The sequence below is a fragment of the Dermacentor andersoni genome, chromosome 2 (assembly GCF_023375885.2).
Source record: "Dermacentor andersoni chromosome 2, qqDerAnde1_hic_scaffold, whole genome shotgun sequence".
NCBI lineage: Eukaryota > Metazoa > Arthropoda > Arachnida > Ixodida > Ixodidae > Dermacentor > Dermacentor andersoni.
In genome coordinates this window covers 48,592,887-48,710,921 of record NC_092815.1, presented here as the reverse complement: position 1 = coordinate 48,710,921, position 118,035 = coordinate 48,592,887, and the positions used below count along the sequence as shown (strand labels likewise).

Below are 118,035 nucleotides of genomic sequence, written 5' to 3'. Positions count from 1 at the left end.
CTTGACACTCCGAAATGGATAACTCTGCCTCTTCGGCACAGGTGAGGCATAAACGTTTATCAAAAAAGCGGTTTTTCTCCTTATCTTGCAGTGCGGCGACGGCTAAAACGCGACGTAATTTGAGCTGCATTGTTTTGTTTTCAAATGTATCGATATGTTGCAACAACATGAATCCGAGAACAACGATGTGCGAGAAATTCATAGCCCAAATAAACTATTTTCTTGATCGAACTGTCTAATTATTAAAAGTTAAATTTGCAATATCGTTATTACTATAGGTAAATTAAAATTGAACTGAAAAACGGAAGACAAGCTTGCCGCTGGTGTTAACCAAGCCGACGACATCTGCACGCGCGTTCAATGCTCCAACAATTGAGCTACAGCGACAGCTGTCCCTTCATCCACGTTCTTGTGCTCATATGCACATGTTTGCGATACCATACCTGAAAGCCTTAGCCAGCGCCGCTCGCGATCATTGCGGCGAATGTAGAACACCCGTCAAACCGCAGAATTCACGTAGCGCTCTATCTCAGAAGCCCGACTACTTGGCAGTGAACTCTCTCATTTTGCCACAAGACATTATCACTGCCAGATTCGAGGTATTCGCTGTGCCACAGGCGAGAAGAATAAGAACTGGGGGATTCGGCTTTACAGCAAAGTTGTTAGGGGAAGTCCGCAATGTTTTCGAGCGGCTACTGTGTGGCCGGTATCAAACGTCTTATCGGGTAACAGCCATATGGAACCAACAGACAAGCGGGACTACACGCTCCATGAACGCGCCATTCCCGTGTTAATTCAATATGCTTAAACATGTTCGCGGGCATTTTAAAGGACGAACCTGAAATATGCTTTGCTGCTAAAACCGAGAAGAGCGCGTTAAACATGTCATACGAGATTTGTGGATCAAGTGTTATTCTTTGCTGGTGTCGTTATCTAGAAACATCAAAAAGCCAGGCGGTTAGGAGACTCGACTGTGGGACGAAATTATTCATGCGGCGATAGCTTTCCTTGCTTCGTAGCTAAAATGTTGAAAGCCCTGTGCGTCCTTCATTGCAGTGTACTAGTTCACCGCCATCTTGAGATCACTACTCCAATGACTCGCCCTGGTCGCCGGTGCAGATGAAACTTAGGAGCACGCGAGGGGCGGCGGCTCGAAGTCTACGACACGTGTATTATTGACCAATATTCGCAGCTTTCTTTCAAAAAGAGACGCCTTGTGTGCCCTAATTAGTGACACCGAAGCCGACATTATCGTGTTGAGCGAAACTTGGCCATCACACAGAGTAACAATTAGCGATTAACAATTATTCCAATGTAGCAAAAGCGCCAATGTCTATCGTCGCGACCTTGTTGATAGAGTAGGTGATGGTGTGTTGGCAGCTATAAATAAAAACTCTCAATTTTTTATTGGGATCATTAACTCCAGTCTAGAAGTTGCCTGCTGCTGCCTAATGGCTAGCTTTACAAAAATAACTATAGGCGTATGTGATCGCCCCCCCCCCCCTCCCCCAATAGCAAATGCGACTTCTAAGTTAAAATGTATGACTGTTTAACCGAAATTTCATATCGCTTTCCTTGTACACCAATATTCGTCCTTGGTGACTTCAACCTTCCAACTGTCCAATGGGCGCACTTATCCGTTTCTTATTATCCTACTTCAGCCGAGGCTAACAGTTTTCTTGACGTCTGCTCTGAGTTCAGTTTCACCCACTTAGTCGATCATCCCACAAGAACCCCACCTACCACGTGTTCTTTACTGGGCCTAACTTTATCAACACATGCTGATATGGCATCGCCAACAACTTACCAGTCTGGCCTAAGCAACCATGACGTTCTGCTACTTGAATTTTTTAACGTGTCTACGAAATTTAAACGGCACGTCGTATATGTCAGAGACTACGATAGAGGCCATTGTGACGCTATCAGTGATGAGCTATCATACCTTCTGGGCAGTCTGCTTGAAACAAACTCTCAGCTAACAGCTAACGAAATGTGGGCTTCATACGAACTTACATTCCAGAATTAAGTGGAAAGGCATACCACGCTTAGAACCATTCATTAGTCCTCAAACGCTCCCTGATGTGACAAATATTTGGAGTGCCTTTCTAATCAGAAATGCAGGCTTTTGTCGCTCAGCTAAAAAAAATGCGCTAAATACTGAAATATGAATGACATTTGCGTCCGCGGCAAAGGAGTCTGCCTGTGCTATACAAGCGACTAAATTTACTTTTCACAACTCAACCCTGCCTGCTTTACTAAAAGCTAGCCCTAAGTGCTTCTGGAGCGTGCTAAAGAGCGACATTGAGATGACTTTGACTCTAGTTAAAACATCAGGTGAGCTAGTCGCCGATCCCTTATGCGCCACTGTGCTCAACCACACGCTCAGTCTTTCTATACACACTGCAAGACACACATTCTGCAATGTTAGGTTTCGAGACTATCCTTCCTTTCTAACAGCACCCTTTCGTCGATGGACTCCGTTACACATGACCCAACTAGAATTTTAAAAAAATTGGTCTCAAAAGTTCTTCGTCCTGTGGTGTTGATGGTGTAACCTCAGCATTTCTCAAAAATACCATTGCATATAGCTTAACTATACTCTATCGCAGTTTTGCAAAATTTCTTAATAACGATTTATTATCTGGTGAATAAAGGGCGGATAAAGTGGTCCCGTTTTATAAACCCATTGATTCACATAATCAATCAAATTACAGACCCATCTTCCATATGTCGGTACCCTGCAAAATATTCGAGCATGTCATCTTCACTCATCTTGCCTAGTTTCTAGAATCTAAGCATTTCTTCCATTCCTCCCAACACGACTTTCAGAAATACTTCTGCGAAATCCAATTACTTGTTCTTACCAATGAATTGCATAGGTTCCTGGAGGCCGGCTGTGTGACAAATTCTGTATTTATAGGCTATGCCAAAGAATTTGATGAAGGTAATCACGAAAAATTCTTGCTAAAACTCAGTTGCCTGAACATTCGCACTTTATTCTTCAATGGGATGAGCGAATTTATCTCAAATTGCCCCCAACACCTGACTGCCAACGAATTTGATACACTCGATGACTTCAGGTGCACTTCAAGGATTTGTTTTAACTTCTGCACTATTCTTTATTTGCAATATTGATTTGGCTCATCGTCTTACCAGTTCAGTTTGTCTATTTGTTGACGACGGCGCTGTTTCTAGGAACCTAACTAATGCTGCTGACATTACAGCTCTTCAAAGTGATCTCGATTGCATAATCGCCTGGGTTTCTGAACGGCACACGTATTCTAACACATCCAAATGCAAATTCATAAAAATATCTCGCTCTCAATCAACTAGTCACAACTATGAGGTCTGAAGCAACTACTTAGATCATGCACACAGCCATAAATACTTAGGCATAGACATTACTCACAATTTTTGTTAGCAGCAGCATACAGACAGCCAAAATTGAAAGCAAACCGCATGCTCGGATTAATAAAACGGAACTTTTCTCTCGCTACTCCATTCCTTACGAAGTAGCTGTACACGACCTAAGGCCGGCCTAAATCAGAATACGCTTCATCAATACGGGACCCTGGTTTAGTAACTCTAACCAATGCTTTAGACAGCGTCGAAAAAAAGTCAGTTCGTTTTTAATGCTCGGCAGTTATCACCCCATTGAAAGCATCGATGCCATGAAAGCTAGCCTTGGCATTGCTCTTCTCGTCCACGGCATAAACATGCTTACTACGCCTGTTCCATAAAGTGCCCTTCAGAAAGGGTGCTATGTTCGAGCTGGATAACCATGGCGTCTTATATTTTCCCCCGGGTGGGCTATCGTCGTAAAGCAGTTGTTTCCTTCCACAATGCAGTTACACAGCCACTGATTTTTTTCCACGGACTTGTCGTGACGGGAATCATCTGCCAAAACCTATAGTCCGTACAAAAGACACGAATCTATTTCGTAAACCAATTAATAATAATTAAGTTTGGCAACACGTTACATTCCCGTAAAGCATGAAAGCGAAAGCTTGCTGCAGACGTGGTAATGAATTAAGTTATACGATCGGAGGGGTCAAACTTCTTGCAAGACATAGCGAGCCGCAGTGTGAAGTGAGTGATGATGACAGAGTGATTTCGTACGTACGTTCCGAAAGAGCACGATAGCCGTTACACTGCCACGTAAAATTTTCTATTGTACGCAAATGAATCCGCTCAACCTGGCAGCTCTGAGTAGTCAATGCCAGAGTGATCGGTGGGCAGACGTCTTCTATACCTTTTGGAACGGGGCAGTCTCCTGCTATTCCAAAGAAAACTTCCGTTTCGTTCGGCATATTAATACATCGTTAAAGCGTACACGTTGCATTAACATGGTGAGTTTTCCCAATTTTGTGACGCCGCATGAGAGAAAGGCGAAGTGGGCGCAGCCCGAATACGTTTGACCAATAGCGGAGGGCTAATGATGAAAAGGGTGTGGAATAAGAAACGATTATTTTTGTTTTGTTCAGTTCAATTATGCATAATTAGTGCACACACGTCATATCACATGGGGAGCTTTCGCGGTTTTAGTGACTTCGCGTGACGGATAGGCGAAGCGCGGGTAGCCCGACAACTGTTGAACCAATCGTGGAGCGCTGATTGCAGAAATGGAATAGAAACCGTTTGGAATAGCACTACGCAATAGCGCCAGATGTTACAGGACTACATTCAATTTAAGCGAAGGTGTTGAACGTTGTCGCGAGTACGCTGCGGGAAAACCTCATGGCCGATTCGAGATCATTCGCCACAATACAGTGCCTTTCCTGAGTGGCACCACGCTGTAATGAATACATGAGGACTTTTTTAGGATTCCTGTTAACGCTAAGCGCGAACAGCTCCCCGCATAACGCAACTGTAGTGAGAGCATACCAATTTCTGTCGCACGAGGTTCTCTAGTGTGAAGAGTTTGATTATTGTTACAATTATAATCTTTTTTTTTCAAGTGATGCACATCAAGAACGACAGCACATAGTAACATTCAGCATTCCACTTGAAAGCTGTGTGCCATGGAAAAAGACTTGCTGACAACCTTAGCTACGCTTGCAATTCTTATATCTGGTAAGTATCTTTAACGTCTTAGAAGGTCATTAAAGAAATAGCATCAAAACTCTTAAGATAGCGAAGTGCTCGTTCACGCTTGATACCAGGCAAGAAGAAGCACATTCAGGGTGCATAATCGGCTTCATTACGCTGCTCCATATCTGTCACAGACCTTGTCACAACCGACAAACATTTCGTTAGATAGGAGAACGTCCAGGTTCTTCCATGCTCGTGCTTCCTTAATAACGTGGCCTCAGGTACGGGATTGTCGTACTGGGAGGCGGCGTGGCGAAGCTGTTACGGGATGCTCAACATTAGGTTCAAGTTGGTACAGAGAATAGTGTTAATCCTGCTATTACCACATCTTTGCTAAAGCATGTAGCACCACTTTTCGTTCTGCACTGTGCTGTGCGCCTTACAAAAAGACAGTGCTCATTGTTCTGAAGAAGCCGAAAGATTTCTATTGTAGACTGTAGGCCCTGAACTGAAATTCTGCGTACATGGGAAGTGGCTGCGAAACGTGGAAACATTTTTTCACCGATTTCTGCTTGATGTTGCTTACATTGTAACTTGAAACAATACTTGTACTATGGCCAGCAGTTACTTGCCTTTAAAGGAGAGCTTTCTATGCACTGAAACACTTGTTTTTGTTAGTACGCGGACACGTGTTCAAAATATTAGGGACGATTTTATGCTGTGACTCGAGTTCGTTGTTTCTTCGTCTTTTTTTTTCTTTCCCTAGTCTGTGTTAGTATTTGCGTGTTCAAAATAATCCTCTTCATTTGAGTTTATTTCATTTATTTCTTCAAGCAAGATAATATTTTCTGTATAAGTGAAATGAAGTAGCCGTCAGAGAACTGTTTTGAACCTCTCTAATTCGACCTCATAATTTTTGTTAATCTTACGATCATCATCATCATCATCATCGGCCTAGTTACGCCCACTGCAGGGCAAAGGCCTCTCCCATACTTCTCCAACTACCCCGGTCATGTACTAATTGTGGCCATGTTGTCCCTGCAAACGTCTTAATGTCATCTGCCCACCTAACTCTCTGCCGCCCCCTGCTACGCTTCCCTTCTCTTGGAATCCAGTCCGTAGCTCTTAGTGACCATCGGTTATCTTCCCTCCTCATTACATGTCCGGCCCATGCCCATTTCTTTTTCTTGATTTCAACTAAGATGTCGTTTACCCGCGTTTGTTGCCTCACCCAATCTGCTCTTTTCTTATCCCTTAACGTTACACCCATCATTCTTCTTTCCATAGCTCGTTGCGTCGTTCTCAATTTCAGCAGAACCCTTTTCGTAAGCCTCCAGGTTTCTGCCCCATATGTGAGTACTGGTAACACACAGCTGTTGTACACTTTCCTTTTGAGGGATAGTGGCAACCTACTGTTCATGATTTGAGAATGCCTGCCAAACGCACCCCAACCCATTCTTATTCTTCTGGTTATTTCAGTCTCATGATCCGGATCCGTGGTTACTACCTGCCCTAAGTAGATGTATTCCCTTACCACTTCCAGTGTTTCGCTACCTATCGTAAACTGCTGTTCTCTTCCGAGACTGTTAAACAGTACTTTAGTTTTCTGCAGATTAATTTTCAGACCCACCCTTCTGCTTTGCCTCTCCAGGTCAGTGAGCATGCATTGCAATTGGTCTCCTGAGTTACTAAGCAAGGCAATATCATCAGCGAATCGCAAGTTGCTAAGGTATTCTCCATCGATTTTTATCCCCAATTCTTCCCACTCCAGGCCTCTGAATACCTCCTGTAAACATGCTGTGAATAGCATTGGAGATATCGTATCTCCCTGTCTGACGCCTTTCTTTATAGGGATTTTGTTGCTTTCTTTGTGGAGGACTACGGTGGCTGTGGAGCCGCTATAGATATCTTCCAGTATTTTTACATATGGCTCATCTACACCCTGATTCCGTAATGCCTCCATGACTGCTGAGGTTTCGACTGAATCAAACGCTTTCTCGTAATCAATGAAAGCTATATATAAGGGTTGGTTATATTCTGCACATTTTTCTATCACTTGATTGATAGTGTGAATATGGTCTATTGTTGAGTAGCCTTTACGGAATCCTGCCTGGTCCTTTGGCTGACAGAAGTCTAAGGTGTTCCTGATTCTATTTGCGATTACCTTAGTAAATACTTTGTAGGCAACGGACAGTAAGCTGATCGGTCTATAATTTTTCAAGTCTTTGGCGTCCCCTTTCTTATGGATTAGGATTATGTTAGCGTTCTTCCAAGATTCCGGTACGCTCGAGGTTATGAGGCATTGCGTATACAGGGTGGCCAGTTTCTCTAGAACAATCTGACCACCATCCTTCAACAAATCTGCTGTTACCTGATCCTCCCCAGCTGCCTTCCCCCTTTGCATAGCTCCTAAGGCTTTCTTTACTTCTTCTGGCGTTACCTGTGGGATTTCGAATTCCTCTAGGCTATTCTCTCTTCCACTATCGTCGTGGGTGCCACTGGTACTGTATAAATCTCTATAGAACTCCTCAGCCACTTGAACTATCTCGTCCATATTAGTAACGATATTGCCGGCTTTGTCTCTTAACGCACACATCTGATTCTTGCCTATTCCTAGTTTCTTCTTCACTGTTTTTAGGCTTCCTCCGTTCCTGAGAGCCTGTTCAATTCTATCCATATTATAGTTCCTGATGTCCGCTGTCTTACGCTTGTTGATTAACTTAGAAAGTTCTGCCAGTTCTATTCTAGCTGTAGGATTAGAGGCTTTCATACATTGGCGTTTCTTGAACAGATCTTTCGTCTCCTGCGATAGCTTACTGGTTTCCTGTCTAACGGCGTTACCACCGACTTCTATTGCGCACTCCTTAATGATGCCCATGAGATTGTCGTTCATTGCTTCAACACTAAGGTCCTCTTCCTGAGTTAAAGCCGAATACCTGTTCTGTAGTTTGATCCGGAATTCCTCTAGTTTCCCTCTTACCGCTAACTCATTGATTGGCTTCTTGTGTACCAGTTTCTTTCGTTCCCTCCTCAAGTCTAGGCTAATTCGAGTTCTTACCATCCTGTGGTCACTGCAGCGTACCTTGCCGAGCACGTCTACATCTTGAATGATGCCAGGATTCGCGCAGAGTATGAAGTCGATTTCATTTCTAGTCTCACCATTCGGGCTCCTCCACGTCCACTTTCGGCTAACCCGCTTGCGGAAGAAGGTATTCATTATACGCATATTATTCTGTTCTGCAAACTCTACTAATAATTCTCCTCTGCTATTCCTAGAGCCTATGCCATATTCCCCCACTGACTTGTCTCCAGCCTGCTTCTTGCCTACCCTGGCATTGAAGTCGCCCATCAGTATAGTGTATTTTGTTTTGACTTTACCCATCGCCGATTCTACGTCTTCATAAAAGCTTTCGACTTCCTGGTCATCATGACTAGATGTAGGAGCGTAGACCTGAACAACCTTCATTTTGTACCTCTTATTAAGTTTCACAACAAGACATGCCACCCTCTCGTTAATGCTATAGAATTCCTGTATGTTACCAGCTATTTCCTTATTAATCAGGAATCCGACTCCTAGTTCTCGTCTCTCCGCTAAGCCCCGGTAGCACAGTACATGCCCGCTTTTTAGCACTGTATATGCTTCTTTTGTCCTCCTAACTTCACTGAGCCCTATTATATCCCATTTACTACCCTCTAATTCCTCCAATAACACTGCTAGACTCGCCTCACTAGATAGCGTTCTAACGTTAAACGTTGCCAGGTTCAGATTCCAATGGCGGCCTGTCCGGAGCCAGGTATTCTTAGCACCCTCTGCAGCGTCACAGATCTGACCGCCGCCGTGGTCAGTTGCTTCGCGGCTGCTGGGGACTGAGGGCCGGGGTTTGATTGTTGTATTCATATAGGAGGTTGTGGCCAAGTACTGCACCAGGGTGGCCAATCCTGCTCTGGTGAGAGAGTGCGTTACCGGTTCTGGTCACCGGGATCAGGCCGCACTCCAGGCCTGTTTGTGCAATTTTCTCAACACACGTTTTTTTTTTTTGTATTTTCCGGTGGAGAATAACGCGGCACCGGGATTTGAATCACGGTCCTCTTGCACTGGAGACGGATACTCTACCGTCCCCGTAGGAGTTAAATTAAAAATTAATTTATGGGGTTTTACGTGACAAAACCACTTTCTGATTATGCACGCCGTAGTGGAGGACTCCGAAAATTTCGACCACCTGGGGTTCTTTAACGTGCACCTAATTCTAAGTACACGGGTGTTTTCGCATTTCGCCCCCATCGAAATGCGGCCGCCGTGGTCGGGGTCCGATCCCGCGACCTCGTGCTCAGCAGTCTAACACCATAACCACTGAGCAACCACGGCGGGTCCCGCAGGAGTTGTACGCCTCATTTAACCTACAGTGGTGCCCTACTTGGTCAGTCAAGGTGGACCAATCTGAGCTCGGTTATACCGCATGGATGGCACTCGGCTAGAGAACCTGGTATTTATGACCTGCACATGTGAGTGTGAGGCCATACATATTTGAAGATCTATATAAATATATATATATATTTTTTTTTTTAGGAGGGTTCCCGTACAGTGATAAAATAAAGGAAAAGACATTAAAAGAAAGAAAAAAAAGAAAGAAAAAGGGGCAGAAAAAAAAAGGAACATAACAGGTGATTTGAACTCGTGACCCTTCGATGTTGCCCGGAAAGATAGCTCAGTCGGTTGGTTCGTCAGGCCCCAGGCTACTTTCAAGCGCCACAGCTCCTGCTCCGAGCCTCACACTTACGTGGAAAGAGACTCATGTTGTCCGCGATAGTCGGTTTTTGCATAGTAGTTGGAAGGCATACTTTCTAGGAAAAATGGCCGCTCAAGGAGAAGAGCGAACTCGAGCGGCTTTAGAGGCTAGGAAAACTGCCTTAAAATATTTAGACGTGAGGGAAAGCTTCGTTAACAAACTATAACACGGCAATCAGCACTCGATTACGACGAGAGAAATTACTGAGACGTGGAAAATTCCCTTGAAAAAAAAATCTGGTTTGCTAGGCAAATGCTTGTGTGTATTGAACCTCTTAAAAGATGAGGGGTGAAATATGCGCTCACCGAGAGGGCATCTTCAGCACGAGACATCCCCAAGGCACCTTACAGAGATATGGAGAGCTTCGCGGCCGGAACGAAGCTTCCCTTCTCCGCCGGCCAAGAGGGGGAAACGCGCTTTCCGATCGCTCAAGGTTGCGCGGACAAAGCCTAACTCTAGCGTCTAGGAAAAGCTTAACCAGGTGCGATGGCGGCACGCATAGCGTGGGAAGCTAGCCGCCAGAATAACTATACCAAGGACTGCTGCTGATGAGGGCGAAATACCTTCGTGTAATTATAATAACCCTAATAGGACTACTTTCGAAAAAAAAAAAAGGAAACGGCCCAGAGGGCTATACTACGAGAGCTATGACTGATAGTTTTCTCTCTCTCTATATATATATATATATATTCATCTCATCTATGGGATCGCATGCGCGCGCTGTTTCTTTGTCTCTGCGTGTAGTACAGTGAAGAGAGCCAGTTTAAGGGCGGAGAAGAAGAAAGAAGAGAGAAGCAAAAACTGCAGCGCCGTGGTTTTAAAGCGCACCCGTGGTAGAGAAACGGAATGCGATATAAGCGTGCGTAGCCATGATACGCACATGACAAACTGCCTTAAAATATTTAGACTTGAGGGAAAGCTTCGTTAGCAAACGATAGCACGGCAATCAGCACTCGAATATAATTATAACCCTAATACTAATTGTAAATATTCATCTCATCTATGGGATCTAATGCGCGCGCTGTTGCTTTGTCTCTGCGTGTAGTAGTTGAGAGAGCCAGTTTAAGGGCGGAGTAGTTGGAAGGCATACTTTCTAGGAAAAATTGCCGCTCAAGGAGAAGAGCGAACTCGAGCGGCTTTAGAGGCTAGGAAAACTGCCTTAAAATATTTAGACGTGAGGGAAAGCTTCGTTAACAAACTATAACACGGCAATCAGCACTCGAATACGACGAGAGAAATTACTGAGACTAGTATAATTCCCTTGAAAAAAAAAACCTGTTTGCTAGGCAAATGCTTGTATGTATTGAACCTCTTAAAAGATGAGGGGTGAAATATGCGCTCACCGAGAGGGCATCTTCAGCACGAGACATCCCCAAGGCACCTTACAGAGATATGGAGAGCTTCGCGGCCGGAACGAAGCTTCCCTTCTCCGCCGGCCAAGAGGGGGAAACGCGCTTTCCGATCGCTCAAGGTTGCGCGGACAAAGCCTAACTCTAGCGTCTAGGAAAAGCTTAACCAGGTGCGATGGCGGCACGCATAGCGTGGGAAGCTAGCCGCCAGAATAACTATACCAAGGACTGCTGCTGATGAGGGCGAAATACCTTCGTGTAATTATAATAACCCTAATAGGACTACTTTCGAAAAAAAAAAAAAGGAAACGGCCCAGAGGGCTATACTACGAGAGCTATGACTGATAGTTTTCTCTCTCTCTCTCTCTCTCTATATATATATATATTCATCTCATCTATGGGATCGCATGCGCGCGCTGTTTCTTTGTCTCTGCGTGTAGTACAGTGAAGAGAGCCAGTTTAAGGGCGGAGAAGAAGAAAGAAGAGAGAAGCAAAAACTGCAGCGCCGTGGTTTTAAAGCGCACCCGTGGTAGAGAAACGGAATGCCATATAAGCGTGCGTAGCCATGATACGCACATGACAAACTGCCTTAAAATATTTAGACTTGAGGGAAAGCTTCGTTAGCAAACGATAGCACGGCAATCAGCACTCGAATATAATTATAACTCTAATAATAATTGTAAATATTCATCTCATCTATGGGATCTAATGCGCGCGCTGTTTCTTTGTCTCTGCGTGTAGTACAGTTAAGAGAGCCAGTTTAAGGGCGGAGAAGAAGAAAGAAGAGAAAAGCAAAAACTGCAGCGCCGTGGTTTTAAAGCGCACCCGTGGTAGAGAAACGGAATGCGATATAAGCGTGCGTAGCCATGATACGCACACGACAAACTGCCTTAAAATATTTAGACTTGAGGGAAAGCTTCGTTAGCAAACGATAGCACGGCAATCAGTACTCGAATATAATTATAACCCTAATACTAATTGTAAATATTCATCTCATCTATGGGATCTAATGCGCGCGCTGTTGCTTTGTCTCTGCGTGTAGTAGTTGAGAGAGCCAGTTTAAGGGCGGAGTAGTTGGAAGGCATACTTTCTAGGAAAAATGGCCGCTCAAGGAGAAGAGCGTACTCGAGCGGCTTTAGAGGCTAGGAAAACTGCCTTAAAATATTTAGACGTGAGGGAAAGCTTCGTTAACAAACTATAACACGGCAATCAGCACTCGAATACGACGAGAGAAATTACTGAGACGTGGAAAATTCCCTTGAAAAAAAAATCTGGTTTGCTAGGCAAATGCTTGTATGTATTGAACCTCTTAAAAGATGAGGGGTGAAATATGCGCTCACCGAGAGGGCATCTTCAGCACGAGACATCCCCAAGGCACCTTACAGAGATATGGAGAGCTTCGCGGCCGGAACGAAGCTTCCCTTCTCCGCCGGCCAAGAGGGGGAAACGCGCTTTCCGATCGCTCAAGGTTGCGCGGACAAAGCCTAACTCTAGCGTCTAGGAAAAGCTTAACCAGGTGCGATGGCGGCACGCATAGCGTGGGAAGCTAGCCGCCAGAATAACTATACCAAGGACTGCTGCTGATGAGGGCGAAATACCTTCGTGTAATTATAATAACCCTAATAGGACTACTTTCGAAAAAAAAAAAAGGAAACGGCCCAGAGGGCTATACTACGAGAGCTATGACTGATAGTTTTCTCTCTCTCTCTCTATATATATATATATATTCATCTCATCTATGGGATCGCATGCGCGCGCTGTTTCTTTGTCTCTGCGTGTAGTACAGTGAAGAGAGCCAGTTTAAGGGCGGAGAAGAAGAAAGAAGAGAGAAGCAAAAACTGCAGCGCCGTGGTTTTAAAGCGCACCCGTGGTAGAGAAACGGAATGCGATATAAGCGTGCGTAGCCATGATACGCACATGACAAACTGCCTTAAAATATTTAGACTTGAGGGAAAGCTTCGTTAGCAAACGATAGCACGGCAATCAGCACTCGAATATAATTATAACTCTAATAGTAATTGTAAATATTCATCTCATCTATGGGATCTAATGCGCGCGCTGTTTCTTTGTCTCTGCGTGTAGTACAGTTAAGAGAGCCAGTTTAAGGGCGGAGAAGAAGAAAGAAGAGAAAAGCAAAAACTGCAGCGCCGTGGTTTTAAAGCGCACCCGTGGTAGAGAAACGGAATGCGATATAAGCGTGCGTAGCCATGATACGCACATGACAAACTGCCTTAAAATATTTAGACTTGAGGGAAAGCTTCGTTAGCAAACGATAGCACGGCAATCAGCACTCGAATATAATTATAACTCTAATAATAATTGTAAATATTCATCTCATCTATGGGATCTAATGCGCGCGCTGTTTCTTTGTCTCTGCGTGTAGTACAGTTAAGAGAGCCAGTTTAAGGGCGGAGAAGAAGAAAGAAGAGAAAAGCAAAAACTGCAGCGCCGTGGTTTTAAAGCGCACCCGTGGTAGAGAAACGGAATGCGATATAAGCGTGCGTAGCCATGATACGCACACGACAAACTGCCTTAAAATATTTAGACTTGAAGGAAAGCTTCGTTAGCAAACGATAGCACGGCAATCAGCACTCGATTATAATTATAACCCTAATACTAATTGTAAATATTCATCTCATCTATGGGATCTAATGCGCGCGCTGTTGCTTTGTCTCTGCGTGTAGTAGTTGAGAGAGCCAGTTTAAGGGCGGAGTAGTTGGAAGGCATACTTTCTAGGAAAAATGGCCGCTCAAGGAGAAGAGCGAACTCGAGCGGCTTTAGAGGCTAGGAAAACTGCCTTAAAATATTTAGACGTGAGGGAAAGCTTCGTTAACAAACTATAACACGGCAATCAGCACTCGAATACGACGAGAGAAATTACTGAGACGTGGAAAATTCCCTTGAAAAAAAAATCTGGTTTGCTAGGCAAATGCTTGTATGTATTGAACCTCTTAAAAGATGAGGGGTGAAATATGCGCTCACCGAGAGGGCATCTTCAGCACGAGACATCCCCAAGGCACCTTACAGAGATATGGAGAGCTTCGCGGCCGGAACGAAGCTTCCCTTCTCCGCCGGCCAAGAGGGGGAAACGCGCTTTCCGATCGCTCAAGGTTGCGCGGACAAAGCCTAACTCTAGCGTCTAGGAAAAGCTTAACCAGGTGCGATGGCGGCACGCATAGCGTGGGAAGCTAGCCGCCAGAATAACTATACCAAGGACTGCTGCTGATGAGGGCGAAATACCTTCGTGTAATTATAATAACCCTAATAGGACTACTTTCGAAAAAAAAAAAAAAAAAAAAAGGGAAACGGCCCAGAGGGCTATACTACGAGAGCTATGACTGATAGTTTTCTCTCTCTCTATATATATATATATATATTCATCTCATCTATGGGATCGCATGCGCGCGCTGTTTCTTTGTCTCTGCGTGTAGTACAGTGAAGAGAGCCAGTTTAAGGGCGGAGAAGAAGAAAGAAGAGAGAAGCAAAAACTGCAGCGCCGTGGTTTTAAAGCGCACCCGTGGTAGAGAAACGGAATGCGATATAAGCGTGCGTAGCCATGATACGCACATGACAAACTGCCTTAAAATATTTAGACTTGAGGGAAAGATTCGTTAGCAAACGATAGCACGGCAATCAGCACTCGAATATAATTATAACTCTAATAATAATTGTAAATATTCATCTCATCTATGGGATCTAATGCGCGCGCTGTTTCTTTGTCTCTGCGTGTAGTACAGTTAAGAGAGCCAGTTTAAGGGCGGAGAAGAAGAAAGAAGAGAAAAGCAAAAACTGCAGCGCCGTGGTTTTAAAGCGCACCCGTGGTAGAGAAACGGAATGCGATATAAGCGTGCGTAGCCATGATACGCACATGACAAACTGCCTTAAAATATTTAGACTTGAGGGAAAGCTTCGTTAGCAAACGATAGCACGGCAATCAGCACTCGAATATAATTATAACTCTAATAATAATTGTAAATATTCATCTCATCTATGGGATCTAATGCGCGCGCTGTTTCTTTGTCTCTGCGTGTAGTACAGTTAAGAGAGCCAGTTTAAGGGCGGAGAAGAAGAAAGAAGAGAAAAGCAAAAACTGCAGCGCCGTGGTTTTAAAGCGCACCCGTGGTAGAGAAACGGAATGCGATATAAGCGTGCGTAGCCATGATACGCACACGACAAACTGCCTTAAAATATTTAGACTTGAGGGAAAGCTTCGTTAGCAAACGATAGCACGGCAATCAGCACTCGAATATAATTATAACCCTAATACTAATTGTAAATATTCATCTCATCTATGGGATCTAATGCGCGCGCTGTTGCTTTGTCTCTGCGTGTAGTAGTTGAGAGAGCCAGTTTAAGGGCGGAGTAGTTGGAAGGCATACTTTCTAGGAAAAATGGCCGCTCAAGGAGAAGAGCGAACTCGAGCGGCTTTAGAGGCTAGGAAAACTGCCTTAAAATATTTAGACGTGAGGGAAAGCTTCGTTAACAAACTATAACACGGCAATCAGCACTCGAATACGACGAGAGAAATTACTGAGACGTGGAAAATTCCCTTGAAAAAAAAATCTGGTTTGCTAGTCAAATGCTTGTATGTATTGAACCTCTTAAAAGATGAGGGGTGAAATATGCGCTCACCGAGAGGGCATCTTCAGCACGAGACATCCCCAAGGCACCTTACAGAGATATGGAGAGCTTCGCGGCCGGAACGAAGCTTCCCTTCTCCGCCGGCCAAGAGGGGGAAACGCGCTTTCCGATCGCTCAAGGTTGCGCGGACAAAGCCTAACTCTAGCGTCTAGGAAAAGCTTAACCAGGTGCGATGGCGGCACGCATAGCGTGGGAAGCTAGCCGCCAGAATAACTATACCAAGGACTGCAGCTGATGAGGGCGAAATACCTTCGTGTAATTATAATAACCCTAATAGGACTACTTTCGAAAAAAAAAAAAGGAAACGGCCCAGAGGGCTATACTACGAGAGCTATGACTGATAGTTTTCTCTCTCTCTCTCTCTCTCTCTCTCTCTATATATATATATATATATATATATATATATATTCATCTCATCTATGGGATCGCATGCGCGCGCTGTTTCTTTGTCTCTGCGTGTAGTACAGTGAAGAGAGCCAGTTTAAGGGCGGAGAAGAAGAAAGAAGAGAGAAGCAAAAACTGCAGCGCCGTGGTTTTAAAGCGCACCCGTGGTAGAGAAACGGAATGCGATATAAGCGTGCGTAGCCATGATACGCACATGACAAACTGCCTTAAAATATTTAGACTTGAGGGAAAGCTTCGTTAGCAAACGATAGCACGGCAATCAGCACTCTAATATAATTATAACTCTAATAATAATTGTAAATATTCATCTCATCTATGGGATCTAATGCGCGCGCTGTTTCTTTGTCTCTGCGTGTAGTACAGTTAAGAGAGCCAGTTTAAGGGCGGAGAAGAAGAAAGAAGAGAAAAGCAAAAACTGCAGCGCCGTGGTTTTAAAGCGCACCCGTGGTAGAGAAACGGAATGCGATATAAGCGTGCGTAGCCATGATACGCACACGACAAACTGCCTTAAAATATTTAGACTTGAGGGAAAGCTTCGTTAGCAAACGATAGCACGGCAATCAGCACTCGAATATAATTATAACCCTAATACTAATTGTAAATATTCATCACATCTATGGGATCTAATGCGCGCGCTGTTGCTTTGTCTCTGCGTGTAGTAGTTGAGAGAGCCAGTTTAAGGGCGGAGTAGTTGGAAGGCATACTTTCTAGGAAAAATGGCCGCTCAAGGAGAAGAGCGAACTCGAGCGGCTTGAGAGGCTAGGAAAACTGCCTTAAAATATTTAGACGTGAGGGAAAGCTTCGTTAACAAACTATAACACGGCAATCAGCACTCGAATACGACGAGAGAAATTACTGAGACGTGGAAAATTCCCTTGAAAAAAAAATCTGGTTTGCTAGGCAAATGCTTGTATGTATTGAACCTCTTAAAAGATGAGGGGTGAAATATGCGCTCACCGAGAGGGCATCTTCAGCACGAGACATCCCCAAGGCACCTTACAGAGATATGGAGAGCTTCGCGGCCGGAACGAAGCTTCCCTTCTCCGCCGGCCAAGAGGGGGAAACGCGCTTTCCGATCGCTCAAGGTTGCGCGGACAAAGCCTAACTCTAGCGTCTAGGAAAAGCTTAACCAGGTGCGATGGCGGCACGCATAGCGTGGGAAGCTAGCCGCCAGAATAACTATACCAAGGACTGCTGCTGATGAGGGCGAAATACCTTCGTGTAATTATAATAACCCTAATAGGACTACTTTCGAAAAAAAAAAAAAAGGAAACGGCCCAGAGGGCTATACTACGAGAGCTATGACTGATAGTTTTCTCTCTCTCTCTCTCTCTCTATATATATATATATTCATCTCATCTATGGGATCGCATGCGCGCGCTGTTTCTTTGTCTCTGCGTGTAGTACAGTGAAGAGAGCCAGTTTAAGGGCGGAGAAGAAGAAAGAAGAGAGAAGCAAAAACTGCAGCGCCGTGGTTTTAAAGCGCACCCGTGGTAGAGAAACGGAATGCGATATAAGCGTGCGTCGCCATGATACGCACATGACAAACTGCCTTAAAATATTTAGACTTGAGGGAAAGCTTCGTTAGCAAACGATAGCACGGCAATCAGCACTCGAATATAATTATAACTCTAATAATAATTGTAAATATTCATCTCATCTATGGGATCTAATGCGCGCGCTGTTTCTTTGTCTCTGCGTGTAGTACAGTTAAGAGAGCCAGTTTAAGGGCGGAGAAGAAGAAAGAAGAGAAAAGCAAAAACTGCAGCGCCGTGGTTTTAAAGCGCACCCGTGGTAGAGAAACGGAATGCGATATAAGCGTGCGTAGCCATGATACGCACATGACAAACTGCCTTAAAATATTTAGACTTGAGGGAAAGCTTCGTTAGCAAACGATAGCACGGCAATCAGCACTCGAATATAATTATAACTCTAATAATAATTGTAAATATTCATCTCATCTATGGGATCTAATGCGCGCGCTGTTTCTTTGTCTCTGCGTGTAGTACAGTTAAGAGAGCCAGTTTAAGGGCGGAGAAGAAGAAAGAAGAGAAAAGCAAAAACTGCAGCGCCGTGGTTTTAAAGCGCACCCGTGGTAGAGAAACGGAATGCGATATAAGCGTGCGTAGCCATGATACGCACACGACAAACTGAATTAAAATATTTAAACTTGAGGGAAAGCTTCGTTAGCAAACGATAGCACGGCAATCAGTACTCGAATATAATTATAACCCTAATACTAATTGTAAATATTCATCTCATCTATGGGATCTAATGCGCGCGCTGTTGCTTTGTCTCTGCGTGTAGTAGTTGAGAGAGCCAGTTTAAGGGCGGAGTAGTTGGAAGGCATACTTTCTAGGAAAAATGGCCGCTCAAGGAGAAGAGCGAACTCGAGCGGCTTTAGAGGCTAGGAAAACTGCCTTAAAATATTTAGACGTGAGGGAAAGCTTCGTTAACAAACTATAACACGGCAATCAGCACTCGAATACGACGAGAGAAATTACTGAGACGTGGAAAATTCCCTTGAAAAAAAAAATCTGGTTTGCTAGGCAAATGCTTGTATGTATTGAACCTCTTAAAAGATGAGGGGTGAAATATGCGCTCACCGAGAGGGCATCTTCAGCACGAGACATCCCCAAGGCACCTTACAGAGATATGGAGAGCTTCGCGGCCGGAACGAAGCTTCCCTTCTCCGCCGGCCAAGAGGGGGAAACGCGCTTTCCGATCGCTCAAGGTTGCGCGGACAAAGCCTAACTCTAGCGTCTAGGAAAAGCTTAACCAGGTGCGATGGCGGCACGCATAGCGTGGGAAGCTAGCCGCCAGAATAACTATACCAAGGACTGCTGCTGATGAGGGCGAAATACCTTCGTGTAATTATAATAACCCTAATAGGACTACTTTCGAAAAAAAAAAAAAAAAGGAAACGGCCCAGAGGGCTATACTACGAGAGCTATGACTGATAGTTTTCTCTCTCTATATATATATATATATATATTCATCTCATCTATGGGATCGCATGCGCGCGCTGTTTCTTTGTCTCTGCGTGTAGTACAGTGAAGAGAGCCAGTTTAAGGGCGGAGAAGAAGAAAGAAGAGAGAAGCAAAAACTGCAGCGCCGTGGTTTTAAAGCGCACCCGTGGTAGAGAAACGGAATGCGATATAAGCGTGCGTAGCCATGATACGCACATGACAAACTGCCTTAAAATATTTAGACTTGAGGGAAAGCTTCGTTAGCAAACGATAGCACGGCAATCAGCACTCGAATATAATTATAACTCTAATAATAATTGTAAATATTCATCTCATCTATGGGATCTAATGCGCGCGCTGTTTCTTTGTCTCTGCGTGTAGTACAGTTAAGAGAGCCAGTTTAAGGGCGGAGAAGAAGAAAGAAGAGAAAAGCAAAAACTGCAGCGCCGTGGTTTTAAAGCGCACCCGTGGTAGAGAAACGGAATGCGATATAAGCGTGCGTAGCCATGATACGCACATGACAAACTGCCTTAAAATATTTAGACTTGAGGGAAAGCTTCGTTAGCAAACGATAGCACGGCAATCAGCACTCGAATATAATTATAACTCTAATAATAATTGTAAATATTCATCTCATCTATGGGATCTAATGCGCGCGCTGTTTCTTTGTCTCTGCGTGTAGTACAGTTAAGAGAGCCAGTTTAAGGGCGGAGAAGAAGAAAGAAGAGAAAAGCAAAAACTGCAGCGCCGTGGTTTTAAAGCGCAGCCGTGGTAGAGAAACGGAATGCGATATAAGCGTGCGTAGCCATGATACGCACACGACAAACTGCCTTAAAATATTTAGACTTGAGGGAAAGCTTCGTTAGCAAACGATAGCACGGCAATCAGCACTCGATTATAATTATAACCCTAATACTAATTGTAAATATTCATCTCATCTATGGGATCTAATGCGCGCGCTGTTGCTTTGTCTCTGCGTGTAGTAGTTGAGAGAGCCAGTTTAAGGGCGGAGTAGTTGGAAGGCATACTTTCTAGGAAAAATGGCCGCTCAAGGAGAAGAGCGAACTCGAGCGGCTTTAGAGGCTAGGAAAACTGCCTTAAAATATTTAGACGTGAGGGAAAGCTTCGTTAACAAACTATAACACGGCAATCAGCACTCGAATACGACGAGAGAAATTACTGAGACGTGGAAAATTCCCTTGAAAAAAAAATCTGGTTTGCTAGGCAAATGCTTGTATGTATTGAACCTCTTAAAAGATGAGGGGTGAAATATGCGCTCACCGAGAGGGCATCTTCAGCACGAGACATCCCCAAGGCACCTTACAGAGATATGGAGAGCTTCGCGGCCGGAACGAAGCTTCCCTTCTCCGCCGGCCAAGAGGGGGAAACGCGCTTTCCGATCGCTCAAGGTTGCGCGGACAAAGCCTAACTCTAGCGTCTAGGAAAAGCTTAACCAGGTGCGATGGCGGCACGCATAGCGTGGGAAGCTAGCCGCCAGAATAACTATACCAAGGACTGCTGCTGATGAGGGCGAAATACCTTCGTGTAATTATAATAACCCTAATAGGACTACTTTCGAAAAAAAAAAAAAGGAAACGGCCCAGAGGGCTATACTACGAGAGCTATGACTGATAGTTTTCTCTCTCTCTCTCTATATATATATATATATATTCATCTCATCTATGGGATCGCATGCGCGCGCTGTTTCTTTGTCTCTGCGTGTAGTACAGTGAAGAGAGCCAGTTTAAGGGCGGAGAAGAAGAAAGAAGAGAGAAGCAAAAAACTGCAGCGCCGTGGTTTTAAAGCGCACCCGTGGTAGAGAAACGGAATGCGATATAAGCGTGCGTAGCCATGATACGCACATGACAAACTGCCTTAAAATATTTAGACTTGAGGGAAAGCTTCGTTAGCAAACGATAGCACGGCAATCAGCACTCGAATATAATTATAACTCTAATAATAATTGTAAATATTCATCTCATCTATGGGATCTAATGCGCGCGCTGTTTCTTTGTCTCTGCGTGTAGTACAGTTAAGAGAGCCAGTTTAAGGGCGGAGAAGAAGAAAGAAGAGAAAAGCAAAAACTGCAGCGCCGTGGTTTTAAAGCGCACCCGTGGTAGAGAAACGGAATGCGATATAAGCGTGCGTAGCCATGATACGCACATGACAAACTGCCTTAAAATATTTAGACTTGAGGGAAAGCTTCGTTAGCAAACGATAGCACGGCAATCAGCACTCGAATATAATTATAACTCTAATAATAATTGTAAATATTCATCTCATCTATGGGATCTAATGCGCGCGCTGTTTCTTTGTCTCTGCGTGTAGTACAGTTAAGAGAGCCAGTTTAAGGGCGGAGAAGAAGAAAGAAGAGAAAAGCAAAAACTGCAGCGCCGTGGTTTTAAAGCGCACCCGTGGTAGAGAAACGGAATGCGATATAAGCGTGCGTAGCCATGATACGCACACGACAAACTGCCTTAAAATATTTAGACTTGAGGGAAAGCTTCGTTAGCAAACGATAGCACGGCAACCAGCACTCGAATATAATTATAACCCTAATACTAATTGTAAATATTCATCTCATCTATGGGATCTAATGCGCGCGCTGTTGCTTTGTCTCTGCGTGTAGTAGTTGAGAGAGCCAGTTTAAGGGCGGAGTAGTTGGAAGGCATACTTTCTAGGAAAAATGGCCGCTCAAGGAGAAGAGCGAACTCGAGCGGCTTTAGAGGCTAGGAAAACTGCCTTAAAATATTTAGACGTGAGGGAAAGCTTCGTTAACAAACTATAACACGGCAATCAGCACTCGAATACGACGAGAGAAATTACTGAGACGTGGAAAATTCCCTTGAAAAAAAAAATCTGGTTTGCTAGGCAAATGCTTGTATGTATTGAACCTCTTAAAAGATGAGGGGTGAAATATGCGCTCACCGAGAGGGCATCTTCAGCACGAGACATCCCCAAGGCACCTTACAGAGATATCTTACGATCTTACGATAATCTTACGATAATCTACCTATACGTTTTTTCTTTTTTTGTAGTCGCAGCTACAGAAGCTTTATCTTCAAGGCTGGCGTTGCTGATGGGAGTAGTTGCACGGCTCTCGCGAATTCTCAGTTCAGCAAAAAATATGTCCAAAAATATTTTTTTTTTGTGTTTAAAAACGCGGACACTTTAATTAATTTTTCGAATTGAAAATCACATTTTTAGGGGAGAAGTGACGCGCGAGGTGTCAAGCGCTTCACGGAGTCAACTTAAAAGCCGCCCAATTCACACTGTCGCTGAAACGACGCATTGCATGAACGTCAGCCACAACTTGCCGGCTCCTTGTCATTCTATATGCGCAATGGAGAGAGAGAGAGAGAGAGAGAGAATTTTATTTACAGAAGGCAGAGAGGTCGGCCTGAGCTATAATTTGCTCTGGCCTGCTACTCTACACTGGGGAAAAGGGACGGGGAGGGAAAGGGCTGATGAAGGATGATGGTATAAGGAAGAGATGCGTGTATACAAATTCACAGAGTTGTGGCCTCTCTAAAGCTGTGCATCCAGCCCAGTGGCTTGGAGAAAAGCTATAGCGGCTCTTGTTACCAGGGCTGCGCTGTTTGCATTAGGTCAAGGACCTAAAAGAAACTCGTCCGATAGCGGTCTCTCATGGATCTCTGCAATGGAAGAGACAAGTTGCTGTCGTTCTTGCGCGTAGGCGGGACACTGACAAAATACATGTTCAAGTGTTTCTGGCATGTCACAGCATTCACAGTTTGGGCTAGTATCACTTGCACCTATCATATGTATATAACGGTTGGTGAATGCGACACCAAGGCGAATCCGGTGCACCATGCTCGTGTGGCTTCTTTTGAGCTTGTGAGGCATACGAAATTTCATTTCTTGGTCCCATTTGTGTAATCGCTTGTGTCGTCGAACTGGTTGGGTCCAGTGTTCTAACGTAGACTTGCGGTTACGCAATGGAAGTTCCTTCAAAACTGTCTGGTTTGTGGCTTCTGTTCATGCACTTCCTTTAAAAGCCGCTGCTTCAATGCAAACAGGACATCGCATTACTGTGGAAAAAGGTAGACTTCAATTAGGAAAATGCAGAAGGTATTGAAAATTTTGAGCACGAGCGTCCGACGCTCCCTATTGAAAGGTTTCATATGTGTACGAAATATTCCAAATATCTGCGTCCTTCTCAGGGGAAATAATTCAGGCCTTATGCAAACTCCACGTTGCTTTCGTTGTGAATGACACGTAAAACATCTAAATTTATCGAAATGCATGCGGAAGCGCTTCCACGGGACTTGAAATATTTACCCCAGTTGAGGATATCCATCAGAAATGGAACCAATGCAAGTCGGTTGCGTGCAGTTCCAACAGTCGCTGCGTATATCTTGCCCAAATTGCAGTGGCACCAAACCAACATGTTACACCGCACGTTTCAACGAATTTGACGTTTATCGCACATCGAATAGTCGCAGCTCCCATGTGCTGGCCAAGGGACTATGGCTTTGGCAGTCCTGTGTGCGTGTGCGGCATGACGTACTGTGACTTCATCGGCGACATCGGGCCCCTGCCGAAAGGAGCAGCGATTGCCTTTGAGAGCAGCAAGGCCGGACTCCGGTTCCAGAAAACTGTATTGCTCCGCGAAGAAACAGGTTTGTTTCTAGACCGCCTCATGCGGCCATACTGTCCTGTACATGCATCTGTTGAGTGATGACATATGTTCTTTGACCCTGACGGCCCTATCATTAATGTAAGGCACCACCGCTATTTCGTACCGTTCTTTTCAACGCTCTCTTACCTTACCGTGCGTCTTCAGCAAACCAGTATTGAATGCTGTCTTTACGTGTTCAGTTTCTCTCCAATGTGTGTGTGAGAGAGAGAGAAAGAGAGAGAGAAATAAAAGAGAGGCAAGGCAAGGAGGTTAACCAGACGCACGTCCGGTTTGCTACCCTGAACTGGGGGAAGGGGTATAGGGACGAAGAGAGAGAGAGCAGAGTTTCACGCACATTTGAAGGTAAGTTTAACATGCAACAACGACACCAGTGTAAACGATACTGTACATTATTGAACTGCAGCGCCCACGAAAGACTAAAGACTCAGGAATAGTTAACAAACAAGCGCTGCTGTGTTAACAAGTGCTGCTAATTTATAACTCTACCTGTGTTCGTCTTTTGTACGCACTGCAGTTGAACAATGAACTTGCGTAACTTTCAGTTCGATTGTAATATAGTGTACATCTGTGCCTAACGTGACCTGCATAGCTGACGGACCAGGTTCCTTAAATACTATGATAAGTAACTGTCTGGCTGTGTGGCCTCAAAGAACAGCCTACTCCTGCATGCTCCCAGCACTGATAAAATGTTTTGCTAGCTTACTTCTTTTTCGTGCTCAACGAACGCAGGGAGATTGAAGTGTTCTTCGCCGCTTTCATTGCTGATTTCATTTTTCAACAGATCCACCAGGCAACAACACTTTGCTGCTTGTGATAGACCCTGAAAAAACGTACCAGGAAATATTTGGTTTCGGAGGCGCCTTCACTGACGCAGTTGGGTTAAATCTGAGAAATCTCTCGGTGCAGCTGCAGGACGCTATTATCGGGTCCTACTACTCCACAGCAGGTAACATCAATGGTGCTTTGGCACACATGTCATCTGCAGGGCATGGCACTTGCCATTCAACGTACCCCAAAATCATCCAGAATGTCTAAAAGCGCTAATCACTTCAACTTCAAAGCTCCCACCTTCATACAACGCCGTCTGACCGCGAGAACCGCGGTTGATAAGTATGGGTTTAAATGTCTTATACTACGTGCTAAATGTTATCTCTATTGTTATTGTTACCATTATATTTATTATCATCATTATCACCATCATTCTCAGGCTGCGTGTGAACACCAATGGGGAATGTATTTGCTATAGTTACATATTTATTAATTTGTTGTTTATACATTGAAGGTCTAACATCAGAAGCGTAAGCCTAGGGCGATCGTTTAGACAAGGGGACCCGTTTCCTTGCACTGACGAAGACAAGTTTTCTTGTTTAAACGTTGCCTCCAGGCTGGCACTACATTGTTTGTCCACTGCTGAACACTTGCTGTGAAGCCTTCGTTCTGTTTGAATTTGTATCAGAGATGTTCGTTCGGAAAGCACGGCTAATTAGAGGAGACTAGATTTTGTTCAACATAGCAATCAATTGGGCTATATAGTTCACAGTATCTTCTTGCGCTGTGTACTTAATAGGGAGTTTTTGAATAGGGGCCCCAAACATTTGGGGCCCCCCAAAAATAGCGTCGAAGCCACTGCGCATGCGCGAGACGCGAACTGCGGTTGTTTTGCGTCGGGCACGCTATTTCACTGATTTAGCGGGAGCCGCAAAAGCTGCCGAAAGATATTTGCGTAAACAAACATGGCGGCACCCATCGAAGCGGTGGCTCTAACCTAGCACTAAACTGGGTTTGATTCGTGGTAACGCGTGAACTTCGCAAGCTAGGAAAAGTGACTGTTGTTGTCGCTTTCTCTCAACTATAGCGTGTGTTATGAAAATTGATTCAATAGACACCGCTGATTCCGAATTCAATTGTCGGTTTTATGGCTCGTAGGACTAACACGACTTAGCTTGGCTGGTGAAGGTACGTAAAGTTGGTTACTCTAAACAAAGCCCAACTAATTGATTGCTGCTAATAGAATAACCTTTAAGTTGTAATCAAACGCGAGAACACGAAAGTCAAAATTACTCTTCTTATCATAAAATGGTATATTTTATTTAATAATTTCTAATGGGATTTGTTTGACGCCGTAGTGGCGCTATCAGCGCAAGACGCTATCGCAAACGCAAAGCCCTATTCTAAAGCTCTTTAGTTCTGCGTCTCTCAACCCTAACACCCGCAAACCCCTTTGTGGAACCAAACTTTTGGGGCCCCTATTCTAAAACTCATTAATGACAGGGACTGGAATAAAGTCGACCATCCGTTGTCGTCGACTTAGTTCCTGTCCTCGTCATTAAGTACACATCGCAAGAAGATACTGTAAATAGATGTTGTTATTTATTATACTTCTCTTTGCTTAAAAGGCTTATGGTAATATTTATGGCAAATAATACACTTGTAAATGGAGAGAGAGAGAGAGAGAGAAAATAATGCAGAGAAAGGCAGAGAGGTTAACCAGAGGTAGTTTCGGTTGGCTACCCGGATACCATGATTGCCATTGATGCCTGTAGCCTTTTAATAGTCTCCTGCTTGTAAATTTAATGTGTATATCGCACATTGTATTTACGACCGTAGCAAATTATTTCCTAAGATTTGGTTTTATCATGTAAGCAAATTGCCTATTGATATTATCTCCGTTCTGTCGACAGGAATAGAGTACAGCATTGCCAGGATACCAATGGCCAGCACTGACTTCTCAGTGCGCAAGTACACCTATGACGATTCTCCAAACGATTTCTTTCTGCTCAACTTCACTCTCGCCGCGGAAGACATCCACCTCAAGGTACTGGTAATTATTAGCGAAACCTTACTTATGCATGATTCCCTGAGCTAACCTCCCTCTGCCATTTATATTGAGAATTACAGTCTGTAGTGCTTGTTGCCAGCGCTGAGCTATCGTACAATGGAATTTTCGTTATGCATATTAACACTGATATTAGTGACTCCTATTCAGCGATACACAAAAGCACTTCTTTAACATCTTGTGCATTATAGGTGCTTATTCCAGTCCTGCAGAGCGGTCACATTAGGAAATTTTTGAATTAAACAACCTAAAGCTGTAGACGATGTTATCTTCCCAGTGAAAATAGGGCATAGAAGAGCGCAAAAGCACCAAAGCGTATAATGTGGCTTCTGCGCGTGCGCATTTTCGCTGGAGCTATTTATGTATACGCTGGGAGAAAGAGAGAAACAATAAAGGCAGGAAGATTAACCAGACACACGCCCAGTTTGCACCCTGCAGTGGTGGAAGGGGATAAATTGGCAAAAAGAAAGAAAGAAGGGAGAAAATGAGCACTGTACTTCAGTAGTGGGAGCGCACTTCAGCATTTCAAAGCAGCCATTGGTGCAGGCAAATCTACTTGTCGAGCGCCTGCTACTGTGTTTTGATAACGTGAAAAAAAATACGCTCACTGATATACGCTCGCAGGACAAGGTGTAAAGGCTATAGGCCGCTTGTCAATTCGCATTAAACTTCTTTACCGCGAGCTTTAGCAAACACATGTATTGCCAAAGATGTAGTCGAGAAAGAGCGCGAACCGCTGCCTGGTACCCGATCACCGTGCGTGAGTTTATACAGCAGGACACTAAACTCAGCAACAAGAAATTTTACTGAAAACAAAGTCGGACATTGCAACGAATAAAGTTGCAAGCAATCAACAGGAGTAAGTAGTGGACATTGCGTACATTTTACTCTGCGGAGTGCTCCATCATGCATCTACCCTCGATAAGCAAAACTAAAGCCCCTACGTACACATGGTGGGTGAAAACATCTGTGGAAGGACTTTAGGTAAAACTACTGCGTATATCACGCAGTCGCACAGCCGGCATGGTCACCTAACCCTTTGTATCCTTGAGGTTGGGGCGTAAGCATCGAATTCATTTGGATTCTGTTGATTCTCACAAGTGCTGTCTCACTGGCTGTTGTGCCACGAACGAACGCGGCCAAAGGATGCAGCGGCAAGCAGCGGTGCCACGATTTGTTTTGTACTGTGTGGCAGCTTGCCAACTTTCACACCCCTTAAACTATGTCATGGCGCAGTAGTGGCATGGCACACTTTATGCAAGAAACATCATTTTGAAGGCAGTATGGAGAAACAAATTTCAGTCGGCCCAGGCCGGTGAAATCCGCTGAGCATTTTCACGACTGAATTACTTCTATCTTATCAACTCAGTGTACTGCAGTTAAATCTATTAGTCGCGTTAGAAAACCAGACAAACCAGAAAATAAGATTAAAAAAAGAAAGCGCTGATTTGTAATAACACACAGAGCAGGTTCCCGTCGCTTCTCTGCTCCAAATTAGATCTTAATATTCACTGCCTATATTTACTGCGAAAATGCGCAGCATTGGCGCCGAATTTTACTGTGACTTTAACAGAAAGCTTGAAAATGCAGAATTTTGGACTGATACAATGTTGGGCGCGTTGGGGTTTGTTGGGAGAAGTAATTGACGTTTTATTAAATGTGTTAAGAGATTGACAGGAAGAATCACTGAAATCTGCCGATGTTTTGCAGATACCGTACATCAAAAGAGCAATGCAGATGTCGAGCAAAACAATATGGTTTTACGGAAGTCCCTGGAGCAGCCCTGCATGGATGAAGACGAGCCAAAAGTTGGAGGGTTCTGGGATTCTCAAAGGAACCCCGGGCGGACCTTTCTACAAAACTTGGGCGGCGTATTTCGTCAGGTATACGCTGTGCGCTGACACTTACGGGTATCTTTTCTTCGTGTGTATTGTGCCATTGTAGGACTTTACGGTGCACCCTGTAAGCTGACGGCCCCGGGGCGAAATGTCGCAGCTTGAAGACGGCTTAAGTGCGTGACTTAAAAGTTTCCGTGTCGGTTCCTTATAGGTTACTGGTTCCACTTATATTTCGTAAGATGTATTGGTGAAGTATTATAATCAAAAGTGTCACAAACCAGGCAGCTACTGTGGGCACCCTTGAGCAGAGACATTGGCAGGTGTATTGGTACGAAGCCGAGCCAGCTACTCAGCATTCGATTTGGGCCCGCCTCTGTTTCAAAGTGGAATAGCGTCATCAATATCGCGCAAGCCATTCCTCATAAAACTAATTTCTTCCTCATCCACATATCCTAATTATTATTATTATTATTATTATTATTATTATTATTATTATTATTATTATTATTATTATTATTATTATTATTATTAACATATATAAACACCACGCAAATGGAAGCGGCATATTGCATAGAGCAAGTCACAGTATTTTTGTTTCTGCCTAATTGCATCATAAATCACGATTAATTATTCAACTTTGCAGGCGTTAATTTTAGGGCACCACTTCCAATAAGAAAGTTGTGGAGCATTCTAGGAAGAATTGAATTCAGCAGATTTGAACGTACTATTTGCTATGCAATAATTTTTTTTTTTTGTGCGTGCAAAAGAAAGCTCTCAAAATATAATGAGATGAAAAGCACGTACATGCCTACTCACGCGCCGCGATTGCAGTGCTCTCAAATGTGCCACATACGAACAACCAACTGCCTGTGGTGCCTGGCCATCTTATCACCATCATGGACCGCCGCGAGGGACGCACATCACTGGCGCTCATTTCATGGCCAACGCCTCCGTCGCTTCCGTCACCTTTTGAGCGCCAGCGCCCAAGGCTAGATGCGCTGTCTTTCACCCCACCCAACATGTAAAACATAGAAGATTTCCACTTTGATTACATAGAACATAAAAACAGTACACTGTGTCTCCATCTCCGACATTAGCCGTACTTTAGAGTGGGGTTGAATATTATTATGTAGAAGACAAGGACAATTCTCAATAGCATGGCAAGGAAACAAGAGTTCAGGATCGCCAGTCAGCTCCTAGAGTCTGTGAATGAGTACGGTTACGTAGGTCAATTACTCGCAGGGGACCCTGATCATGAAAAGGAAATTTACAGAAGAATAAAAATGGGTTTGATCTGACATTGCCAGATCCTGATTGGAAGCTTACCCCTATCATTGAATATAGCAGTGCACAATCAATGAATTCTACCGGTGCTAACATTTGAGGCAGAAACTTGGAGGTTGGCAAAGAAGCTCTAGAACAATTTGAGGACCGCGCAAACAGCGATGGAACGAAGAATATTATATATTATATATTATGTATTATATATTATATATTATATATTAGGCGTAACGTTAAGAGACAGGAAGAGCGTTGTGGATCAGAGAGCAATCGGGGATAGCCGATATTCTAATTGTCATTCATAGAAAAGAATGGAGCTAAGCAGGCCATGTAATATGTTGGTTATATAACCGGTGGACCATTAGAGTTACAGAATGGGTGCCAAGAGAAGGGAAGCGCAGTCGAGGATGGATGAAAACTAGGTGGGGTGATGACATTACGAAATTCGAAGTCGCAAGTGGGAATCAGTTGGTACAGGGCAGGGGTAATTTCAGATCGCAGGGAGAGGCCTTCGTCTTGCAGTGTACATAAAATAGGCTGATGATGATGATGACGATGACTAGGAAAGAAAGCAGTGCTAGTTGCTAAAGGTTTATGAAGCGAGGTAGCAGAACAATAAGGGGCTGCTTGGAATACACGAAAGGGTCGAGTTCTTACGGTGCTGTTAAATTGAAAGCAGGAATAACATTGAAAACACCACCTTCAGAGAAAATATCACTATTTATATATCGCCAGCTATCAATGATGCTAGGAGACGACAGATGAGGAATGCAAAGGCATTACCAAACTGCTCTTTATCGTTAATTGTACGGACACCTGCGTTGAATGCTTTTAACATGCGCTTGCGCTAGCGAATACATCACAGTGGTGGATATAGGTTTGTGAAAAAAGGTGGACACTTTGTCCACCGTTTCGTGTCGCTTATATCACGAACAGAGCAAACATAAGGCTGCTTCATCGTGTTGTATCTGCAGACAGCAAACTGTGTTCGCTTACACGCCTATGGCTAAAATAGCACGACACTTCAGGTTTGCGCGTGCCTTCAGGTTTTTGCAGGAGTACGAGAGGCAAGGCATTCCCATCTGGGGTCTGACGGTGCAGAACGAGCCGTCCTCTGGCTTCATACCATTTTATCCCTGGCAGACCCTCGGCTTCACACCGCAGACCCAGAGGGACTTCATCAAGTATGATCTGGGACCAGCGTTGAACAAGGCGGGCTACGGCAACCTGAAACTTATGATGCTCGATGACAACCGCCTCGCGATTCGGCGCTGGACAAGCGTGGTGCGTGCACTTACACCGCCATCACTTTACGCAAGACTTATTCACGCCGCTTGAATAGAACGTAATGAATCATCATGGTTCTACGTAGCCAAAAAACCGCGAGCTTGCTAGACTTGATGTTAACGACCGATCTTAGCGGTAGAATATAGAGAAAAATAAGTTGACCTGCATTGGTAAGTTACGTTTCTACCGTTACCATAAGAGCAACTCTTACCGCGGGAGGAGGCCTAGTGACAAACACAAACACAAACACAACACACACACACACACACACACACACACACACACACACACACACACACACACACACACACACACACACGCACGCACGCACGCACACACGCACGCACGCAAACAAACTAAATACGGTCGGCGAGGACACTTTCAAGTTTCCTCACCAGCTCACCCTGACGTTCATGAATTTGTCAGCGTCTATACTTGGTCCAAGGTATTTTTCGTTATCGGCAAATATTAACTGCACTCTATTCTGAAAAACGTCGCAGTTCCGCCCAAAAGGCGAAGCATCGACTGCGATAGCAAATTAGTAGACAGTTATACGAAGTAAGGATAGTAGTTTTATCGGCCGCATAAACGTGCAAACATTCGCTTCCTAACCGAATTAACAAACATGGTTCTCAGCGCACGCAGGCAAGCATGAACACATGACACTCGATGACGACGGACACTCGCTGTCAAAGCGCTGGCGTGAGCAAGCGCGGCCGCCGCAGTGAGAGAAGTGACCTTCGTGATGTGTGTGGCTTCAACGCAAACAGCGGCAAGAAGAGCACGCACAAAGGTATAAGCCGTCTGCAAAAATCGCTTTCAATATGCGGCACGCGCGACCGCACGCCGCCACTCCAGTACGCATTACTGGTGGAGTAAAAGCCGCCTCCCACCCACACACACACACACACACTTTCCTCCCGCGCTGGCTCCCCACCTTCGTCTGTTTCGCGCGCGAAATTGAGCTCCGATCATCGGTTCCTATTGCGCCCAGTCGCGAAATAGGCAGTCTCTGTCAAAGTCCAACGCGCACCCCCTCCCCCCTTCTATCCCCCCACGACCATTCACGTGACGTAAGACGGCGTGTGCCCGTGACGGAAGACGGCGTGTAGCAACAGGCTGGTTCAGCCTGGCGACCAAGGCCGGCAACTGCGCCGCTCAAGCGTCACTTATAGTATCACTGCGGTGTTTCACCCCATGTTCATCAGACCAGTCTCTTAAGGATGCGATAAGGAGACCTAAAGTTTCTTTGCGGGCTATAACTGAACCTTCAGTGAACACAAGGTGTTGCAGGCACGCATGCGGGATGGTTTTTTTTTTTTTTTGCAGATTTTGCACGAGAGCGTCCCTTTCATCTTGGGATTTCGGGTACGCCACAGAGCTTCTTGTTTCCCTTCAGTGTTCCCTTAAGATTACGAAAGCAACACGAGCACATGATGCAATATCACTGTGCCGTGTTGCCGTCTTCGCTTCTACTGCTATCATGTTGTCGTTATCCGTATATACGAGTGCTGAGTTAGAATATTGGAAGCACGCTCATCGTAGTTTGCTGCTCATTGACCTTGAAGAATATTTACTTAAGGCTCGGTACATCGGAGGATGGGCTGTTACGCATCTGCAATTTTTATCGGCAGACCCTGAATGGCTTGTTAAATATTGCGTCGTTGATGGATTCAGCTCTACGTACCAGTCCCATGTACAGTCATTTCGTTCTATGTGAACTTCAATTGTTTTTTCTCCCTCGTGAGGGATATATCCAGTAGACTTATTACTTCACTGAAGATGTACAGTCTGAGGGAAAAAAGGCCGTTGTTGGCAATGGGCAGCTGCCCTTTCCTTTTTCTTCTATATAGGGTGTACACATGACTTCTATCAATACAGATTACTGAGTAACCTTCTTTATTTTACCATGTACACGATGTGTCGATGGAAAGTGGCAAATGAGACGGTTAACAAAACAAGGCAATCCAGTGCCGACTGCTCAGTTAATTTTGGCAGAATACTGAAATTTTATTTCTATTCACTCCCTTTCCTTACACACAGGTTTTGGGAGACCCTGAAGCGGCAAAGTACGTCCAAGGAATCACTGTTCATTGGTACATGAATCGTGTAATCGGACCATCGGTCCTCGACAAGGTTCACAAGAACCACCCGGACAAGTTTATCCTGCCGTCCGAGGCCTGCACTGGATATATGAGTAAAAGAGGGGAGAAAGTCATGCTAGGCAGTTGGGAACGCGCTGAGGAGTACGCCATCGATATACTCCAGGTGAGGCCCTCTTTCTCTAAAAGTAGAATGCCATACCTACTGCATGAGACAGTGAGACAGCTTCAGCATATTGCAGGCGTCATATGAAGTGTGGACACCATTCAGTGAATAACAACGAAGCATGACTTAAAGTGAACAATCCTTCCCAAGAAGGTACATCTAGTCCATATTTTAAATCAGCTGCTGAAATCAGTAACTATAGCAGTACTGATACAGTTGTTCCACCGAAAAAAAAGGTCGCAGTTTCATCCGGAAGAGGAGGCATCTATAGTGATAGCAAAGTATTATACAACTACACAAAGTAATGCCACTGTCACACTGGATGCTTTAATGTCACTAGATTCGAATGACATTCGGTGCAACGAATGCTATTCGACTCGTAGTGGTGCTACACAAGAAAACTTAATGTCATTCGGGCACGATAGCAACGACGATCGCTCAAAAAAAAAAAAAAAATGGCGAGAAGAGTAGAGCAATGTGTAGGGTGTCTGAAAAGGATATATGGTTATTTCAAAATAAATATGGGGTGTCGCTTCGCTGAAATAACATGCCTATAGGACTGCTATTTCAGAATGTCTGGCTACTATAAGCCAAAACAATGCTTAGCCAGCTTAGGAGCCATAGCCGTTAAATTGAACACAAACACTATTGTCACGTAGGTGGCGCCGAGCTGGCTGGCACGCAGGCAGGCAGAACTGGACACTACGTCGGCAATACACGTAGAGAGTTCAATGGGCGAAGTTGCGCCCGCAAGCAAACGAACGAACAACTCGGTGACGGCGAAAACAGCAAAGCGCACGTACGGCGTTCGTCGGACTGCGCCAGCGCAAGCGATTGTCGCCTATTTATACCTTGCGTCGCGGAATATTCGAGACGCGTCCATGATCGAGACGCGTCCAGCGACGCCGCGCGCGTCGGTGCGCGTAGAGATAAACGTGATAAGATGCATGAACGGTAAAGAGGAAATAAGCACACGTGCCAATACAACTGACATATCAGCGGTGGACGACGACGCTCACTTGCAGCAGGTGAAGTGGTTAGTTCATGAGTATTTCCATTGCGAGAAAAGCACGCTGATCAGAGGAAGAGGCTCGATCGTAAAGTAGACGCAGAAGCAAGACTCGGTAACGAAATTGAGCAGCGCATTCACGCAAACTTGTTCACTGCTGCAGCCATGATGGCTACTGCTTCCACAGTTCGCCGAGAACGTTGGTCATTTGGAAGGAAGGAGTGTTAGTTTGAAGGTACTCTGCCAAACCTTGAAGCAAGTCAGTTCAAGCAAGCCTTCCGTGTGTCTTCGAAGTCTTGTCTATTCCGACTTTATACTCAGCTCTTCCACGATGATGGAATACATAACTTGCTATTTAGTTTGGCCTTATGGAGATCCCTTATGTTATTTTGTCAGAACCTTATGAGAGTAAACGTCTCCGCCTGGGCCCAGTGCGTTCGTCCAGTTGATGCCATTCGAGACGCCGAAAACACACGTGCATACAGATACCCGATTGTTTACAGTATGACCGACTACTAAAGCGACGGCGGCCATACGCCGCTGAGGTGGAGAGTAAAAACATTTTGTGGCAGCCTGGCGCACAACTTTCCTCGCGTTAAAATGACGGATACCTTAAAACACGCTAAATAAGTTACCTTTCTGCATGAACACTTCTCAAATTACGAACGCTCAATGCCATATATCTTGTATCTGAGGTAGAGAGTATGCATTCGCTTTGAGTGCGAAGCCGCATGAGTTTCTCGGACTCATTCGATTGCGGGTCATTCGATTCAAATGGCATTAAATATTGCTGTGTCCCAGCTGAACAATGTCATTCAATGCTAATGCAATTTGATTCCAATGACATTAAGACGTCCAGTGTTACAGGGGTATGAAGTTCGTAGATTTAGTGGCCGTACAATTGCAGTAAACATTCGCTTACCAGGTAAATTAACAAGCACAGTATCATGTGCGCACAGGCAAACATGAACAGATATGATTCGATGACCGCGAACACTTGCTGCTGCAACGTTGGCGTCGTAAAGAGCGCCGACCTCTGGGAGCGAACGCTTCGTGCTGCCTCTCGCTTCAACATGTCTCAAAAATTTGAGATTATGCATGCCTTAACGCTAGGCACGGAGAAGGCAGCGCATATGAGCCGATAAATCATTTTGGCTCGACCAGTCTTTGCACCCGCTGCAGATAACCTTCAAGATAGGGCGCAGGAGTCGTACATGCGTTCAGCAGCGCGGACAGCAGACATACTCGGCGACGACCACCGCGCTAGAGGACGAGACATCCAGTCACCTGCCGCTCGAGAGCTCGCTTGATCATCTTACTGCGCCACAGCATGATTGCTATCGCAATAAAACAACTTTCGCTGGTATTTCCCTCGTAGCTAAACGGATCAAGAGGCCACTGTTCTATGACTGAAACGATCGGGCCGTGGCGACTTCTCACATTATAAAGATTTTACACCAACAACACTGCAAATGTGCTGCGATGTACTACATGTGTGCTTTCTTTATTGACGACGCACAGGACCTCAACCATTGGGCTAGTGGGTGGACGGACTGGAACCTAGCTTTAAATACTCATGGTGGCCCCAACTGGGCTAAAAACTTTGTCGACTCGCCCATTATCGTGAATTCCACTGCTCAAGAGTTTTACAAGCAACCAATGTATTACGCGCTGGGCCACTTCAGGTAAGTACTTTCCTATCTGAAGGCATAACGGTAGATTTTCTTGCTCAAGCTCCATATCTTGAATTACGTATGCTAAATGTACAATGTCTTCTAGTGAATACAATGGCTTGAGCTGAAACCAATTTGATGAGTCCCTACTTTTTCCCACAGTAAATTTCTTCCGAGGGGCAGTGTCAGGATTGGGTCTCGTCTGAAGCAAGGTTCAGATAAGCTGAAATACGCAGCTTTCTTGACGCCAGATCTGGTAGCCGTTGTCATCGTCGTCAACACGTGAGTATGTCGTGTTTTCTTTCACCGAAACAAAACCTCAAGTGTTTAACGTTAGGAGCAAGACGGCATCCGCCTAGCGCAGACAGTACGTGCTAAAATTGGCCTCTCTACGCCGCGACTATATCGGTATCGATGTGATTTATTTAATGATGGTTATAACATAAAATGGCATACCTGCGAACTTTCCTCTAATTTGGATGGACGTAATTGACTTACTGATTGATATAAATACAAATATTAGCATATATGCAAAGGTTTCTTTAACTGGGGTCAATGTGAATGCTTTCGTGATTCTTGTAACATACAAAGGTTAGTATATCAGCGAAACTTTTCGTATTCATGGCATATCTTGTTTTCTACTGCTGCAAAATTTTTTTATTTTATTTCTCCTCTTAGTTTGGTTTTTACTTTGTACTGAGTGTTTCTGTTTTGTAATAAGCGTGAACGGTGTTCGAATTGGAATCTCATTTTTTTTTTTGCAATCTCGCACTTAAGTGTGACATCACATCATTCACCATTTGATTCTTTCTCAATTTTACCCTGTTAATAAGCATTTCTTTAGTAATATCCACTACACATAGCGTCTTCGCTCGGATATAAGTGGGATGGTGTAGAGGCATGTGGTTCTGACCCCTCCAAGTGATCTTCCTGCCAAATATATGTTCCCATGTCATGATTATGCGTCCAGCGAAAGAATTCGACACGTACAGGAAAAAACACACACAACCGGAACTTAAGTTAGTGAGTACCTTTTACTTGTCGCAGACAGGCAACGACCTCCAGAACAAAAGCCACAACAAGATTTTTGATGGCATCTGGGGCCATGAAAACAAGTGCAAACACCCAACATAAAGAAAAGAGACTAGTTATGCCAGAATGTAATGATGAAATAACATTTCAGCTACCGCAGGTACAAGATGTAATAAATATTAAACATTGGGGGGGGGGGGGGGGGATAGAAGATCTATGACAAAATTGCACACGAGGAAAAATACTTAAACAAATGAGATATGGGAAAACAGTAGAATTATATATTTTTACTAAGATACATAGCTTAAACAAAGCATGAGGCATTGTTTAAACAGCATGACAGGTGTTATACATAATCAACGTTGCAGGCAGTGCATAAGTTTGTCCTTACATCCGCAATTAAATATTTATTGGTTTTCTAGAAGAAACACATTGATGTCGACGTGCCCTTTTAGGTGAAGCGCTGACGTGAGAGATATTATGCAGAGAAAATCTGAGGTAAAGCAGTAATTCAGTGAAAGAAAAATGCTCAATATAGAGAACATTGTATTCAAAGAAAAGATTACATGTATGAACTCTGTTACTGAAGGGTTGAAGTCTGGGCCAGTTGGTACATACTTGAAGGAAAAAACCAGTCAAAAAACACAAGGACAAGAGACAAAGGACAAGAAGGACAAGAAAAAAAAAGCTAGTCGTTGTGGTGTGAACCTCTCCTCTTGTCCTTGTGTTTTTTGACTGGTTTTTTCCTTCAAGTCTGTTACTGACTCCAAATATAAGTCTTATTTCTTTATTCTGCAGACATGAAAGCGCAATAAAATTGGTTCTAGATGTGGTTGCCCAAATCAGGTGGCAGTAATCGCGTGGTAGATAATGAGTTTCAGGTTAGGTTGAACTTCATTATTGACACTTTGACAAAAACCGACAGCGTGTGTCAGCTTCAAATGAACCTGAAGTGGTCGGTCTATGTCATGGCACTCATTAAAGACCACTCCAAGCGATGTAAGGGTACTTACATCTACAACAACCGGATTATTTAGAAACAGCACATGATTTAAATGATCTTATGGCCGGCGATACGAAACAGTATTCTTTTAGTCTTTGTTCACTATGTATTTACCAGATATCTATTTGCTCAGACCAAGCAGCGGGCGAGCTCTGAACAGCATTACCTCTATTTACGTGCTCTTCTGAGGCGCCACTATGAAAAAGACGAGTATCGTCTGCCTGTAAAAAGTATCTTGTGCGCAAGCGTGTTTCCTCCTGCCCGTTTCGTGTTTTCTGTGCATCGTTACAATCATCAATCACCAATACGCCTATCTTGTTTCTTGGAATGCCACGTCAAAGCACTCATGCTTCGACATAAAGTCATGCCCCGATGCTGCGGTCCCCCATAATGGTTTGACCCTACGGCACTAAGTACAGGCACCTATATATTCAATGTCAGAAAATAAATCAGCAAACATAGCATCGTTACATGCCTTGACGTTTGGTCTGAAACCGAGGGTTTTGACTGGGAAATTTTGCGACAGACAGGTACACAGTCAGTTATTGACACTTCCCCGAGCTAAATAATTCAGACTTAGCTTCTGGGAAAAAATAATTTACATCGGTATTTAGTGTCATGACACATATAAATGATACAGCTAAACTTAATATTGCATGCCGCAGAATACCACTGAACTATACATGCCATGTGCACAGAAAACGGCCGGCCGGTTCGATTTGCCTGCTTATTAATTATTTCCCGTTTGTTTGCACAGAAATCCTTGCTCATATTTGCCTTTACAAAAAGTAATTAATGTCCATGATCACGCTGAGATGTTGCGTAATCGGCCCATTGTGACGGGCGTTCCTGCTATTTGCAAATGGATAACGATCAATTTTTGGATAACGATTATTGCCCGAAAAAAACAACAACAGGTATTCAAGCAAAATTTATATCTAAAAAGCCGATGAGAGTCATCAGGAGGTCAGATAAATTCAAATTTAAGTACCCTTACACTAGACATAACAGTAAACTTTCTTAGGTTGAAGGGCTAGGGTTACAGAGAGAGAGGCAACGAAAGGTGGGACTACAAATTGCCGAGCAAACGTCGAGTGTGCTCGTGTACTACGACATGATCACCTTCGCTGCTTCTAATTTGTTGCCAGTTAAATATATAGAGCAGCTTCTTGCGTTTTGATTCTAGCGCGAGCTTACAAGCTCTACGCGGCCTAAAAGGGGTGTAGATTCATAGATAAAGCGTGGATACCCCTACCGCCATAAGCAGTGCATTGCGTTCGCTCTCTAAAGCGAATATCCTATACTATAAACGAGTGCCTGCGGCTTTGTGAGATGATCTAATTCCCGGTGGCGGCTCTAAAGAAAAAAAAAACATGATGTTTGTGAACACGAGGTGGTGGGTTCGGTTCCCGGCTTTGGCGGCCGCATTCCCCCGCCATAACCTAAACACGCTCGCGTGCCGTGTTTTGGGTGCTTTATAAAGGGGCCCTGAACCACCCCTCAGGCTTGGTAAAATAACTTAGTCCGCGGCAAGCATAGGCTGCTGTGAACAGCTGAGCCAAGCTTTGCTGTCGTACGCGGTGCGTCGAGATCGCAAGCGGATTGCGAAGTCACCTTTCTCTCAAACGCTTTCTTTTCAACAGAAGGCCCTGTCTTCAATCTCTTCTGGACGCTATATTTCGTCATTGGACGCTTTTATTTCGTCATTCCCTTGGGCTGCTGCTATTGGCCGATAGCTGACACCAAGCTGTGGTCGGCTACATCATGGCGTAGATACCGCGGCCGCCGAGGGGCGCCGCCACGGGTCCACTGGCTAACCGCACTGCAGTTCGCTGAGAACCGCGTTTGGCTTATGTTTAGCGCGTCGTAGGCACCAAAGGCGGAAGACGTGGCGTCTCCAAAATGAAATTTGAACTGCGCGCCACGGGGACATTTAGCTAGCGGAGCATTGTGGGCACACCCCACTGCGCTGTAGCCTTCACAGTGCAAGGCATTGAAGTACGAACGGGAGCACAGCGGAGGCCTTGTTTTATTGCCAATAACTCCACTTCTGCTGAAAGCCTTGAAGTACTTCTTGCGGCAAAGTATTTCTGAAATAGCCTAATTTCACTTTAAATGCTTTTGTCTACTTCGATAAAAAGTGGTTCAGGGCCCCCTTAAAGTGCCTGGCCAAAATTTATTAAAAGCCTCGCAGTGTACGGCCTCTGTCATAGTCTAGGAATTGGTTTGGGATGGTAAATCCAATAATGTAATAACTTATGTTATTTTCAGACACGACGAAAAAATCAAGCTATACATCGAAGACGTGTTTGGCTCCACCAGTCTGAAGAAGGTCATCGAAAAACGGTCGATAACAACGTTTATGTGGCAATTATAGAGAATTTCTCTTGCCGTTCTTGAACGCTGCCCATCTTATGATCCAGCACAGTACTTTTATCTCTCAGTGCCGTGATGAAACCAAGTGAAACTAAAGCGTCTGTGCCGCCAAATGCAAGCTTGTAGAGAGGCGTTCAAGAAACTTCGGGGAAAAAAAAAGAGAACTCGCATCTCCTCACCTTCCACTCGCGTAATTGATATGCGACAGTGTTCAGAGATCCCGTAATTCGTTGATTTTCAGTCGACGTCCAATGACTTCTGCCTGATGGCCATATGCGAGTTATTATGGCATTATGATCTACAGATGCGGTCTACCTGTTGCTGTATAGCAGCCAGCTTCACCTACAGTGCAACAAAAATGCAGCAGCACAACGACTGCATTTTGTTTGCTACTCTTAACCACGATACACATACACCACAGATGTCGCGATGTAAGTTTCACTATGGTGCTCGCTAAAAACTGACCACACACACACACACACACACGTATATATATATATATAGGGAGAGAGAGAGAGAGAGAGACACCGTCACTGTCGCATCATTGCAACCATCTCCATGTAAAACTGTGTGGTGGAGTGCATTGCGTAATCCAGGGCATCCGTTGGTCAGCCAAGGAGTTTGCGTTCAAAAATTAAAAAGGGAAATCATGGCATTCATTCTTAGCGCCATTGGACGTTTCCTTTTTTCCTTTGCTCACCAAACGCAGAAAGTGTTTCGAAATAGTGGCTTTAACGGCATAATCAGATTTGGCGTGACCACTAGGACTTCCCTGTGAGCGCTAGCTGCCGCCACCATGAAACTCTTCGTGATTTTGAACTCCATGGTTGGCTTTGCTGAAAGTTTCACGTGGCTATCGAAATAAAGTCGCTTTGAAACGCTATGCACAAATGCTCCTTATTCTTCCGTTGCACATCTTATATGAAAACTTCATTAGCATGCAGTGGTGTACACGAGGAAAAAAGATACAACCAAAATGAATAGTTCTATGGGCGCACTGCGGAGAGGCATGTTGGCCTTTTGGATGTGAGAAGCAGTTGGTATGCTTGTCATTTAACAACTCTACACACGCATGCCTGTATTTTTCCCTTTAGTAAGCGAAATTTTTTGTAGCTTTTTATGCTAGGTTACGCGGCTGCGCGCTCAAGTACTTCTGGTGCTCTTTGTTGCTGCATCGCTGTCAGCGCCAGCTTGGAGCCTGGTGACATCTATTAAAGGATGGACTCGTGAGCGCACACTAGCAAATAACCGTCCTGGTTGTCCATCATCATCATCATCATCAGCAGCAGCAGCAGCAGCAGCAGCCTGGCTACGCCCACTACAGGGCAAAGGCCTCTCCCACACTTCAACCACCCCGGTCATGTGCTAATTGTGGTCATGTTGTCTCTGCAAACTGCTTAATCTCATCCGCCCACCTAACTTTCTGCCGTCCCCTGCTGCGCTTCCCTTCACTTGGAATCCAGTCCGTAACCCTTAATGACCATCGGTTATCTTCCCTCCTCATTACATGTCCTGCCCATGCCCATTTCTTTTTCTTGATTTCAACTAAGATGTCATTAACTTGCATTTGTTCCCTCACCCGAACTGCTCTTTTCTTATCCCTTAGCGTTACACCCATCAGTCATCTTTCCATAGCTCGTTGCGTCGTCGTCAATTTAAGTAGAACCCTTTTCGTAAACCTCCAGGTTTCTGCGCCGTAGGTGAGAACTGTTAAGACACAGCTGTTATACACTTTTCTCTTGGGGGATAATGGCAACCTGCTGTTCATGATCTGAGAATGCCTGCCAAACGCACCCAAGCTCATTCTTATTCTTCCGATTATTTCAGTCTCATGATCCGGAACCGCGGTCACTACCTGCCCTAAGTAGGTGTATTCCTTTGCCACTTCCAGTGCCTCGCTACCTATCGTAACCTGTTCTCTTCCTAGACTGTTAAACATTAGTTTTCTGCAGATTAATTTTTATACCCACCGTTCTGCTTTGCCTGTCGAGGTCAGTGAGCATGTCTTCTTTATTGGGATTTTGTTGTTTTCTTTATGGAGGACTACGGTGGCTGTGGAGCCGCTATAGATATCTTTCAGTATTTTTACGTACGGCTCGTCTACACCCTGATTCCGTAACGCCTGCATGACTGCTGAGGTTTCGGCTGAATCAAACGCTTTCTCGTAATCAATGAAAGCTATATATAAGAGTTGGTTATACTCCGCACAGTTCTTTATCACCTGATTGATAGTGTGAATATGGTCTATTGTTGAGTAGCCTTTACGAAATCTTGCCTGGTCCTTTGGTTGGCAAAAGTCTAAGGTGTTCTTGATTCTATTTGCGATTACCTTAGTAAATACTTTGTAGGAAACGGACAGTAAGCTGATCGGTCTATAATTTTTCAAGTCTTTGGCGTCCCCTTTATGGATTAAAATTATGTTGGCGTTCTTCCAAGATTCCGGTACGCTCGAGGTCATGAGGCATTGCGTATACAGGGTGGCCAGTTTTTCTAGAACAATCTGCCCACCATCCTTCAACAAATTTGCTGTTACCTGATCCTCCCCAGCTGCCTTCCCCCTTTGCATAGCTCTCAAGGCTTTCTTTACTACTTCCGGCGTTACTTGTGGGATGTGGAATTCTTCTAGACTATTCCCTCTTCCATTATCGTCGTGGGTGCCACTGGTACTGTATAAATCTCTATAGAACTCCTCACAACGAGGAGTTCTATATCGAGGAGGTTGTGCATACGTGAGCACAAAAAAAATCAATCCACTGCACAGATCACTGCATTGCATTTAGCTCGAAGTAACGATAAAGGTGAACGAGGATGACCGTATAAATGTTTCCTTAGTAGCGACGAAGGTAGAATTAGGACCCCTTCACCAGCTTGGGCTGGACCTTACGCTTCCCTTGCTACTCTCCCTAGAGGCGTCGACACTAGGTTTATGCAACGCGGACGTATGTGATGCCCTATTTAATATTCTCAGTGACACAAAGAGACTGCCATGCTAGTTTCATTATCTATTTGTATTCTCATCAATACTAAGGAACGATGCTATTAGCAGCTCATCTGTAATATGTTTCTTAAAATTTGGAATAACATGGTTAAGAAAACCAAGCTTCTTCGTAAAGGTTATTTATTATTGTACTTTTAAAATCACTTTAATATCATGTGTATTTACTTAAAGGACAGTTTTATAAGTTTTTTGATCACGGCCAGATTCATGGCCGATCATCCAGAGTGGGTGGCGCCCATTAGAAACAACCAACCAACCTACTACTCGCCAAACCACACAACCAAGCACAAGAAACACGGTCACCACCAAAAATAGAAAACAAGTAATGTGATTTCCTCGTAGGCTTCTCGGCTGAGGCGAAACACTGATGCAAGAGTATACGCATGGAAAATTTAGGCGCCAACATAACTGCCAGTTTAATCCGCATCATGTCGATCTATAAAAGTTCTGGAATCAAAATCCTACGTTTTGCCTGGTGGAACCACGCCGCATAATCGAGGGTATGATGTAGAGATAGCGTCGTAGGCATTGTCAAGGCCAAGCCGCCATGCTGGAAACCTTCCGTCCCAACCCATCTCACAATGACCGTGAGATTGGCATTGAAGCATCTAAACGCGTCATGTGCGAGCCGTGTAATGCATCTGGGTTCCTCTCTCGCGCAACCTTTTGGACACTATCAGCCATCTAGCGGTGGGCGCGCAAAGTTCCCCTCCTTTTGCGTAGCCGCCGAGATTGAATCGGGCGAGCGCCGTTGCGTGCTAACGCCACAATATAGTAAACGTAAAAAGTGGAAACTACCGTAGGCGCCCGCGGCCGACTTTGGCTCTCAACGCGCCTAGCGGAAATGGCAAAACGCACCAGCCTCCAAGATAGTCGCCGCACGCCGCCGAATCTCGGAGGCTATGATTTCAGTTTTCTTTCTTTTATTTTTGTTTTTGTGACAAATAACGTTGCATAAATATCGACTTCATGCAGGCGCTTCTGCAGCTGTTTAATGTTGCGACTACGAGCGCAGAAAGGTGGTTCGCTTTATGGTGGTTTTATTTAAATTCATATTTTCTATGTTTCAAGCTGTAACTTAGCGCAACAATCATGTCAACTGTTGAGGAAGTAGAACTCTATCGTTTGTGATATTTTACTTCTAGTTACTCACACCAAAAGAAGTATCGTAAATAAATGAGGCATGTTCCTTCATTATAAATCAACTTGCTGCACAGCCAAGGACGCGAAAATAGCAGACAACAATTTATTGCAGCAAGATTGTGAGAAAAGTGGCAGACACATGAAAACGGGAAGGAACTGCGAAGTGCAAGTAATGGACAATACTCGCAAATTATTGGTGGGATGGCAATAACATTTCGCAAGCAAAACAACATGCACAAGACGTGTTGCAACTATCCAGAGAATGAAAAAGAAATACTACAGAGACGTGCGAGGAATTATTTTCCTCAAAATGGGATTGTTTTAGAAAGAATAAATATGACGCTTTTCCTTGTACTTCTGCGAAGAAGGGTGAATTAAGGTAGCGAAATTATGTGACTGATTGCGTGCCAAAATAAAATGCCTACCAAAATTATTGGGCACGCACCAACATCCTCATCTCGAATGTGTGAGCCAGTGCGTCCCTCGTTAAACAGCTGCAGGATATTGGCATCTCGGTCAGTTAAGCACTTTGACTGTGTTGGCAGTCTTCAGCTGCTGCCTTCGAAGCCTAACAATCGTCTTCTGATACTTGGAAATTCGCCTTTGAATATGCATGATATCCTTTGGCTGTAGAGTGTATATTGATGAAATAGTGTAGATTCCTGCAATACGTAGAATTACAGTCAGAGGGTAAGCAATACTGGAGGCTTCAAGGCTATTGAATGTAAACACTACGTTCCTTCGTGTAAGAAATACTGCAGCCTTCAAAGATTTAGAATGGAGATGCTACGTTCCTTCGTGCAATGCATATTTTTCTCATCTGAGGTCAAGGAAACACTGTTATAAATGCTAAGAAACAATAAACTTTCTACGGTAACGACTCAATACACAACCAACCAACCAATTAAAACATGAAAACGCGCATCTTCAGGTCAGTGCAAAACAGCTAACGACGCTAGAACGCACATAGTCTGCTACAAAGGCTGAGAGAGCGAGGGGGGGGGGGGGAGATGCAAATGAGAGAAAGGCAGGGAGGTTAACCAGACTTAATACGTCCGGTTTGCTACCATGCACTAGGGGTAGGGAAAAGGGGAAGTAAAGACGGAAAGAAGAGCGTGACAAAAATAAAAGCGTGAGAAAAAAATATGAGAAGGGGCGAAATGGGGTCATTATAGTCTTTCTAATAGGCCACTGTTACGTAGAAAAGTCAACAAAGCCTTGACCGACTTTTGCTGCGACGACAGTTCCCGTCGGAATTCCAAAACTGACCGTTCTGAAAGTGGCCTGTCATCAAGGCGTGCCAATGCGGTCGCTAGTGACAGCCGGTGCGCGCTGTATTGAGGACAGTGGCAAAGCACGCGTTCGATAGTCTCCTCGCCGCCGCAGTGTCTGCAAGCCGCGCTGTCGTCCATACCGAGCGTAGATTATTGCCATAGTGCAAATATTGCAAGTGTACCGTTTTATAAATGGCTAATTTCTTTTGCAAAAGTGGAGCACCATACGTTTTTCAGAAGCCACTGCGCGTAACATAAATCTCTCTGCACCGAAAGGGATCTGTTTATAGGCCGCATTTCTTAACAAACCATTTTATTTTATTTCCTAACTTCGTCATTATTTCGAACGTGCCTCGCAGCTCGGACGCTGCCGCGTCCACCGTTGCCGCGGCGCTCTTATCGCTAGCATCACCGCTCATTGCTGCGCATGATAAAAAAAAAAAAAAAAAAGAAGAACGCGAAATGAAATTCAGCGTTGCAAATGGGTAGCAGCTGTTTATGGCTTCAAGGCCGCCGTCACTCGTTCATGCGACTAACAGTGGCATAACGAAATACGAAGAGAATAAATCTTTAACAACGCGCAAAAGAACTTCCTGTGGCCTTACCACGAAACGGCGACGAAGCAGTAGTGCCGGACGCTGGCAGAAGAAACCAACAGCATTCCTCGGGCGCATTTTACAGAATAGCGGCGCCGAGAGCCCGGCGGCGGGGCCTGACTGAGCGTCGCACGTGTTTGGTCGTGCCGCCTGTCAAGCTGCTAGCCGCGGCCGCAGCCGCAGCCACCCTTATCTTGATATGCTCTGTCACCTAGCGGAACAGACGAAGCACCATAGCACGGTCGCGAAACGGCGCGAGTGTCCACTCTTGTCGTTTACTATGCTACTCTGTGCTAGCGCTGAGAAATAAACACTCGCCGCCTGTAGGCATTTGTGGAGCAGACATAAAGCGTAGGGCTGTCGTGCTTGAGGCCCTGTGTGATGCGGGCTCGAGAACCGGAGAGACTAAAACATTTTTTTTACTGAAGATAAAGAGGCGTAAGGAGGCTATGTAGATGAGACAAAAAGTGACTGAAGTAGGCTAGGAATGCTAATCGCATCATTCAATCAATCATACTTATTTGTCATATTTTATATTACACAGAAAATTGTTGTAAGTACAAAAATAAAGTACGTCGTCAGAGTACTCGTGTCACTGATATGCTGACAAGTCATTGGCTGTCAAATTAATATGATTTTCCTTTGAAGGGAACTTCCTGCTTCATTCTGTGCCTGTCACTGACTTATTGAGTACCATACCACTGTACCCTCAATGTAGCGGTTGCCAAATTTATCCGTCGCGGTTATCGAACTTATGAGACGAAGTGATCCCCAACGGGAACCCCTACGGACAACCATCTCTGAAATGCCTAGTGCCAAAAGCATCACCGTAACACGCAGTCTAGCGAGGGGTGACGTTTTGCGTCGTCAATTTCACCGCTCATCCTGAGGTACATGTGTCCAAATTCTGGCCTGATTGGGAACAGGCATGCTAGAAAGCATGAGCGCGTGCACTTCTTCCAACGCGCATGGGTGCGCCCAGAGCTTCGCTGGATGCACAAAGCTATAGCAAAGGTTGATAAAGATGTGCATCTGTTGTCATCCAAGCTGTCGTGTTATTTTCGGGCCCTCCCTATCGCACGATGTCAACATATTTCAGCTGCACACACAAACTACCGTTGCGCCTCCTGGCCAGCACTGGTTCCCCATACACACGCTATCAAAGGGTCCTTGCTCTCGTAACAGAGAGAAAATTCAAGTCACTAACGTATACATATGCTACAGAAATTACATAAATATAAATTGCCCTCTGTTAAGCGTATCATTGTGTCATTGAGACAGATAGAATAACTACATAATCTAAACTGATTAAGTAGATATTAAGTTCAAAGTGGCCTCGCATAATAATGTAATCTCGCTTAGACCTCTATACATAGACCAACCTAAGGCTTCTGTACGCTCGCTTAGCAGTGCTTGCGTGAACCAATAGTTTGAGCGTGTGCTCTTTTATGTCATTGAGTTACGACGCTCAGTTGAATCTGAGCACAAGCATTGTCTCTAAAACGGAGTAGCAACTTCGGGAAGCTGTTTTCTATATGTTTCACAACATGCTGCGTGTGATGGGAGAGGGCTGACAGCGGATGTGCTTTATTTAGCAAAAGGTGCCACGCGTGACCGCGCGCGCTCCTAAACAAAAGAAGCGCTGCACAGATGGCCGCTGAGAAAATATGCCTTCTCTACCTGCGCGTGCGGCCTCGAAGTGCAACTGGAAAAAGCGTATCCTTCATATACGCGGGCATTTCGCATTTCCATCGCAGAAGGTACGCGTTCACTGCGAGAATATTCGCTGTTTCCCCGGGGCATGTGTCATCCAAGTTTTGGCTGTCGATCGTGCCCATCCAAAGAAGGGTTTCGACACCTCAGAAAATTCGCCGATGTGCCTTTTATCGAGCTCTGAGCTTTCGCAATTCCGTCATCGTTTTCCTCTATTATTATTATTATTATTATTATTATTATTATTATTATTATACATGTGTGTTTTTTAAAATCTTGGCACCTTGGGTATTATTTGACACCTTCTTTGGCATGTCTGATATGACACGTCTGCTGAGAGGTTGACCAATGCTAATCGCAAGATTACTAGGCAGGGAAACCTCGGATGACATAAAGAAGACGCTATTGTTGCGCTTCCATACATACAAGACAAAAAGTGCGTCCCTTTGTTCAAGCCCTTACGGCATGACGACATGACATGGTGTTTTCAGTACATCAACGGGTTGTATTCACAGCGGAATATGCACATTTAGAATCGGTGCCGAGTATACTGAAAACAGGTGAGAGCTCGATGCGCTTCGCTGCAAAAGGTCGTAAGTTTGTATTCGAGTTTGCTGAGGCTGCCGATGGCTAAAGCATAAAGCTGCCGTGATATTGCGCTCATATCAACCCGTACGACTGGCGAGAAAGGTGTATAGAAACGAGCCATTCCTTCTCTGGTAAGGAGATTCAACCCGTCCGAGAGAAAGCCAGCTTCGTCCAAAACCGGCTTCTGGTGCCCTGAACTGTGTACTTCGGCATAAACCTCGAGGTTTGTGTAAAGGTAAGCACGTTGACAAAGCATGCAGGTATGGCCAGTTCTCATCTTTCAATCCCATTTCCCGCTTCCCCAGTGCAAGGTAGCCTATACCGGGCTCAGCCTGGTTAATTTCCCTGCCTTTCCCTTATGACTTACCTCTCTTTCTCTCACTCTCGCTCTCTCTATGACGTGGCATCACTGACTATGTGAAAAGCATAAGCTGCAAGAAAGGCGTTCCCATGGTTGGACCTTGCGGCTATTATCTTGGAAACTAAGAACGTTCATAAAATAGTTGGTATGTTTTCTTAAATTAGTTCCGGAGAACACATGTAATAATTTCGCTGTGCAGCCAAAATTTCTTCGTAAAATCTTCAGAAAGTGCACCTCAAAGCAAAGGAACTATATAGGGTTCTTTTCTTTAGCTGCATCAAACTTTTCAAAATAGCCTGTAGCAAATAGCACAATTCTAACAATTGAGTTAGATTACACGATGAGGCCGCAATTCTTTTTACAAGAAATCAAAATACTTAGTTGAATAATTAACACAGTTACATTCATTAGCTCTTTAATTAACTACATTGGGGCACATATTTCAATGTACGAATTGTAGCTAGTGAGTTTGTAAGGCATATCGACTTGAATCCTGAGGATTGCGCCTGTTTCAAGATATGTGTGGTCAAACTTGAGGTAAAAATCCACTGTTGCTGCATTTATCGTTTTCAAGAAAACGTTGTTTTGTGGATTGAAGTGCATAAAAACAACTATTATGCCAATGAATTTCGTCAGACCCTGTGGAAATTATTACCTCGAAACTAGTGCTGCTCTGAGAAATTGTTCTAAGTAGCCATGCCTTACGAACTCACCGGCTACAACTTGTAAATCTATATATGCGCTGTAAATTATTTTAAAAGTTAAGTAGTGCAATTACGTTAAACAATCAAATAAATATTTCGATTTCTCGTGGAAGTAATGGCAAACTTGTCGAGTAATCTAAATATAACTCAATGCTTAGAATTGCGTTATAACCATAGGCAATTTTTAAAGAATTGGTGCAGCTAAAGAAAAAGCACTTTGTATATATACCGTGTACGTTGTTGCCATTGCGTCCCAGCTGAAGGTTCGACGTAATCTTCTTAGGTTCTTAAATGCAGTTTGTGCCGCTGTAACACCAATACAGCATAACGTCAGTTACGCAATGACTTACCGATGGGAGTTTACATACAGCTATTGCAGCGGTGTGCTACATAGAGCAAGAAACATGTTCAAGTGCGCATGCTCACTTGTGATAAGTATTGCGCCAGAAACCATCGTGGATGATTGTCAAAGTCGGTGACAGCTTCCTTGTGCGAAGGAGGAAGAGGAGGAGGAGGAGAAATAGACAGAAAGACAGGGAGGTTAGCCAGTTCGCAGACCAGCTGGCTACGCTGTACTGGGGAAAAGAGGTAAGGGAGTAAGGGGTGTACACTACTTCCTATCCCGATGCGATCCGCCACCTACAGCAAACCTTATGTGCACATCAGCCTGCATACTAGAACACAGTGTGGCTTACTTCGATACGTGGTAGTGTCGATATATTGAAAAGAGATTTGGATGCACATGTTGGTGAGGACATAGTGGCACCACGCCAAAGGCGCGATAGTTTTGAAAAAAGATCCGGTGCCCGCCATCTGCACGCCCTGTGTAGGTGTTGGTGATAACGTGATCGACGCTTTTGAAACGCGATCCTGCAGTGGCTCCACCTTCTGCTGTCACGTTCTGCTTCTGGACACGAGTAGGTAGCCCTAATACACACGACGTAGGAAGATCTGTATTCCCGGCTGCGGCGGCCGCATTGCAATGGGATGTAGTGCAAGAAATTCCTCGTACTGCGTATTGACCACGTTTCAAAAACATGCCGAAATAAATCAATAGCGTTCTGCGAGGGCATATCTCATAGGACCTGTGCTGAGACAGTGAGCTAAACTCAACAAATCAATCAAAAAGCATTAGATATCACCGAAGCCAAGCACAGGCTAAACATATAATTAAGCTTAACGTCAGGCCGAAAAAAGCGACGGAACATATCTCATGACGACTGTCGACATTGAATCAATATAGCCACATAAAGTATTACCGACGCGGAACCGAATAATGCATGAGGCGGGTACTACTCGGCGCCATCTAGAGCGGCAGCCTCGAAGATTGGGATGGCGTCCAAAACGCATGGCGCACCGGTGCGTGCGAACGCTGAGAAAACGTGTCATGCCGCAACCCCACCACTCTCTCACGGCCGTTTCTGGACACGCTGCGCCACGTAGTGGCGCTGCTAGAAGTCCGTGCATGGCCTCCGAGACGAGAAACGTGGCTCGCCGGTGCCTGCGAACGTTGAGGACTGTTCCCCCGTTTGTCGCACGCTGAGCGTCACATACTAAGTGACCAGATTTGACGAAACGTTCATTGAAGAGCAGCACGTACCCAGTGCATTCATGGCGCAGCGAACCCGAGGCGTTGGCGTGACGGGCGCTAAAAGAAAAGCGGCACATACTCAGTGCATTTGTGGCGCAGCCTGCTCGGGTTGCTGTCCTTGAAGAACCCTTCTGACGCGGGTCGGATCCCGCTCGGCATCGGCGAATATTAAAGAATCTTTTTCGTCATTGTAGAACGGCACATTCTCCAATGACACATACCTAGTTACCCAGGTCGAGGGGGGCGTTCCCAAGGCTTCATGTCGGCGCCAAAGAGCTTCGTCGAACATTCCTACATCTACAGGGACCCACGTCGGCGTCAAAGAGCTTCGTTGTAGAGTGGCGTGTACGTACACATTGCCACATGCTCAGTGAGCGAAGTTGGTCCGATGTTTGGTTTCGAATCCTGTTACCTCAGTACAGCAGCCCAATGTGCTAACCATCCGTCGACGAAATACCCAGTGGATGGATGGATGGATGGATGGATGGATGGATGGATGGATGGATGGATGGATGGATGGATGGATGGATGGACGGACGGACGGACGGACGGACGGACGGACGGACGGTTGGGTGGATGGGTGGATGGATGGATGGATGGATGGATTAGTCAGTCAGTCAGTCAGTCAGTCAGTCAGTCCCGGAAGAGTGCGTGAAGTGCCCAAAGAATGATAACGCATTTAAGACATACGACAGCCCCCAAAACCAATAAAATTAGAATATAAATAAATACGCTTGAAAAGAAAGAACCTGATAAGTATAAAAAACGGACTAAATCTCGTGGTATATCAATCATTCGACACTATGTCACACTCTCTTAATAACGCACGCTATTATTCAGAATAAGAACAAGAATACTGTATTAAATGACAACTCCTGTCTGAGCCGTTTTGTTTGTGGAGGAGGAGCCTGTGGCGCTCCCTGGCGGTGAAATGGCGACGGGTGCCATCGTCTCCTGGTTGTAGTAGGCGTGAATTTTGTTGAGCTGATTAGTTATTCCACAACCGAAAAATATTTTAAACCGATTGCTTTCTTTGACTCTTCTCCCCACTTCGCGGTATGTCAGTTTCTGGCCGCTTATGGCCAACTTGGGACGCTAGATGTCACTAGAAATAAATTAAAGAAATAAAAAATTCGGCCGAACCCATCTGACGATGTCTGTCAATTGTAATGCGCTAAGCATGGAATAAATATAGCGACACAACGTATTGCCACCATAGAAACGTCACCCTAGCTTCCCAAGCAATATGTTCTAACCACTAGAGCATGGACGCCCACCTTTCTTTTTTTGTGGCTGAGCAGGGGTTGGTCTACAGCGCTGCCAGTGGCCGCCTATGGCAATCCCTCTCTTTGCGAAGGCCGCAAGAGGGGAACGCGCACGGAGCCCACTCCGGCCGTGGCTGAGCAAAAGTACCACTTACTCTGCTGCCGGTACAGGCCTCTGACCCGTGCGAACTTCGGAGACCGCGGCAGTCGCGAAAAAAATAAAAATAAATTAAAGACGGAATATTAACAGCTCCGGATTGAGAGGGTCAAGAAAATCAGACGGATAAAAGAAAAGAAGAAGGTGTGAATATTTAACAAAAACAATTGCGAAAAACAATAAACATGTGCACATGTAAATACACATCAGGTGAACATATGATATATAATATAATAATATATATATATATATATATAATATATATAATATAATATATAATATATATATATGATATATATATATACTTATATATACTTATATATATATATATATATATATATATATATATATATATATATATATATATATATATATATATATATATATATATATATATATATAAGTATATATATATATCATATATATATAATATATAAGTGTGACTAATTGCTCAGTAACTCAGGGGACCAATTGCAATGCATGCTCACTGACCTGGAGAGGCAAAGCAGAAGGGTGGGTCTAAAAATTAATCTACAGAAATGCGGCAACAAGAATCACAATGGGCGAAGGGCGATCGCCTGACCACGTTCAGAGATCTCACCCAACACTACAGACTCCAAAGACGCACATTCCCGCCACCACAGGACAAGTTAAACAGGAATGAGGCCGTAACTTTACGCTTGCTCCAGACAGACAGCTACCCTAGCCCCGCGGTCCTACATCACATCTACCCAGGTTTATATCCAACAGATGCCTGTAAAGCTTGCGGACAGCGAGCAACGCTGCGACATATGCTCTGGGAATGTTCCGGCAACCACGGTAATGGGACCACATCCGTTCGCGACGCGTCCGTAATCGCGGCCGTTACCACAGTACGGGAAGCCTCGAGCTCGCTTCTCCCCGACGCCGCCCCAGCTGCGGGGCCCGCCGGGGACCTTCTCCATCGGCGTCGCCACCGCTGGGAGGCGGCTCTCAAAAGTTCAGAGTTGGCAGACCAGCTCTGGGCCGCCCGGCAAGCCAAAGATGCCGCCCGAGTCCAAGGACTTGGAGCCGCCACCTGAGGCCACCACAACGAAACTGCCGGCCATTCATTAATAAAGTTTCTTCTCTCTCTCTCTCTGCAGAAAACTAAAGCCATGTTTAACAGTCTCGGAAGAGAACAGCAGTTTACGATAGGTAGCGAGGCACTGGAATTGGTAAGGGAATACATCTACTTAGGTCAGGTAGTGACCGCTGATCCGGATCATGAGACTGAAATAATCAGAAGGATAAGAATGGGCTGGGGTGCGCTTGGCAGGCATTCTCAGATCATGAATAGTAGGTTGCCATTATCCCCCAAGAAAATAGGGTATAACAGTTGTGTCTTACCAGTACTGACGTACGGGGCAGAAACCTGGAGGCTTACGAAAAGGGTTCTACTTAAATTGAGGACGACGCAACGAGCTATGGAAAGAAGAATGACAGCTGTAACGTTAAGGGATAAGAAAAGAGCAGATTGGGTTAGGGAACAAACGCGAGTTAATGACATCTTAGTTGAAATCAAGAAAAAAGAAATGGGCATGGGCAGGACATGTAATGAGGAGGGAAGATAACCGATGGTCATTAAGGGTTACGTACTGGATTCCAAGTGAAGGGAAGCGCAGCAGGGGACGGCAAAAAGTTAGGTGGGCGGATGAGATTAGTTTGCAGAGACAACATAGCCACAATTAGTACATGACCGTGGTAGTTGGAGAAGTGTGGGAGAGGCCTTTGCCCTGCAGTGGGCGTAACCAGGCTGCTGCTGCTGCAGCTGCTGCTGCTGCTGCTGCTGCTGCTGATGATGATGATGATGAGAGTTCACAATACGATATCCTGAAGGACGCTTAGAAAGCTATCGCTTGCGAAGATATTTTTCGTATTTCCGTAACAATATTAAATCCTTCCTGGTCATCACAAGATAGGCTGATAAATAATCTGTCCATTATATTCATTTGCATTCTTTCGGGATTCCGAACAACATGTAACATTTTAGCTTTAAAGCTGCAGTTTCGCCCATAACGTGAAGCAGTGACGCTATATTTGGCTCAATATTATGCGTAGTAAGTCTTTTAAGTGTCGAGTTGCATCCTGTGGAGTAAACGCTCTCAGGTGCACGAACGATCTTCTTTGAAGAAGAAAGCTACTCGGTGAAGTTTCTTGTCCGACTTATCTGCTTTTATGGATGTGGCGATCCTCGGTGGTGAAGATGAGATGGAGAGGGAGATTTATCTGCACTGTAACAAAAAAATGGCAGTTTCGTCCGCAAGGCCGAGCATCGATTCCGATAGCGAATTATTAGACCGCTATATGAAATAAGGATAGCAGATTTATCGGCCGTATAAACTTGTAAACATTCACTTACTAACTAAATTCAGAAGCATTCAAAAGCAAATTCAAAAGCGCACTGGCAAACATAAACACATCTACTCCACGAGCGCGGACACTCTCTGTGAAAACGATGCTTTCGCTTCAGCACGTGCTAAACAGCGAGAACACAGCGCACATGAAGCTATCAGCCCTCGGCGCAACTAGACACTGTACCCATCGCAGATCGCTCTCGAGATAGGGCCATACGCAGCCGCTGTCGGAGTAGAGCCGCCGCCGAAGAAATTAAAGATGCGAAGTCAAAATATTTTTGTATCGCATTTCGCGATACAAGAAATCAGGACTAATACAAAGACGAAGCTTATTCTTGCGGCAGCGCAACGGAGGTCCTACACGCGCGTATTCACATATGAATGTGGTATGCTCCCGCGACTTCATAAGTACGCTGATCTTGCTGCTCAAACAACATTCTTCTATTCTTGTATTCGTCTTTCTGTCCAAAGCAATATTTTTGTGTTCGTGTTCCTGCACGCTTATCATCATGAATACCTCCCGACTCGCCCAATTTGCAATATTTCTACAAGGACAACTTATTTTATTTACATTTTCCAATCAGTGACAACAGTGGCAATAATACAAAGGTGCACTACGCATACGGTAGATAAACTGCCTGTAAATGCCATTTTCATACATACAGCAAAAAACCAGCGTCAATGTAACAGTTCTTTCTTTCTTTCTTTCTTTCTTTATTGATTTATTTAAGACAATGAACAGATTGTCTTAGGGGACACGGCTAAAAGCAAACATTTGCCTGACTAGGCCGTCAGACTAGTTATCATCGATCCGCGCCTAAAAACTGAAGCATGGATCTACTATGACACTTGGCTGATTTGCTATAGGAAGGCGTGACACTTCACTCAAAGATTAGAAGTATTGCCTTACCTTCGCATTTACGTCCGCCTTGTATGAAGATTAGCTGTGAGGCAAATGCGGCCATTTTCAGTGCGAAGTGTCATTCAAATAACAACTAACTTGTGTAATTGTGCTTTGCATATCGTGTAATTCTTCTTTTAACTACTTCGTTCGGCCGGTGTCCATCACTTGAGCAAGTGTTATTAAAATTATCCCTAACAATACGTTTGCAAAACAGAACTGTAATGCAAGTGGTCCTGTAGTTGCTAGTGCATGGGGAATAGAGTTTAATCTGACTGCGCAGGTGCAGATTTCTCTGGCCCCCTATTTCCGCTATAACATTTCATTGCTTACGGCGGACATAAATTCCATGATTGATTGATTGATTGATTGATTGATTGGGTGGTCGAGTGATTGATTGATTGATTGATTGATTGATTGATTGATTGATTGATTGATTGATTGATTGATTGATTGATTGATTGATTGATTGATTGATTGATTGATTGATTGATTGACCGATCAATCGATCGATCGATCGATCGAAATGTGCTTCATGCAATGTGAGCCCCGGCGCAGATGGGAGTTTTAATATTTTTCTAGCCCAATTTCAACCCGAGTAAAATAAGAACGTTATGCACACCCAACGGAGTTCTTACTCAACAGCGACTTTTTTTATCCCAGGACGTCTCCATTCTACCATGGGAGAATATTTACTGATAGCTCTGGCTACACTGGGAGGCGTTATATCAGGTAAGTGCTGCTCGTATAGAAACCCGGAAGCTCCACGGCAAAAGCCAGCTCTGAAACTCTCCACATTGTGATATGCTAAACCATGGTGCAACAACAGTTTACCTATAGATGTGTTTTGCATCCACGAGGCTTATAATTAGATCCCCACATCCTTTTACAACACCTCGGTACTCTGAAGCATGATCTTGGAACAAAGGCCTACATTACCTTCTAACTCGGTATTCGAGAGCACTTCAGTAAGGGAACATTTGTCAGCTACCGAGTAAACTTTATTATACGGCAGAACTTGGGAACAGTTCACTGAATGGCTTGGCCTACAGTCGTACGCAAATAAAAGCCAATTAGAAAATGGAATTTAGTACCATAAAATTAAAATAAAGTTCCTCGAGCTGAGCGACACATTATAGTGCTAAATTAAAGCTAGAACGTGTCATATGTGCACCGTGCTTCTCAAGGATAAACGAACCGCCGTTATTTTTTTAAAAATCCGCTCATGAAGGAGGAAATAACTTTATTGAGTCCTGAGGAACCCCTCCCCACCCACTCTTGGTTTAGTGGTCGGCAGGGGTCGCGGGCCACACCCACGTTGGGACGGGAAGCCCGTGAGCCTCCGCCCTTTCGGGAGCCCTCTGGGTGGCCCGGAGCTGGGTCTGGTGGTCGTCGCTTCGCAGGGCGTCCACCCAGTCTTCTTCTTTGCTGAACACAGTGCCGCTTAACGCGGAGCATTGCCAGAGCATGTGCGCTAGTGAGCAGTACGATTCGCCACAATCCGGACACTGCGGCTCTACCTCTGGTGAATAAAGGCTCAGTCTGTCTCTCGAGGGGGACGACTTGAGACAGGGCCACTCATGAAATTGCATTTTTCGCGTTTGTTGTGCCTTAACTGTTTTGTTCGCGTTTCATGTTTCCACGATTGTACGTAGCTTAAACAACTGCACATATTCTACGAACCAAAGGCGCAGCCCCCAAGTGCTTGCCGAGGGACTATGGCTTTGGCAGCCCTGTGTGCGTGTGCAGCATGACGCACTGCGACTTCATCGGCGACGTAAGGCCTCCGCCTAGAGGCAAAGCGTTTGCCTTCGAGAGCAGCAAGGCTGGCCTCCGTTTCGCCCGAACCATCTTGCTCCTCAATTCAATGAGTGAGTTTCAGCTTCGGCATATTTCAAACAATCCCTAACAAACTTGTACCTTATTAACTTTTACATAGACCTCTTAAAGTATGGTTGGCATTAAAATTTATGTGGTGTAGTATCAGCACCTTCCTCCGTTTACTGAAGCGTTATGCTAGTACTGCCACGCTGCTACCGAAAGCGATAAACCTTCATAAATGCACGGTTTACTCCTCAATTCATCTTTAGGTTTGCCAAGCTCATCAAAAATTTACGTGCAACAGTTGATCAGATGAGTTGACCCTAACAATAGCGTGTTTCATGCTATTTCTGAAAGAGTAAAGAATGATCAGTTTCGGGGATAATTTACATCAGTCTTACGATCTTATCAGAAACGATAGAATGCTACATGTAGTGGTGAACGAAAGTTGCGTTCGGCGCTCATGGAAACTATCTTGCAAATGTGTACAATCAACTGGCTTCACAATTTTCTTGGTTTTTCCCATTTTTTGACAGATTCGCCAGGAGAGAAAAAGGAAGTCCAGCAGTTGACAATAAATCCACCCATTAACGATAATCGTGGTGCCGGAAACAGCACTGTGGTTCTTGTGATAAACGAAAAAGAAAGGTACCAAAGCATATTTGGGTTTGGAGGTGCCTTCACCGACGCCGTGGGAATAAATCTGAAAAACCTGCCACACAAAATGCAAGATGACGTTATCAAGTCCTATTATTCGAAAGAAGGTAACGCTACGACATCTTCGCGAAGGGCTTCTTGACAAGGGGCGGCACAATTAATACGTGTGGCCGAGATAGACGTTGCACCTGGTGATGACAACGATGATAATATGAGCATCGCTTTTGAAACGGAATGGTGGCACGTGCCACCAAACTCGCTCGTTGTATATGGCTCAAAGTACCATCCATGCTGGTTTTTCACCACAGTTTGTAGATTTGCTTAGAAACCACGTGTCGTCCTTCGACGCAGTTTGAGTGAACAGAAGTTATATTCTTGCTTTGGTCGGCTGGCTTCATCGTGGTTTCGGTTCAATGATTTCGGTTCTCTGACCAAACTGCTAGGTTTCGTCTTTCTAGTTGAGACACTTGAGGTAACTCTGAATGAAATTCTTTCCCTCGCAACGTATCTACCACTGATAATACTCTCCACTCAAATGAACAGTTTTGCTTTAAGAGCTTTGATTTGGTCTGGTTTTATGTAATTTTGTTGTGCTGCCTGCATTGTATGTTGTGCCTGAAACTCCTTGCATAACAGTGCCTACTTTTCACACTTTGTATAGCGTTTACGTTACATTGTTTCAGACTGTACGTCTATATTCTTTACTCCTGCTTCGCCCTAAAAATATTGACCTGCACTACTCTGTGAAAAAAATTGGAAAATATAGAAAGCGTCTTACGTAAATTACATATATTACAAATTAAATTACAAATATTTCTTATATACAACTGGAGTGAAACAGGCACGCATTCATTAATTATAACATTCCCATTGTGACGCCCGAGAAGTAGCCAGATCCAAGTTACTAGTAACTACAGACATAAAAAGCCAATAACTGTATTTCGGTGTCGTTTTCTGAGCGTATTGTACATTCGTACTCTCTCTGCTTGGCGACAGGACTTGAATACACCATTGGCCGGATCCCGATGGCCAGTACTGACTTCTCAGTGCGAAAGTACACCTACGACGATTTCCCCGGTGACTTCAAACTGCTCAACTTCACTCTCACCGAGGAAGATTTTGAGCTTAAGGTATCGATCAATCTTTAATTTGAAGTGCGTAGAGTAATTTAAGCGCGACCTAAAGCTAATCACACTTATAATGTAATTCATTCAAACAGCGTTATTCATTCAAAGAACATCGACCAATATTGCATTTATTATTTCTCTGCTTTCGTTTAAATTTCGTCATGATGTGATACATTTTGGTGCGCATCGTTTCGTAATTAAAGCACTAGAAATATTCCCCGGTTAACCAATAAAATATGAAAAACCACCATCCTACTACCACACCTCAACCTTGAAGAAGCAAGATGCTGCAGAAAGGTGGACTGGCATCGCTGCCTGTTGAAAAATAATGTCTCGACCACTTATCGAAACACGGCGCCAAGTGTTTTAAGACGTCGCCGTTTCGCCCGAAGGGCAAAGCATGAATCGCGATAGCAAATTAGTGGACAGTTATACGAAGTAAGGATAGCAGTTTTATTGGCAATATAAACTTGGAAACATTCGCTTACTAAGTTAGCAAGCATGGTGTCAGTGCGCACAAACAAGCATGAGCATATCACACTCAATGACCGCGGACACTTGCTGTGCAAACGCTGGCGTGAGCAAGCGCGGGAGCAGCAGCGAGCGAAGTGACCTTCGAGCTGTCTATCGCTTCAATGCAAACTGAGCTTTCAAGATATGGCGCGCTCAACGTACGCAGTCGCTGCCGGAGTAGAATGCCGCCCCCCTCCTTCCCGCGCCGCCTCCCCGCTTTCCTCCCTTGCACGCGCGAGAATGAGCCGCGATCGTCGGTTCCCCTTGCGCGCGGTCGCGAAATGCGCAATTGCTGCCGGAGAACAACGCCGCCCTCTCTCCGCCCCTCTCTCCCTACCATCCCCCCATGGCCTTTGACGGGACGGAAGACGGCGCGTTTACCCTCAGCTTTCCTACTTTGCGCGCGTCAGACTGAGCCGCGATCGTCGGCTCCCCTCACGGGCTTTCAGTCGCACATACAGCATACGGGGCGCGGCGATGGTGTTATCGCCCTTGGACTTTATATGGAACATCACGGCAACAGCGACGCCGACGCCGACGGCAAGAATGCGCCTGAAGTCCCCATATAGTTGCTATCGCAATAATAAATGACACACAATATCTTTTAAATTTGTTAGCATAAAGGCGTAGGCTTCTGGCTACACCGTGTCTCAGCAACATGTACCAGGTCTTAAAGACAGCTAGGTGTGCACTACGCGAATACTACCAAGTCAGTAAAGTATACTTCGTGTGTTTACAAGCTTGCTGAAAGTTAGTAACAAAGTGGCTACAAGATAGCTGAAACGCCTTGCATACTACGAACTTTCATTTTCTTTTAGCCCCGCTGCACTGGTTTGCATTGCTGGAAGGTTTCTTAATGCCCATGTTCGCGCGGGCATGCTTCACTAACACCCAATGAAGAAAAAAAGTAGCCGATTAGATTCTTTTTATTTCAAGAGTTTGCTGGAAATGCACAGGCCTTTCTTATTGTCTACTACGTAGTGAGGTGTTCACTCACAGCTACATTTGTGCCTATATACTGGTGTGTATAGCAATATTATCGAGCTACGTAAGCCAGTGCACGGCAATCGCTTAAGTACGCATTGTCTTCAAGAGACCGGCCATGTTTAGGTAACCGCTGTTTTCGTAGCTACACTATGCGGCTATAAACGGAATTAGCAGCAAAACAATTTCAACAATAAATGGCTAATTACTCCATACGCTAACTATGCTTTCTGATTAGTCAGATTAGGATAGATGTTGAAAACGCAAAATTTAAGCAATGCGGTATGGAAGTGATGTCTGCTTAGCATAAATCTTAAGGCTAACGCTACTCTTAAAAATTAAATTATGGGGTTTTACGTGCCAAAACCACTTTATGATTATGAGGCACGCCGTAGTGGAAGACTCCGGAAATTTTGACCACCTGGGGTTCTTTAAAGGGACACTAAAGCGAAACAATCAATCAGTTTAGACTAATGAAGCATTGTTTGAGAACCCTGCAGGCAGTCATTTCAAAAAAATAGTTTGATTATTAGATGAGAAAATGAAGGTCCAAGTATCAGTATTTGAATTTCGCGCCGAAATCCCAGCGCCGGTAGGTCAGCGTGACGTCAGGGATTCCAAAGTATGTTCTCGCATTTGGGCCGCGTTGGCTGAATAAAGTTTCCCGAAACTTGGCATGTTTAATATTTGGTTCCTTTAGAACACAATCTAGTCAATCTGGACCGTTATATTTAATTAGTAGGCCCTAGAAGATGCCATCAAAATCCAAGACGTCATAGCCCCCAGGTGCTGGAACTTATGTAGGCGTCGCCACCCGTATTTCGTTATTGCGCTTTTTCTGGCTTACCAAACGTCTTATCGTTGTAAGAGTGGTGTTTTTGGTGTTGTAGAACGGTAATTTACTGATGCAGAAGAAATCATTTTTTCACTTTAGTGTCCCTTTAACGTGCACCTAAATCTAAGTACACGGGTGTTTTCGCATTTCGCCCCCATCGAAATGCGGCCGCCGTGGCCGGGATTGGATCCCGCGACCTCGTGCTCAGCAGCCCAACACCATAGCCACTGAGCAACCTCGGCGGGTAACGCTACTCTTGAGATTTATTGCCACTTTCGATACTAGAACTACTTTCAGTCGCTGGCTATCACATCGGTGAGAAAGATTCCCACAGCAAACACTAGATAGGAGGTAAAGAAACCTTTGAATTGAACTGAATATAGTTTAATTTAATTTGCAACTTGCGAGGATGACCAGGCAAAAAAGCTACAGGTTGCAGCATGAGCGGAACCCCGCCACCTCATGCACAGGGCAACGTTGTAGCGGTCTACCGAAAGCATGCGTTTCACATAACGCTGTTGAGAAAAAGAAGAAAAAAGAAAGATTCATACAGAAAGACAAAAACTCATGATCAGATTACATAAACAAATGTTCATGGAAATACTTCGCATATTGGCCTCGCAGCCAATTGTTTTACAACTGGCGGCCAGGGCAATAAAGTATGTTGACTCTCGTTAAGATAGAAACTTAAATAAATCGCACTAGACGGATGATCTCGCTGTCAGGCTGCATACCCTATGACATCAAACGTTCTTAAAGTAAAGTTAGTTTAGCCACGCGCCGCTGAGGATGTGGCGCGCTCATCCCACGACAAGCCCAGCAGCGTCCAAAGCAGCGCAAATGCACGCGAAGCAACAAAATTGCCAACGATATTGTCCATTGCACGGAAGGGCCTTACAAGAGCCCTTCGTTCTAGCATTAATTATGTAGGTTTGTACATTTTTAAAGTTGTAACATTTTTGTCGTCAAAGTACAACAAATGAATCATGTAGTCATACGGTCGCAGTGGTCATGCTACCGTAGTCATACACAACTGCTCGCCTTATACAAACACGTTTGTCCATCTAGTAACATTTTGAAGAACTACAACCGATACTGGATAGCCAACTATCCGCAAAATGCTTCGCATAACATCGATTCTCAGTGTCCGTGGGGCCGGCATAACTTTTCGCAATGTTTCCTCTCGACCCAGCTTGGTTCCGAAATGGGTGTGCGGACGGAGGGACACGGTCTGGCTGGACTAGGCGCGATTGCGTTCATTAGCTGAGCGTTCGGTGAGATAGAAACTATTTCTGAACGACTCTTCAGTCTTGGTCGTCGCTGTCGGACTCAAGCTGGGCCCCCGGTCATGGTGCTAAGTCAATTTGTCTCGACTCCGCCTTGGGAGCACGAATGGGGCTTGTTGGCTGCGCTGCGTTCATCGGCCGTGTGGCTTAATAACGCCCCGAGGTGTTTGAAGAATGTGCACTTGCCGCACATAGTGACATTTACGCTCGGGAAAGCTTCGTTTGTGTGAAGGAGGTAGCAGAAACCACCCCTATGGCATAAGTGTGCGAACTTGCACGAAATCAGGCATGCACTTGCAGTAAGACGAAAACAAAAACAGCCAGCTGTTTCCGAATAACAGTGAACTATGTCCGAAGCCACAATAGGGCTATGTCGAGGAGCTTCACTATAAAATGGAAGCTGTTGCTTCCGATTGCATGCGCTCTTAATATTCCAATGGTTCATATGTTCTTTCATGACGAATATCCCAAGCACTGCCAAAAATTTTATTTTCCAGTCACGCACATCAAATAAATATGTTACATTCGATTCGTATTCGAAATTTCCAAATATTCGCACGCCCCAAATTAAAGAATTTGAAAGCCGCATAAGTTGACCGCATGAACCGAAACGCTAAGCTTCCGCCGAACTCGACTAATTTAGTGATTTAGTAAAACAAAGCCAACCATTGACACGACATTCTCTGCAGATTCCATATATCAAAAGAGCGATGTCTGTGTCGACAAAGCCTATCTGGTTCTATGGAAGCCCCTGGAGCAGCCCCGCTTGGTTGAAAACCAGCAAAAGTTTGGTGGGGCGAGGGTTTCTCAAAGGAAGAACGGGAGGACTCTTCTACAAGACCTGGGCAAAGTACTTTGTCAGGTATGCAGTGTCCATAAAGCGTCGTAGGCATGTTGTATCAGTGTGTTCTCACATAAAAAGTTACTCTACGTATATGCTGTAGCCCAACATCGGTATCAGCGTACAACCCCACGGCGTCATATCCGAATCTGTGCCGCATATGTCATTTCATTGTGTATTGTACCCATTGTGTTACGCGTAAGATGTCAACGCTGAAATGTGGCAATAAGAAAAAGGTTGCACCTGTTCACGGATGTGCCGTTTATGAGTACATGCATGACTCTGTGCAAGGACGCATGGTAAATATGCGAGACGTTGTGCGACAATCTACTTACTACGCACCATATTTCACAAGCATAGATCTTGGTCCTTGCATCTACGATATTTATGGACACATTCATTCTGAAAATGGGAGAAACAAAAAGTTATTGGCAGCGCGATAAGGCCTTTCTTCTACCTGAGATGGTCTTAAGTCGATTTTAGCTGACACTTCGTTTTGCCATCAATGCAACATTCTTTTCGTCGTAGTTATATTTGCTCAGCAGACCGTATTTTCGGCATCATTTTGGTGGAAAAATTTTGTGCTTCAAGGAAGGAAGGAAGGAACAAGTGGAGAAGGAAAGGCAGGGAGGTTAACCAGTTTAGCTCAACGGGTTTGCTACCCTACACATGGGAACGGGATGGGGGGGATGAAAGATGAGGAGGAGAGAGAGAGAGCACATAGCACAGCACACATATCGTCAGTTACACTGCGTCACTCTTGCGTGGTACATGACATCACTGTCATAGCCGCCTGCCCAAGCCCGTCTCTTTCAAAAACCGAAGTAGTCCCTTCGTCGCCTTCAGCTGCGATGTCTTCTGTCGGCGACATGTGAAAATCGTTTCAACTGACAATGGTCTATTGTCAAGGTGCGCTAGAACAAACGCCAGGGAATATCTCTGAACATTATATTCAGGACAGTCGCACAGAATGTGTTCTAGCGCCTCCTCGCAAAGACAGGCATTGTAGAGAACGTTGTCAGCCATTCCAATCCGAAATGAGTAAGATTTCGTGAATGTCACCCTTAGCCATAAGCGATAAAGCAGAGTGACCTCTCTTCGGCGGAGTCCAGCTGACATACAGAGATGCATCAGAGAGGGCAGGTGGTATTGACGATTGCTCCAGTTGGTCTGGCTGCTTGGTGTGCACCATAGAGAGAGGATGATCTCCTGTGCAAGCACTCGAAGTGTGCTGGCTGCGTCGGACAGTGAAAGGGGTACGGCCTCTTCCTGTGTGTCTTCAAGAGCTGCCCGAGCGCGGCATTATCGGCGTCTTCGTTTCCTGTGACGCCGCAGTGAATTGGCAGCCACTGAAACGTCACGTAGTGTCCTTTCTCATGTAATGTATGGAGTAGGCATCTAATATCAAATACGATCTGTTCGTATGACCCGCGACGCAGAGCTGATAGCACAGATTGTAGGGCTGCCTTTGAGTGACTGAAGATTGACCATTGTCGAGGTGGTTCCCGACTGACAAAACAAAGTGCAGCGCGAAGAGCAGCTAGTTCCGCAGATGTCGATGTCGTTGGGTGGTCAGTCCTAAAGCTGCTGGTAATAGCTCTTGCTGGGACAACCACAGCACAAGACGAACAGTGAATGTTTGTGGAACCATCAGAATAAGTATGTACACTGACCGCATACCTCTCGCGCAGAAGAAGGAGAGACATTTGTTTCAGCACAGGCGACGGTCGCTCAGACTTTTTCCCGATTCCTGGTACACCGAGATGTACTGTGGGGCTGATAAACCATCAGGGGGGTATCGATGGTTTAGAAGCAGCGGTGAAGCCCGAGCGAAGTTTGTCGTTGTACTTGACGATAGTTTTAGAGAATTATGCTTGGTGCCTGTCTGAAGGTAGTGCTGCAAGGTGGTGATAGGGGGCACGTGCAGAATGTCTGATGTGCGTTCTCAGGGCTTCCACCATAATGTGAGTTCGCATTGGATGGTCCCGAGCAATCGCAATGGTTACCTTTGTTGACGTGCGTCTGGGCAAACCAAGGCAAACTCTGAGTGCTTGAGCTTGTGCTGCCTGCAGAACACGAATATTTGTCTTGCAGGTGTTGTTCAGTACAGGTAGACTATATCTTTAAAGAACCGAGAAATAGAGCTGTGTAGAGTTTCAGCATTGCGTCTACTGACATCACCCACGTCTTTCCTGTCAAATATTTAAACTACTGGGAAGTCGCTGTCAGGCGTCGTTTCATGTAGGCCACGTGCGGGCTCCAACAGATAGTGTTTCAAAATTTTCACTAAAACATCCAATGAACGAAAGAAATTCTTAAACCAAGGGCTTCTGCTACCATTTCAACAGTAATTCGACGGTAACTGCGCACAAGAGAATGCACATGATCAATGTTTGATGGGGCGCCCTCATCTTGTATTTTCTTCACGGCCTTCTCAATATTGCTGGACTAATTTGAACATGGTTCTTTAGGGCGTACTTTCCATTGGCCCTTTGCAATGGTCGATGAATTTCTGTGACATTTTTGCCGAATTTTACAAGATATTTGATGTTGATACTTCGTTCTGTCTGTTTGTCGATCTCCCTTTCGAAAAAGCACTAAAGACGTGTCGCAAAAAAATCGTACGCAAAATTCTGCCTCGTAATACAGCAGTCTCGCTCGTATTCGAGGTCAAACTGGTCCTTTCGAGTGTAGAGAGCGAGAGAGCGGCGCTACTACACCCTGTTCCCCCTTTTTTGCTGACTTCCATACTGCATGAACTTTTGGGACACACTCGTACTTATTTCGTGTGCTTAATAGTAGTAATTCCCACTTAGAGGCCCAGACACACGCGTACCTTCTTGCAAGCTAACAACAAGTTTTAATAATCAATGCTTCGAAAATGAGTAGAATTCAGTTCTAGAAGAAGCAGGCTCAAGAGAAAGAGCCAGAAAAGATGAAAGGCAGGAAGGGTACCCAGACGCACATATATATACAGTTTCATCCTTGCACAGGGGGAGGGGAGTAAAAAGCGAAAAGAGAGAACGGTCACTTATTGTGTCGCAAAGTTTTATAAATGATTGCAGAAGCATATGCCTATTGCAGTAATTCTATCATTGCCTTAACCGCCTTGGCGACGCGTAAGGCCATAATAACACCCCCCCCCCCCCCCCCCCCGTAAAAAAAACTTACGTTTCCAAAGACGGTTTATTTGAGACATTCTGAGTGTCTTTGTGATCTGGCAGGTTTACTGCTGTCTGGAGAGGTTTGCGCTTGACGTCGTACAATTGTTAAAGGCACAAAAAGTTTTCAATACTTTCTTCGCTTCCGCAAGAGCTACACATGCCTGTGTCACTCATTCCAATAAAGAACAAGTAACTAAATGCCTGCGTAAATGCCAGCGCGTGCTAGAGGCGGCCAAACAATGTCGCCCCAGAGTGGGCCCCAAAAAAATAGAGAACAGGACCATGGGATAATAACTTGTCGTGAGCAGGAATGCAATAATAAACGAAAAAGAAAAAGAAGAAAAATCCCACCAAACGCACATGGTAGAATTTATTAGAATTTATCTTATGCGTAGTTTTAGTGAAGCGGTTAATCAACTGACATGCAACCAAATGTGCCGCACAATTGCGCTCATGTTTATTCTATGCACCGTGCAACGCCACGCAATGTTCATGTTCATGCACCGCGCATCGATACGCTGGGGAGAAAGGAGCAGACAGCCGAAGCACTGACCGCACATCTCAACGAAAATTTCGAAACACTTCTTAATCATCCGCACGGAGAAATATTGAGTCACTTTGGCACACGCCAAAGAGGGCGAAAGCCTGCCCGCTCTAGAGACATCCAATTAATTACTTGACATTCTCATTCGAATGCGTTGGTGCGTATCATTACTTGTTTTCTCCAACTAAAGTTCATGGGTTCGAGTGCGTTAATTAAAGCAACATTAATTATCTGTACCCTAATCAACTTGGCCATAAATAACATCAAAGATCGTGGGTTCGACTTCCACAAAAGGTCGTAAGTTCGAGTGCCTTAATTACCTCTATACTAATTTACTGTGTCTCAATCAACTCCGCCCTAATTAACACCAAAGGTCGTGGGCGGAACCCCAACCAAAGGTCGTCGGTTAGACTCCCACCGGAGGTCGTGGGTTCAAGTCTCTTAATGAACTCTATATTCATTAAATGTGCTTTTTTGGCCTTATTAGCGGCATCGATGTAGTAGCGATGTGGAAGACGACGACGACGAACGCGCGAGCCATGGCACGATCGCTCCGATTTTCTGTACCTCACAACGCGACATTGAAGCTTAGAGATGTAAGCCCTTCACCTTAAAATACCGGCAATTCAGGCCGTACTGAGGTGTTTTATTCCCCCTCCCCCCTTCCGTTTCATTTCCTATAATGTGCTTGACTCGCACGTGGCTAACTTGGCAAAGGTCGTCAATACGCTCTACCAGGAAAATGTGAATATCCTCATATGACTTTGTACTGCCGGTAGTACATTCGAATCCGAATATTATGAACCCAGATGAAGGGAATTATTATTAGACCAATACCAACGTAAAATAATTGTCTTCATAATGGAATTGACAGTGGATATATGGACAGGCCTTTGCCCTGCAGTGGGCATAACCAGGCTGATGATGATGATGATGATGATGATGATGATGATGATGATGATATGGTACGAGGGGCGTGCGCTATACCATCACCATAAAGCCGCTTGAGATAATGCTCGGAAGCGTGCCAGAAGCGTATATATAATAAGCCATTACACAGTGACACTGGTGAAACAGTTCAACGCCCAGGCATAACTACTGTCTAGAATACGCGCACATTTATTTTCAATAACTAGATTCTTGCTCCTTTTATCCACTGGAGATAATACATCAATATAAAGGGAACCCAACACAACTGTTCGTTTGAGCTCTTTATAGAAGAGTTTGGGTATATCGAGTTATCTGATACATCATATTTTAGCACATACAATTGATAGTTAAAACCGGGCTTTTGTAAAGGCGTAACTTCAGAGAAAAAAATAATTGCAAGCAATTGAGCTTACTAACGCGCCACTGCCCCGAAACGCCGAATAAACGCAAGTCGTTCTTGAAATGCAGCATCGTAAACGCTGTTTTACTTCACTGCGTGTGCTTTCCAGGTTTGTCCAAGAGTACGAGAGACAAGGGGTTCCCATGTGGGGTCTGACGACGCAGAACGAGCCAACGTCCGGCATCATGCCACTCTATCCCTGGCAGGCTATGGGCTTCACGCCTCAAACACAGAGGGACTTCATCAAACAGGATCTGGGGCCGGAGTTGACAAAGGCAGGCTATGGCCCGCACAGGCTGAAACTCATGATTTTCGACGACAACCGTATTGGAATGTGGTACTGGACAAACGTGGTGCGTTCATTACACTCCCTGACTGGACTCGTACCTTTCAGGTCATGGAGCCCTTGCTCCATCTCATAAGGACTTCGATTTGGAACAGGCCCCTTTGTAATTTAGCAAAGTGGTAGATCGCGCTAGTCTGTGCCGCCAATAATATTTTAGCATGGAAAGCTCCATATCACTGCGCAATAAAATAGCAGACAGGCGTTGTCTGTCATGTACGTTTATTGTAAAGCACGGGCAAGGGGCATATAACACCCATTTATTATTATTATTATTATTATTATAATTATTATTATTATTATTATTATTATTATTATTATTATTATTATTATTATTATTATTATTATTATTATTATTATTATTATTATTATTATTATTATTATTATTATTATTATTATTATCGTCATCGTGATTGCAGATTTTTCAGAAATCGCCTGTGTCAAATTGTGTTCTGTCTTCATTTTCACGATGATTTCTGCAAAAGGCCGAAGTTGCCATCACTGTAGCGTATTAAAATATTTATTAATTAACATTATGATTATTCCCCACACTTAGTGATTCCACAATTGAAGTAGGAGTGAAGTCATGCCTGTTTAACAAATATCCTAATACTATCGAATGTATGCGTCAACAACATCCGCTAAAATGCATTGGCGTTCCAGTTATACTTGTCTTGAATTACTATAGGAAGGCTTTTTTTTTTTTAGTGGAGCACCAGTGTATTTTGTATAACATAGTAAAGATGGGTATCTCGAAAGCAGTGCGTCTTAGTATTTCTGCTAAGCAGACGTGACTTCATTATACTTTTTACAGCTGGAAATGAGTTAATTCCTAAAAAGTTGGCGTTGTGCCTATTTGTAATTTCCCTATATAGTATGTAGTCACCTGTCCAGATCCAGATGTAGAACAAATTTCTATTCTAAGGTTTTCTTCTCGTACTGACCTGTCCAGTTCACTCATATGTAGTGCTACACATCATGCACACAGAAATTTCAAGAAAATGTAAACAACAGGTAAAATTATGTATTGTCCTAGAATGGATTTATGCAAGCTAGCCTACATAGTTCGACTGCTATTTTCCTGTCCCTAGGTAAGCGACCCTTTCCCGTCCTTAGAAAGACGACAAAGTCCTACGGAAGCTTTATAATTCAGGTACATATCATTCGTATATCAACGCTGCCTTTACTGCACACATCTACTACGCCTCAATAGGCAGGTTTTTTCCAGCAACATTGCGTACATTTCTGCCGGTTGCCAGACCAATGTCTTATTTTCCATCACTGAGTAAGCTTTAAGCGTATTTTATTTGAAGTGTTGTCCGAACGCTGCCTCGAAATTAGATGCGATCAATTTTACAGAGTAGTGTCAGCGCTCTTTCCAACTCTCACGTTGTCCATGTATTGGTCCACAGGTACTGGGCGACCATGAAGCAGCCAAATACGTGAGTGGCGTGGCTGTACATTGGTACAAGAACTGGCTAATGGGACCTTGGGTATTGAACATGGTACATAACAGCTACCCGGGAAAGTTTATCTTGCCTTCTGAGGCCTGCACAGGTTATAATAGTGAGCCCGAGTACAAGGTGATGCTGGGCAGTTGGAGTCGCGCCGAGGAGTACGCCACCGACATACTCCAGGTGAGGAGGCCTCTCCTGTTTACGAGAGTGAAGTATGTGCTGCAAAGTCACGTGCGACGAAGTTAGCATATAGGATACTATGGCAAGGCTTCGAGAGCCTACAGACATCTTCGTCACTCATATATTCCCAATAAAAACACTAGCGAATAAAAAAAAGCGTTAGATTTGACAGCAAGTAAGGAGATTTCAGGTGGTTGACACACGTAAACACTACGCTTCAATGGTTTCCTGAGCTCTTATCATTCAGTATAATTCTGCCACAAAGCCACCAGAGTGTTGATCACAAGCGCGGTTGACGTGTCTCGACTCCACGCTGAGGTTCGACAGCGCTGGAGCTAACGAGCATTGCCCCTGTGGCAACGCTTTCATCACGTCTTGTTGTACCCGGATCTACAACTGCGTCTACCGCCCGGGTTACCACGACCTGAGCATACCATATTGTACCGTTTGTGGCACGGTGTCACTTTCCTCATTAACGTTACCGTCGCGCCCAGGTGCAACACCTGTAGCTGCGACGAGACACTCACACAACTTCTCTGTGTCTGCCCGCGATTTTTAGTGCTGAGAGGTAAGTCATGTGCACAGCACTGGATAGAGCGGACACTCGTCTGCTATCCCAACAAAAGCTCGAGGTAAATGCCCGCGAAAAGAACTCCGCGCAGAAGGCAATGTTTGCACTGTTCGAGTACCTGAGGTCTACAGGCCTACATGATAGGCCTTATGAACGTCGCTTGTTACCGCTGTATATGGCGTACATGGCTTAGTTAGTGCTCCTGTCTCTTTCTCTCCCTTTACGCTCTTTTTCTCTCTTTATCCCCACACATCCTCCCGCCATGCAAGAAAGCCAACCGGAACTCCTTCTGGTCACCCTCCCTGCTTTTCGGTACATCATTTCGTTCAGCCATCAATATATTTATGCTTCCTCAAATAAACAGCAACGCTATAACTTCTGCGTGCTAGTTCTGCATTTGATAATATTTCATTTTCTTTACATTTTCACACCACCATGGCACTGACATGCGTGAGAGACTATTCGAATGTTGTCAAACAACAACAACAAAAAATGCAAAAGGATAGAAAGTTGGGCGAGTTGATACGGTAGCATATTGGTTTCTAGCTAGAAGTGACACACACACAGACTGTTCGTACCACAGGTGACAGGACGGTGGTGCAGAGTTACTGCTGAAATTACCAGCAATAAGGCTGAAAGAAGAGTGCAGACTAGCACCTCCCACGTGACAAGGAGTAAAATTTAGTTATGAATGCGTGTTTATTTGCCATATAGCTTTATGTGCACCAAAAAGTTGAGGAGCGATAACTTGGAACACATTTGCGGCATGTATTTGCTGTGTGCCACTTCCTGGTGTCTTCTTGCTGATTTGACGTCATGCTTTGAACACGCTGGTGTAATCACGTAGGAAGAGTGCTTCAATTGCTGCAGCAATTCAGAAGATAATAGCAAACTCACAACTTTCTCAGTCCTCAGAACGTGCCTTCTAACCTCAACCCGAGATAAAAATATTCGATCAAACGGGGCTTCAAGCTCCATCATAGAAGTTACCGAAGCATGCAAAACGAACCATTTCGCAGTGCGCATTCCGTAAAGGGCAACTGGCTTACTTGCATCATTTCCATTTTCACGAAACGCATTGTTTGCTCTTCGTGTTTGTCCTGTTGCTCTTCCTTCCCTCTCTCCTCCCCTCCTTCCTATCTTCCATTTCTGTGTTGCTGTCACCTCCCTTCAGAAGAGCAGGCAGGCGTTGTGCCCCTTCCGGTGGCAGTTGCCAGCCTTCTCGTCGCTTTCCCTTTCCTGTTAACTGTGTATATGTGCATATGTGTTCAAAACAAATAATAATAATAATAAACACATTGGTAGATTTTGTTTCTTCCTTCCTCGACCTACAGAACCTTAATCATTGGGCTAACGGCTGGACGGACTGGAACCTAGCTTTGGATACTCAAGGCGGCCCCAACTGGGCTAGAAATTTCGTCGACGCGCCCATCATAGTGAACGCTACTGCTAAAGAGTTCTACAAACAGCCAATGTACTACGCCTTAGGCCACTTCAGGTATCCCATGTCCAAGTAAATTCTTAATTTCCTTTTTTTTCGCTCCACCACTGCAATACCTTTAGAGCCCCCTTGCATGTAGAGTAGTAAAATGTTAAAAAAGAAATTGATCATTCACTTTTTTTACAGCAAGTTTCTCCCTCGAGGCAGTATCAGGATTGACTTGCGTCTTAGTCGAAGTACAGAGAACCTTAGCTACGGAGCCTTCCTGACACCAGAATCAGCTGTCGTTGTGATCGTCCTCAACAGGTAAGCACCGCCACATTTTATTGTGCCTTTTTATTTAATTACGTTTATTTTTCCTTGAAGTAAGTGCCGTAGGATTTCTGTCAGCAGCACACGCACAGTGTCGGACAGTTTGTCTAGCGGAAGCAACAGCAACTGTTATATTTTCTTTTTTCTTCTTTCTTTTCTTTTTTTAAGCTTTAGGGCTACGTTCATGTTGTATGATAATGATTTATTGAGGTTTATACTGAACAATATCTGATTGGAGGTTTTCTAACACCATTATAAAAGTACCGCGTGCTACATTCATGTGACGCATACGTAAACCGAAATTTTCCAGAACTGGTAAAAGAAGTGAACGATGTACTCACTGCATTTTTTTTATGTCAGTGCAATGGTTTATTTGAGATCTCACTGCGGCGCTTTCCTGGCATGTCCTCGCCTCGTTGTGTTTGTATGTTGCAGTATGTGCATGAATATATGTGCACTTCTTGTACTTTCTTGTCACACTCCGCTTCAGATTTTCCTAACATGTGGCGTTACTCTATAATTTAGGGAAATGTTACGGAGAGATGTTAGGACAAGGCGTCTATCCACACCATTTACGTGGAGGCACAAGGCGGGGTCATAACAAAAATGTTGTACCAACAGGCACCACCACCTCCTCCTCTTTCTGTTTCGCTACACTTCAACAGTGTTTTTTTTCTACGTCCGCAGGATAACCGGCTACGTAAACTACTCTTCGGCGGCCAAAGTATCGACTCGTTGCGCGCGAACACGGATTGCATGGGAAAAGTGTGACACAAAGTTTAATGGGGTCTCCGGGACCCGATACGGCTTGAGGCGTGCAATGGCAGTGTGAGGATAATCAGATGAAGACGAAGGCAACAGTGGAGTGATTTCATTAGCGACAACTATCATTTGGCGACAGGCAGTAACAATATCTGACCTACTGTCATTGTTATTACGGGAAAAGGAGCAGCCGTCACCATTACATAGGTTAATAAACACATTCTATTTACCTTTATTTTGAAAAATACTTCGCTTTAACTACACTTGCTTCCCTTACTGAGAAAACATTCTTCTTTTGTTTTCACTTTTCAGAGGCGAAGAAAGAGTCATGCTCGAAATCAAAGACAAGTATGGTTCAGCAAATATCAGGAAAGTCATAGAAGAACGGTCGATAACAACGTTTATCTGGCGGTTATAGCTTTCACGCCTGCCCTCAACGGTCGCGTTTTTCGTCCACCGAAAGTACTTCCTTTCCTCGCGTTTATGCCGCTGTATAATTGTCCCAATTGCCGAAAAAAAAAGTTGATTCAATGCTACAGTAGGGCGTAATATTTATTGCTATAAATTCTTCGTTTAATATTAGGGCATCTCGAAGAGTAAACTGCGACTTATATAAGGAGCAAAGGCTGCCAAGGACAGAAGGGGCATAAGGTTTCTGACAAGCTGTCTTATTATCCTATGATACGTTACAACTAGAGAATGCATTAATGTCAAACATAAAGCACAAAAAAGCAAATAAAGCATTCTATTGAAGCAAATTCAATCCTCTCACTGTTAGAGGAAGGCTTCTGGGCACAATTTTCTCTTTACTGTCCGCACAAATATGAACAGCTGTTTAATATTTCAAAAATATTCAACAGCTGCGCATACTCCATGGTGCTTTTACGGGACAATTTTTGTTGATATTCTTCACGTAAGTGTCACAATCAGTGTGCGTTTTTGCATTCAGTAGTTTCAAGGATTATGTTAGAAAAAGCCTTATGTTAGGACCAGCACCGATTTCCCCATTCAAATTCATGCGAAATGGAGAAAAGCTTTTACTAGACAACCCCTGAACCAATTCCAAGCAAAGTTGTTGCATTTAGGAAAAAATCTCAATCATGCCTACTATAAAAAGCAGAATTTTACTTTGTGACCTCGAATTTTCTACAAGAAGTGTCGAAAATTGCAACGATAGCAATACTGAAGTTCAAACTTTACAAATCTGTTACTCGGCACCGACGACAGATATGGCAGTTCTGTTAGCTAGATCTGTTAGAACATGAAAGGCAAACTAATGCGTTATAAGTTTACAGTTTACGCGAAACTGTTGCAATGCTTACGAAGCTTTCACAAAAGTCTTGTTACAAAATTAGTGCTATTTTCAAGAGCAGTGTATAACACATCAATTTTGTCTGCAAGATGTCACAATAATTTCAATTTACGTAATGGTAATATCACCTTCTAATGCTTAGCAACGGATTTGCAACGGAACGTGCCTCATAAACAGATCGTAGTTTTGGCACGTAAAACCCCATAATTACGTTCTGTCCATTTCATTGCTTGTCACGTGGTTCATTTCTGGGGCGGTCACACGTTTTATCAGTTTTGACGCAGACGCTGTACTTTTTTTTTTCGTGTTATTCGTTGGTCATTATTCCCATAGTCGTGCGGGTTTTATCACTGACTGGGCCTTAGGCGTTTGAAAGGTGTTATGTTTTGGGTAGTTGATAGTGAAGCGTAGACGGTATTTTCTATGTCTCGTTTTTTTTCTACCCGTTGGTTTGGTAAAGACTGTGCTCGATGAATCGCTTCCCGTGCTGATCTACGTGTGGTTCTTGTTTGCTCTTTTGATCTTTTGTATCAGATATGATTCCTGAGTGGTCGATGGATTGCTGTATTGTACTTCTAACGTTTCGTGTGTGATTCGGCTTGATTGACCAATATAAGGCAGGCTTGTTGCGGAAATAAACTTAGTTGTGAGTGGCGCCGGTCCTGTCGTTTGTGTCCTTCTTAAGTCCTTGTCATTTGCGCCTTGCCTTTACTCATTGATATTTGCAAACAAGCATGGATGAGAAGCCAGCAGAAACAGCTGGAACCCAAAGCCACACAAGGGAGTCTGGAAGAACGTGACAATGCGGGTAGTCATCGTCACGTCGAGATTTTCGTTGTCATAGGTCGACGGTTGTAAAGGAACGGGCGAGCTGACTGTATTCCTCGGCGCGGCGGGCGGCTTCAGAGATGGGCGTACATTCGAATGAGTCGGGTCTTTACGGAAGATTGATATCGAGTGCAGTCGAAGGTTCGTGGCCATAAAGAGAAAGAATGACGAAAAGTTTGTGGTTGCCTGTGGTGCAGTGTTGTTGGCGTACACGTGGTAAATGGCAAAATAAGGTCCCAATCAGTGGGATCAGAGGTGACGTATTTGGAGAGCATGTCACCAAGGGTGTGGTTAAATCATTCCGTCAAACCATAAGTTTGAGCATGGCAGGCGGTGGTGGTGCGATCAACGATGCGACATTCAGCAAGGAGAGCGTTTGCGACTTCGGAGAGGACGACACGTCTTCTATCGCTCGGAAGTTCGCGAGGTGCGCTGGGATGGAGAATAAAGTTTTTCAGGAGGAAGGATGCTATATCAAGAGCTGTGGCAGCAGGCGGAGCAGCTGTTTCCCCGTATCGCGTCAAGTGGTCGATGGCGATGACTGTCGAACGGTTTCCGGAAGCCGTGCTCGAAAGGGGTCCGTGCAGGACAATGCCTATGCGATTGAAGGGTTTGGCAGGGCACGGGATTGGCTGGAGTGTACCAGAGACATGCTGAGCAGGAACCTTGCGGCGTTGGCACTGAGGGCAGGATCGAATGTACTTGCACACAAATGTGTACATGCTTCGCCAATAAAACCTGGAGCGGAGACCGGTGTACGTCTTAGAGACACCCACATGTGCACACTTTGGATCAGTGTGGAAGGCAGAACATATTTCACCACGAAGATGTCGACGTATGACAAGGAAGCACCTGCGAGCACCAGAGACGTGATTCCGGCGATAGAGAAGGCCATCCCGAATTTGAAAAGTGAGAAGCTTGACGGCGCAAACCTCAAGAAGGTGGCGGAAGAGTCGACGTGTTTCAGAGGAAGCGGAAAAGAGCTTTAATCCAGGCTTCTTTGCGGTGATCCGAAGCCATGTCGCAGCCCACTGGGAACGAAAGTACTTCGTCAACGGCAGACAAACAGGCAGCGCTTTCGGTTGACACGGGTGAGCGGGAAAGCGCATCGGCATCGGTGTGGCGGCGGTCAGGCCTGTAGACAACGGGCACGTCAAAATCTTGCGATCGCAAAGCCCAGCGAGCTAATCGGCCTGATGGATCCTTCAACGCGGACAACCAACACAGTGGATGGTGGTCTGTAATTACGTAGAAGGGGCGGCCATCGAGGTAGGGTAGAAATTTACCAAGTGCCCAGATTATGGCCCAGCTAATCGGCCATGTCCTTGGTTAACCTCCTTACCTTTCCCTCATCGTTTCACCCTCTCTCTCTCTCATTTGCTTTTATCCCAAGACGCACTGATCAGTTAACCTCACAATTTTTGCCCTGTATGCAGAATGTCCGTATTTAGCTTTTGAACGCTAAACACTGCCATGCTATATTTGTTTTTCTACTTTAGTCTTTGGAATCTTTCAGCTTGTTCTTTCTTTCCTCTTTCGTTCCCTTCTTCCTATTTTCTGTCTTTATGTTTCTATCTCCTTCGCGAATAGTTGGCAGGCGTTGTGTCCCTTTTGATCGACGCCGGTTGTCACCCCCTTCATTCCTTTTTGTTGTTTTTGCGTATATTTGTACATATTTGTACATACATTTTAAAGAAATAATAATGATCGTGCAACTCCTGTGAGGTAGTCGTTAGGGTTTCATTGACTATAATCGCAGGCTGGGAATAGATTACGAACCCTTTACAAATATATAATGAAAACTTCCACGACTAATGCTCTCTATCAAATATACAGCGTGTTTAAGACTAACATTCGAAAGTTTTTGTTTATTTTTGTGTAATTAACAAGATGAGATAATTAATAGGCTTTCTCTGGATTCATTTCATTACAACGGCACGCAGGTAGTAATTATACCAATAAATAAAAAAAGACTTTTTCACCCAAAGAGTCCCACAATCGATTATAATGCAAGTATTAGCGCTTATTTGACGACGATTTTCATAGTTGCAAGAAGCTCGCGCTGCTAATTTTTTCCGAAGTAAAGAACTACAGCTAATTTCAGCGAGAAGACCAAGAAATAAATGTCGAACGGCGCAACATTCACTACCAAAGCCGGCGCATATAAGCGACTGTTTTCCTATCACCGTCGGTTGACTACAAGCGAACATTTCAGGAATCCGCGATCTCTGCTTCATGTTCGCCCGCTCATGGAGGCATTTACGTCACTCATGAGCAAGTCTTCAGCAACTGTGTTTATGTTTCCTGGGCGAAATTTACGGCATTTTTTCTTGCACAGAAGTTAGCAAGGTCACCTTTACGCAAAGTCTCGGTTGAGCCAAACTTGAAGTCTGACATTGATATCAATCGCCTGGCTGTCAGTCAAAATATAAAGTAGTTTAAATTTAATAATTCTTTTACTAATTATTACCTCTAGTATGGTGGAATTATACCCAAGAAAATTTCTCAGTTATCACATCTCCTCTTTTTTTAAGGTACATTCGGAGCGCATTTTTAAAGCCCATATGTGTGCATGTACTATCACTCCACTAATATAGCAGGAAATGAATTTTTCTAGCTTACAGTTCCACCGCTAGTACAATATACCAAAATCGGTACTTTCGCATTCTAATCCCTACAGGACTTGTCTGGAAGGATTTGTGATTGAGTTTCTAAATTACAGTAACATTACATAAAAAAATTGACCACCCTTCCACTACCGTGAAGAGGGGTGCAAGGGTAGCTCGTGATATGCGGCTCTTCGTTGTCGTAACGCCTGGCTTCGCGCTTTCTCACGGCGAGGTCGGCACGTCGATGACGACCCCTTTCTCGAGCGAGTTCCCGGCGGCGTTCTTCAAACGCTGAATGTTCTTCGGTCGAACGCCCGACGCGCGACCCGCTCCCGCTGCCCTTCCTTCAACGCATTCTGCTCTTCGGCAGAACAAACCAAACGCGACCTCCCCATTTGACTACCGGGCCTGAACAGGCGGTAAACAGCGGGCGCGAAGCGAACAAACACGCGATCACACACTTTCACTCCTCCGGAGGGAGGCGACGCCTGTGACCGACTCGCGCTGTGCGCTGCGTCTATTTCTTCATGCATATAAAACACCGCTTTAAAGGTCGCGTATGATGAGCCGACAGTGGCTGAATCATTTAATTATGGGGTTTTACGTGCCAAAACCACTTTCTGATTATGAGGCACGCCGTAGTGGAGGACTCTGGAAATTTCGACCACCTGGGGTTCTTTAACGTGAACCTAAATCTAAGTACACGGGTGCTTTCGCATTTCGCCCCCATCGAAATGCGGCCGCCGTGGCCGGGATTCGATCCCGCGACCTCGTGCTCAGCAGCCCAACACCATAGCCACTGAGCAACCACGGCGGGTAGTGGCTGAATCCAATAAAGAAAGAAAAAAAACCGACAGTAGCTGAATCCAGTTGAACTCGTGAATCAATTAGTTTTTCTCAGAGATGTAGATGACACCTCTCTAAGAACTATGATTCAACAGAGGCTAGGTGAAGTGCTACCGGAATTTGTTGTGTCCTCGGTGTGACAGCAAGTGCCAGTCCGGGGATATCTAAAAGAAGTGGTGTCACTTTTCGGCCTCTTATCGGTGCGCTTTTCTTTGCAATATTTGACCGAGGTGTCCCACAAAAAACTGTACAAAGACCTTGTTGATGTGTTATTTCCTGTGTCATTGAACCGTGAGTTATACTGTGCAGGCAAAGGAAAATATTTTTTTGCAACGAGTTACAGAAATGCTCGTTGGGCCAGAGGTTAGAACCTTTTTTTAAAGCTGCACACGTGAACCTTACCCGTTAAAACATGGTTAGAAGATAGGGGTTTGTTTGTTGCGTGGGGCAGTACGTCATTGTTTATTATGCAAAAAACCAGAGACAATTGAGCATGTGTTTTTAGATTGTTGGGGTGGGGTGTTCTTCCGGTACATTTTACAGATAACCTTGAAAACTTAGTTGCCATTAAGTCCGCCTGTAATCCGTTATTTCACGGTCGAAAACGACGATGGCGTGCCTTTTGATCTGGTTATGCTCCTGAGCCTGCACTGCATATCGCGAACTCGCACTGCTGTACACAACGCAGATATCGACGCTAGACCTGTTCACGAATATTTTTGCGAATCTGTGTCCCATTTTGTCGAATTGCTGAGGGTGCAGACGTATGTCCCGGAGTGGGTTCCAAGATTCTAAATGTTGTTGCACATGCCGAAATACTGATGACTTGTAGTCAGAAAACAGCTGATGGTTCTCCGTACTATGATCTTGTTATTCTGTTCTGGGCACGTAAACTCTGTGTCAAGGAAGGCAATAAAACAAAGACAGTGGTTGAATCGGTTAGCATGGTGGTGCCGTTATCGGACACGCACTTTTTTCCCCCGGCTTGTGTGTGTTTGTGTGTGTGTGCTTTTTTTTTTTTTTTGTGCTCAGCAACACCAACACCATCGCCGACACGATTGAGGTAATAAGAGCTTCGCTTAAAAACGCAATATCAACTGTCGCTTCAGTCGGTGGTATCTGTAGCAATTAGCTCATTTAAACTTGCATTTAAACTTGCATGGTACACCTAACATGAAAAGGCCAGCGCCATCTGATGTGCAAAAAGCGCAACAAGAGAAAATATGCGATTTCAATTTTTTAGAACGTCATTTTGCGTCGCCAAATTCAGCAATCGTCGTGATCGTTCTTAAACTGTGGCTAAGCGCACCTTCTCGCTCAAGTTGGCATGACCTTCGCTCAATCTAAATTTTAGCACGAAGGTCAAGACGGGCTTCAAGCGAACTCAAGCATAGCGTCAACGATGGCATCGGAGAAGTATACTTCAGCAGAGCGGGCGCGTGTGCGATCGAAATATTGCACAATGACACCGACAGCGGCATTGGCATACGCGTCCGAAAGTGTACTTTCGCCAACAGGAAACGCAAAAAAGAATTGTGGGCGATTTGTTTCGTCGTACACTTCTGACTACCTTGCGCTCAAAGGTAAAATTTTAATGCAGTGACGCGGCATGAAATAGCGCCATCATTGCAGCATTTCAATGTGACGACGTCCACGATTTGTAATGACAGCACCTGTCTAACCCCGATGAGAGAGAGAGGAAAAACACCAAAACTGATAGTTACAGTGACGAATAGCGACGAAAGCAAATGTGAGTAAACTGACAAAAGACATTCTGATCGTTTAATTAACACGCTGAAACTAAGCAAGAAAATAAATACTATCATGTCGTCTATTTAAGTACCTTACAGAAACTAAGTGAAGTACACCTGTAGCGGCGTCTTTTTATTAGAATTATGTCCTACACTTTATGTGACCTGCGGTGTCTTCGTTGGAGAAACATGATCTCAGACCATCGCCATAGCAGACATGCATGTGTAAAAAAAAAAATTGAAGCACAGTCTTATCAGGTGAGCTTGCGTTGTTAAAAAGTGTGTGATATTTTAAAAGTTTCTTATTTGTGCAATGTGCTCGCAGTTCTAAACGTGTTTTATTCCAGCATATAAAAGAAAACGAGGAAGAAACGTGCGCAGCTGGCACTAGTGGTGCAAGGCTGGAGTCAACCGCGAAGCTTGTGATCACCTAGCTTTTACGTGGCTTGCCTAAGTTGTTTCTAGGTTTTTCGATGTTATGCTACGTTTTCCTAAATTATTGGTAGGCTTGGCTTAGTCGTTTCTAGGATTTGCGAAGTTATGGTAGGCTTAGCTAAGATTTTTCTAGGTTTTGCGAGGTTATGCTAGGTTTTGCTAAGTTGTTGTCTTGGCGGGCTTAACGTTGGAAGTTTCCGAGCAGTCGCAGGCGGGATCGCTTTCTCGGCGACGTCGACCATTCAGGTATACCGACTCTCGCGTTCCCTGGGGATCCTGGACTCGCGATTCTCAACTCGGCGTCGCCTCTTCTCAGCCGCAGCTTCAGTGCAGTTTTCTGGATCAGCTTCGTTCGCGATCTTTCCCGAATACACTACTTAGTGAAAGACACCCGCCTCCTCTGCAAGCTGTCAACCATACCTTATTTTCATCACAAGCGTTGATAAACCTACAGAAAGCCTAGTTGACTTGTCGAGGTCGTGTCACAAACTAGAGTCCTTCGTAATCTATTCCATCATGCGACTACGCGCAGCGTAGCTTTCCTGCGCTTCAGTTGACCAAACGCTGAACATCGCTGCTCCTTTTACACTGACAGCACGGAAGCCCTTTTCGTCTAATCCCCGCGCACGCATGGCATCTGTTTTTTCCGTGTTTCTGCTGAGCAGGTGTGCAACGTTGTCCTGTGCCTCACGAGGCAGCTCCATCCAGTAGTGCACCAGGAGCCACTCGTTGTCGTCCAGCCTGTGCGCTCACTTCACTAGAGTACAGCAGCTGTCGGAAGCAAGCCATACAGTTTGCATATCAACCTCAGCTTGTGCACTCTCCAAGCTTCCGAGATCTAAAGGGAAATGGGAAGCGAGTTGTTAATCACCGTAGCTGTAGTCACAGCTCTTATACCAGGTAAGCGTAAATTAGTTTCCCATGGAAAACTGCTTATGCCACGGGAGGAGGCGCTGTTGAAATTCGACCAACTTTGCAGTGTATATAACAAACAACTGACAACTTCAAAATTCGTAAAATTTCTACAGACAAGATAGCGAAGAGGGAATCTCGAGCTGTAAAGAGGTAATTGCACGCATTAGGAGAAACTGGCAAGCAACGCATTGCTTTTAATAACACCGACTTTTTCAAAGACATTGCTGTTGCCTATTTCGCATGCACGGCTGGCTTGTCTGTATAATGTTGCTCAAACCAAGCACACCTCTATTGCCCTTTCACGGACTTCAAAGGATGCTGTGGGAGACCGACGAGTGAAACGTTTTCGCGAACAGAATTTAATCTTTGTAAAAATTGACGCAAGATCTGTAAAATCTCAGAACCAGTTCCCAAAACCGTAAACTTCAAGGAACATCCTATACAGCTGGCAGATATGAAAGCTAAACTCCAGCAATGGTCTCCTATAGAAGTGTTTCTGTTCCGTCGTCATTTTACGAACGCCCTTGCTGTCTGTATACCAGCACAAAGCACGCGCTTTCACACGGAACAATAATTTGAAATCAAGCGTTTCCGAACTGTTCTGTTGCAATGCTTCATCATTCTTATTCTCAAACCGACAGTTTGTGTGCACGCACAGCAATATTGTGAACAAAAGAGCGCCGTTATGAGTCCTAAACCACTGTCTACGAATTTGACGACGTATTTCAACCATAGTCGTGGCGCCCGAGTGCCAAAGAAGGGACTATGGTCATGGCAGCGTCGTGTGCGTCTGCAACGTGACGTACTGTGACTTCGCCGGTGACATCGGGCTCCCGCCGAGTGGGTCAGCGTTCGCGTTCGAGAGCAGCAAGGACGGCCTACGCTTGGCCAAGACCAGCATACCTCTGAGCAGGGCGCCGACTCATGGTCAGTTCTCATTCTAACCTATTTCCCTCTGAATTCAGTTCCAATGTTTCATGCCTGTCGCTGTACGCTACCCAATACGACAGGGTGCGACAGGCTACAACGATGATCTTAAAGTGAGGGTAGGGGTCTTGAACAAACTCCCCTCTTGCAATAAATCACAATCAGTTACGTAGCTGGTTACCTAACTGAAACTATGAGAGGGTCACTGAAATCATGCATGACCTCCAGATATATTGCATGAGCTTCTCTCAAATGGTCGTGTTCAAGTAACTGGCACAGCATGACAGGGATAAAACAGGCGCAGTTATGCTTCTTTGCGAGCAGAGTGCTCCGAAAACGTTAAAGCGAAATGCTCAAGCCCAAATGCGTGCTTCTACTACTGAAGCTTCAAGGACATATTGGCACACACTGGCCTACCTATCCCCTTTTCCCTTTCCCCAGTGTAGGGTGCCCAACCGGGTTCAGTCCTGGTTAACCTCCCTACCTTGCATTTATCATTTGCTCTCTCTCTCTCTCTCTCGCTCTATCTCTACCTATTCCTTCACCGTTTCTTCGTTTGACAGACACAAGTGTCAACGACACGCTCCTGCTCGTGTTGGACTCTTCAAAAAGGTACCAAATGTTGTACGGCTTCGGAGGTGCCTTCACCGACGCTGCCGGAATAAATGTGAAATCTCTCCCGGAAAAGCTGCAAGACGATCTTATGAAGTCTTACTATGGAAAAGAAGGTAACTCAAACACAAGGGATATGTGCTGGATGCTGCAGGGAAGTTGAGTCTGATGCTGGCGTACTGACTTTAAAAAAACAGTGGTCCACTTGGTGTATGCAGTGACACAAAGACGAAAGCCATCAATAGAAACGCATACACAATTAGGAACAAGCACTGCATAGAACGAATGCACGGTCTGGCCGTCAGACGTAAACTTTCGTGCACACTTATTTTCGATTAGCTATGCATGTAGACGCCTGTGCTAGACGGAGGGAGACTATACGCTCTGATTCGGAAGTCTGTGGAATAGTATAGACGTAGTCTTGTGATGGCGCTTCTATAAGTTTTCTTACTTCCCTTTTTTTATGCTTCCCGCACAAAAATATTTCAAGACATTACGCTGCCTTTTCGTCTATCCTTGGCACATTTTATTCATGCATGAGACAAGAAATATAAAATTCGATACGTGCTAAGGCTGTGTTAACCGAACACCTTTTGCGAAAATCTGCAAGGCGGAGGAATTTTCGCACAAGGAGACGGTGCCGTCCATGCGGCCGCAGTTTAATGCTACTAAAGGATTCAATTCGTTTCCCTAAAAAAGTACAATTTGAAGTTGAATAAAAATTAGTCTTGTTCCGAGGGGTGGATTTAAAGAAGCAAGCACCATTTATGGAGTAAACGCGTCGGCATCTGGCCTAACGAGCTCCCAGTGCTTCAAATTCTGTACTAATTCGGTCTCATGGTGCCATCTGCTAGCCTGATCAACCTAAAACTTTCTTGAAATTTTCGGCATAAAGAGAACTGATTAGCTTCTTTCTAAAGCATATAAAAATATGCGTTGCTAACTTTAATGAGAAGCTGGACGTATGAAAACACATGGCTTAAATGAACTGTATACGGCAAGGTTCCAGATGAGATAACTGCACAAATTACATAAACAGTACTGAAGAGCCTATCAGAAACAAAACAAAAATTACGCGAGGAGTGTCTCTACGGGGAGCAGAGATAGCCTGCCTAATTATGCTCTCTTTAGTGCTTGCAGTTGACCAAGTAGTAATCGTGAACCGTTAAACTTAAGAAGAGAAATAGTATACTCGTTTGAAATAGCCTCATAGTCTTCATACCTGAACTATAAGGTGCGCCATTCCTGTTGTATATTACTGTCACTGAATGCTGTGAAGAAATACACTTAGAAAACTTGAAATGCCTGGCTACCTCAGCAGGCGCCCAGGCACGGAGGTGTGCACTACGCGAGTACCTGGCCAAAATATCAAGTGGTTTCCTAAATTCCAGGATCTGCGCGTATGCGATACATCTGGCATATAAAATTCTAATTCTTATAGGGATATCCAGAGTACACTTGCGGCGTCGCCTTGATGTCACCGTAATATTTTCCGAGAAAGCGAGTTTTGATTGTGACAATTCTTTTGTATCCGGAATTCATCAATCTTTTTCTTCTGCCGGCAATTTTTTCATAAGTTATGGGCTTGTAAAATCCATTGGAACTTAATTTAGCGCTGACCACCGAATCGTGCATGTCAGTCAACTTCGCGTCACTGGACAGAATTCTGTATCTAGCATTTTTCATGCCAGGTACTGACAACCACAGCTACGGTGTCTACTTCCCTCCTTGCCAACGATATTTTGTTTCAACCTGTTGGCAATTATCACATGGATCCAAAGACACTTATCTCCTTCAAGGGGCTAACGGTTTTCTTTTTATTGAAATGAATATAAAAGAAAGAGATATCACCCTATAATGGTGACAGCTACTCCTTTTCTCATAGCAGAAATAACAATATAAAAGATATGTAGTAGGAAAATGAAAAAAAACGACGTCACCGGGTCAGAAATGCACATAACACAGTCCTATACATCCAATAACATATAAATACAAAAGGCAAAGGCAAGTCACACTACAATTAATTTGTAAACAAAGATTAATTCTTTCGAATTGAGTCTGTAGAGTGACCCATGTTATGACAGCAAATCTAGTCCTCAAAACCAGTGACCTCTCTGACCATTTCCCACCATTTAGAGCCTTACAGGAGCATCTACTTGTGGCTACAGGTATTGCCTACAACATGGGCAGGGTACCATTGGCGAGCACTGACTTTTCGGAACGCAAGTACACTTACGACGACAGCCCCGGTGACTTGGAGCTGACCAACTTCACACTCGCCCAGGAAGATCTGGATCTCAAGGTAACTATGCACGCTGCACTAAACTTCAAGCTATGCTAAAACTTGAACTGCCGCATCAGCATGGTGCATAGTCATCTAGACAATCATCCTTAGGTTATTTAGATACACTACACGCCTAAGTCATGTTCCACTGTTCTGCTGAGTACTGTACATGTGATTTATGTATTTATTCTTGTGCCGTGTTGCCATTGTGAATGTTATTACTTCTACAGATCTCATCTATACTTGAGCCAAGATATCACTAGCATTGTTCATTATTTTCTATGAACGATCGCCAACTATGCATATACTAGGTCAACTCAACGCAGGCAACACGTTCATTCTTAAGGTCAACAGCACCATCGTCTTATTTTTCGTCCACTGCAGGACGAAGGCCTCTCCTCAGAGATGCCCAATTACCCCTGTCTTGCGCCAACTGATTCCAACTTGCGCCTGAAAATTTCCTAAGTTCATAACCCCACCAAATTTTCTGCCGTCCTTGACTGTGCTCTCCTTCCCTTGGCAACCATTTTGTAACTCTAATGGTCGACAGGTTCCATAATGTACGCGCTACATATCCTGCTGAACACCACTTCCTCCTCATAATGTCAACTAGAATACCGGCTACCCCCATTTACTCTCTAATCCAAAACGCTGTCTCCATTTCTTTTAACGTTACGCCTACAATTTTTCGTTCCACTGTTCTTTGCGTGGTCGTAAACTATTGTTGCCGAGCTTCTTCGTTAACCATCCAATTTCTGTCCCATAAGTTGTCATTGGCAGAACGCAATTATTGTACACTTTTCTTTGCAATGAAAGTGGTAAGCTTCCAGTCAGAATTCGGCAATGCTTGCTGTATGCACTCCAACCCATTTCTGTCCTGTGAATTTCCTTCTCATGGTCAGGGAGCCATGCGAGTAATTGACCTAGATAAGCGTACTCCTGCACAAAATCTAGAGGCTGACTGGCGATCATGAATTCGTGTTTGCTTGCCAGGCTATTGATATTATCTTTGTCTTCTGCACATTATTCTTCCACCCTACTTTTACACTTTGTCGGTTAAGGACCTCAATCATTTGTTGCAAATCATCCCCAGTGTAGTGGAACAGGGCAATGTCATCTGCAAACATCATCATAACTCACTCTAATCATCTGTAGACCCGGCCGCGTCCGACTCGGCTTCCTTCTGATATTCACTCAGCTATCCTAACCACCCATGACACGCATTATACAGTCTTCCCAACTGCTGGCAGATATGGCGTAGAAATACTTTCTTTCTTTCTTTTCTTCCTTCTTTTCTTCTTTCCTTTCTTTCTTTTCTATCTTTTTCTTTGCATGACGGAAACACGAAGGCACGCTATACCACTTCTAGATCAGCGAAAAGCTTCGTCCAAAGTGATAACAGGGACGGAGATAGCAAGCAAACGCAGTTTTACGCGCAGAAAGCCAAGCAGTATTTCGGGCGGTATATGTTGCACTAAGTGTTCGCAGTGGCACTAAAACTTCTCCATCTCTTTAGAGCGCTTGGATGATAATGACAATCTGTTTTTTAATTGAGCAAAAAAAACTTAGCGCAATAATATCCACAGACACAAGAGAGGCGGATAAAGACAAGCGCTTTACACTTGGCGAATGCTCCGGTAGGCGCATTAGAGCCGTCGCAAAAACGTGACATTTTGGAAGAGCGCATGCTTTATGTGCCAACAAAAGGCACAAACTTGAAGCTTAGCGGTGGACAGTCCCATAGAAATGCGTAATCCGTGATGTCACAGAGTCAGCTAACACTTGGCAATTATCTAACGGTTAACGGAAACAGTTCAACTTAATGCGAAGGTAAACCAATACTCACCTCACGAGGTTTGTGTTCATTTTTCAGCCCAAGAAGGTAGCCCACATTTTTGAAATTAGCGCAGATTATTCTTTGGTTTGAAGGTCAAATTTAGGAAGAAAACTTCGGCTCATATTCACTTGGTTAGCACATTAGCCTTTTCCTTCTGACAAGAAGCGAGATTGTTCTCGAAAACTAACCTACACGGTTATACGATCTGCTGTTTATGTTTAATGTGACTCTATTAAATTTAACAGGTGGTCTCCTAATGCAGGACACTATAACTACTGTAAGAGAAAAAATTACGCAGGACAGAAAGGGAACATCTATGCAAAGGAAAGCGCTCGAGCAGTTTTGTTATCTCCTTTTTGTTCTGCACAATTTCCCCCCATCATTATGTGACAGTGCTTTGGCAACTAGTCCAGGGGCCAGCTCTATTATCAGTAACTATAACCATGGTCATAACTTCTAAGGTACTGTTTATCTTGTTTAACTACGTTTGTACAGCGTCATTCCTATAGTTGCGAGAATTTCATTTTGTTAACTTTGTTAACCATGCGCTAGTTATAAACACGAGCGCTGGCAGCAGGAACAAACGTCTGACACTCCACAGTGGCCAAAAAATAAAGGAAAGTGTGGCTCATGCAACATGCAAGGTTCGTTTACCGATTTCGCGCTATGCATGCGAATTGTACCACCGACGTATTTTCCGCTCGACATCAACTTGCCTTTATCGCGTCTAGCAATGTACATACATGCTGTAATGACGCACGCAACGCATCTCAAATGGCTGCCGCCTTCAACGACGTGAGAGAGAGAGAGAGAGAGAGGGGGGGGTAAGGGGCAAGGCAGGGAGGTTAATCGGAGGGGAAGATCCGGTTTGCTACCCTACGCTGTGGAGAGAGGGGAGGGGGAGGTAAAGTGATAACAAAGTAAAGATAAAGAAAGAATGGAGCACAGGCATACAATCACAGTCGGTCACTGTTGCCGAATACTACCACCGCACAGCACAGTAGCAACCATTCGTCATTACAGCGTGGACGTTGCGCCACGTAAGAAGTAGACTAGGTAGCGGCGTGCCTAAACAACGCTGGAAATGCGTTCCACCTGTTTCCCGCTTTAGAGTTAGTAGCACCACCGAAACTAGAATACATATTTATTCCAGCGACTAGCCATCACGCTGTAGTAGTCGTTAGATTATATCACTGAATTTAGTGCAGTAAGGTCGCACTGCTGCAAAGATAAAGAAAAACGTTTAGAAGCCCCTACGTTATCATGCATAAGCAGTGCACGAATAAGTACATGTAAATGGTCGGAAGCGACAGAGTACATCGGCGATTTCCTAGTTCCTTCACAATCGACGAGTTTGAAGTTCAGGACGCCGTTTCAGTGTAGGTTGGGTAGCTGTCTCGCATAAAAATAATTTCACTCGCTGTGCATGTGGGTATATGTATTCCCACACAGTACAACGTCAATGAAGCAACAGCAGGGCCTGTAAATATTTTAACCGCGGGCCTCTGATATAAGCCATGTGGCGGTGTCCAACGAATTCCTCTGCTAGCCATATTAGCTCTTTACCGACAACACTGCTTAGCGAAAAACACCAGTCTCCTCTGCAAGCTGTCAACCAGCATCTCTTTTCATCACAAACGTTGATAAAACAAAATGCACTCGTCTACCGCGTCATCGCTCGTTTCCTATCTCGCTCGTGTGTTGCTTTCTCCTCCGAGAAAGTCGTCGACTGGAAACCGGAGCTCAGCCCGCAAGCCTCAGCATATGTACTGATACAGCTGCTATTCCTGGACTTGTGAAATGAGGCGCAACCTGTTTTTTCCCTTCTTTTTTCTTGATTTCTTCCGTAAATTTTCTCAACGTTCCTTCATCTATTTCCGTCCCTCTTTCTTTCCTACTTTTAATCTGCTTTCTTTCTTCAAAAGCTCTGCATCAAAGAAATTTGATCCTGTTTTCGGCAAAGCGTGCCAATTACTGTTAAGGATCGGCTAATTTCGTCTCCAACTTTTTCCCGTTTCCACTCAGCCCTCCCACGACTCCAGATTTTAAGTTGAATCAGAGTTCCACATACCTTAGGGTACATGCAGACTGACGCCTAATACATATACGCACATATCAGTGCTTGCTCCTTTGGCGTCTGCTCTGCCGTTTTGTAGTTCGTTGGCGTCTGCTCTGCCGTTTTGTAGCTCTCGATGAGATTTCCGGTGTGTTGACTATGCCTGCAGAGAGATCTCGCTCACATTACGTGCGACCTTACATTTCGTGCCGCATTTTTGCGCTGGCACCCTTTGGTTTACGTGGTCCTAGTGCCTCTATACATCAATACAGCCAGGAAATTAACAATAGCAATACGGTTTCCTGTCTGGTTAGTAGGGGCATGTTACGCATAATACTCTGGCGCAGGCAGACAATCACTTAAAGACGAAATAAAGGGAAAATTATTATGTATCATAGTCCTGGCTTAGTGTAATCATTTTTTCTAGATGTGCATATATATAGTGTGCAGACTGTCTGGGCATTTCGCTCTTTCTTTACTGATGTGTTGTCATAAGGATGAGGTTATTATTCACGCAACCAGGCACACCTGCCCACACTCCTTGATTACAGACTGTCCTGGTAAAATATTCTTCAGGCGACAATTGCAGGCTCACACGCTTTCTCAGACTTACAAAATACCTCTGCCAGGTAAAGTGCAACTCAACTATATAGAAGAGCAAATCCCGGAAAATGTGTTTCTTTCAGCTGTTATGCTATATTGTGGCAAAAACATGAAACTGCCATATAATTACTGCTTACTTGGGAAAAAAGAGCAGTTCCATTCCCGCGATTTCAGCAAGTTATGGCGTGAACAACCAACCTGTATGATACATAAATGTAAATCATTAAAACGGACGTTTGGGCCAGTTGATAAGCAGTTCTGCGCTGTTCTGTTTCAAAGATAAATGTAGATATACATATATGCAAATATAAATGTATCTTTTGTATCTTTTAGGAAAACAGGGTTGCCTGGGAAAAGCTGCTCGCAAGCGTTCACATCCTACTATAATGTAGTGCCCATCCTAACGCACGTGGTCACAAGGAATTATGAGTGGTTGCATCTTGGAAGCGACGTGCATTGAACGGGCTTTCATTTAGGATTAGTGAAGAAGCTTGAACTTTCACTTCAGCCTGCGCACATTTAATGCGACACAACTACGGTTCAGCCTTCCCGTTTAAAACCGAAAAAAAGTACGTCTTCATGTTTTTTTTTTAATTCAGTTTTACTAAAAAAAATTTTTGAAAGCAATTTACCAGAGCGCTATGACAGCGATCGGCGCGCTTCTGTGACTACACGTGCCCCGATGTAAACAACCTGGTGAGGTGAACATCAGATATGAGCCTGCCGTCAAAGTAATCTTGATCTTTATTTTTACCGTTTTGCCTGTGGATAAAAAAATATAGGAGCTGAAAACAGCGAGACCGGGAAACCCCGACTCGGGCCTTGCAGCCTTCGCGGCACAGCCATTGTAGTGAATGAACGAGTTACCGATGGTAACGAGGCGTCATGCCTATCTAGGCATTTTTTTCAGCATTATTCGTTGGAGCTATGTAACCACATAGGGTTACAAAAAAAGCCTCATCCTGTAATTGCGTGCGAATATCAAATGCACTCACTCTTGATTCCCGCGTAGTCACAGCCATATGATATTGTGCCCTTCCAAGACTGATGCTCGAAAAACTTACTATTCTGTGTATTGGTTGCAAGTAAGGTGTTGAACAGCAGCATCTGGCAGTCGTGCAGCACGTTTAAGCGTCTACAAGATTAGTGGATCAAATATCCACCGAGAAAAACAAATACTGATATGGTTTCGTGCAAAAAAAAAATTGTCAGTCTAAAAAAATGCCGGTGAAGGTTCATGTGGAAAAAAATATATTGACGGGGGATAAAATCAGGATGTCATGGCGGAAATGAAAATTGAGAAAATGTACGCCCGACTTCAGGAAAATAAAAACCATGACCGCTGAATTCTTCACATACGAGTACATTGCTATCCCCCTGTTTATTGCAGATCCCGTACATCAAAAAGGCCACGTCCCTAGTAACTGGGCCCTTGCTGTTGATCGGAAGCGCTTGGAGCAGTCCAGCCTGGATGAAGACCTCCAACACACTCGAGGGCGGAGGTGTTCTCATAGGCGAACCAGGAAGCGCCTACTACAAGTCATGGGCAAAGTACTACGTCAGGTGCAGCGCACAACCATCTCGTAACGCTTGGTTCTCGTGCGCGAGCAGCATATTGACTGTGTTAGCAAAAATTTGCCTAGAGTGGGGTTTTCGCCAATCGTGCGCTTTGAAAACTACCTAGTTCTAAATATTACTCTGGCATGCTGGAGTAAAATGCGCCACATCATATCCTTTTACGGCCACCTTTAAGAAACGTAGTAAAAGGATGTCGTTAGCCGATTTTACAACGTCCGTAGTTTTAGATGAGGTTAATAGAAACTATCCATAAGGAGCTTACAACCACGTGATATAGAACCCTGCTCAACATCACGTGATTAAAGCCTGCCAACCTATTCCGCAAGCCTTCACAAGGTCCTTCCATTTAAGCCTATACTCGGCAACAGGCACATTCGCCCTATACGAAAACATGCTGTGGCGGCGCATCGGCCAAAATATTGCTGTGTTGACTTCGGTGGTGGTACGTACGGCAGCGCGGATCCCGTAAGTTCTTGCTTAGGCGCACAACTGAACAATTTATGATTGTCAGTTTGTTGAGTAGTGAAAGCTGTGTACTGAGCATGGTCGTATTTGTTTGTTTACGCGTGCATGCAAGCAGTACGCCTGTTTCACTTCCGCCGAAGCTCCAGCTGCCGTAGCAAGCCAGCCATCGCGACGTTTTGTCGCCTTTGTTACCTACGCTACGAGGAAATACGATTCCGCGGATTCAAGACGAGGCGACATATTCTCGAAACACGACAAATTGGCACCATAACCGGTGAGATTTCAGGAATAACATGTGAGAATGGCCGCAAAAGCTTCGTGACAGGAGTAAAGAAATAGTCCGACTATCCTCCCCAATAAGATTCACACAGATAAAAAAAAACGAGGCGGTGTACGTAGACGCTGCGCGATATGGAGAGAAAAGCGCACACGCGATCGCGGTTGTAGACCGCACGGGTAAGTGCCTCGCGAGCGCTACAGTGACCACGGGACACACGGAGGCGGCCGAAGAAGCCGCAATAGCCCTAGCACTGGCCACGGTGCCTAGCGCTGCGATCGTGATCAGCGACTCGCAGACGGCAATCCGCGGCTTCGCGCGTGGTCGCGTCTCGCGGGAAGCGGTCCGCATACTCCAAATTTATGACGACGGCGACTCGTCATCGCCCTCGCAACCCCAAAATTCTACAGTCTTCCTTCTCTGGACCCCGGCACACACCGATGTCCCGCTCGCGGGAAACGAGGCGGCCCACGCCACGACTCGAGGTCTCACACGCCGAGCCGCCGCAGATTATGTGGCCGCCGCCCCCGCCCCCGAGAGCGGGGCATCGGATCTGCCTGATCGGGACACTACAACAGAAATGCGGCAACAAGAATCACAATGGGCGTGGGGCGATCGCCTGACCACGTTCAGAGATCTCACCCAACACTACAGACTCCAAAGACGCACATTCCCGCCACCACACGACAAGTTAAACAGGAATGAGGCCGTAACTTTACGCTTGCTCCAGACAGACAGCTACCCTAGCCCCGCGGTCCTACATCACATCTACCCAGGTTTATATCCAACAGATGCCTGTAAAGCTTGCGGACAGCGAGCAACGCTGCGACATATGCTCTGGGAATGTGCCGGCAATCACGGTAATGGGACCACATCCGTTCGCGACGCGTCCGTAATCGCGGCCGTTACCACAGTACGGGAAGCCTCGAGCTCGCTTCTCCCCGACGCCGCCCCAGCTGCGGGGCCCGCCGGGGACCTTCTCCATCGGCGTCGCCACCGCTGGGAGGTGGCTCTCAAAAGTTCAGAGTTGGCAGACCAGCTCTGGGCCGTCCGGCAAGCCAAAGATGCCGCCCGAGTCCAAGGACTTGGAGCCGCCACCTGAGGCCACCACAACGAAACTGCCAGCCATTCATTAATAAAGTTTCTTCTCTCTCTCTCTCTCTCTCTCTCTCTCTCTCTCTCTCTCTCTCTCTCTCTCTCTCACAAAGCAATTTAGCCAGCCCAGCCGTGAACAAGAGGATACCGCATGGTCAGCTACAAAGAAGTCACCGATTACTAGGGCCTGGGAAGGGCCCAGTGCCCACCAGCTCATTTTGAGCAAACCAAAAAACTGGCGGTAGCCTGGCGCCTCCTGCAAACAAACATGTTTCCTAACCCGGTGGCCAGCGGCAGATCCAGCCACTGTCCTCGATACAGCGCACACCGGCTGACACTAGCGGCCGCGTTGGCACGCCTTGACGACAGGCCACTTTCAGAACAGACAGTCTTGGAATGCCGACATGAACTGTCGTCGCACCGGAAGTCGGTCAAGGCTTTGTTGAAATCCTTGCGTGGCAGTGGCCTATAGAAAGATTCCCTCCCGTCCCCTTTTTCTTTTTTTTTCCTTCTTTTGTTTTTGTCACCGCTCTCCTTTTCGTCTTTACTTCCCCCTTTCCCTTCCCCTAGTGCAGGGTATCAAACCGAAGGCTTTAACTCTGGTTAACCTCCCGACCTATTTCTCATTTGCATATCTATCTATCTATCTATCTATCTATCTATCTATCTATCTATCTATCTATCTATCTATCTATCTATCTATCTATCTATCTATCTATCTATCTATCTATCTATCTATCTATCTATCTATCTATCTATCTATCTATTCAGGGCAATGCAATGATCAATGTAAATTATCTAAGGGTAGGACAGATCTGCCACGCATTCTATGCGCATGCTCGAAGGCGGCTCCTTTCGAGGGCTGCAAAATTCAAAACCTAAAGCAGTGGGAGACCCTGCTGGTCAGCTCAGACCAGCGAGATCAGTTCTGGGCCGTTCAGCTAGTCAAGGCAGCAGCTGCGACCCATGAGATCTCGGCCGTCTGCTAGGGGGAGGAAGGCTGCTCCGCCCCCGTGATTGCTGGCATCAATAAATGTTGACTCTCTCTCTGTCCTGCTTTTACATGCAAAAGCACGGTCAGCATACACGGGAGTAGAGAGAGAGAGAACAAACGATAAATGAAAGGTAGGGAGGTTAGCCAGGACTGAGCCCGGTTGGCTACCCTACATTGGGGAAAGGGAAAGGGGACGGAAAATTAAAAGAAGAAGAGAAAGTCCACTGCGGATATCGTTCGGTCACTCAGTCCGGATCACAGACCCTGATTCAATCCGGCAGCTTTCAAATATCGCAGCAGCGCATTTGTGGCCTTTTGTAGCTGCGATATGCGAGGCCATGGTCCCAAGATCTCGTTCAAGGTGAATGGTTTTCTATGTAACTGATTGAGAGCTGCGCAGAGGTAGTGTTTCATTTTCAAAAGATGGGCAGTAGCACAATAGATGTTCTATAATTTCCTCGACATCGCAGGCATTCCACTCGGCGCTATGAGCCGTTCCAATCAAAAACTTATTTGCATTGGTGAAAGCGACGCCCAAGCGTAAGCGGCACAGCCTTGTTTCCTCGTTACGCGGAAGCCCTGGTAACAGCCGCAGTTGCATAGATGGATCGAGGGAATGCAATCGATGGTGGGTGAATTCAGGTGTGGGCCACTTCTGCAATGTCATACGGTGCGTTAGCTTGCTTAAGTGTTGGGCTGCGTCAGTCCGCGACAAAGGTGCGGAAGCAAGGGTTGCTCCTTCGTGTGCTTTCCTAGCAGCTTCGTCAGAGAGGTCGTTGCCGGAGATACCGCAATGGCCATACAGCCACTGAAACATCGTATCCTTTCGCGATCATATGATGGTGCATTTCTCGTATCTCCTACACGATTTGTTCACAGGACCCGCGACGACGAGATGACAGAAGGCATTGCAAGGCCACCTTCCAATCGCAGAATATTGCCCACCAATTAGCCGGTTGGTTGTTAATATAATCAACGGCACCTCGGAGGGCAACAAGCTCCGAACCGGTCGATGTTGTCAAGTGAGAAATCTTGTATCGGATGCTTAGTGATCGTGATGGTATAACCACAGCGCCGGTGGAGCTGGTCTGAGTGGAAGAGCCATTCGTATATATGTGGACTCGGTCAAAGTACAAAATGTGCAAACAATCCAAAGCTGCTTGCTTGAAGGCCAAGGTAGGCAGGTCAGTCTTCTTTCTTATCCCTGGAACCGTAAGACGCACTTGAGGTTGTCTCCAACACCACAAAGCTCAGGTTAAACTGCTGAGGGTGTGAAGCCCGATTGTAAGGAGGCACGATGGATGTTGACCTCGTTGGAGAAGGACACCTGTGGTCGTCGTTCTGGCAGGCAGGCAAGAGAGCTTAATTGCGTCCGTGAAACATGACGAACGTGGGCCCTAAGCGTGTCGGTGCTAATGTAAGTCGCGATCGGATGGTCTTGAGCCATTATCCTGGTGTTGAGGCGCTCCGCGAACGGCCTAGGCAAACACGTAGCGCCTCTGCTTGCACGCTCTGAAGTTCTCGAAGATTTGACTTGCATGTTTTAGCAAGCACTACACGGGAGTAAATTTTTAACCCGACTGGTACGTAGTATAAAAAAGCCAGAAACAGGAATGCGTTACAGACCGAGCGGTTTGCTCTCCTTTCGCGTTTTTGTTTACAGTATATAGCTGAAGCACGTACAGAGAGAAATTAAACGAGGAAACCTTTTACGCGTGATTACCTTGGACTGCGATGCGCCAGCAGTGCGAGTTAAACATGCGTCATAGTTACAAAACAATCCTAGCCCGAGGTTGAATCACGCGAACCGTCACAAAGTCTGGCCAATACAAAAAAACCAGACCCCTCGTTGCTCAAACATTTCTTGCAGTTGAAGTACTCCAGATGGAACTTTGTTGTAACTATTGTGGATGTTAGCCCTGATAAAAAAAAAGTCATATGAGTCCCGAATCGAATAATTCGATACGCAAGATATAAGATACCATATAAAAACCCGTTTGCCCCTTATGTCATATGACGTTACGGATATATATGAGTCATTGGGGATACGGTTTCTTTTTTCTTTCTTTCAGTAGGGTTGATGATGGATGTGAAACGTCTAATACTATTGATCGAACAACATTGCAAATGATGCTCTCAAAACGAGCAGGTCGTCAGTAAGCATATGTTAGCGCGTGCGTGCGTGCGTGCGTGCGTGTGAGTGTGTTGCTGCGCAAATGTGTTCTATATACACCTAGCCTGTCGTGAAAATGAGCAGTGGTGTAGTACGCGCGTCCTCCTCCCGTGTAAGAAACGTGGTTATCGCCCTGTCATTGTCCTTTAATAGTCTGCAGAGTTAAAACATGCCTTGTAATAGAATCGGACCTTCTTTTTTCTCTCTTTGTCCACTGGTGATTCCAGGTTTTTACAGGAATATTGGCGTCACGGCATTCGTTTCTATGGCGTGACGGCGCAGAACGAACCGACGACAGGTTTTGCGCCCAACGTTAGCTGGCCGGCCCTGGGCTTTACGGCACAAACTCAGAAGGAGTTCATCAAGCTCGACATTGGACCGGCGCTAGATGAGGCCGGCTACGGCGCGCGCAAGATTCACCTGCTGATCTTCGATGACAGTAGCGAAAGTCTTCCGGAGTGGTCGAATGTGGTGGGTGTGTTACAGTGCCGCTCTCTAACGCTCTCTTACTCTCTAACGCAGTTAACAACAGTTTTACGTTATCATTATTTTTGCATATTATAATGCATACCTGCAATACAAGTGACTTAGAGGTCAAGAACGACCGAAACACTCAGTTGTATACCGCGGTAAACTGGCGTTGAAAGCAACCGCGGTGATCTTCATCTGACACAGCGTTTAAATGCAACAAAACTCGAACGATAATTTACATAATGATTGCTTCGGCAACGCAAATTATGAATATGTCTTAACCACAGAACCTAACATCATAGTGAACAGCTTTTAGTACCGCCCATGTACAGGGTGTTTCTACGGAGACATTAAGCAACATTTAAAGAATAGCCGTTTTGAAATAAGAGGACGGTTCCTTCGGATACATGCCGTTAGTGGTGGCGACCATGTGGTGACGGGTGATACGTGGTAATTAACAAACATTCATTAGTTGACTTTCCAACCTTGCGACTATCTTGCTCCATCCACCCAACCGCTCGCATGACTTTCGGTTGTTAAACGGCGTCAGGCCTTTCTTCAGACTTTCCTTGAAAGGCCGTCTCCGGCAGGAACGTCGCAGGTGTTTGGGAAACGGAACGTGCTTTCATCAGACCTTGCTTCCGGTTTTATCCAGGCCCTGGCTCTGATGTTAAAAATAATACCTCGGTTTGGGGGCAGGTGAGGCTTCTATCCCACCAACCCCTCCACAAATATCTGGCTACAACTCTGCTCTCGCGTTACGATTCCAATGAGTTAAATAAGACAGTGTGGCAGCATGCTACTCAGAGTTTCTTCCTTATTTATATTCAACTACAGAAACTTATGAGTTCGAACTAAAGTTGCGCTCCCTCCCCCGTCTCCCTATACCAAGGAGGCCCGAGGAGCCATGTAGTCCCCCTGGTTTCACCTGTGCGCACACCCATGTGTGCGATTAGGCTTCATCTTAAGAAATAAGCAATTATGACGCGTTCACGAACACATGAATTTGTACTCACGGCTGTGCCACGAGAGAGATAGATGGGGAAAAAAGGAGAAAGGCAGGAGGTTAACCAGAACGAAAAATGTGATCGGCTACCCTACACTGGGCAATGGGGGAGGGGATTGTAGACGTACAAGAAAAGCAAGAGACAGAAAAAGATATATATATATATATATATATATATATATATATATATATACACACGCAGGGCCCATGCACACGATCGCAGACGCGGAGACACGATATACACACGCAGAGACACACAGAGATATACACACGATCGCAGACACGATACACACACGCAGAGCCCATGCACACGATCGCAAGTGAATGTCGCACCGATCATTGTAACCTGTCATCCCTTGCTGTGATCTGCAATGAGAGAGCGATTGCGCTTCTGAATATACGTGCATATGACCATGCAGGTGCTGAGTGACACCGAGGCGGCCGAGTACGTACGCGGAGTCGCCGTCCACCGCTACTCGGACAAATCCGTCAGTCCCGCTGGTCTTGACCACGTGCACGAAAACTTTCCGAACAAGTTCATCTTGAGCACCCAAGCCAGCGCTGGTTCTGCGGCTAAGCCCGAAGACAAGGTCACACTGGGCAGCTGGGAGCGCGCCGAGGAGTACGCGTGCAATATTATCGAGGTGAGGTGCCGCTACTGCGCCAAGTACGGTTGTGTATCAGCGGTTCTCACACACATCGATATAAAGCTTCACTTGGGCAAACGTACATTTATATAACCATCACAGATTATTCATATGATACTTCCGCCTAATGAACCTTGATATTGACGTCAAGGCGGAAAATATGAAACCTAAATTAAATTTCACATGGCCTTCTCTACAAAATGCTTAGGAAGAACGTTTTTTTGCGTGCAAGTAGTTAAAGTGACTGGAAGCATTCAAAAACGTTATATGCCGGTTTTCATGGTTTTCTGAAAAAGTTAAATCGCTCACGAAGTTCATAGTTTTGAGGAAATGTGGAAAACGTTGATTGGCAGGCACACTTTAAAATGTGCGGGTTAATTAGAGGCAAAATTAATATTGATAAACCCTCGAAATGTGAGTTCTGGTGCAGCAAAACGAAGTGGATGCTTAGTGGCTATGGTGTTGGGCCACTAAGCACGAAGTGGCGGGATCGAACCCCGGCTACGGCGACCGCATTTCGATGGGGGCGAAATGCGAAAGCATGCCTGTACTTAACTTTGGGTGCACGTTAAAGAATCCCAGGTGGTCCAAATTATTCCGCAGTCCCCCACTACGACATGCCTCATAATCAGATAGTGATTTTGGCACGTAAAACCAATAAAAAGAAGAAAAAACGAAGTAGAAAGGAGAAAGAAACAGTGCCAACTTGCAACTGTATTTATTAAATAGCCACATCCATATTTTCTACAAACAGGATTTACACTGGCACAATCATCTAGTGCGCTACACGTGTAAAAAAAATACAGCTTTATATCCATGCAAATCGACAAGGCATGCCATAAGACCAAAAATTACAAATCACCATAGTGAATCTAAAAATTAGCACTCATTATCTTGCAATGAGACCGACGGGACACTAACACAAGCATCACCCTTTTTCTTTGTGAAAAAAAAAAATATGGGTATTTCTGCAGTATGTAATAAATTCAGTTGCAAGTTGGCTCTTTTTCTGTCCCTTCTTTCTTCCAATTAGTTTTGCGGCGCCAGAAACCGCATTTCAAGAATGAACCTACCCCAACATCGCATGCTGTTGATAATCCCTCGTTTTCAGCCTGTTTATAGACGTTATGTGAAAAGTTTACGAAGCTTCCCCACTGCCCTGACAGGATCAAGAACAGCAACATTTTCCTATTTAAATAAAACGGCAGTCACGCTACTGGTGGCGTCTACCGAAAGTACGAAGTGTGTGGGGGTCATTGCGTGAATTGAACGTAATTACTGAATACTCGTTTCCTCGCAATTTACATGGGTTATTTGAAGTCTGCAGTTGTTTTTGCGCTCTCTTCGGCAAACTATGTATGCGAGGCATGTTGTAGAGAACTCTACGGTACATCAAGTTTATACTTTGTGGCAATGAAGGAGAGGGGCGTGTTACGTGTATTGTATAGTAAACATTTAACGTTCTTGGCTTAATTAGGAGCGTTGAAAATAATACTACACCCTCTTATTTCCCCCATTTTTCTTGCGTTTCATAAAGTTCGTATAATACGTTTACCCGGTGTCCTCGCAGAACGAAACAAGGCACCTTGATTAAATTGCGTGAACTAAGGCTTAGGTTATGGTTGATATGTACGCAAAGTTCCATATTAATTGCGGCTTTTCCAATAAATTGCGCAAGCACCCTTAGCGTTCTAGGTGTATTTTATGAATGGCTCCTAATTCAACCAGCTGCCCTGTGTTAACTGTAAATGCCATCGAGATCAAATATAGTGAATAAAGGGAAAACATTAAGGCGAATGTTCTTACGAAATAACATGTGTGTGGATAAATTACTGCCTTTGTAACGAAGCACTGGATAAACACTAGAGAGAGTTATATATATATATATATATATATATATATATATATATATATATATATATATATATATATATATATATATATATATGGAGAGAAGGCAACGTGCTAAATATAGGGTTTATTAAAGGCAATTTAGATTCTTATTGCACCTGTTCGAAAGAAGCAGCTTCGCGGAAAATTCGGTTGTGATTACCTAGCGTTACACTATTATACTATCTTTTATATTACACATCCCTTTATAAACTTTGGTGAAAAAAAAACGTCATTTCAAGCTAATTAAGTTATGCTGCTGGGTATAAACAGTCTTATAATTTATACGCGATTGGAATAGTCAGCTTGGCCCCTATGGATGCTTGTCTTTACGCTTGCAGATTGTTTTGCTTTTTGGACATGCCAGTACTTGACTATATGTTTGACGCGTAAAGCACGTATGGCTTTAGCGCACAGAATGCTCAAGACGCTGTAGTGGCTGGACTAAGCTAAAGGTGGTTGAGTTGGCTGCCACACTGATGGATTCTCAGCCTTAATTATAGCATGCGTGTTGCGCGGCTAAATGTATACATACGCTACTGCGGCGCCTGAAATGCGTTCCACGCGGTTGGTGCTGGTCAGTGGTCACCGGCTGCATACTGACACGTGGACTTTGTTATATTTTACAAGTGAGCGCTTTTAACCGTCTAACAAATGCTATCGCTCAACGCGGGACGCGCCCAAATGTATCGGAAGTTTCTCGAATGTTATTGATGGTTCTATTGTCACCGAAGCTTGCGTAATCTGATTGCATGTGCGAGGCGAATTGTATAGAACTTTCTGGAAGACACGCGGGCGCCACCGATAACTCTGGAACCTTCGAGACGGATGTATAAAAGCCGACGTGCTTGACCGGCAGGTCAGATTATCGATGACCACCGACCGTGTTCGCCGCTACCGCCGTTCCTTGAGTGTAGCTTGTTTTTGAGGGCACAGGTTCGACAAATAAAACGCTAGTTTCGTAATTCCCAGTTTTGCTACTTTCTTCACCGTCACCACTACGCGACAATAGGTTTATTAAATTATGGCGTTTTACGCGCCAAAACCACTTTCTGAATATGAGGCTATGCCGTAGTGGAGGACTCCGGAAATTTCGACCACCTGGGGTTCTTTAACGTGCACCTAAATCTAAGTACACGGGTGTTTTCGCATTTTGCCTCCATCGAAATGCGGCCGCAGTGCCCTGGATTCGATTCCGCGATCTCGTGCTCAACAGCCCGACACCATAGCCACTGGACATCCACGGCGGGTTACTTGACAATACGTTAGATTTTCTGATCAAGTAAGCTTCTTTATAAGTTCAGTTAGAATATCACGACTAACAACTTGTTGCTTTCTCCTCCTCGCTATTTCTCTATTTTTTTTATTTTTTTTTCATTTCGATCATTACTTCTATATTTCACCTATAGGACTTTCACCATTGGGTTAACGGTTGGATTGACTGGAACCTCGCCCTAAACACTGAAGGCGGCCCTAGCTCGGTTCAAAAGTCCGCCGACTCACCCGTCATCGTCAACGCCACTGCTCAAGAGTTCTACAAGCAGCCAACGTACTACGCTTTGGGCCAGTTCAGGTACTCCGTTAACCTTCGCTGAGTGCTTGAAAGGAAGAGCCTCTGGTTGATTGCTCTCTATCAATAGTGGTTTCAATGATGTGCCTGTTTTCATAATTAAACCTAGTCTGCAAGACCTCTAGCCGACGTAGACGTTTCTTCGACGATGTCGTACACTGGTTCGAGGCTTTTACGCGGAAATAATCATCAGGGAGGGCGTGCCAAACCTTGTACCGCAGTACAAAAATATTGTAAAATATACGCGGCTTATGCTGTAGTGTATCCGAGGCACATATTTATTTATTTATAATGATGATGTATGATAATGATATACGAGGATGATAGATGATGGAGCGCGCATTGAAATACTTTTTAGCCGCCGTGGTTCCTCAGTGGCTATGGTGTTAGGCTGCTGAGCACAAGGTCGCGGGATCGAATCCCGGCCACGGCGGCCGCATTTCTATGGGGGCGAAATGCGAAAACACCCGTGTCCTTGGATTTAGATGCACGGTAAAGAACCCCAGGTGGTCCAAATTTCCGGAGTCCTCCACTACGGCCTGCCTTATAATCAGAAAGTGGTTTTGGCACGTAAAATCCCATAATTTAATTTTTTTTTCAATACTTTTTCTTACCTTTGTGGTTATACAAATTATCACTAAAGAAAAAAGCCTATATACAAAAAATACCAGAGCGCAATTTTTTTTCTAGAAGCGTCACATAAGGGAACGTCACATACCGACGCACACACATAACCTGTTCACAAACGGGCCATTGGACTAAGCAACATTTCTTTGAACTCACTGACAATAAATTCTAAAGAAAAGCTCAACGGAAAGTCTTTTTATCCATTCACCAAACGACTATTGTGAAAGTTGATTCTTACTACAACTGCATTGACAAAAGTAACAGCGGGAAATACACTGACAAACAGACGGAGCTGAATACCACAGCGTCACACAGAAAAGCTGCGGTGTTCGTCTTTGTTACCGTATCTGTGTTTTCCGCGCTCTTAGTTTCTAAAGCGGACCACCTCGGGAATACACGACATTTTTAATGTGATTCTGATACGCAATCAAATTATTTGGTGTCTCAACTCTCTACTGTTGCAGCAAAAATTTTCCTTTGCAGCAGCCTTAGATCATTGGGCCCGTGCTTTTCTATAAGTGTTTCATCTACAAAAACTAACAAAAAGAAATTACTGAAAATAAGCTTTGAATTAGGTATTTCAAAACTTTGCGTAACACTGTGAACTAGCCAAGATTTTAATAACTGGTCAAATCAACTGTAATTGTGAACCCCTTCATTGGCGAGTGGAGGTGGAGGCAAATCTGTGGAATACTTTCTTTCTTTCACAGCAAATTCCTTCCAATGTCCACTACAAGGGTTGAATCACATCTGGAGCAAGCGCATTCTCATGACACGCCTGCGAAAAATATCCACCATATAGCCTTTGTTGCACCGCGTATGGGAATTGTTGTGATCGTCCTGAACAAGTGAGTATTGGAGATAAACATCTACAGCAATGAATTCCAGCTCTCTGTAGACTGTCTCCAGGCATCCCTGGCTACGTTTTGAACCTTACAGACTTCCGCCTTCAACATATAATGTGTCTAGACTGTTTATAGTCACAATCGTCAACCAATATATTTCCTGCTGCCTATTATTGGTGGGTAGACTTTGGAAATGTATCAGTAAACAAAAGATTTAACAAAATCATTTCCTCCAGAAACGTCTGGCTCGAAGGGATTCGACTTGTGAAAGGGTTGTCTTCAAGAGGCAGCAGTGGACAAAGGTGTGGGAACATAGCTTTAACGTTTGGTACTGAAGACTACTCTATAGGAACCTAGGTATATGATCTTACAGTATACAATCGCAGAGGAGCATAGTTATAACAACATATAAGCTAGAATTCTTTCTCAATGAAACTCTGCTCTAATGCTATCAAACACAAATACAAATCATCGCAGCGCCATGATAAAAGTGATTAAATATATTCCCGCTCCCTAACCCTGTTTCTCGCAATGCTGCCTGGTTTTTGTTTTCCTTATAATATTTAAGCCGCAATACGAACATCGATGCTTAAAGCTTATTGCCAGTAGATACTTTCCGAGCGAGATGTTTATACATCCATCTTAGCTAGAAACTAAAGGAAATAAATAAATAAATACAATCTGGGACAGACGTGCTCAACGCTGTTAGTGGATAAAGTGACCCTTCTTAGAGCACAGTTGCTGTAAAAGAGTTCAGACATTTCTGGCTGCTGCCTTCACCTTTCTCAGTGACGCTGCGCTTATTTGAGAGCTCTTTGCTTAAGCCCACTAAGACAGGTATGACATGAAAATTTTGGGCCAGAATAAAGCCACGTAGTCACTACTGCCTACACGCATCAAAATTTTATAGTACCTCCTGTGTCGTAATAAAAAAAAAGTGTTGCAGAGATCGAGGCTCCCTTGCGGTGCTATAAATCTATGACAATGTTGATCTATGAGCTGTCGATCCTCTCTATATTCAAATTAGGCTAATTTCATTAGGAGCATAGTTCTGCTGCTAGACACAAAGTGCACACTTTCGTGGTCGCAGTATAGGCTCCAGGTTTTAAGCACTCTAAAGATGACGTTATTTAATCGGAACGTGAAACGCTGGCTTGAAAGTGTACCAATATTAACGCACGTTTGATCACGTCTTCCTCAATGCATGCTGCCTTTTGTGACCTTATTTTTAAACGTGCCAACATTTGCTTTGGACTGCCTACATAACGAACATACGTATTGTTGCTGCATCAAACCGCTATCTGTTGCCGATAGTGACGTAATACTCATTAACTTTGCGATTGCACCTTTCAGAGACGACAAGAAATACACGCTGAAAATAAAAGACGTGTACCGCGAAGGAACCGTCCAGAAGGTCATCAACGAGCGGTCGATAACTACGTTTGTCTGGAAGGCAGGAAAACCGCGCTCCCCTCAATAAATGGTTGATGAGATGCGTTCTGCAAGCATTTCTTGCTGCCTTCCATTTTGGCATGTGCGATTACTTGTAGTTATACGTATGTGACTCCACAAAATATGCTTATATGTGCGTTATGGGGGAGAGGGTATGGGCCTAGTCGATAGCACAGCGGCTATACGTTTAGAAGCATACGGTGAAGGGCTAGTTGGTATGACATTATGAGAACAAAGAAAAACTGCGCAAAAAACAACAAGACAAAGAAAGAACCACACGACACGGGCGCAGACTAACAACTGGTTTAATGCTCCAACGCCTCTTTCCCACCAACAACAGAACACATGCGCACCAGCCACAAAGACCAATGCTGCTACCATGTGGTCAAGCCTAGAAACGCCAACTCCTTGCGGTACAAATGTGTGGAAGCTTCGCTAACACATTTATCAGGCCCTAATCTCGCGATTTCTAAAGCTTCGATTACTTCACGCTCTTTCTTATCCCTTGCGCGTCCGACAATCTTAGTCCTGCCGAAAAGTGGGGTACAAGCATTGCCGTCATGCCTGCAGGTCTTGCAATGCTTAGGAAGATGCTGTCCTCTAGAATCATCTAGGGAATTGGCATGTTCTAACAATCTAATATTAATGCAGCGGCCTGTTTGTCCAACGTACACGTTGCCACAACTCTGCGGAATCTCATAGATGACATTCGCCCTACAGGGCACAAACTTATTCCTATGGTTAATGCAGCACTCGAATTTCTTTTTCCTATCAGGTCTAACTAAATTGCACAGACTGGACAGCTTACAAGGTGCCGAAAAGAGAACCTGTATGCCGAATTTACCCGCGACCCTCTTCAGGCCGTGCGAGACCCTGTGGACATAGGGCATAACTTCATACTTCCTCCTCTCCTGTGGGTCCGCCCCACGAGGCTTTGAACTTAATCGGAAGGACTTCAACAGGGACTCGGCAACAGCCCGAAGAAGGGCCAACGGAAAACCGGCCGACCGAAGGCGATCAGCTTGGGCATCAAAACTGGACTGAACCTTATGGGGGCAGGACTTCACTAACGAAGCCCTGAGGCACGTTGACGCAATCCCCTTCTTGACCAGCTTCGAATGGCTCGAGTTGAAGGGTAGAAGTGCTTTTTTTGACCTAGGCATGTAAGCCCAGCAGACGTGGTCAGGGTCATTAAAAAATAATTTTAAGTCTAAGAATTGCAAGCAAGAATTTTCAGGAAGTTGAACAGTAAAATTAAAACTGGCAAAAGCAGACTTGAAGGATGCTAAAACCTCCGATGCCACCTGTGTCAAGTTGTCGTTGTGGTCTAAATTTAAAAGAATTAAAAAATCATCGACGTATCGGAACACACGAACGATGCGGTCGTCAGAAAGTACCCGCGATAGCGAGCGGTCAAGTTCGGCTAAAAGAATCTCAGACAAAACAGGGCTACACACGACCCGATACAAATGCCGCGTTTTTGCACATAAAATTTATCCTGAAAACTCACAATGGTTGAAGAAAGGTATGCCTTAAGCAACTCTAGAAAACCTTCCACAGAAATACCACACGCATTCTGGAAAGACACAGCGCCAGATCGTTCACTACAGTTCCGGACTGCGCAGAACAGGTCTTCGTGGGGAAGGGAATAGAACAGCTCTTCAATGTCAACCGAGAAGCCCGAGTTAACAGCAGAAAGGTTATCCCCTAGTACTTGCGCCACACGGTCTGAGCTGCTGACCTTGTACGGACCGTCAGGTGCCAGACTTCCCAGATGGCGCAGAAGGTACTGACTGACAGCAGCTTGCCAAGAACCAGTTTCCGTAACGATGGCTCTGAAAGGGCACTCCATCTTGTGGCTCTTGGCATATCAATCAATGTGTTTATCAATGTGTTTCGACCATGACATGTCATGGGGGAAATGAAGGCCAAGATATTTAAATTCGGGGACTCTTTTGAAATCCTGACCATGGAATGTGTACATGAAAAGGGATGGAGATGGGCGTCTAGAAAAGGACATGAAAACAGTTTTAGAGAAATTATTGTTCATTTGCCATTGCTTGCACCACCTACAAAATTTTGCAAAGGAGTCATTAAGTATATCATGATACATTGGTTTGTTAATATTATGGTAGAGGACGCAATCATCAGAGTAAAGACGAATATTAACGAGCATGCAAAGCGGCAAGTCATTAATATATAATAAGAAAAGAAGCGGGCCTAAAACGGAACCTTGTGGGACGCCGGATGAAACACTGACAGGAGAGGAAATAGAGCCATTAAAGTGCACAAACTGAGAACGCTGGGTTAGGAAGCTATGTATCCAACCAACCAGAGAAGGGTTATTTAGAATAGAGTTAAGCTTGTAGAGGAGTTTTGGGTGTGGGACGGTGTCGAAAGCTTTGGACAAGTCAACAAAGATGCCATCAATCTGCCCACCTAAATCTAATGTCTGACAAATATCGTGCGTGAATTAGATTAGTTGGGTAGTAGTGCTATATCCGCGACGGAAACCGTGCTGGTAATTGAATAGGATATTGTGGCTTTGAAGAAATTCCGTGATGTGTTTAAAACTTCTATGTTCGAGTAACTTGCACGAATGGGTAGTTAAGGAAATGGGCCTGTAGTTCTGCAGAAGAGCGTTACCGGATTTGTATATCGGAATTACCTTAGCAAGCTTCCAGGATTGGGGAACAGTGGTGGTGGATAATGATTTACGGAAGATAACGGAGAGGTATCTACTTGTCCAAGGTGAGTAGCGAACGAGGAAGGAATTGCGAACGCTGTCTCGTAATGTGGAAGATTCGAAGACGAAGACAGCCACTTCCCTTGATCTCTTAAACAGACTCTTTATTATGATACGTGTCCTTGTGCCCTGTTTTTGGTGAACCGTGACAATGTCACTCACCATTTCATTAACTAGTCGGTGTACTTTAGAGATACTCGTTTGCCGACATTGTGTGTTCGGGTTTTGCGCAGTAACTTCTATTTCGTTACACAGTACAGGGGGGGAGGCACTGCATACTTGCGCTTTATGTAACCCCGTTCGCTTGTTCTTTCATTTGGCAAACATATGACCTTTGTATACATACCCACAAACATATCCGCCGAGATTTTGAGCGACCCAAGCGCAGCCACGCCAAACCTGGGGGGGGGGGGGGGAGGGGGGGGGTAAGCTTACAAGAAATATTCAGCGTCATGCCGCTTCACACTTGTCCCATTTGCCGAAGAAAAAGTTCATTAAATGAGACAGTAAGGGGCAATATTTATTGCTATCAATTCTTCGTTTAATATTAGAGCGTCTGCAAGAGTAAACTGCGACTTATATATGGAACGTATGCTACCAAGGACAGACGGGGCACAAGGTTTCTGACAAGCTATATTATTATCCTATGATACGTTATAACTAGAGAATGCGTTAACATCAAACATAAAGCACAAAAAAAGCAAATAAAGCGAACTAGTGAAGTAAATTCAATCCTCTCGCTGTTAGAGGGAGACTTCTGGGCACAATTTTCTCGTTACTGTCCGTACAAATATGAGCAGCTGTTTGATATTTCAAAAATATTCAAAACCTACGCATACTGGCGCTCTTATGGGATAAATTTTGCTTATATTCTTTACTTTATTGTCGCAATGAGTGTGCGTGTTTGCATTCAGTAGTTTCAAGGATCATATTGGAAAAAGCCTTATGTTAGGAACAGCACCGATTTCCCAATTCAAATGCATGAGAAACGCAGAAATGCTTTTACTAGACCACCCCTGAATCCATTTCAAGGAAATCTGTTGCCTTTAGGAGAAAAATCCCAATCATGCCTACAATAAAAAGCAGAATTTTATTTTGTGACCTAGAATTTTCTATCAGAAGTGTCTAAAATTACAACGATAGCAATACTGAAGTTCAAACTGTACAAATCTGTTACTCGGCACCGAAGGCAGATATGGCAGTTCTGTAAGCTAGATCTGTTAGAACATCAAAGGCAAAGTAATGCGTTATAAGTTTACAGTTTACGCGGAACTTTTGCAATGCTTACGAAGCTTTCACAAAAGTCTTGTTACAAAATTAGTGCTATGTTCAAGAGCGGTGTAAAACACATCAATTTTGTCTGCTAGATGTCAAAATATTTTCAGTTTACGTAATGGTGATATAACCTTTTGATGCTTAGCAACGGATCTGTAAACTTGACTCTGTAGAATTTTATTTTTCAATTTTCAGAACTTTTAAACAATTGATTGCCTGAACCAAAGATCCACGCATTACACTATAGTCGATGTAAACATACGGTTTCAAATGCAACAGACCTCGTCAAATTCGCTGCAGTGGTTGCCGAGAAAAGCAATATCTTCTTTCCTGTGAATTTAAACAGGAGCTCCTGTGGTAAGGCTTGCTCTTCATGAACAAAAGCAGACCACAATTACGAGAAGTTTGCGGTACGACGCTGAACTTGCAACTCACATAGAAACGGAAAAGTGGCCATATGACCAAGGCTCGGTACACACGCACGCATTTGACGTGGAACCTGCGCGGAGAACGTGGACACGGGGACGTGGTAACTTCTCCGCGTGGGGCCGTCCTCGCTGATATTATCTTTGAGTGATGTATCAAACCGTCGTGTTCTCTACACTGTCACGCCTAAGTAGCTTCAGTGAATCCAGTTACTACCTTGGTCTTGCATTAGGCCGACTAGCTTTGGTGTTGCGCTGCTAAGCCCGAGGTCGCGGGATTGAACCCCGGCCACGGCGGGCACATTTCGATGGGGGCGAAATACAAAGACAGTCGTGTACTTAGATTTAGGTGCACGTTAAAGAACCCTAGCTGGTCAAAATTAAACCAGAGTCCCCCCCTATGGCATGCCTCATAAACAGATCGTGGTTTGGTACGTAAAACCCCATAATTACATTTACGTTACGCCAAAACAAGGACAAGGAGGAATATCTGGGAAAAATACGATGACATGTCCGCGGGATTATCTCAATGCTTTAGTCGATCGTTCTGTTTTTTTTTTAATTCATTGCTCTGATGCTACACTTGTATTTTATGCCATCTTGCACGTAAAAAGCTTCTGTTCGCAAAAGTAGCTTCTGGCGGTTAAAGTAGCCCATGTGTTATGTTCTCCAAGAATCGACCAACTGTCCAATCTTGGTCGTTTTTATCACAATATATTGGCAGCGAAATAAAAACAATTTGGTGTGGCGGTATGCTGCCCTCGTCACGATGTGCATTTTATTTTATTGCCCCCTACATGGCAGTTTGAACGCGTAATGCTGCCATACAACACTTCTATATTGTTTTTTATAACCAACCCACCAACAGAATGCACTTACAAGTTCATCTACAAACTTTGTCTTTAATATTAGAATTATACAGCCCTTTCAATTTTACGTTACAAGAAACCTTCTAAGCAGACTGGCCATTAGAAAATAACTTTTTGGCGGCTCCATCTAAATGCTCGCCCCCTAGCGGCAGCGCCAAGAAACAGCCGATCCAGTTTCAAGCTTGAAGCGAAAGAGGACCTGCTATCATGGCATGTGCTGAATGCCTTGTAGTTCTGTGATTCGAGCTGCGCACAAGCCCGAAGTTGAATAAAAAATACGGATGTCGAAAGATTTGTGTACCATTGAGCGTGTCATCGCGGTGGAAAGACTGCAACGTATGGTTTCATCTTTTCGTGAAACAAGCAGATGACGTGCATCGGAGAGCACCTTCTATAAGAAACTTCGCTCCGGGAAAAGGTGACGACTGATACTATACTACTTTGTTTAAAGCGCTTCAGTCAAGACTTCTTTCTTCCCGGTGGGCAGACATTGCTTTCAATATCTGGCTGGCGTTTGAAATGGCCGAATAGGCTTTGTTTAGGTAGCCGCTTCAATAAATTGTAGTGACGCACGCTTAAGCTTCACTTGGTTTTGTTCGTTTATAGGTTTCTGCACCAGCGTTAGTGTTACTAATGCTTTAACAGCAAGAATAATCTCGCTAATGTACATTTGTCTCCAGGCACGGTAGCAGGAATGATAACTGCCTCGGATGGCCTGAAGTTGATTATGACAGATGTTACGCCGCGAGGCGACATATCGTTTTCATAGCGTGCTTTACTTTAGCGGTGCAAGCAGAAGGTGCTGCTTCCTCATTAAACGCGTTGAATTATCTGTTTATTTGTTCTCTAAACCGAGCAAAGGACACAACACAAGAGCAGCAGGAATTGTTGACAGCGTTTCTCAGCCAGAGCAGCCCAGGCAATCTCGAGCTCGCCTCCCCGGAGAGTGGCGATGTGGCTACAGCGCCGAGCATTCCCCTTCACTACCATCACTCCCCCATCGGAAAAGGAGCCAACCTGGCGACTCATTGTGACCATAGTATCAGAGAGAGAGAGAGAGAGAGAGAGGGGGGAATATGGGATGGCAGGGATGTTAACCAGTCAGGAGTCTGGTTGGCTAGCCTACGCAGGGCGAAGGGAGAAGGGGAAGAGAGAGAAGGAAGAGAGAAGGTGTAGATACGTGTACGGACAGTACATGAGTTAAGGTGCTCGCGCAAACCAGATGTTCTGAGAAAGCACAAAAATGCCTTCACTGCCTTCTGAGCCGATGATCGGTGGGGACGGTGCTCTAGTACTGTCTGTTCACCGAATTTCCTCAATGTGTTGGACAAAGATTGTCTTTGCGTTTGAAATTGAGGACAATCGCACAATAAGTGGTCAATGTTCTCCTCGCATCTGCAAACATCACATGCAGGACTATCAGCCATTCCAATTAGTGCTGAGCAGACATTCGTAAAGGCACCTGCAAGCTATAACCGACACAGAAGAGACGCTTGGCGTCGGTGCAGACCGGCCGGAGGTCTGAGTTGAAGTGACGGGTTTAGTCTGTGCAGTCTTGTGCACCTTGTATGTGCGGTACTCCACTCTACTAAGGAGATCGTGCGGGCTAGAATGCGAAGTTGTCTCGCGGCGTCGGTCCTTGAGAGAAGAATGGGGACACAGCGGTCTTCTTGGTTTGACGTCCGAGCTGCCTTATCTGCCTCATCATTTCCTATGATACCGCAATGACCTGGTATCCACTGAAAAGAGATATCATGGCCTTTTTCTCTTAAGTGATGGACAAATTCCATGATTTCGCACGTGAGCTGATCGTGAGTTCCATGTTGGAGAAACGACTGCACGCATTGCAAGGCCGGCCTTGAATCGCAGAAGGCTGCCCATTTTCTAGGACATTCAGCATTTATCACCTGAAGCGCGTCGCGGAGAGCCGCGAGCTCGGCAGCTGTAGACGTAGTGACATGGGAAGTCTTGAACCGCTCCGTTATTCTCATTGTTGGTATAACTACAGCGCCGCCGTAACTGGTTGATGTAGTTGATACATCAGTATAGACGTGTGTGCAGTCGCTGTATTTCTCGTACAAGAGTAAGTAAAGTTAGTTGCTTGAGTTCTGATGACGTCAAGTCCGACTTTTTGTGAAGTCCTGGGACTGTAAGGTTTACTTGAGTACGGCACACACACCATGGAGGAATGGAAGGCCTTGCTGCAGGTGTGTAACCTGACCTGAGAGAGGCACGGTGCGCGAGGACAGTCGCACTGAATGTCGTGTGGGGCCTATCTACTGGGAGACTAGCGAGGTGGTGGGCAGGGGTCCGAGCGAATTGTCTTATGCGCACACGCATTGTTTCAATGCTAATGTGCGTTCTAAGAATGGAATCTTGAGAAACTGCAATAACTTCAGTCGTTGACGCACTCCGCGGTAAACCAAGGCATATCTTGAGGGCTTGGGTTTGGATGCTTTGGATTAAATTCAGGTTAGTTCTGGAGGTGTTGGACATGGCCGGTAGGCTGTACCGCAGGAATCCAATAAAGAGGACCCTGTATAGTACAGCTAACTTCAGCAAGAAGACCAAAAAATAAATGTCGAATTTATTAAATAATGGGGTTTAACGTGCCAAAACCACTTTCTGATTATGAGGCACCACGTAATGGAGGACTCCGGAAATTTCGACCACCTCGGATTCTTTAATGTGCACCTAAAATCTAAGTACACGGGTGTTTTCGCATTTCGCCTCCATTGAAATGCGGCCGCCACGGCCGGGATTCGATCCCGTGACCTCATGCTCAGCAGCCCGACACCGTAGCCACAGAGCAACCACGGCGGATGTTCACGACCCAAGCCGGCGCATATAAGCGACTGTTTTCCTATCACCGTCGGTTGACCACAAGCGAACATTTCAGAAATCCGCGATCTCTGCTTCATGTTCTCCCGCACGTGGAAGCATTTACGCCACTCATCAGCAAGTCTTCAGCAATTGTGTTTACGTTTTCTGGGTGAAATTTACGGCAGTTCTTCTTGCGCACAAAGTAGCAGCGTCACCTTTACGCAAAGTCTCGGTCGAGCCAAACTTGAAGTCTGGAACGATAGAAAGCTGAGCTAGTTGGTAAGGATTCATTATGCAAAAAAGCCTAGCCTCAGTGCTCCCTTCATTTGATAGTCGGCGTTCATGTTGCCTACTTCTCTACTCTTGTGTCCTGTCTGCACGCCTCACCTGTTTTTTGCATATTGAAGTCTGGCATTGATATCAATCGTCTGGCTGCTATCAGGGAAAATATTAAGTAGATTATGTTTAATCATTACTTTACTAATTCTTACCTCAAGTATGATGGAATTATACCCAAGAAAATTGCTCAGGTATCACATCTCCTCTTTTTTAAAAGTACATTCGGAGCGCACTTTTTAAAGCTTAAATGTGTGCATGTACTATCACTCCACTAATGTCGCAGGAAATGAATTTTTCGAGCTTACAGTTCCACCGCTATTACAATAAACCAAAGTCGGTACTTTCACATTCTCCTCCCTACAAGACTTGTCCGGAAGGATTTTTTCTTGAGTTTGTAGATTACAGTCATCATCATCATCATCATCATCATCATCATCAGCCTGGTTACGCCCACTGCAGGGCAAAGGCCTCTCCCATACTTCTCCAACTGCCCCGGTCATGTACTAATTGTGGCCATGCTGACCCTCCAAACTTCCTAATCTCATCTGCCCACCTAACCTTCTGTCGCCCCCTGCTACGCTTCCCTTCCCTCGGAATCCAGTCCGTAACCCTTAATGACCATCGGTTATCTTCCCTCCTCATTACATGTCCTGCCCATGCCCATTTCTTTTTCTTGATTTCAACTAAGATGTCATTAACGCGCGTTTGTTCCCTCACGCAATCACGATTGGGTGAGATTACAGTAACACTACATAAAACAAATTGTCCGCCCTTCCAATACTGTGAAGAGGGATTCAAGGGAAGCTCGGGATCCGCGGCTCTTCGTTGTCGTAACGCCTCGGCTTAGCGCTCCCTAACGGTGAGGTCGGCACGTCGACGACGAAGAAGAGCCGCGGGTTTCTGAGCCCTATCTTGAGCGAGTTCCCGGCGGAGATTTTCAAACGCCGCCTGTTCTTCGGCCGAACGCCCGACGCGCGGAGGAGGAGGAAAAAACATTTTATTCGTGAGGGAAAGAATGGCGGAAGGGAGCGGTGCAAGGTGGGTCCCTATTCCAAGACTCCAGTGGCGATCGCGACTCGCTCAGCTTGATCTAGGAGGCTCTTCTGGGCCTCGAGGTCAGCAAGAGCGAGGATGGCCTCCCAGGGCTCCCTTAGTAAGGTGAGTACCAAAGGTGAATTAATGGCATGAGGTTTTTTGGCGCGCTCCCATGTTACGTGAGGCAATGAAGGTCATGACCCGCACAGCGGGCAAGAGTTAGTGTACGAGGTTGGGTTTATTTTATGGTATCTACCTAAATGTGGGTAGGTATGCGTCTGTATTCTATATTTCTGCGCCTCCTCTACATTAAGTAGTTTGAGTGGTGGGGCGTACTGTTGCCGGGTTCTTCGCTGGTGCTCCAGTATATGGCGGACCAGTAGGCGATCGTCTTTTTCATCGTTGTGCGAATATCCAGCTCGGTTAGTAAAGCCTCGAGCTAGAGTGTGGGCCTGTTCGTTTCCCGAGATACCCTCGTGGCCAGGACACCATAAAATTGCCTGATGTTCTTTCAATGTGTCGCCTATGATCTTATGGGCGACTTGTGGTATGTTACCTTGTAGATGCATTCTGCATGCCACTTGTGAGTCGGATATTATTAAAGCTGAGCTCTTTTGCTTTTCTTTGTAGGCGAACACGAGAGCAATCGCCGCTGCTTCTGTTGTAGCAGTGCACCTAGTACGTATCGAGGCTGATGTGTGAAGCGTTCCGTGGCGTGTGGGTTGAACTGCCACTATTACATGTCCTTTGCTAAATCTAGCTGCCAGTATACATTACGTCTTGATTACTGCCGAAGGTTTTCTAAAGCTGTTTAGCTCTCGCTTGTCTTCTCGCTGTGTGATAATTTTTGTTCATGTTGCGTGGGATCGGGGAGACCACTATGCGCTCGCGTATTGGATCCGGCATTGTGGTCGTTTGTTCCTGGGAGTATTGCGGTCGCAATGGGTAGCCTAAACGTGACAGAACGTTTCTACCTGTGCTTGTGGGGCACAGTCGTTCTCTTTGTGTCATAAGAACGGCTGCTCTTAACTCTTCAGATATGTTGTATATGCCTAGAGCTTGCACCCTCTGGTTTGCCGCATTCGTAGGAAGCCCAAGTGCTGCCGTATACGCGCCACGTATTAGTAGGTCGATTTCCTTGATTTCCGACGGGGTTAGCTCTTGATATGGTAGCCTGTATGTTATTTTGCTGAAAATAAAAGCCTGAACTAGTGTTATGGTTTCGTTTTCGTGGAGCCCTTTACCTTCTTTGTAATTCTGCTTATTAGTCTTGCGACGCTCCTCGTGCTTGACTTGAGAGTCGCAATAGCGTGAGTGGCTCTTTTGTTGCTTTGTAACCATACTCCTAGTATTCTGATCATATTTCTTTCTGGTGACGCCTGGTCACCCATAGTTAGGTGGATGCTCGGTTTTTTTCTGTAGTCACGCCCGTGGATCCGGATAAATTCAGATTTTTCCGGAGCGCATTGCATACCGTTTTGTTCTGCGAAGTCCTTCACCGAGTCGATAGCCTCTTGGATAGTTTGTTCTTTTTGCCCTAACGAGCCTTTGCAGGCCCATATGGTGATGTCATCTGCGGAAAACGCGAAGTTGAGGTCGTTAATTTTCTCTAGTTGTCGTGCCAAGCGGTTCATTGCGACATTATATAGAAGTGGCGAGAGCATGGCACCCTGTGGTGTGACTCTCTTAGGCATTGGGAGTTTGGGAGATCGAATATTTTGCATACCTATTGTGGCTTTACGTTCAGTAAGGAAAGAGCGGGTGTAATTGTGGATCTTAATTCCACAGCCCATTCTTTCGAACTCTTCAAGTATGAGGGTATGGGAGATCGTGTCAAAAGCGCTTTTTAAGTCAAGCGCTGCTATGATGTTCTCTCCCCCTGTAGGGATATATTGCAGCACGTCATCTCGTAGCCTTATGAATATGTCTTGTGTAGAAAGATGTAGTCTGAAGCCGTACATGTTGTGCGAGAGAACTTCGTGTCTTTCGATATAGTTGGTAAGCCTGATATGAAGGACCTTTTCGAAAAGCTTGCCTAAGCAGGAGGTTAGAGATACTGGCCTGAGATTCTGCAATGTTCTGGCCTTCCCCGGTTTAGGTATTAAGATGATGGTCGCGTCTTTCCATTGATTAGGA

General features: G+C 44.8%; 3 protein-coding genes across 4 annotated transcripts; all 3 read left to right on the top strand.

The window, feature by feature from the left end:
• The first annotated feature begins 23,653 nt into the window (after window positions 1–23,653).
• On the top strand, window positions 23,654–41,331 carry LOC126542345 (lysosomal acid glucosylceramidase-like). Its single transcript, XM_050189384.3, has 9 exons — window positions 23,654–23,825; window positions 24,627–24,791; window positions 26,527–26,660; window positions 28,392–28,564; window positions 30,847–31,084; window positions 33,131–33,355; window positions 35,886–36,049; window positions 36,200–36,319; window positions 40,344–41,331. The coding sequence occupies exons 1-9, from the start codon at window positions 23,654–23,656 to the stop codon at window positions 40,447–40,449; spliced, it is 1,497 nt and encodes a 498-aa protein (XP_050045341.3). The 3' UTR covers window positions 40,450–41,331.
• Window positions 41,332–48,581: 7,250 nt separating this feature from the next.
• Window positions 48,582–75,040, top strand: LOC126542343 (lysosomal acid glucosylceramidase-like). 2 transcript variants are annotated; one of them, XM_055077173.2, is made up of 11 exons: window positions 48,582–48,732; window positions 56,778–56,846; window positions 57,803–57,985; window positions 58,472–58,699; window positions 59,589–59,722; window positions 64,027–64,199; window positions 69,326–69,569; window positions 70,972–71,196; window positions 73,102–73,265; window positions 73,395–73,514; window positions 74,595–75,040. In XM_055077173.2, the coding sequence occupies exons 1-11, from the start codon at window positions 48,651–48,653 to the stop codon at window positions 74,698–74,700; spliced, it is 1,728 nt and encodes a 575-aa protein (XP_054933148.2). In that variant the 5' UTR covers window positions 48,582–48,650; the 3' UTR covers window positions 74,701–75,040. The 2 variants fall into 2 exon arrangements, with proteins under 2 accessions (XP_054933148.2, XP_050045339.2); XM_050189382.3 differs by having other exon boundaries at window positions 48,677–48,995.
• An 8,657-nt stretch (window positions 75,041–83,697) lies between these two features.
• LOC126542614 (lysosomal acid glucosylceramidase-like) lies at window positions 83,698–106,428 on the top strand (the record flags this gene model as incomplete). The annotated part of the gene is made up of 9 exons (XM_050189747.3): window positions 83,698–83,905; window positions 84,469–84,633; window positions 86,686–86,819; window positions 92,688–92,860; window positions 98,107–98,350; window positions 99,776–100,000; window positions 103,303–103,466; window positions 104,801–104,938; window positions 106,289–106,428. Coding segments are annotated over 9 exons (1,578 nt in total), but the record flags the coding sequence as incomplete, so codon positions are not given.
• Window positions 106,429–118,035: the final 11,607 nt, after the last annotated feature.

What these genes read in the sequence shown, in the direction of transcription:
- LOC126542345 (XM_050189384.3), top strand. Translation starts at nt 23,654, where the DNA reads ATGTGCTGGCCAAGGGACTATGGCTTTGGCAGTCCTGTGTGCGTGTGC. An exon ending in GTCCTACTACTCCACAGCAG is followed by an intron (nt 24,792 to 26,526) that starts GTAACATCAATG and finishes TTCTGTCGACAG; the next exon opens with GAATAGAGTACAGCATTGCC. An exon ending in TTCGGCGCTGGACAAGCGTG is followed by an intron (nt 31,085 to 33,130) that starts GTGCGTGCACTT and finishes CCTTACACACAG; the next exon opens with GTTTTGGGAGACCCTGAAGC.
- LOC126542343 (XM_055077173.2), top strand. Translation starts at nt 48,651, where the DNA reads ATGGTGTTTTCAGTACATCAACGGGTTGTATTCACAGCGGAATATGCA. An exon ending in ACGCCACCGACATACTCCAG is followed by an intron (nt 71,197 to 73,101) that starts GTGAGGAGGCCT and finishes CTCGACCTACAG; the next exon opens with AACCTTAATCATTGGGCTAA. An exon ending in GTTGTGATCGTCCTCAACAG is followed by an intron (nt 73,515 to 74,594) that starts GTAAGCACCGCC and finishes TTCACTTTTCAG; the next exon opens with AGGCGAAGAAAGAGTCATGC.